Below are 144179 nucleotides of genomic sequence, written 5' to 3'. Positions count from 1 at the left end.
TATAACTGAAGAGATTTAGAAAACAATTAATATAATTTCATACCCATGCTAAGAATGTTATATGGAAAAACTGAACGAATATGATCAAAGCAGAATATCTCTTACTATCTGTTTTTTTAATTTTTAAAAATATAGATCCTGTCTATGATTGCAAACATGTCAATTGGCAGGAGGTAGGATGGTGAGAGTTAGGCTAAGCCAGAATAACAAATGTGTATTCACACACACACACACACACACACACACACAAACACACACACTTCACACAAAATACCATTCTGTAGGTAAACCATTAAGTGGGAAAAACCATCTCTAGATCTCCTAGCACTTAACAAAACTCAGAGACCAATCGCTTCCATCCTCTGCTTTCTTATAAGGAAATAGAAATACTCAAGATTGAGATGGATGTTCTTTGCTATTGCAGGTCTTTTGAAAAGGCAATACTGAAACATTTAGTTTCAACCCAGAGTGCCCACCAAATGTTGTACTACAAGACTGTGTATTCAAAGCATAACTTTACACTGGTTGCTATTTTTTTCCTTACCTAATAGAATCGAGTTTCACACAGTGAAATCTTGATGGATGATTCTAAGTGGTTAATCAAATCTCATCTTTCCATTAATCTAATTTTATTGTCATAGATGCGGTCTCAGCAGTTTATCTTTAGCAGTAATCAGATTTCATTTTTAATCCAAATAAGTTCAATTGGCTTTAACTTCACACTTTCCTTGTTCTGCCAACATTGATCTAGAGGAGATTAGGATTCTATAGGGGACTTTCCAGGCCTCTCTTGTATCGACGTTTGTCTAACGGCTCTCTTTAGGTGCAAGGTATTTGTCCCCAAACCAAAATGAACATGCAGCAGAGGTAGGAGGCAATGACAAGTCTGAAAGCTGATGGCAGTGTATGAAGGTGGGAAGAAGTTAGGACCTCGAGGTGAACCAGACAAGCTGCTCATTGGTAAACTGGGGGATAGATTAATATTTACCTCATAGTGCTGTGGTGATAATGGAATGAGGTAGATGCTTGGCTCAAGAGTAGACATTGAGAAACAGTTGTTCTAAACTCATTGTGAAGTTCTAAAGGCTGAGAACTCAGTGTAAGCTGGTATTAGGGTAAAACACTTCGTAATGCTTCAGAGAAGAAACTGTAATTTCTAGAGGGGAAGTTTTGAACTGTCTTCACCTTACTATTTGGAAAACGAAAGGTGTGGGTGAGCAGGATATTTAATTTTGTGGGTGTGTGGTACTTCGGTGGACAGGAGAAAAGCATGGATAATAGATGCGGACTGTGGGCATGAATGCTAACGGACAGGAACCAGGTCTACTTGCAGCCTTGGGAGAGGCAGCAAGGGAGTGCTGGGCACCCCCCTGCAGGCTCCCTTCCCCCAGGGGCAACAGGGCTCCTCAGTATGCCCACACCGCCAACAAGTGAATTTCTTTGGAAAAGAATGAGAGTAGGATGATTCCAATCAAAAATTGTTCAGTTGACGTGTCATCCTTGCTAACTACACTGGGCTAGGTATCCTCTGCCTTACAGTTCTAGTTTGTTTTAGAGTAACACTAATATAGTAGAGACTAACCACATGTGGCTATTTAAATTTAAATTAATTTAGATCAAACAAAATTAAAAATTCATTTCCATAGTTGCACTATCCACGTTTCAAGTGCTCAATAGTCACATGTGACTAATGAATGACATTGAAAGGTTCAGGCTTAAAACATTTCTGTTGGCACAGAAGGAGTATCACGGACGGGCTATCTTAGAGAACACAAGAGATAGCAGGATGTAGGGCCACGGGGGCCACCTACAGAAACTAAGATAAGCATGGGGACCCTAGCCCCAAAGGTAACTTGCTCTATGCTTTATGCTGGTTATTTAACCTCTCTGAGCTTCATTTTTCTCAACTCTTTTTTTAAAATATTTTCTTTATTTGAGAGAGAGAAAGAAAGAGCACAAGCGGGGGTGGGTGGTGAGGGCCAGAGGGAGTAGCAGGCAGGCAGAGGGAGAAGCAGGCTCCTCACTGAGCAGGGAGCCCAACACAGGGCTCGATCCCAGGAGCCCGAGATCAAGACCTGAGCCGAAGTCAGCTGCTTAACTGACTGAGCCACCCAGGTGCCCCTCCTCAACTCTTAAATGGGGTTAGCAATACCCATCCTGCAGGTTCTTGTGCATATTAAAGGTATGAAAAGAGCTTAGCGTGGTGTCTGACCCAGAATAAGTACCCACTAAATGACATTTGTTGCTGTTGTTATTATCAATAACAATAAACGCTGAAATTAATAAAAGACTGCAAATAGTGAAAACTGAATTGAGACATTTCTGGTACAGCAACATTTCAACTTCATTGCAGTTGTGTAGGCTTTCCCAAATGCCCCTAGTTGTAATGGATCGATACCCCCTCATGTCTACATTACATGGGTATCTTTGCAGTTAGATTTGGACGGTAAGGGAAAAATAAGGCATTCAGTGATTTTTCATGAGGAAAAGGGGCTAGATATAAAGGGTAAATGTCTGTTTTAAATGCCCATGATAAACTCTAAACATGAGTGCCCCTTTCCTCTCAGAAAAACGTATCCTTTTGCACAGTTTATTAACGTAAGACTAGTTTTTTGCCCCCACTTATTATGCAAAATATACTGTGACAAAAGGTGGCCCCAGGCAGGAAAAAAATGAATGGTCAGAATTGCTCATTATAATTACAATGAAATAATGCTTTCTAGAAAACAATGTTTTCTTTTGTTTTCCTTATCCTATAGGAACCTGTGAAAATTGAAGCTCTATTGAATTCATCCTTTCGTTCCACTTCAAACGCATTCCTGACAGCCATTTAAAGTCTTTCCCCAAACTGAAATTAATATTTTCCAGACTAGTTTTGAGACTAGCAGCTTGTTTGCCTGATGCTCTAGCAAGCAACCTAATAATAACATATCATTGCATAACAAAGTCAGTGGGGGCGTGCAGGGGCAGAAAGGGACTGGCGATAAATAATTCAGACTCCTGGGTTGTTTCCGTTGGATCATCAAACGGTGACACTGCATTAGTATCTCAGTCAATGATCGTTTTTCTCCTGCTCTATGTAGCTCCTCTTTTGTGAAAGATGTCAAATTCCTTTGCACAATCTCTTCTCTTCTCAGCTGACCTGGGAGATCTTATGCCGTTTGCAGCTCTGATTCCTGGTGCAGGATCCCAGTGGCCATTATGGATGCAATTTCTACTCCATCTGCTCCAGATTGAGGAGGGGATGCTTTGGTCAAGCTAAGGCCATGTTACGTGAACATTACTGACTGGCATACTGTCAACATTATGCTCAAGAAACATATTTTGTCCTGCTAGTGGTAGCGACAGTTTATGAATGAGTAGGTTTTGATATTGGGTAATTAGAAGGTACTTTACTGCAGCATCTGTCACCTAGAAGCAAACAATTTTTTCTATGTGTTGTTCAGATAATTTTCCTTACGGTACAAAAGTTGGCTGGTAAAAGGGTGTGTCCACAACCAAGACACCAAGAAGCACATGATTGTTAAAAAATTTTCAATACATAGGAATGCCTACAAGATGCATCTAATCAAAACTGCCCACAATTAGTAATAATGAAGCTAACAATTGCAGAGTCTTTATAACGTATTGACTGTATTCACAATGCTACATTAGAGTTTATTCAATATTTCTAATTATTCGATATATCCAAAAATAGAATAAATTCTCTTGACAAATAATTCCCCCTAACTTTGAAGAAGACAGTAACAACAATTTCTTCAAATTTTATGAAAACCATAAGGTGAGGTGATAATACAGAAGTATTGCTTTCGCTCACTGAGCTCCAAGCAGATTTTTAAGAAAATAGATCCAAGTGTTTAGTTAAAAATGTAGGTGATTAAAGATCTCTAGTGTTAAGTTCTCAATTACGGCGAATCCCTCCCTGCTCAGAGATCCAGTGTTTCTTGGTGTGTGTCCTTCCCCTCAACAGCCCCGCCCCCATTATGTAGTTGTTTTTATAATGCAGTGTGTGTTGAAGCCTAGCAGTAATCTTTTAAATAGTAGAGCAAAATAAAGTAACAAAACAGCCTCAAGCAAGGAGAAACCCGTGGTAGGAGTCTCTCTGAGATGCCCTAGAATGGAACGCAAGTCCTTGCCTTGCCTTGCCTTGCCTTGCCTTTTGATGGAGGCTCCAGGGCTCCATTCCCCTTAAGAGAGGCTTCGTGGGGAGCCCCACTAGTGACCGCTGACAGTTTGCTATATGGAGCACATGGTGGGCACTCCAGTGCTTGGACTCCAGAGCCAACCCGTCTGGCTTCAAACCCTCCTTCTGTCAATCCCTAGCTGCCTGTTTCCTTACCTTTCTATGCCTCCATTGTATCACCTGTAAAATGAGGATGATAATGATAGTATTTGTCTCATAAGGCAATTGTAAAGATTAAATATCTTCCAGTACATAAAAGACTTAGAACAACACTGGCCATTGACTTTTTGTTTTTATGTTTTTGTTTTTGTTTTTAAGATTTTATTTATTTATTTGACAGAGAAACACAGTGAGAGAGGGAACACAAGCAGTGGGAGTGGGAGAGGGAGAAGCAGGCTTCCCGCGGAACAGGGAGCCGGATGTGGGGCTCGGTCCCAGGACCCTGGGATCATGACCTGAGCCGAAGGCAGACGCTTAACAGCTGAGCCACCCAGGCACCCCAGCCATTGACTTTTTGGATCATGCACTACACCTGTTATTTATTTCCTGTACTGACACAATTTTCCCTGGTTTCTGTCTTGGCCTGGCCTCTTCATTTCACCCCAGGGATCACAATGGAAACCATAGCTTGGTTGTGTGTGTGTGTGTGTGTGTGTGTGTGTGTGTTTGTAAACACAACAGACAGAAATATTTGGAAATCAAAATTGAATGCAGCTATCATATTATCTCCAGAACTTTTTTACTGAAATTAACAACTCTATTGACTCACCGCTTTTCCTATTGTTATCTTTTTGCATCTAACAACTATTTAAGAGATGAGTAGAGCATGTCCTAGGTATAGCCCACCCGGGTGCACTGTGACCATGAGTGTGTGGGGTGTGTGTGTTTGTGTGTTTGCAGCAGAGTAGAGGGTTGAGGGGTGGCAGAAAGTGAGGTAAGGGGAAGAAAAATTGTCACAAAGAGGAAGAGAAATACACACACACAAAAAAAGTAAGGCAAGGGGTGTCTGGGTGGTGCAGTTGGATAAGGGTCCAAATCTTGGTTTTGGCTCAGGTTGTGATCTCATGGTGGTAAGATTAGGCCCCCACAGCTCCCAGCCCTGTCTGTTCAGCACTCAGTGGGGAGTCTGCTGGAGACTCTCTCCCTCTCCCCCTGCCCACACTCACACGTTCTCTCTCTCTCAAATAAATAAATCTTAAACAAACAAACAATCAAACAAAAAGTAAGGCAAGATAACCTGGCAGAAGAATTACTGAGTATAGGGGACCATGGCTTGTCTGAATATTACTAATTGGAAAATCGTTTCATGAGATTCGCCCATTTTTAACTTTTTTAAAACAGAGACTTGGATGGCAATAGTTCCAACCGGATTTGGGGATAGGAGAGTTGTGTCCGTGGCAGGATCAGACAAGCAGGCAAGATGTTAAGGGCTAGATGTTAAACACGTCAGACTATTTGTAACATAATTTCACCGGGCAAGGAATCCATGATATGGATATACCCACTAACAGTAAATTCATAGCCTTGGACTCCTCCATGAAACCCACCCTGATTAAGAGGGCTACTCCTCTATTTTGTCCATTACACCCTGGGAACAGATCCTTCCATAACACACTGGTTTTGACCTTGTATGATGATTACCTGCTTATGCTTCTTGTCTTGACTAGATAGTGTAGATAGTGAAGAAGTTTCTGGAGAGCACAGTCTGTGAGGAGTTCCCTGGCCCGCCTTAGGGTATACTCAGTATTTGTAGAGTCAATTGCATGTGCTGCCGTGTCTATTGTCAATCTCATGCCCAGGGCACTTAACGTAGAAGACAAAGATTTGAATTTAAGGATGTAAATTGCCATTAGTGATTTTAAGCGACATGAGAGAAATGTCCCCTCCAGCTGTTACTTCAGGTAAGTCCATTCTAAGGACTACCAAAAGCAGGGCTTGCATGGGCAAGAGCTTCATGGGCATTCTGAGCTTCTTCCACGAAAACTTGTGGGATGATGGCCTAAATGACTGGTTAGCCCTAAATGCATATGTAACACTGTTAAACAAAGTAGGCTGGCCTGCATAAATGAGGCATTGTGCTAGTGTTCTGTTTCTCCACACTGCAATGAGAGTTCCTTAGAAATTTCAGTATAACCATCTTTGTCCTTTATGTGTCCTCTTAGAGAAGACTTGGCCTCTTGTGAGCCCTTTGATCATTTCTCTCTTCCACCCTCAATGGGGGGCACATGCTAAAAGGTTTCCTCCACAAAGGCTTGCCCATCCCCTGGCCCCTTACTTCCCCAGTGCACATCAAATCTGCTTGCATTATACAGATGCTCTGACACTCAGAGGTAGAGAAAGGCATCCTGTGGCTAGTGGACAGGCCGAGAAGAATGCTTTGGCAGCATTCACATAGGATACTGGCTCTTGGCTTCAAGTGCAGATGTCTCTACAATGGACCTTTATTTTATTAGCATAAAGGAGACTTTAAAAGATCGCTTTTAATAGATGCAGATTCTCAGGGTGTAGTCCTGTTTCAGGACAGCTCGGCTGGAGCTGTTGAGTCGCTTCTGGGAACAGACTGAGGATATGATGATGATGATGATTTCCTGTCTCAGCTGCAATGCAGTGCCAGGGAGAGGCGGATGCAGGTCTGTTTTTGTGGTGCCTTAGACTGATGCCAAGATAGAAGTTCTTGGTGTTCTATTTTCCATCAAAAGGCATCAACACTGTGCACGTAGCCTGAATAGATTAGAGGAATAAAAACGAGAATAGAATGTTTATTCTCAATGACTAAACAATAATTAAGAAGGAACAGGGTAGCATTGTTGTAAGTTACACTGTAATGGGGGGCAGCAGTGCCGAAGCAACCAAGGCAATTATCTGCAAGAAGATGACGAGAGAGGTGGCAACATAGTATTTGGAATGCTTTTGCAAATGTGTTCCCTACTGAGTAAGAAACAAGCTGGTCCAAGACACCCCACTATCAATATGATAGATAAGAGGATGTATGACATGCAATTGGCAGTAACCAAAGACTAATACGAGGTAGAGAGAAACTAGAGTTGACACAGCATGGCTCCACAGGCAGCAGAGCTTAAGTGGTAGAAATGAGCACAGGTTCCAGAACCAGGCTGCCCGGGTCTGATTTCGGCATCAGCTGTCTATTATCTGTTGGCGATAATGCTTCTCTATGCCTCAGTTTCTTCACCTGCAAAATGGGAGTAATAGTAATAGAACTCATCTAAGTTAGGTTGCTACAGAGGTTCTGTGATGTGAGTTAATGTATCTGAAAAATACATTAATATACTGGTGGCTGGCACCCAGTAGGGATTATATGAATATTTGATAAATAAATAATGTAGTTATCCACTACTTCCTCAATATTTTACTATACATCTTCTGGGAGGAAAGGTCTCTTCTAAATTGAAGGACTTTAGTGCACAGTTATTATAGTACTCGTTGATGCTGTGCACATGTAGAAAGGCATGTAAAATATGTACCCTGATCTCAGAGAAATTATAGTCTAATTGAGAAAGCAGGACATACAGATGTAAAAGGCCAAACAGTAATAACAAAGACAACATAATTCAAAACATGCTAAAGCATGTATTTACTATATAAAATTAGCTTTTGGATGTGCACTTAGACAGTAATCGTGTCAGGAGAGCAGACAAGGGGAAATGCCCTTGTTCCCAGATCAGAAGGCTTGTACAGGGAATGTCCTGTAAGGGTGAAAGTTCACTGGAAGCAGCTAAGTTCTATCGGAGAGTAATTTACATAATGAGGCGAGTGGAAGGCAATGTGAAATATACCCTTGGCTCTATTTAGGCCTCTTTTTACAAAAAAGCAAAAATTACCTTGGTCATTCACTCATAGTAGCCAGTAAAGTATACATGCATAACTTATTTAGTAGTAGCACATTTTATGCCAATTTTTCATCAGTTTGTGAGCACAGAAAAAGATTTACTGTTAATCTTCACAGGTTTTCTTGTACTCCATCCAAATGAGTACATCTGGTTCACATGGTATCAGGCTTTGCTTTCTCTACCACCACCAAAAACCAAAACCAAAACCAACTTATTTTCTGGTATGCAATGTTTAGAATCTAAACAGGCAACAAAGAAAATCAGTTATGGCTACTCACAAATAGAAAACAAAATAATCGGTATTGCGCGAGATAATTAGAAGTGACGTTTGTCCACAAATACCTGGATTCTTCATATAGGTAGTCAAGTGAGTGCTCATGCTAGAGGATGCTGGGATAGAGGCACCGAATACTTTGTTTCTGTTCTTGTGCTGCTCCTTCCCCTTTTCCTCCCTGACTTTTCCTCTCTTGATTTCCCTCTTCCTGCTCCTTTACCTCCCCTTTTCTCCTTTCATTTTTTGTAATTCTGTGTTTTTTGTGTTCTGCAAAGTTATCATTGATATCAAGGATGCAATCTGAATTTCCTGTGTGGTGGTTTCATGCTATTTCATCATTTAGAAAGAAGGTAGCATGGGTCCATATCACTTTTTTTTTTACAAGTATGATTTGAAACATTTAAGGTTTTACTTAAGCTGTTCTACGTAGGGTGGGAAAGACACCGATGTGTATCAGTACCAATAAAATCTGTTGGCATAAATGTCCCCATCACATTGTGACGATAGTCTCGAGTAGTATGCCTAACCTCGAGACTAATCTTGTTGGAATGACTTAATAGACTTAAAATGTCATGCTTTGGGCATTATAGCCCTAGCTGGATTAAAAATGCTGTGTGTATTTTAAGCTCCACATGTCCCATTAAATTAAATTCATCTTTGTCACTTTATGCTCACTTCCCAGGATATTACTTTATTTTTAAGAGAGTTTTCTAAAGTCACATTTCTCACACTAGGAGCAATTAAATGCAGGGCAACAAAGCTTAACATATAATGAGGGGGACTACTGTCAACAGAGCCAAAATGAAATGGAGAAACGTCAGTGACCTAGAATCAACACTGATGAATCATTTAAACCAAACCATTTACTCCAAGAACTGGATGCTCTTACATTAATATTTATTTGGAGTGGATTCACTACAGCAATATTTCCTATAGCAGTTCCCATAGAGCTACCCCATGAAAAAAAGTTTTCCACTGTTAAATAAGATGGAAAACACAAAATTCTGTATCTACATCTTGGAAATTTATAATGTACATTAGCCAGAGAACTCCTCAGAGAGTTCCTGCAGTTATTAAAAAACTGAGATACAATTCACATAATATAAAGTCACTATTTTTTTATTTTATTTTTTGTTCAGTGTTTTAGACATATTCTAGTGTCCAAAAGAACAAATAATTTTATCAATTAAAAGTTTGACCAAATAGGGGCACCGTGGTGGTGGCTCACTCGGTTAAGTGTCTGACTCTTAATTTTGGCTCAGGTCATGATCACAGGATTGTGAGACCCAGCCCCATGTTTGGCTCTGCACTGGGCATGGAGCCTGTTTAAGATTCTCTCTCTCCCTCTGCCTCTGCCCCTCTGAGACTAACCCCTGCACTCTGCCCTACTCACACGAGTATGCACACACGCTCTCTCTCTCTCTCAAAAAAAAAAAAAAAAAGTTTGGGCAAATATTCTTAACAACATTGTGTTTCTTTTCTTTCTTTTGAACTTTATTTTATCTCCCAGGAGATACATTCTCAAACTCACATACTTGTAGACACATAAAAGTTCAAGTTTATAATATAGAGATAAGAATATTCAACTATATTAGAGAAAAAATAGTGAGTTTAAGAAGACTTTATACAAATAGTCACTTCAATGCTAAAGAACTATTCTTTTTTTTTTTAAGATTTTATTTACTTATTTATTTGAGAGAGAGAGAGAGTACAAGCAGGGGGAGGAGCAGAGGGAGAGGGAGAAGTAGGTTCTGTGGAGCAGGGAGCCCGATGTGGGGCTCAATCGCAGGCCCCTGGGATCATGACCTGAGCTGAAGGCAGACGATTAACCCACTGAGCCACCCAGGTGCCCCTAGAGAATTCTTTCTTTCTTTTTTTTAATTTTTTATTGTTATGTTAATCATCATACATTACATCATTAGTTTTTGATGTAGGGTTCCATGATTCATTGTTTGTGTATAACACCCAGTGCTCCACGCAGAATGTGCCCTCTTTAATACCCATCACCAGGCTAACCCATCCCCCACCCCCCTCCCCTCTAGAACCCTCAGTTTGTTTTTCAGAGTCCATCGTCTCTCATGGTTCGTCTCCCCCTCCAACGTGCCCCCCCCTTCATTCTTCCCCTCCTGCTATCTTCTTCTTTTTTTTTTTTCTTAACATATATTGCATTATTTGTTTCAGAGGTACAGATCTGTGATTCAACAGTCTTGCACAATTCACAGTGCTCACCATAGCACATACCCTCCCCAATGTCTATCACCCAGCCACCCCATCCCTCCCACCCCCCACCACTCCAGCAACCCTCAGTTTGTTTCCTGAGATTAAGAATTCCTCATATCAGTGAGGTCATATGATACATGTCTTTCTCTGATTGACTTATTTCACTCAGCATAACACCCTCTAGTTCCATCCATGTCATTGCAAATGGCAAGATTTCATTCCTTTTGATGGCTGCATAATATTCCATTGTGTATATATACCACATCTTCTTTATCCATTCGTCTGTCGATGGACATCTTGGCTCTTTCCACAGTTTGGCTATTGTGGACATTGCTGCTATAAACATTGGGGTGCACGTACCCCTTCGGATCCCTACATTTGTATCTTTGGGGTAAATACCCAGTAGTACAATTGCTGGAGCATATGGTAGCTCTATTTGCAACTTTTTGAGGAACCTCCATACTGTTTTCCAGAGTGTTTATACCAGCTTGCATTCCCACCAACAGTGTAGGAGGGTTCCCCTTTCTCTGCATTGGAGAATTATTTCTTAAAGTTTGTAGTTTATTTTTAAAACATTTTTGAGACATAATATATATAAAATAAAATTAATCATTTGAAACTGGTACCACTTCAGTGGTTTTTAGTATATTCAATGTATTGTATAACCATCACCACTATCAAATTTCAGAACATTCCCATTACCCCCAAAAGAAATCCTGTACCTATTAGCAGTCAGTCCAAATTCCCTCCCTTTCTCCATCCCCTGGCAACTGCTAATCTACATTCTGTCTCTGTCGATTTGCCTATTCTGCACATTCTATATAAAAGGAATCATACACTATGTGGCCTTTGGTGGCTGGCTTCTTTCACTTAGCATAATGTTTTTAAGGTTAATCCATGATGTAGCATAGGAATGTACTTCATTCCTCTTTATGGCTGAATAATATTCCATTGTGGGATAGACCACATTTTGTTATCTATTCATCTCCTTATGGACATAGGGTTGTTTCTACTGTGGGGCTATTATGAATAATGCTGCCATGAACATTCATGCACAAGTTTTTGTGTGAACATGGGTTTTCAATTTTCTTAGATATGTACCCAGGGGGTGGAATTTCTGGATCATATGGTAGTTCTATATTTAATCTTCTGAGGACCTGCCAAATTATTTGCCATAGCAGCTGAACCATTTTCCATTCCCACTAGCAATGTATGCAGGTTATATTCTCACCAACAGTTGTTATTTTCCTTTTTACCCCCAGCTTTATTGAGATATAATTAACATATAACATTATATAAATTTAACGTGCACAATCTGTTGATTTGACATACTTATATCTCGCAAAATGATTAGCTAACATCTGCATCACATTACATAATTTCTTTTTTTGTGGTGAAATCATTTAAGATTTACTCTCAGCAACTTTCAAGTATATAACACAGTATTATTAACTATAATCACTATACTGTACATTTGGTGTCCCAAATTATTCATCTTATATGGAAGTTAGTACTTTTTTTTTTTTTAAAGATTTTATTTATTTATTTGAGAGACAGAGAGAATGAGAGAGAAAGCACATGAGATGGGGGGAGGGTCAGAGGGAGAAGCAGAGTCCCCGCTGAGCAGGGAGCCTGATGCGGGACTCGATCCAGGGACTCCAGGATCATGACCTGAGCCGAAGGCAGTCGCTTAACCAACTGAGCCACCCAGGCGCCCGGAAGTTAGTACTTTTTGACAACATCCCCCCATCACCATGCCAGCCCCTGGTAACCACCACTGTGGTCTCTGTTCCTATGAGTTTGGCCCTTTTAGATTATACATATAAATGATATCAAATAGGATTTGTCTTTCTCTGACTTAATTCACTTCGTATATTGTCCTTAAGGTCCATCCATGTTATTGCAACACCAGAATGTCCTTTCTCATGGCTGAATGATATTCCATTGTACATAAGCCATAAGGTCTTTATCCCTTCATCTGTTGAGGAACACTTAGGATGGTTCCATATTTTGGCCATTGTGAATAATGCTGCAGTAAACACAAGAGTATCGATATCTCTTTGACATTATATTTTTATTCCCTTTGGATATATACCCAGAAGTGGAATTATTAGATCACATGGTAGTTCTATTTTTAAAAATTTTTTAAGGAGTCGCTTTACAGCTTTCCATAGTGGGTGAACCAATTCCATTCCCGCCAACAGTGCAAAGGGTTCCCTTTCTCCAGATACTCACCAACACTTGTCTCTTGATGACAGCCATTCTAACAGGTGTGAGGTAATATCTCATTGTGACTTTGATTTGCACTTTCCTGAGAATAAGTGATGATTTTTTTTTTTTTTAAGATTTTATTTATTTATTTGAGAGAGTGAGCAAGAGAGAGAGAGCACAAGCAGGGGGGAGCGGCAGAAGGAGAGGGAGAAACAGGCTCCCCACTGAGCAGGGAGCCTGATATGGGGCTCGATCCCAGGACCCCAGGATCATGACTGGAGCCAAAGGCAGACACTTAACTGACTGAGCCACCCAGGTGCCTCAGGATAAGTGATGTTAAGCACCTTTTCGTGTACTTCTCTATTTAGGATTTTTGCCCATTTTTAAATTGGGTTTTGGGTTTTTTTTGTTGTCTTTTTTTTAACTATTGAGTTATATGAGTTCCTTATATATTTTGGGTATTAACCCCTCATTGGATATGTGGTTTACAAATACTTTCTCCCATTCCATAGGTTACCTTTTCATTTTGCTGATGGTTTCCTTTGTTGTGTAGAAGCTTTCTAATTTGATGTAGTCCTACTTGTTTATTTTTGCTTTTGGTGTCATATCCAAAAAATCATGGCCAAGACCAATGTCAAAATGCTTATCCTCTATGTTTTATTCTGGGAGTTTTGTGTTTTAGGAGTTATTTAAATCTTTAATCTCTTTTGAGTTAATTTTTGTGTATGGTGTAGGATAGTGGTCCAGTTTCATTCTTTTGCATGAGGCTGTCCAGTTTTCCCAGCACCACTTATTGTGTATTTCCCCATTGTATGTATATTCTTGACTGTTTTGTCAAAAAATTAATTGAAATATGTGCATGGGTTTATTTCTGGGCTCCTTGTTCTGTTCCATTGATCTATGTATCTGTTTTTATGCCAGTACCATACTATTTTGATTACTATAGCTTTATAATGTAGTTTAAATGAGGGAGTGTGATGTCTCCAGCTTTGTTCTTCTTCCTTAAGATTGCTTTGGTTATTCAGGGTCTTTTAGAATTCCAAACAAATTTTAGGATTAAAATTAGCCTAAGAACTCTGTAGGAGGTCCTGCCATTTTTTTTTAAAGTGTACCATTAAGTGATTTTTAGGATATTCACGAGGTTGTGCAGTCACTGCCACTATCTAACTCCAGAATATTTTCATCATCCCCAAAAGAAACTCTGCACTCTTAGCAGTCCCCTGAACCACTTAACCCTTTCCCTTTGGCTTCTGACAACCACTAATCTGGTTTCCATCTCCATGGATTTGTCCAGCCTGAAAGTTTCATATAAATAGAAACACATAATATGTGATCTTTTTTTGTCTGACTCCTTTCACTTAGTGTTATGTTTTCAGGGTTCATCTATGTTGGGGCATGTATCCATACTTCTTTCTTTTTTATGGCTGAGTAATATTCCATTATGTAGGCTACACCACACTTTGTTTACCCATTTATCATTTGAGGGTCTTTTGATTGCTTCCACTTTTTGGCTATTATGAATCATATTGGAATGTGTGTTTGTATAGTTTGTTGTGTGAATATATGTTTTAATTCCCTTGGGTATATATGAAAGAATGAAATTGTTGGTGATATAGTAACTAGGTTTCACGTTTTGAGGCACTGCCAAGTGCCATAGCTGTACCATTTTGCATTCCCACCAGCAGTCCATGAAGGTTCTAATTTCTCCATATTCTCAGCAACACTTATTATTTTCCAGTCATTCCTGTGGGTGTTAGTGGGATCTCATGGTTTTGATTTACATTTTTCTGAAGACTAAGATGATGTTGACCATTTTTTTCTTTGCTTTTTGGCCATTTATACATCTTCTTTAGGGATATGTCTATTCAAATCCTTTATTTTTAAATTAGGTTGGCTTTTTATTTTGGAGTTATAAAAGTTCTTTATTTATTATAGGCCCTTATTAGAGATATGACTTGCAAATATTTTCTCCCTTTCTGTGGGCCATCCTCTCACTTCCTTAATAGTGTGATCCCACAATGATTTTTTTTTTAGTCTTCATTTTTATCTAATCCCAAATTTTCCAATACTGTCTGACCGCAATGAGAATATTTTCTTTAAACACTTTGGTAGATGTTGAGCTAGGCTACCATTGGTTTTCCCTTTCCTTGGATTGTATAGATAAGAATGCTGGGAAAGGAAACCAAGGCTTAGAAATATAAGAAAGGACAGAAACGTTCATATGTCAGTGTGGTTAAAAGATCCCAACATTCATGGTGATCTATATATACAATATCAATCCATGGTAAGAAACAACACCAAACTATCTTTAAAATTCATTTTTTATTAGTCCTTGGACTGATAAATGGACTGATGTAAATGTAGAGGGAGTAAATTGTTCTAGTCATCCTATAAGCCCTAGGAAATGAGGGGTTGAATCAGCCTCCATGCTATATAGCACAGATGAACCTATGCCTTTTTTCAGCCTACTGTGAATAGGGTGAGAAAATATCAGGATAACAGAAGAGGAAGAAAAGGGAAAGAAAGCAGACCCTTCCAAAATACAAGATTAGATCTGAGAACTTCTCAAGAGAGGACATTTGTACTATAATGCATATAGCAACTGCCTGAGAAAGGAGACTCCTTAGGACTTTGGGTTGGATGACCCAGGGTGGTTACTTCTACCAGTGGAAGCTGCAAATATAAGGGGAACTCCAGGTGTTTTATATATATATGTATGTGTATATATATGTGTGTGTGTATATATATATATAACAACCTTACAACAACTTTGCAAAGCAGCTAACATTATTTCCATTTTACAGTGGGAAATCGTGACAAAGAGGTCAGGAATCTGCTGCTTAAGGCCAAACAGATGAAGGAGGTGGCTGGGGCCACATAGCATTTAAAGGGAAAAAACCAATTCTGTCTTACTGCTCTGGAAAAAGTTTTAGGAGCACAGTCATTTTAGAGAATAATCTGTTGCCCATTTTCAGATATGTAAAGGAATTCTAAAGTAGGGAGCAATCAGTTTGTTCTCACTGGTACCCACAGCAAAGAGGATTAATTTGCCAGTGCTTCTTCTCTGGAACACCAAGGTATACACTATACAGTTGGATTGCTTAGCTCCTAACATGATACTAGATAATTTTTACAAGTCTGTCTTCTTCTCTTCCCCTGAGTGCAGGGACCATATTATTTTGTTCCCTTTGCATTACCAGAGCTTAACACAGGAAGGCTTTTGAAACATTGTAGCCAAAAATAAACAATTGCATGGATGAAAGAATACATAAATCATAACAGCTTACAGTTATATAACCCTTACTCTGTGCAGGTATTGTTCTAAACATTTTTCATCTATTTATTGTATTCATCTATTATTTATGTCTATTTCATCTATTTATTGTATAAGCCATACATCAAAAATAAGCCAAATTAATTACTTTCATTGGACAGATGAGAAAACAGGCATAAACATGTGGATCTACAGTTCACACTCTTAAGCACCATGTTGAGCAACCTCTCCCCAAACCTGAACCGAAAGCTAATTTATACCTGCCATAAAACGGAGGATTTAGAAGGCAGTCAGCTTCCAGTCAGCCCTCAGGTCCTGGAGCTTCTGTTACCCTTTGCAGAGACATGCTCAGTTGCTGGAGGTACTGAGAATGCTAAAGATGCAGGTACCTTCGTTTCCCCTTTCCTTTGCTCCACGGCTGACTGGCCCAGGCTGAAGAAAGGGCAGGGGCCTTACGGATTTCACCCACGTCCTTGACACCAAGCTTCCGGGGGAAGCAGAGAAGCCAGGCCTGTTCAGATACCCAGAATGGTCAACGAAGCGGTGGCTTCCGATGACTCAGCAGATGAACAGCACCCTAGCAAGAGTATCCACCTGTTTCAAGTCTATATGCTTTGACTCTGAAACTGCGCCTCATCTTCAGTCTGGCCTTGACCTTGTGTCCTTGCCTGACACTTAGGTAACATAAAATGCAGACCACCACTTCTCTTGCTTGGCTAGGGCAAATGCTAACTGGCCAAAGGGGTTTAAAGTGGTGTACGGTTAGTCCTGTGCTTGGAAAATAATGAAAATATGTGTTCAAGGCTCTATCCCAGTGATCTCCTGAGGGGAACAGTCTGGATCTGGCTCTGACGGACTTGAAGCAGGCTTCGAAGCAGCTGTGCCTACAGCCGATGCTTCTTCCACTAGGACATGGGTGCTGGTGCTGATGACGGCTGAGTTGCTGACTTCTCTCTCACAGCCGCAGAGGCACAGCCATGCTTAACACCAAGCACATATATCACTGAGTGTCTACCTTCTCAAATTGTCACTGGGGTTATAAATCCAGTGACTCACAAACTTACTTAGCTTCCCATTGCAGTCACCTGGGGAGTTTAGAAATACCAACGCTTGCCTTCTACTCTAATACGTTCCAACTCCGATGTCCTGGGGTGGGGCTTGGGTATGGGGATTTTTAAAAGCTTCCAAATGGTTCAAATGTGCAGCCGAGATTGAGACCCACTGCTCTAGCGGGTCATATATAAAGTGCTCAGGCCCAAATTAGCATTTTTACGATACCTATTGAGGAGCAGATTTTATATGTATCTTGCAAGGTTATTATAAGGATCAAATGAGATAATGTCTGTAAATTTCTCAGCACAGTTCCTGGCAAGAATAAGGTCTCAATAAATACTAATTCTTATTTACCCCAACTGTGGGTGCATGCGTGCACGCGCGCACACACACACACACACACACACACACACACACACACACACACTGCATCACAACCCTACGATCAAACCACAGGTTAATAAAGTTACAGGAATTTTCTAGTTAACTGAGGATCAATCTCAAATTCATTTTTTAAAAACCCTAATTGTATTTAATTGTTATAAGTATAGCCCACTTCTCAGCTTAAAGATGCCAATTCTAACTGATGAAAATATTTCTTCTTTGGACATTAGGTGTTGCTTTAGGATTATTTTAGTGAGTTGTAGTCTCCTACATTTGCATAGTTTAGGAAGTTCAAATGTGAGAGTTCAAAGGTTTTATTCAAAGCTGACTATTTTATTTGATTAAATTCTAGTTACTTATTTTTTAGCAATATGGCTCTTGTCTCTCACAATGGAAACCCAAAAGAAATTTGGTCAATTCAAAGTCCCGGCCAGTTAGATTTAAAAAATGCTTTATTGTAGTTCTGAATGTTTTCAGCATGAAATTGTGCTCTTGCATATGTGTTCATTCAAATCATGTTCAAACTAAAGAGAAATTGTACAAATTATGTTTTGATTGAGGGAGTCACCTTCATTGATTGCGGGCCAATATATTTATATTTTAAGTTTCTTCCTTGAGGCCATTGGAGGCATACTTTGAGGACAAAGGTGCCCCATTACCTGAATAGGTAATGGCTACATTAAGACATTCAGGAGGGTAGGGAGAGAGAAAACAGCATGTGTGAGACCTTGAGGTATGAAAGTGCTTGGCATATCCAAAAAACTGGAGGAAGAATATTCTAGCAGACTCAAAAAGTGAAATAGAGCATTTCAGGCAGCGAGTCTAGAGAGATACATAGGCTAACGTCTGCATCTTTGTGGTGACTTGATTCCTCATGTTGACTCTGTGTAGTTTAATTGTTTGTCAGTGAGCTTTGTTTATTATATGTAAGTGCCTGGCATTAAGTTTTTCATTACCACAGCATCCATTTCAAAGACAACTATCTCAAATCAACAGATTGCCAACTGTTTGACACAGCTCCTGGCTAAACAACTAGATAAGGAATCAGACTGCCCCTTCCATGAAGCTCCCCTGTGCAAAAGTCCTGGGTGACCTAGACAATGGAGCACTCGAATGACCATGCTTCCCCCTCCCATGCCCATTCCTGCTCTTATGTTTTAAATTCTCCAATAAAGAGTGAACCCACAAAACCCTAGTCCCCTCACCCTCCATCTCAATAGAGACAGAACCTCAGGTCCCTGCTCTTTCTCTCTACCTGTGACCTCGCTGTGGCTCTCAGGCATGCTGTGTCCCCTCAGAGCCTGTGAGTAATAAACCTTGTTTTTTTCTAAATTTGCTGATAGGTGTTACTAAGGTGCATCTTGCAGTCATAATAAGAATGACAAGGATTGGTCAACCACAACATTGGCTCTAGTTGGGGAAATGTTTGTGGGGTCTTGCCACAATTAATATGGGCCCAGGTGAGTGTCTCAGATATTTCTAGCTGATAGCATCATATCAGTAGGCAGAGGCCAATGGGAAACACTCTGTTCTAGACATCCCACCATCTGCTATTTGTTTTGACTCTATGGTAGAGGTCAATTATTTTCACAATAAGGCTGTGTGACAAAACACCCCAAAACTCAGTGGCTTAAAACACAATTATTTCTTCTCTCTCACATCTGCAAGTTGTCCAGGAACTGGCTCATCTAGACTGAACTTGGCTCTAAACTCTGCAGCTTAGGTTGGGAACAGATTTACACTGCAAGTCTCTCATCTTTGCTGGACCAGTGGGCTACCTGGGGTCATTTCTCTCATGGCAAAAATGGAAGTAGGCAAGCCCAACTACACAAGCACATTTCAAGCCTCTGCATAAATCATGTCTGCTAATGTCCCATTAACCCAAAGTCAAGAGGCCAGAAAGTGCATTCTGTTTATAGTAAGAGGAAATACAAGGTTTTATGAGTTAAATGGCTAAAAGCAAGGATTCACAAAGGAGCGAGAAATCTGGGCTAAAAAGTGAACCCACCAGATCCACCAAGGCGAGGTTTTGGTGACTACCTTATGCTATTCTGGTCATCCAAAGTCACCTGTGCTTTTTTCCTGTTAAAAGGTCAACATGATCTTTGTTGGCCCTCATATTTCATCTGGTTCTTGTTCCCTTACGCTGCATGAGTTATTTCCAAAAAGAAAGGATAAGAACAGTAATTCCTATACATTTACTTAGGGAAACATCTGGAGAGTTGTTTTTGTTTTTCTTCAGTTTTCATCTGGATGTTTGGCATTGTGTCAAAAGTTTTACTCTGAGAAATTTTAAAAAGTGAGTCTAGTTAGTGTGTTACTTCCTCTCTGCTTTATAATAATACACTAGAGTCTCACTCAAATGCCACCCCTGGGATGCAGGCTGGGAGCCACGTTATAAGGGAAAGAGCAGGGTAAATTTCTTCTGATGCTCATTCTCAAAAATAAAGTCCCTTATAAATCTCAACCAACGGTCATTTTAGAAATAATCCCACGCCTTGTTTTGTCACATTACAATGAGATTCTGTTATGCAGAAGACCCTTGGCCTCCTTGGATTTGACAATCACAGTTTCTACTATTTGCTAATGACCACTAGGTCATAACATGCAATCATTTGTCATTTTTGTTGAGATACATATTTGGATGTCATGTGTCTCCGGCTTGGTGCCACAGTTTTGTTCTCTAATTGTTGTTGCTTACATTTTTCTTAGAAAAAATTAACTTTAATAGCAGTGTTTGTAAATTTGGAAATTTTCCAAGTATCTTGGGATAAGCAAACAGCAAAACCAGCAAGAGGTTTTAGAATATCATGTCAGAACTCAGCACTCAAAAGCCTAGATTTAATCAGTATTGCAGGCCCATGGCAGTGGGTCATCTTCCACTAGTTTGGATGCTACAGGAAGGAAAGAACTATATCTTACTTTTTCCTTTCTCTGCTTTTAGCTCACTGCTTGAATAAAGTAGTCACCCGATACATGCTTGATGAATGAGTGAGTAAATAAATGAAGGTATGGAAGTCGGTCAATGAATAACAAGGCCCACCCTTTCAGGATGGTGTCAGAGGCAGTGGTCTTGTAACTGCATGGCAGGTTGGAGAAGGTCATGGAGATCAAGACCAAACATCACTTTAATGGAGATTGATAGTAGACATGTTATCAAGAGAAGTACTCAAGTCCAGGTAATAAGACAGTGAGCTATTTGTAGATCGGGGGTACAGGTAAGGACTTCCCTAGCAAGAAATGCCACTTTAGAATGGAGTCACAAGGTCAGAGCAGGACAAGGAAGACTTTCTATTGTGTGCTACGTGTTAAATTAGAGCTCCTTAACCACCTGGAGGTGAAGGTCAAGCAACCTGGGCTATAGAAAAGAAGGACTATAGGCTTAGGAAACTCATGAGGTCATTGAACCATGTGTCATTAAATGTTGGAAAAAGTTTAATCTTCTTAAAGTTAATTTGAATAATGCTTAAAACCCTAGTAAATGTGGGGTTCATGTGGTCTGTTTTTGGTATTGTGTAATATTGAAATGAAAGCAGTCTATCACATGAAGAGTAAAGGAGTCATTTCCAATTCTTATCCCAAAGAGCACTGCAGAAATCCACTTCATGCTGCATTTTAAAAATTCTCTTTCACCTACAAAAATAAATGTTCTCCCCCACCATAAAAAAAATGAATGAAGTAGCAAATTTAAAAAGTTGGGGGAAAACAACAAAATTAGCATAAGGAAAGAGAGAAAGAATGTAAATATGAAAGTAGTAATAAATGAATTCTAAAACAGGAGATAAACAAAAATAAAACTAGTAACTGGGTTCAAGAGTGGGTTAATTGAGAGTGAAAAAGGGAAAGAGATAATGCAAGAGCAAGAGTAAGAGGCATAGAAAGAAAGAGGCAGTGCTGTGGGGGAGGGAAGGAGAATAAAAATGGTGCATATGTGGAGAGGGGCAGAAAACACAAATGCACAAAAGCACATGTCACTATAGAGGAAATAGGCATAGATATAGAGAAACAGAAAAGAATTTTAGAAGAATACTTTACTCAACTCTTTAGAAATAAATTAGAAACCTGGGAAGTAAGGGATAAATAACCAAAACATATATGGGAAAAGACAGGAAGTTAAATATAGCAAAAAGGTTGTCAAAAAATCATCATCCACAACGAAAAATGCCTGATCCATACATTTTCACTGGCCAATCTATAAAGTCCTTAAGAACGAAGAAACTCTGATTCTATTTAAAAATGTTTGTGAGCATAGAGGGGAAAAAAAAAAAGGAAAGTTTATGTGTTTGTTTTATGAAGCTACTATTGCTAAAACCTGACAAAATAAGATGGTATGGTAAAATTAAATTTCAAGATCTCACCTATATTATTGTTGCAAAAATCAGAAGTTAAGTATTGTCAAATAAATTACAATCACATATTATAAGAATAATATAATACCACATAGAGTCATACCAGGAATTCAGGGATGGCTCAATATATGGAACTTAACAATGCACATATTAATAGATTTGAGGAGAGTAGTTATTTGATCATCTCCATAAATGTCAAAGAAGCATTTGATAAAATTCTTTTAGAACTTTTAAAACATAAGTGGGTTAATAAATCCCTAATTGTAACATAGAATTATCATGGGCTTAATGGTGAAATACTAGAAAAATTCCCATTAAATTCATATTCACCCTAAGGATGCCTACCATGACTGGTATTAGTTATATTTTTCTGGAAGTACCAACAATGCCCTTAATCTAAACAGAATGGTAAGAAGCATAGAAGTCAGAATGCTAATTTTTAATTTCTTGCAAATTATATTAATACTAGAAAATGAGAGGAAACAACTATATTAGGAATTCAGTAGATTGAGTATATAAAGATTAGGAATTCAGTAGATTGAGTATATAAATTATACTATAATTAGGAATTCAGTAGATTGAGTATATAAAGATTAATATACAAAACTTACTTGTTGTCCTCAATGTAGATTTATGAAAAAAGGGAAAGTATGTAGAAATAAACATTCCAGTCTATTTGAAGAAAATTTTAATATTCTACTGTGAAGGCTAAAACACTTAAATGCATATCAAGAACTGACTTGGTCTTAGATAAGAATGATCAACTTTACATAAACAGTGTTTCTCAACTCTTTCGTTATAGACCCCTTTACAGACATTTCTTTTTTGATTGTCCTCTCCCATTAAATTTTAATACCACCAATAAACTAAATATCTTTATATGTACTGTGCATGTATATCTGTGCTTTAGAACTTGTTTTTTTTTTTTAAAGTAAGTTTTTCATCTCCAAGAACCAATTTTTGTCTCTTTAAGAGTGATACCATCCTGTTGAGAATGCATGAAATGGACGTTCTTTCTTAATTAATTCAAAACTTTAAATTCAATGCCAATCCAAATACCAACAGTAACTTTTTGACACTAGATGCACTGATTCAAACTTACAAGACTAGGTAGAAAAGTTTCAAAATGTAAATATAATGAAGGGGGCTAGCTCTTCTATTAGGGGTATTAGACATATTATTAAAAAAAAGGAATAAATATTATATAATGGAATTTCCAGGATAGACATTTCATAAGTAGAGCCCATACATGGTGGAATTTAGTATGTAATAAAAAATGGATTATCAAACAGATAGGTTTTGTTTTTCGGGCTTTTTTAAAGATTTTATTTATTGACAGAGAAAGACACAACGGGTGAGGGAACACAAGAGGGGGAGTGGGAGAGGGAGAAGCAGGCTTCCCGCTTAGCAGGGAACCCGATGTAAGGCTCCATCCCAGGACCCTGGGATCATGACCTGAGCCGAAGGTAGACTGAGCCAACCAGGCACCCCAACAAATAGGTTTTGAATAACTGACTAGTCAGAAGAGAGAGGATAGGGAGTTCATCTCTATTATACTCTTTACACCAAAATAAACGGGATGGTTCAAAGATTTTAACACAAAATGAGACACCATACAAATGTAGAAAAAAATATAGGAAAATTTATATTTTCTTGGAGGGAAAAGTTTATGGAATAAAACACAAAACCCAAAAGCTAAAAAATTAAAGACTAATAGCTTTGCATAAAATTAAAATATTTGCATGATTTAAAACACCATAATTGAACTTAAAAGGCAAACAACACAAAAGAACAAGATATATTTGCAGTGTATAGACAAGAAAATGACTAATATTCATGACATATTGAATTTAAATTAATAATAAAAATGCTAAAGACCCCAGAAAAAATGGACTCTAGACATAGAAGAAAAAGAAATGCAAATAGCCTCTAAATGTAAGAAAAAAGCGACTATCCACAAAATAAAACTTGAATGAGAGACATTGTTTTTCATGTATCGGAAGGGCAAAGTTGGAAGTATTTCTGCAATATAATGTGTCATTGAAAATGTGTGGAAACAGAAATTTTTACCCATTTCTACTGAGTGTATAAATCAGCAAAGTCTATTTTTTTTAGAACAACTTGTCAGTTGCTATGAAAAATAAAACTTTACATACCCATTGCCCAATATTTTCAAGTCTAAATAATTATACTGCAGATATAGTCACACTTGGACTTAAAGACGTTTTTCTCAAGAATGTTCATTGCAGCATTTTTGTAATAGTGAAGAGTAACATACTCAACAATAAGAGACTACTTATATGATTATGATACATACATATAATAGAATACAATGTAGCTATTGGTAAAACATATTAGGAGGGAAAAAAGTAAATTTGCTGAAAATTATATAGTGCGTGTGCTGAAATTATATAGTTTATGGGTCAACTTTGTTAGACCATGGTATCCAGGTGTTTCTTTAGACACTGATCTGGCTGCTCCTGTGAAGGTATTTGTAGGTGTGATTAATATTCATAATGAGTTGACTTTAAATAAAGCACATTACCCTTGATAATGTGGGTAGACCTCATATAATCAGCTGAAGCCCTTAAGAGTAAAACGGGTTTCCTGGAGGAGGAATTCTGCTTTAAGACTGCAACATCAACTCTTAATTTCCAGCCTGCCCCTATAGATTTCAGCCTTGCTGGTGCCCACAATTGTGTGAGCAAATATCCTAAAATCAATCTCTCTCTTTCTCTCTCTGTCTCTCTTGGCTCCCAGTATATATAGAGATTGGTTCTATTGGTTCTGTTTCTCTGGAGAACACCGGCTGATGCAGTGTATTATTATATCTTTTTAAAAACTTGTACTTATTATGACTGTATATTTGGTAAATGTTCTGGAAGACCATTGAAGAGAATAGGAACAGTGGTTGTATGAACTTGTTACTGCAGCACCAAGTTAGGAGTGAGTTATAAATGCAGACTCTCGGGCCCCATGCCAGACTCATGGAATCAGAATCCGCATTTTAACAAGATGCAGAGATTGAGAAGCGCTGGCAAGGGGAATGGGGCTGGCGCATAGGGATTCAAAAGGACGGACTTCTTCACCTAGGCTTCTGGGTACTGAACTTTCCTTTCTGCCCACCGCTCAGTTCTCTACACCCCAACGTGCCCATCAGGTATAAGCCACTCCAGCCCCTCTCCCTTGTCACTCAAACTACTTCCAGCATGCTGCCCACTGATGCCTCTTCTCTTGGAGCCGCTCATCTTTGTTTCCCTTCTGAGAGTAAACCTTAGTTTTCCAAATTAACTCCTCCTCACTTCCTGAGATTTCCCACTCCCAGTCCTCGATGACCCCAATCTACAGGACACTTGGAGCTTGGGGACCGGGACAGGATGTGGAGAGCAGACACTGTCCACTTGGCTTTGTGGCATTTGCCTCCGCAGCTGGGGGGAGGCGGCTAGACTCTCAAGGGGGGAGGATGGGATTTTTCTTGTTTCTGCTCATATTGTGTGTGTATTTTTTAAAGATTTTATTTATCCATTTGAGGGGCGCAGAGGGAGAGGGAAAAGCAGACTCCCTGCTGAGCAGGGAGCCAGATGTGGGACTGGATCCCAGGACTCCCAGGATGCTGGGATCATGACCTGAGCTGAAGGCAGACGCTTAGCTAACCAAGCCACCCAGGCGCCCCAGCTCATACAGTGTTTTAGGCAGAATTTTTTTTTTTTTTTTTTTAATATGAAGCTTTTGTTTAATGACAGTATTTATTCCTTCATACTCAGAGCAGATCTTGAAAAACTGTAATTTGGGGAGTTAAAAAAAAGGAACATAATTGGCTGCAGAGGCCAGGGGAAGGTGAATTGATTTTATTAGAAGGCAAATTATCCAAGAGGGGCTCGCTTGGTTTGGAGAAAAGCTATAACCTAAACAGGAAAAGAGGAAAGAAATATAAAAAGATGACCTTGGAAAAAAATCTAGCCTGCATAAAACCTGAAAACTTTGCTTGTTCTTACTGTGAAGCTATGGGCTCTTGTCATGTTTCCAAAGAATCAGTAAGCCTGAAGCCTAATGCAATTCAATGTGACCTTGGAGTCTGCCTTCTAACAACTCTAAGGGCATTCAAACAACTTGGCATCCAAATGAATTCATTAGGCTGCTCTGTGGCTTGGGAAAAGTAGTCTGTTTTGTAGGTATCCTTCCCTACTACTGAGAGCTAACTTTGACACTCGGACACCTTCTGCAGCGTGTTGCCTCCAAATAACCGCCCTCAAACCTCGAAGACCTTCTTGTTTCCACTTGTTGAAGTGTTTTCTGCACACGTTAGGCCTAGAGACCAATTACATCCCATGGCCCCAGCATAGCTCAGTGCCACAGGGTAACTCTGCCAGGAACTTCTTATTGCAGATGGGGAAAGGGCAGTTGGGTCTCTAGGCTTATGCCAATTAAAAATATCATTTGTCTGAACCTTTTCACTCCCACAACCGCAAAAAGCCAGGCCCATGCCTAGACACAGTCTAGAGTTATTTCAAAGAAATGTGTGTTTATATTACTAGATAAGAGCATCATTATAATAGTATAGCCCAGCCGACTCTGATGTTAACACATAACGGCAGAGATACTGTTAGCTAGGTACACAGTAATAGCTCATTGTTAGACTAGAAATTGCTGGCACTTCAAAGAACTAAGGTGTGAGTTACCTCTAAAGCATGGAGGACTCCAGTATTTTGATCTATCCGTACGGTTTATGTGAAATTTTCCAACTGCGTTTGTAAATTTTATTTTTATAATAGCAAATTCTTTTTTTCAAATGTAATTTTATATAGAACCCCCACATTTAGTATGGGAAGGTGAGATTGCTATTAAAGCAGGGAAGGGAAGGAGGCCCAAATTGCCCCTTGTTAAGACTGCCTTTGACCCATAATATACTTGGGACAATCATGCAATCCTGGGGCTCCCTGGAACATAGTTTGCAAACTGCTGGTCTAGATGAAAACCAACTTTGCTTTGGTGTTCTCAAGTATATTATATATCTCCTAATATTCTTGAGCAGTATGCTAAATGAATTTTACTTTTTCTTAGCTTAGCATCATTTTTTGGAAACCACAATATATGCTCTTATGCTTTATAGTTAATACAATACAGTAGAACGAGCATGGACTATGGAGTCCACAGTGTATAACCCACTTAACATCTGTACCCTTAAGCAAATCACTTAACCTATCCTAGTTATTTGATATCAAAATGCATATTATCAAAAAATACCTGACTTGCAGAGTTGACTAAAAAAATTGAGTAGAATAATTTGTGTGGAGGACGTAGGGAGAAGGAGTTGGTAAGGCTGCTGTTGTTCATCCAAATCCATACTCCCCATTCAGAGACCGAATTTCTCAGCTCATAGATTGGCCAAATGAGAGAACTTACCTTCACAACCAGTTCACCTTTTTTGACTGGGACTGTAGAGTATTGTTAGCTAGTTCCAATGCAAAAGTCTGGCCCATCTCTGTTGCAGGCCCAGGGCTTTTTCTCCCCTGTTGGTTGGGTGCTATAAACCTCTGTGAGGCCAAAAGGGTAAGGTGAGGGAGAGGCAGTAATACAACAGAGAGAGGTGACATGGGGAGAAGGCTGACCTGTTTATCAATTTGTTGTACCCTCCAGATCTGCAGGGGCCCAACTAGCAGATGTACCACTTCCGTCAAATAATTGATTATTGGGGTGTCTGTCTGACCTTATGACTTGGTGGATCTGATGGAATCATGTAGACTCAGGTTAGTCACTTAATGCCCCATGGTAGGAGCCCAGTCTCTAGTAGGCTAGACCCTGCTTTGCCAAAAGTGAGTAGTTTTCTGCCACATAAGGCCCAGACGTACTCTAGACTACTGGACTACTAGGTGTCTCTGCCATGACTCTTCTATTAAGAATGGCATCCAATCACCATGGTCACCTCTGGCATCAGTAGGTCTACTGTATCTTGTGGGCTGTGTGACAAAGCCAATTGTCAGGTAGAAATCAAATGATCGAATTCTCGAATCCCTTGCTGAGAGTCTGCTTTTTAGAATTATTTCTAGTTATCAACGGTCTTACTGTAGGTTCTTTGCAAAAACAGAGCCTGAGACAAGAGCTTGCATGCAAGTCATTAATGTTGGGGAAAAAATCGCAAGGAATAGAGGCCAAGGACAGGGAAGAATGAAACTGGGAAACAGGGAGAATCAGTCCATGGGTCATTCTCACGTTGCTCACATAGTGGGCAACTGGGCTTCATCTTGGCTTGGGACCTTCCGAGGGTGAAGGCTCAGTATTATCCACCCAAGGGACAGAAGAGGGGGCTATTTATCCACTGACTCTGCCCCGTAGGTCAAAGGTGGCCTCCAGGAGTGTTAAATCGTGTTTGCTTATGTGCTAGAATGGCTCCTGTGGTGTTCCTGTGGCAACACAATAGAAACCTGAGGGCAGAAAGAGATCCATATGATGCAACCCAAGAAAGGGGCTCTCAGGTTGCCTGTAGCCGGTCACTGCAACCATGACTAGAGGAAAATAGGTAAGCAGTTTCCCCTAAGCTAGTCATGCTTCTTTAGTAATAATAATAAAGTAATTACTATTACTGTTTACTTTTTAGAACTATTATTTTTTTGGCTAATAGCTATCATTTCTTACTGCCATTGATGTGCTTTTCTATGGCGCTATTTCAGTCTCTCACTGATCTTTGGTTTCTCTTCTACTATGAGTTTGAAAGCCAATTACACAGTTGGTTAGGACTGCACATAAAGTAAGAGTAAATAGGCCCTGAGTGGAAGGCTGACGTGATCTTTAACAAGCATGTGAGGATACTAACTAAACTTATTATGGTCATCATTTCACAATATGTAAGTCAAACCATTATGCTGTCCACCTTCAATGTATACAGTGATGTATATCAATTATAGCTCAATAAAACTGAAAAAATGGTTTATTAATTTTAACAAGCACACAGTGTTATGACTTTGGATATGTCTAGTTAGCCTACACAGTGGCTCTTTATCTCCTCTTAATTTCTCATTCTCATGTTCTAGTTGGGTGAAATGATCGAAGAACCAAATTATAAACTAACATGGGCTATTGCTATGATCACATCATACAACGTTATTATCATTACTATTATTTTGTAATGAGGCAACAATTTTTAATTGTATTATAACGTTTTGCTAATTATTATAGTTTTATTTTGTTACTTAATAGTTACATCCAGTACACATATATGAAACTAGTACCAATTGATTTTAGTTTAGGTTCATTACATTAAAAACAAAAATCAAAGAACTGTTAAGTCATATATAATAAGATAGCATATTAAAAAACAGAACTCCCATTTCGGGATTCCTGGTTTATGTTCCCAGAAAAGAAGGATATTTATTTTGAAAATGAAAGATTTAAATCAAATATCTGCTTCCTCCACAGTGTTTTACAAAACAGTAGTAAAGACAAAAACAATAATGGGAGAAAATAAGGAAATTCAACTTCAGTTGGCTTTTATCTTTGATACAGGCTCTAATAGTTCAAATTAACAAAGATTAAAATGCAAATATTGATTTTGGTGTTGGCTGGATTTCCAGGGTCTTTGAAATGTTTAGAAAACAGTCTGCACATTTCATTTCCTTTTTATTTGGACAGTGCATTGTTGCTAGCATTTCTTTGATTTGCACATCTGGAATCACTAAAACATACAGCTGGGAAGAGCCACCAGTGATATTTTGTTTTCTTGACTAAGAATTAGAACCTTGGCCTCATCAAAGGGTAATTATCTGGGCAAGTTAATGATGAAATCCTAAGTAGTGATGGGAAGATGAAGGCTGAGGTACTGGGAAGCGTGGGATTTGGAATTGAGTTTGTCACTCTGCTTCTCTGAGTTTTATGAGATGCTGTTAACGATATCCTGCCTTCGCCCAACCTCCTGAGTCTCAACGTCTGCTCACACACACGGTAAGTCCCCCCCTCCTCCCACCTCTGCTGTTGCTCAGAGTCTTATCTACACATGCAGTTGGTGAAAGAGAAGAGCATGGCCCCCTTTCTTGCCAGTGATTCACCCCAAGTGCAAACGCAGGACACAGAAATCCACAGTGAAGTGCCACTAAAGGCATCACCTTATATCTCCAGAGAAAATAGCAAGAAAGAAGATGCAGACTTTATAAATCCAATGGATTAGAAACAGTCTAAGAAAGCAAAGAAGGAAATAACATGGCAGTAATTTTGTTTTAAAATCTCTAAGCTTCCCTCGGGGGCGGGGGCGGGGGGGGGGAAACTAAATAGCTTATGTAAAGGAATAATGATGAATATAGGAAGGTAAATTGCTCAAATGGTCTTTCCTTTTATGTCATTTAGAAGAGACAAAAGTGTAAACTGATACAAACACTTTGGAAAACTTATTGGCAGTGCTTATGAAAGTTAAACATAAGTAAGACGCAGCAATTTTTCTCCTGGTAACATACCGAATAGAAATGAGTGCTTAGTTCCCCCCAGAGGCATATGCAAGAGTGCCTCTACCAGGTTTATCCATAGCAGTCCCAAACTGTAAATAACCCAAACATCCACCAAAAGTAGAATAAGTCAACAAACTGGGGTCTAGCCATAAAATGGAATATTAAAAGTAACAGAATACTGTTACATACAACGACATGGATGAATGTCATAGACATGATGTTAAGTAGAAAAAGATCAACAGAGCACAACTGTATGATTACATTTATATCAAATTCAGAATTTCTAAACTAATTTATTGTGATTAGAAGTCAGTTCAGTGGTCATCCCAGGGTGAGAGTACCGGCTGGTGGGAAACATGGGGAGCCTTGTGGGAAGCTTGAAATGTTCTATATCCATGTCTATATCTTGACCGTTGATCGCACGCAAGTATACATACATATGTTAAAATCCCTTAGGCTATCCACAGGAGATTTGTGTCCTTTATGGGAAGGTATATCTCAATTGGAAAGAAAAAATTCATGGGGGTGAACTCTATGGGAAATTACTACTGAAATTAAAAACACTTTAAGCCATTTTTTTTATTTGAAGAAAGTTTACCTGTGAGAAGAATTCTTAAACTAATTATATAAGCATTTCTGAAAATCCAAACACCCAAATGAATGCAGTCACTTCAAGTAGTCACCTTGGAGGGTACTGTTCAAAATGCCCTGACATTGTTCTCTAATTGTTGGAGGTCCTTTCTAGAAACTGTCTTCCTGAACTTTGAGGTATTATTTTGAATATGCATAAGGGGTCAGACATTTGTCCTTTGAAAGTGCCCTAGGTTTTTACTACATATAAATAATTTGAAACCCCTTTGGGCTGGACAGAGGATTGCAATATGACTAATAACGGTTTTGTTGTTGTTCAATAATCAGGCACGGTTGACTAAAAACTCTGAGTAATTACGCTGTCTGGCTCCAAAAATATTTCTAGGGTTGATTCCAAAAAAGTTTCCTAAAATGTGTAGACCTTGGTTAGCATCAGAGATAAAAAGGTTTATGACTCACCAAAGCCTAACATGTTTGCAGTAAAAAAGAACTTGGCTCTTAGAACCCAAACAACTCCAAATCCAGAAAACTGTAAGTAATTTTGTATTTATTTCAGCAATTCCAACAGGAATTTATCATTGCATACCCTTCTTCTCAGGAGGTATCACCACCTTAATTTATGATAGTGTAAGGAAATAACCCCAGGGAGCTTCATCTCTAGTCCAAAGAAGGTCTCATTTCTCTTTGAAGAGACAAATGCCTCTGCTTTGCCAGGGGGTTTTCAGGGTGGGGGTTTATAGCAGCGACATAGAAGTCACTTTCCCTCTAGTTTTCAAATCATCTATTTTATTTAACCAACTAAATACATACTCTTTACTCTTACATCTTTCACGATTATCTAGCCATTCTCACTCTTCTATTTGAAAAAGCACTGGACGGAGCCAGCACACAAGGCTTTCCATATACTACCTCCCTGCAGGGCGATATTGAAAGATGTCTGATATTTCTCAGTCTCAATTTCCTTGTTTGTGAAATGATGATGATATAATGCTACCTTGCCAGATGGTTGGGAAGTATTTAAAGAGCATTCTTGGCGAAAGACCAGGGGAGAGTCCCTTCTCCTTTGTAGGCCCTGCCTTAATTAATCCGCTCATTTATAAGCATTGAGGGAACACTTAAGAGCTCCAAGATGAGCCAAAAAGGATTTTCTACAAGTTCTTTCAGTTTCTGCTCTAGATAATATTAGGTATTACTCACGTATTTCTCATATTGGATTTTCAGCCATCTTTCTGTCGAGAGGCTTCTTTCTCTGGATTATATCAAGAAAGTTAAATCCATAAAGAGGCCGACAGAGATGAGATAGGTACCTTCTGATCTCATCTCTCTAGGAACTGGACAACCCACCTCTCTCTTTTATATGTGAATGATGGATAGTGATATGAAATCCCACCTCATTTCTTAAATGGGGCCCTGAAATGAGAATGACCTCTCTTTTCTAACAGAAGTATGACAAAATACTAACATGTCACAGCTCTCATGACAGAGCAAGATATAAATATTTTGATGAATATCTCATGATTTCATTCCCTCTCCTTTATGTAACTTATATAAAGCATTTCTATTGAAAATAGATGGATGAAGTACTCTTGAAGGTGGGTAATACATTTTTATTTTAGGGAATCTGGCTCAGCAACATTACAGCAAAGCTTTAATTGCGTAGGTGTAAGTATATTTAGGTTATCAACTCAGAGACCACCATTTATGAGTATTATTCTGATTTCTAATAGATATTTGTCTTGTTGAGTTTACTTACTTTCCAAATCTATGATTGCTCCTTGCATTAGCTTCTCAAACAGTGTCACATAAGATTGTCCTATTTCATTTGTTCTAAATTAACAATCACCATGAACTGAAGTATGTTCTAATTCACCTCAGATTTTTAGAACCAAGGTTGACACTTCTGGCCGCCCTAAACATCAAACCAAAATACAATGTACACTTCTGAGCTATGCCATCTTTCTTCCTAGGAGAGCACAATAAATTTAGGCTTCCTAGCTTTATAGGTTCTAATAGGCACTGAGAGAACATTAGTTGGTTTAATTAAAATGGCACTCATGTAATTACTAAACCTGATGCACAGTCTTATATTATGTTCAAAAAAGTGGTTTGATATGACAGCCAGTATCCCTTAAAGCAATGCCAGCTTTTTATTTCTTTTTTGATTTTTGGTTCTGGTTTTGTCTTTAGCAACAAATGCAATAAATAGAATTCTAGGTCTACCAGATTAAGCCAGTAAAGCAAACCAACTGGAGCCATTGGTATACACACAGGGAGGTGCCGACAAGTTAAGGAGGACAAATATAACAGAACTGATCAAAAAGAAAGTAAGTGAATTGGCACTTTTAAAGGTAGCAACACTGCAATGTGGCTTTTCTAGCAGAACTTACTCCTTGGCAGAATTGGGACCTTATTTAAAAGATGATCCCATAAATCCGAAGGCACATTTTTTAGTCTTGCATATTCATTCCTTAGCCATTACTAATTCTCCTTCCTGCATGAACCTGCAAATTGAAAGCCGTGACTCAAGTTGAACAACTTTTCCACTGTTTATTGTTAAGATTCATCATTGCTATGGTTTTCTGTATCCATTGCTCATCTTCACCTCCCTGAGCAGGGAGTGCTTGTTGGATGGTCCAGTTGCCTACTTAGTGCATGTCGAAGAAGGAATGCAATGTGGTGTTAGGCCAAAGACCTCCTCATGAATTCCTTCAATTCTTTCACACTGGGGTGGAACTGATTCTTTCCACAGGAAGTAGACAAGGTTGCCAAGGTTTATTCCAGCTGGATGGCTTCAGGACAATTAGGGTATGCTTTAATGACTAAAGAGCCATTTAGATTTATATAGAACCTTGAGAAGAAACTTAGCTATCTTTTTACTTCACATGCTTCATATTTCTTGGCCCCCAAAGGGCTCAAAATACTGAGCCTTTCTTTCTCTGTTCAATAATCTAAATGACCCAGATCTGAAGTGTAAAAAAGCAATTTCTTTGAGTTCTTCACTACTCAAAATTCCAGTGAATAGTACTGAATACACCATTAGTAAAAAACATTTGGCATAAAATTAGATATTGCTAAACATGCTCTTTTACCCTCTTTATATACTATTTATCTAGTGCTGATATAGGATGTATATAGACAAATTATAATTAGCATTTGTTCCAATTTACTGATTACTTCTGTAGTTAATCAAACAGTTGATCTCTTCCAAAATGATCTGTATTCCCATACAATCTAGTCTCTACTTCAAATAATGCCCAAGAATATTATTTGTTCTATAAAAACATACATTGGAAGTCCATGGTTGGTTTCCATGTGCAGCCCTCTCCACAAAGGACTGAAATATAGATTCAATCTCCTCCAGAATTCTGCTAAAGAGGTTAAGAAATGCTATAAGTTGACTTGCTTCCCACCCAGAGAAATTTGCATTTTAGGTTCCAAATAGTGCAGAAGGGTAAAAGGGTGATGCTATAGAAGTTATTTTGTAACTTCAGCATGGGGAATTAATAGACTTCACTAGAAATAATGAGTTTAGGGGAACCCAATTAGGGAAAGATTGACTGAAGGCTTTAGGTATTTCTCTGAGTTCTAGTTCAACTAAGTCCCAAGAGATATCTGATAACTATGCCCAAATGGATGCTATTCTACAAATCCAGTTCAGCTGGACCATTAAAGACCTTTCAAAAGCCCCATGCCATGCCTCCCTGTTAAAGGCAGTGTCTTGGAGAAGAGTCTTTTGATTTGGGTGATAGGGCCAGGAGAGTGTGAAGCAAACACAATGACTAGTATAGAATCTAGAGATATTTAGCTGATTGGGATGAACACAAATTCTGAATCCTTTGTAGTAATCTGATAAAAGTTCCACCCAGTAATATCTGTTTCTCCTTTGGAAGTAGCTACTAAAACAAGCATTCTCAGGAAGACTCTCTGAATTAATGACACATGTCCTTTCAGACTTACATGCAACTGAAGACAGAGCTTCAAACACTCCTGTCTCTGAATTGCCTTTAATCAATATGCATTTAATACTCTGAGTAATAGTGATATGTTAATCAAGTCCAAGACACCTGTTTAAATCCCATCACGGGGCGCCTGGGTGGCTCAGTCGTTAAGCGTCTGCTTCAGCTCAGGTCATGATCCCAGGGTCCTGGGATCGAGCCCCGCATCGGGCTCCCTGCTCCGCGGGGAGCCTGCTCTCCCTCTCCCACTCCCCTGCTTGTGTTCCCTCGCTCGCTGTGTCTCTCTCTGTCAAATAAATAAATAAAATCTTTAAAAAAAATAAAAAATAAAAAATAAATCCCATCACAATGAGATAACATATGCAAAGACTAGCCCAGAACTAGGAAGTGTTAGCTCTTTTCTTTTCCCCTAGCAAGCACATAGGGATGATGTAAGTATTTCTGTCAAAATGAGGTTTTATATGCAAAATACCTCACTGCAGAATTTTAAGATAGTATTATTCTGCTTTGGCGGGGGGGGGGGTCATACTGAACTAAAAGAATATAAGTAATTGTTTAGGGAATTTACTTAGGCTCTTTCATGCAATCACTAGTCAATTTCATCAATATTATTTAAGTAAAAGTTCATTAAGATTATAATCCATACTAATAATGTGATATATGTACAAAACTTATGTATCGGATTTTTCATTAGTATTTTATGTATTTATAACTTTATAATTAGGAATACTAGTTGTATAAAAACAGGGAACTGGTTAAAGAAAATTATGGTGCTATTTCATAATTTAAAACCATGCTGTAGGGGCACCTGGGTGGCTCAGTCAGTTGAGTGTCCAACTCTTGATTTAGGCTCAGGTCATGATCTCAGGGTTGTGGAATCAAGCTCTGCGTTCAGTGGGGAGTCTGCTTGAGATATTTTCCTTCTCTCTCCCCCCTGCCCCTCTCCACTGCTCGCTCTCTCTGTCTGTCCAAAATAAATAAATAAATCTTAAAAACAAAACAAAAACCAAAACCATGATGGAAAAAATATTTAACAACCTAGGAAAATAATCATGATTTATTTGGGGGTAAGAAAAAGAGGTTACAAAATAGTGGGTAGAGAGTATATGTTAAACACACACATGCACATATATACATACAGATAGATAAGGAATTTTTTCAAAGACATACAAAATAATAGTGTAGAAATTCTGGGATTTTACAAAAAATTCATATCTGTACTTTAATGTATTGTGTGTATGTTTCCCTCAATGAATGTACATTATCTTATATAACAGGAAAAATACAATTATTACAAAAGAAAAGAATAGACACAGTTCAATCAATTAGCTAAACTGGCCATTAGAGACTGTGGAAGCAAAACACCTGGTGGACTGAGTTTTCCAGTTTTCCACCAGTTGTTTGTATTATGGAGGCATAGCCTCATTTGCCAGTCTAAAAACAGACTTCCAGAAAGTCAGACTTCCACAAAGAAAAAGTAGATAGCAAGAGCAGAGGTTGTTAATTTGTCCATTAGACCAACCAGCTGATGCCCTTGTCTCATGACCCTCCAGCCCAGGATGAGTCTGTAGCTCAATGTATCAGTTAATTCCCAGTGGGTATTTGTGGGGGAGGTGGCCTGGTGGTCTAGAGAGTAGTGAGTGGTCTCAAGCAGATGTCCAAGAAATCCAAATGTTAAGGGAGATCACTGATTATAAAAATACAGCCATATTTCATATCATTCTAATAGGGGAGATGCAATAAAGCAACAGTCAAAAGCAAACGTCTACAGAAAGATAGTCATCTGCGGGCACATGGGTGGCTCAGTTGGTTAAGCGACCAATTCTTGGTTTTGGCTCGGATCATGATCTCAGGGTCACAAGATCAAGCCCTGCATCGGGCTCCCAGCTCAGCTGGGAGTCTGCTTCTCTCCCTCTACCCCTCCTCTAGCTCATATGCACTTGCTCTCTCTAAAAATAAATAAATCTTTAAAAAAAAAACAAAAAAGGAAAAGAAAAATAGTCATCTCAAGAGTAAGCTCAGATCATTTTTGCATATCATAGAAGATCCAGACTCTGAGCCATATACTAGGCATTTAAGAAGTTTCCTCTTACTTAAACTAAAATAAAAATCAAACTTTCCTAAGACATTAGCCTTAATCAGAAAATAAATGTTTCTTAGGCTTTTAACACATATTTACTTACACCACTAAATCATGGCTAATTCACTTATTTTGGGTGGGTTGTTTTTGTACTATCTTTACTTTTGAGGAAGAAAGTGAACAGATAGGCATCCTAGTAAGTGCTTATCTCTCTTTGTTATTTTTTTTTTCATTTTCACTGCCTTATTTTAACTTGAAACAGCCTTTGAATATACATTTTCTAGGGGCAGTCATAAAATTGTCTATATCATCCCTGTGTGCTTGCTAAGAGAAAAGGAAGGGGACCAACACTTCCTATTCCTGGGCTAGATTTTGCATATATTATCTCATTATGGTGGGATTTAAACAGGTGTCCTGGACTTAATTAACATATCACTAATACCCTGTATATTAAATGCATATTGATTAGAGACAATTCAGAGTCAGAAATATCTGAAGCTCTGTCTTCTATGAGATGTAAATCTGAAGGGAAATATGTCATTAATTCAGAGAGTCTTCCTGAGAATTCTTGTTTCAGAAGCTGACTACTTCTAAGCAGAATTATATACATCAGGTGGACCTTTTATCAGATTACTACAAAAGACTTAGAATTTGTGTTCATCCCAATCAACTAAAATACCTTTAGATTCTACCCTTGGCGGTCTATACTTTCTAGAAATGTAAACGTTCAAAGTAAATGAAAAATTCTAGAGAGAACTTTCTTGAAATGCCACACCTTAATAAAATATCGCCATATATTCGTTCGTTGTATTTGCTTGTTATTGTGTTGTCTTAAAAAAATAAAGTACATGGCCAGATCTGTAAGTGTCAATAGAATGTAAACACCTGCCTCTCCATCATTGCTTGCTTCTTCTGCAGGCATACTTGGGTAGAGACATGGAGAAAAATCATGGGTAGGCACAGATAAAATCGAAGCATATGGATTGAGGTCTGGCCCTGAGTGCTTGGGATGGAACCAGGTTTTTAAAGCAGGGTATTATGTATGACTGAAGGTGTTATGTATGGCTTTCTGATCAAAATTATGCTATTCCATTATCTAAGGAGGCAGCAAATTATAGATTAAAAACATAAAAAGATTTTTTAAACTAGGCTTCAGACCTATCTCTGCTAGCTTAGTATCAGCTATCCCTCAGGAAGTCATTTATGTTCAAGGAATATGGAATGGGATAATAATGTTCTTCTTGCTATGCTATAACATGTATGACATTTAGCCACATACCCTGCCCCCCGTGTCACCCTACCCCCAACATTCTTGATTTCCCTTCTTGAAGTCCACTTTCCTTGAAAGTCCACTTTCCATATTAATCCATAGTATTTGCCAACCTATGATATAGTATATAAAGTACTATTTATTATGCCTTTAAAGTCTTCTACTACTAGAGTATAAGCCTCATAAAGAGAGTGCTATTCTCTATGTTGTTCATTAATCTACCGCCAGGACCTAGAACTCTGCTTACCTTATAATGGATGCCCCTTACATTGTTTTTAAGTGCATGAATGCCTTACTGTGTACCACATGCTCAAAAGAGATATTGTATGAGCTTGTACATGTAAATCATTATTTTTTAATTAGAGAGTTAACTGCTGAAACTAATTATGTGGAACACCTAGGTGGCTCAGTCGGATAAGCGTCTGCCTTCGGCTCAGGTCATGATCCCAGGGTCTTGGGATTGAGCCCCATATCAGGCTCCTTGCTTAGTGAGGAGTCTGCTTCTTCCTCTCCCTGTGCCCCTCCTCCCCCACCTGTGTGTGCACGCTCACACGCTCTCTCTCCCTCTTTCAAATAAATAAAATCTTAAAATAAAAATAAAACTAATTATGTAATGTGACTTCCTTCATTAAGCCTGTCAATACATACTCAGGAAAGAGTTGTATGATTCTCTTCCAAAAATTCTGGGGATCCTAATTCTGGTTCTGTACATTTTTTGTTCTTCCTGAGCAGACATTGAGTATTGAGGATCAAAGCAAACTTCCTTCTTTAAATTGTGGTACATTCTTTTTTTTTTTTTTTCCCCTACACCAGTGTCTCCCTGGGACGGGATCCTTATAATAAAGTTAGGGAAGTGTTTCCTTTCTTTTGGCAATCAGGAGAGTACTTTTTAAGTGTAGTGGGACAATTTGCATTAACTGAGGTATCTGAGATGTTAATTTTGTTTTGCTTTGATTGTTGTCAAAGAAACAAAACAAATGGGATCTATTTATGTTTTCTTCTCTTTTTCTCCTTCCAATTTTTAAGAAGGAAGCCTGGCCCTCTGCCCCTCCTTTTTCCAGGTGCTGTCTCAGAAAGCAAGATCTTCTGGTAAACAAACTTTGCCCTATATGTTGTGAAAGACTAAGCTTATTGTGAAGCTTATGCCAGGTGTTGCAGGAGTGGGAGGAGAGGGTTCCCATTGGGTTGAGGAAAGATGGGGGAGGGGAGAAGTGCAGATTGTCTAGGGTTATCTTGGCTTTAACTTGGAGTTGGATGGGAAGCTATCAGAGGGTTTTGAGCATTAGAGTGACATATTGTGACTTTCATTTTAACAGGATCACTCTGCTGCTTTACTGAGAATAATCTGAAGGCGACAAAGGATAGAGCAGGAAGAGGGGTCAGGAACTCCTCAGTAGTCTTGGCAAGAGATAGTAACTCAAACCAAAGTAGCGGCTGTGAGATTGGCAAGAAGTGGTCAACTTTTGGGAGAGCAGGCATTTGGGTGCTACTTTTAACAAGAATTGGAGATGAGAGTGTCTTGACCCATTTAAACCCTCTCTAGCCTGTACCTCTCAACATGTGTTCCTGGAGCTGATGTGATTTGAGTGTAGTCAGTAGATGTGAACACAGCAAAGCTAGTTGGCCCACACAGGCATTGAACTCATGACCCTGATCTCATTAGCTTCCGCCCTAATCAATCTAGCTAAATATGGGCCAACGAACTACAGAAATCCATGCCCCACCGTCCACTGAGTTCTACACAGTCTAAGCACTGTCAGCCTCACATAAAATCCTTGAAGTTTTTTTGCCTTTGTTGTTGGAACAGTGGTAAATGCCTATAAAATGGATTTAGAAAATAAAGCAAAGTTTACACAGAGGTCTGCCAGTAAAACAGGAAACCCTGTCCATCCTGCACACATGTAGCCATTCTGAAAAAGTCAATATTTTTATAGGTACATTTTGATAATATTTTTATTGAAAATAATTTAAGAATTTCCGAATTTGCTCACTTTTCCACAAAGGATCAATTTGCCTTCTGGGCACACAATTGTATGTTCTCACAGGCTTACAAGAAGTAAAGAAACACCCTATATTCCAGCTCAAAGGGTAATAAGAGATAGAGATAACCACCTCTTGAATAATAATTTGTAAGCCCTCCTTCACCCAAGGCATAATGTTCCTTCACAGGAGAATAGTCACGTGGGAAACATGCCAATTATAAGGCAATTGGTTTGTTTTTCTAGCAGATTTGCTTTATTAGGAGTCCCCTAATGTGTTACACATTCTCTTACAAAGTGTGACAATTTATGGTGCATTCTGGGGATTTCAGAAAAGGGAAAGATCTTGCAAATTATTATCTGTGACAGAATTATAATTTTACAAATGATTAATCTCAATCATCCGTCTCTTTTTCCTCTTGGGTTAAGCAGGAAAATTATATCCTGCAAAATTAACTGTCAAAATGTGAGCCTGTGGTTTTTGGAGTATTCGTACATCAGGAAAATGAAAAGAAGATCTTTATTAATGAGCCGGATTGAATAAATAAGAAGGTTATTGTAGGAGACATGCTGCTCTGTTGCTACAATATGTCTCATGATTTCCCAGTAGTCAGATAATATTTACCAAATTGAATCAAGATTCGATATGACTATTACTTGTTTCCAGAGATATCCTAACGTCTAAGTACGATATTTTTAACCTATGCCTTCCTTTTGGACTAGGTACAAATGATAATGTATGTTATTGTCCTTTATTATTCAATGACAATGACTGTAGGTAAATATTTTGATGACAGAAGCATATGGGAATTATCTAAGAGTGGGAAAGATTTTCTATACATCACCAGAGCAGTGCTGCTGAAGTCAGAGAGCAGCAGTTTAAAGAAGAAGATTTAGAAAAAATTAAAAATCGAGGACCGTATGAGCAAACCAAGAAATCTTGAAATCAGCTATTTCACTAGATATCACTTTGCAACTTGAGCAAAATGAACCTTAGGTTGCCATCATTCTTGCGACGTATATCATCTATTACTTTGACTTGTAATTATGTATGCATGTGTGTTATCCTCTCCCAAGCTCAGCTGCAAGTTTGATTACTGGAATATAGTAGACACTCAATGAATTAAGAAGGAAAGGAAGAAAACAGAAGGGGATCCTGAATAGAAATAGAAATAGCAATGGTTCATAAGTTGGGGCTCTATCGACACCTAATCATGTGAGGAACACCAAAACAATTCACATCATGATACATCTTTTAAGTTGGAAGAAAGAGTCAGGGACTGTAAGTTTTCCAAGCACACAAAATTAAAAAAAAAAAAAAGCTTTTGTAAACGTTAATGATGCTCAAAACTGTCTTCAAACACAAAGATGTAGTTACTGTGGTCTTCTCGCCTCTGGCTGGACATAGGCATTACCCATGATGTCATAAAAAAGTGGGTATCTGGTAAGGGGCTAGTATTCAAAATCTATAAAGAACTTATCAAACTCAACACCCAAAGAACAAATTATCCAATCAAGAAATGGGTGGAAGACATGAACAAACATTTCTCCAAAGAAGACATACAAATGATCAACGGACACATGAAAAAATGCTCAACATCACTCAGCATCAGGGAAATACAAGTCAAAACCACGATGAGATACCACCTCACACTGGTCAGAAGGGCTAAAACTAACAAGTCAGGAAATGACAGATATTGGCGAGGATGTGGAGAAAGGGGAACCCTCTTATACTGTTGATGGGAATGCAAGCTGGGGCAGCCACTCTGGAAAGCAGTATGGAGGTTCCTCAAAAAGTTGAAAATAGGGGTGCCTCCATGGCTCAGTGGTTAAGCATCTGCCTTAGGCTCAGGTCATGATCCAAGGGTCCTAGGATCGAGCCCTGCATCAGGTTCCCTGCTCAGCAGGAAGTCTGCTTTTTCCCTCTCTTTCTCTGCCCTTCTGCCACTAGTGCTCTCTCTCCCTCTCTTTCTCTCTCAAATAAATAAATAAAATCTTAAAAAGTAAAGTTGAAAATAGAGCTACCCTATGACCCAGCAATTGCACTACTGGGTATTTACACCAAAGACACAGATGTAGTGATCCGAAGGGGTACCTGCACCTCAATGTTTATAGCAACAATGTCCACAATAGCCGAACTATGGAAAGAGTCCAGATGTCCATTGACAGATGAATGGATAAAGAAGATGTGGTATATATATACACAATGGAATATTACTCAACCATCAAAAAAGTGAAATCTTGATATTTTCAATGATGTGGATGGAACTAGAGGGTATTATACTAAGTGAAGTAAGTCAATCAGAGAAAGACAATTATCATACAATCTCACTCATATGTAGAATTTAAGAAACAAAATAGAGGATCATAGGGGAAGGGAAGGAAAATAAAATAAGACAAAATCAGAGAGGGAGACAAACCATAAGAGACTCATAATTATAGGAAACAAACCGAGGGTTGCTGGAGGGGGCTGGGGGAATGGGGTAACTGGGTGCTGGACAACAAGGGTGATGTAATAAGCACTGGGTATTATATAAGATTGATGAATCACTGAACTCTACCTCTGATACATTATATGTTAATTAATTGAATCTATACTTAAAAATTAAATAAATAAATAAATAAGTGGGTATCTGGACTTCACTTTTGATCTGCCCATTTTAAACTCAGAATTTCCAAACCTCAGTGTATTTTAAAGTTTATTTTAAGGTTGCCAGAGCTGAGGACCCCTGGTAAGGATGGTCACAGCCATTGTTTCTGGGGAGGTACAGGAAGCCTCTTGACTGGTTCCCTTTGCTCTTTATTGCTTGTGTTTTAGTCAGGATCTGCAGTATGAGGAACAGAAGGTCTCACACAAGTTACCTTCATAAAAAAAGAGAGTTGATAATAAAGACACACATATGCTGGAACTGGAAAACTCACAAGCTGAGCCAACCTTATATCTCCAAGTTCCTTCATTATCCTGAGCCACATTTTCCATCTCTCTCTCTCACCAGATTGCTCTCAAAAAAATCCCTGCATCTCGTGGCATGTCTGCTTTTCTTTTCATTCTCTATAGAAATGCTTCCTCATTCTTGATGTACTCAATTTTTTGTCTATAACAGAGCCTCTACTTCCTCTTAATTTCTGCTCTTCCTGACCTCAATTTCTACTTGATCGGGAAGAACTGCCCAGACTCTTGCTGTAATGACCTATCATTCTCAGCTCCTGCCTCTGTAGCTTCGCTCCTGAGAGAGAATCTGATTGGCTCTGCTCATCTTTTCACAAAGGCTACATCTTAGTGTGCTGGTTGAACCCCTTAGGGTCAGGTGCCCCCATTAATGCAGTCATCTGGGACTGGAGGTTGGCAGTCACACTGGCCAGAGGACGTGTGCCTCAGAGCAGTCTCTTAGTGAGGCTGTGCATAGGGCAGATATCTGGTATCTTGGAGAGCACATCTCAACATCTGCTGTGTCTTCGAGTTATTTGTATTATTTACACACATGTCTCATCTTCCAATTTTTGATGTCCTGAAGAACTGATGCATTTTAATATGACCAGTAGTATGTAGCAACATACCTGGCATACTTTGTCCAATGCTTGCTTGCTGCATTGATACGTATAATTATATTCCTCTCCCTCCTTCTATCCTTCCTTTTCCCCCTTCCCTCTCTCGCTTCATCCCTCCCTCCCTCCCTCCATTTCTTCCTTCTTTCATTTTTTGCATGACATGTAAAGGTCTACTCTGTCGAAGACTATGGTAGACACCATAATATCAAAATAGAAAAGACGTATTTTGTACCATCAAGAAGATCGCATGCTAATGGGGAAAAGATATCCAGAGTAAGATGTTATGTTAAAAACAGCATGTGTTTGCTCCCTGCGATTTTTATTTCTCCTATTTCATACAGCTTACTAATTCCTTATTACTTCATTGCTTTGGGGATTTTTCCAGGGCAGAACACAGAAGAAGCAGAAGTCAATGGTTTTCCTTGCCTTTTGTAAATGTCTAAACTCATAGAAGCGTTGTCGTATATATCCCAGAGGGGGAAATTAAGAGAGGGTGTTCCTCTGAGAAAACAAGAGAAAAGAGGAAGAGAGTCTCCTCCAGCTGGGAAGAAGTGTGTGCATGGGGGTAGAGGCTCCAAGGAGGGGTAGAGCTTGTCCCTTCTCTGGCTGCCTGCCAGGGAGGTGGTGATCCCAGAGTGAATGGTTCAATGCTACACTCATGGGAGGCTCCCAGCTTCCTCACAGCATGGGAAAAACAGAGCTCTTCTCCCTGCAGCAGTCCGTTGGTCTGAGACATGGACAGGGCAATACTAGCCAGTGCCCAGAGCACCTCTTTTACATCTCCTGAGGGATGTCAGACAGTGGGACCTCTGCACAGTAATGGACAAGGAGGATTTTCCACTGAAGAGCGAGATAGAACTTTACATGGGCTAGGTGACAGGGGCTCAGGTAAATTTAAAAGAAAGAAAAAAAACCTGTTTCTCATAAAATTAAGTTTGTGAAACCCATTATATATGCAAATATATGGCTATGATACAGTAAACTAATTTCTAATGGCAATAATTATGACGTACTCTAGGACCATAGAAGGAGGGGTGATAGAATCTAATTTAGGGAAGTTTTTGTTTCTCTCTCTCTCTCTTTTTTTTTTAATTTATCCATTTATTTTAGAGAGAGAGAGAGAGAGAGTGCCTGCACACAGGAGAGCAGGCAGAGGGAAAGGGAGAGAGAGAGAATCCTCAAGCAGACTCCCAGCTGAACATGGAGACCAACACAGGGCTTGATCCCATGATCCACGATATCAGGACGTAAGCTGAAGCCAAGAGTCAGAAACTCAACCTACTGAGCCACCCAGGCGCCTCAAGGGACATTTTTGTTTCTAATGGACATTCAAATGAACTTATGCTGTGTGACTCTGAATTTGGGGATAAAACTAAAACCACAGACAAGAAAAAATAAACTACAGGCCTACATATCATGAGGTGACACCATGATGCCTCATCATTATCAAATCGTGTCAGCCAGAGGTCAGCTGCCCTTTGTCGGCCAGCTAAGTTTTCACCCAGAAGGCAGTGCTCAGTTCCTCACTATTCCCCCAAGTATTTTGTTGTTCTGCTAATTTATTTAACCTCTTGAAATCTCACTTAGCTTCCTCTTTTGAAAAATGAGGGACCTGTTCAGAGAAATTTGGGGGCAGATTGAATCTATATATAGAAAATTACTGGGGCACTGGGTGGCTCTTTCAGTTAAGTGTCCGGTTTTTGGTTTCGTCTCAGGTCATGATCTCACTGTCCGTGGGATCAAACCTGCGTTTGGGCTCTGTGCTCAGTGTGGAGTCTGCTTCAGATTCTCTCTCCCTCACTCCCTCTCTCTCTTTCAAATAAATAAGTAAAATCTTTTAAAAAAATGATTTCTTATAAAGCACTTTATAAAAATTACATAAGTAGTTTTAGCAATATAAACAATTTAAAGTTTATCAGGATTCCCTCTAACAAAGTATCTCATTTCTGTTTTAAAAATCTCAAATCAGGAACAGATTATCTTATTGCACCACAAAGCATTCTTTGCTTCAGTGTTATCTCATTCACACATATATTTATCAATAAATATAGGGAGCCAGTTTCTGTGTTAGATATTTTGTATACAATGATGAATACTAGACAAGATTCTTGACCCAAAGAGATTATGGTCTATTAATCTAACAAAATTATGAGAAATGACACCAAGGTCAAGAAGAGAGTGCTTTAAGAAAGAATCAGAATGGTGACCTATTTAAAAGTGAGCCCAGGAAATACTTTATGAGAAAGGAGGGAAAAGTGAAGGTTGAGTTGTGTTCTGAATGATGAATAGGGACCAGGTAATGAGAGCGAGAACAAGAGAGCACTACCCAAATAGAGCCATAACATGGGTAAAATTGAGGCAAGAATGTTTTTGATGCCCTAAAATAACACAGAAATAGTGTACACATTGTTCTTAAGTGCCTCTCTTATTGAGTCAGTTTTATAAGCATTAACATTTTAAGAATCTTCCCAGTGGTATTGAAAACATGGCTGCAGTCTAGGGAATATAGGCAATGATATTGTCTTACTATTGTTTGGTGCCTGTACTTATTATGGTGAGCACTGAGTAATGTATGGAATTGTCCAATCACTATGTGATACGCCCGCAACTAATATAACATTGCAGGTCAATTATACTTCAATAATAAAGAAATAAAATCATGGCTGCATTAAGACTTTCGAAAATAGCAAGGGACAAGTGAGATAGAGAGGGGAGGTACGTATTCTATACGGATTAATTCTCAAATTTTGTATATCCAGTATGTATGAAACTTAACATCACATTATGGTTTGCATTATGGAAATTAGGCCTATTTTGGTAACTGGCTTTCATCTCCCCCTGGTAGTATTTAATGTAATTTTTGCAGTCAATAAACATCCAACTGTCTTACATGTCTTCCCTTTTCTTGCTCATAAAAATCAAAGCATCGATATTGTTTACAACATTTACTTTCCATACTTGATTACCTCCTTATATTTAATGGTTCCCATGTAGAACTGTAAGGTATAGTTTAGTGTCTTCGTTGTCCCAAAGATCAAAATTTCATTGATTGTCACTACATTATAATGAGTGAAAGTAAAATAAAAATTTACATTATGTTCTGGCTGTGTTAATATTTCTGATCCATTTAGACATGTCATCTCCAAAGTATAGTCTAAAACACAAATTTGTAATCAGTTGACACAAAACCTCTTCCCAAAGTGATTAGATGCAGTCAAGCAGAATCAACTCTCCACTGCATAAAATATCACACTTTTTATTACCTTCATTAACGTATCTGACCATCACCATGAAATGCCGCTCCCCCACTGATCTCTACCTGTTTGTGCGGCCTTCTCGCTGTGCCCTGACTAGGAGTTTCTTTTATAGAAATTTGCTCAAAATTCCTTTCCATTCACCTTCAATTACTGGAATTTTTGAAGCCATGCTACAAAAGACACCCTCAGAGTTTGTTGTAAGTGTTGTGCGAGTTAACGCTATTTTCCTAATGGCCAAACTGAAGCAATTTGAACAAAATAACATAGCCCATACTGATACGAATAAATCATTGAATAAAGAAATACATCAAGGGGGGAAAGGGACAAATCTTTCTTAGAAAAGAATGCCAAAGATAATTTCAAAAAACAAAAGAAAAACATAAGCCTCAGGAGGTGGGGAGTTTAATCCTCCGCCCCTGAAATTTCGACTGGACTTCGGAACTAGCTTCCTAGTCCTGAAAGGACAGAATAGTAACATTATGGTAGAGAAACCGAAAGACACTACCTTAAGGAAGCGATCTGTGCTAACGTCACCAGCTCTAAATCATACCGATACCACGTGCCTCCTGTTAGGACATGATGACAAGGACACTTCACCACTGTGGTCTTCTTCTTCCCAAAGCCTGTGACCCTGGTCTAATCATGAAAAAAACCTTGAGATAAAGCCAAAGTTAGGGACAGTCTACAAAATGAACGGTCTTCCAAAGACCAGTATTATTCAAACTGTCAAAGTCATGAAAAAGAAGGAAACACTGAGAAACTCGCAGACCAGAAGAGACTAAAGAGACATGACAACTGAATGTGAGGTGGGACCCTGGACAGAGTCCGGGAACAGAAAGAAGGGCATTCATGGTAAAACTGGGAAAATCTAAATAAAATCTGGAACTTAGTTAACAGCAATGTATCGGTTTTGCTTTCTTAGTTTTGACAACCGTGCTACAATGATGTCAGGAAACTGCGTAAAGTATATGGGGAAACACTGTAATTGCCTGGCAATTTTTTGGTAAATCTCAAATTATTCCAAAACCAAGAGGTTTTTATTTTTTTTAATTTTTTTAAAAGATTTTATTGATTTATTTGACAGAGACACAGTGAAAGAGGGAACACAAGCAGGGGGAGTAGGAGCGGGAGAAGCAGGCTTCCCGCGGAGCAGAGAGCCCGACGCGGGGCCCTATCCCAGGACCCTGGGATCATGACCTGAGCTGAAGGCAGACGCTTAACCAACTGAGCCACCCAGGCGCAGCAACCAAAAGGTTTTTTAAAGGCAAGTGAAAAAGTTAATGTTCTTTTACTTCTGACAATCAGAATCTTTATTGATGAAAGATTTTACAAGATATTAACAATAGCCAACATGCCTTGACTACTTACATTGTGTCAGACACTGCGCTGAGTCTTTATATAATCCTGCCTAATGCCTACAATGTACATATGAAGTAAATACTACGATTATGCTTATTTTACAGGTGAGACGGTACCCCAGCTCCCACAGCCAATAAAGGCCACAGAGCTTCTCACAGCCCTTAGAATCACCAGAGAGAGAGAGACGAAATGATCTTCAGTAGTTCTGTAGTATTAGATATTGAGGTGCCATAGTATTTAATTCACAAACTTTTGTCGGCAAACTTTTGTTAGGATACTCAGTTGTCAAGAACGATCTATTTTCTAAATTAATTTACTGCATGTGAGTGTGTGTGTGCATGTATGCACATGCTGTAAGAATAAAAATGGATCGTGCCTGTGAGTCTCCACCATCAGGCACTTGATTTCTAAAGGCAGGAACACTGGCTACTGTGTATTATCTCCAGTGAGTAATTCTCCCCTGGTCCCCAGTCCTGTGCAGGTCTCCCCTGCCCAGAGGGGGCTCATTGTGCGCTGGTGCCGGACTGTATGAATGGGTTGCTCCACCAAGGTTGGTCCAAATCAATCATTCCTGATGTTGAAAATTTACATTTGAAAAAGGCTGTTCCCAAGGACCATGGACACAACTATCAAAAGAGGGAAAACCAGTGAAATGTCTGATTGTGTGATGGGGGTTGTGGTGGTGGGGGGGGTTTGTCTGTTACATGAATCTAAATTGTCAATTTATGCATTTCATCCGGAACAGATTCAATTAATTAATTACTTTCTCTTTGTATAAGAACCTCTAGAGAGGAAACAAAATAAAATTGGAAGCACAGAAAAGAGAAAGAGAGAGAACAAAGATAAAATAGATAAAACCATATTCACACCTAACATGCTCTGGCCCCAGGTTCCCCCCCAGCTCACCCCCTTTGTAAGCAGCTTCCACAGCCTCTGAGTGTGCCCAATGAGTGTTTTGCTGGATTCAATATAAGAATAACAAGACTCTTCAGATATGACCCTGCTGTTGGCCTCCCAGCCTGTAGTAGCTGTTTACATAACATATGGATAAGTAGAAAACTCATCTGCTTATTTCCAGGAACCATATTAGCAAAAAAAAAAAAAAAAAAGTTAATGAAGGACACTGCAAAGGAGTATGGTGTGTTTAATAAAACACTTTCCCCAGGAATTGAAAGAAGCCTCTGCATGTGGCATGCAGCAGCTTATCACTAATTCAGAATCTCCCTTCTGCCTCAGACTTTTGTCTTTCTTCTTCCTGGTAGCCACACTTTCAAGCATGATGGCTTGCTTTGTAGTCTCTGTGCTCTGGAAGGGAGCTCAGAGGAAACGGAGCGAGAGAGTTCATTAGGGATATTTCATAGTCACTCAGATCCCAGAGTCTCTGTCTCATCTTCGCAGATCACACTGTTCACGGAGAGACTTTCTTTATTTTGTTACTTACCCTTGTACTGCCAGAAGTCTACAAAGACCTGGGCTCCTGCATGTTTCCACTCACATCAGGGGAATGTGAACACAATTCAAAGCATGCCCTGGCCTGGTGTGCATTCACTGATTGCAAATCAGCTTATTGTATTGTAAAAATTCTACATTTTCTTGAAAATGCCCAGCATTTGAAGATGAAAATCTTATTCTAACAGAGGCATATTACAAAAAGAAAAAAAGAAAAAAATTTAAAAAAAGATGAGAGACAAAGCAGGAAGGGGAAAAGGAACAAAGAAAACAAAGATAAATGGACACAGAGAATGATCAGGTAGGATTACGTTGTTTTCAAACCCAGACAGCTGACCTATGAAAGTCAAGTTTTGTGGAAGGTTTTAATTTACTTGTGCATAGTTATTTCTTTTCAGAAACCTCTCCTAAAAGCCAATCAGCATTGCTAATGTATTGGTCTCTTTCCAGCCCTGAGAAATCAAACTGAGCCAATATTATTAGCTTTGCAAAATCCAAAGAGTCAAGACCATTCTTCCCCAAATGGGCCCTTTTCTCTCTCAGCTTTCTGGATGTGGATCCTTGATTACAGCACATTCTCCTAATTATAAGGACTACTTTGAACACATTGCTTTATTCCTAGAAAGCCAGTGGCCATTAATGATATTGCTGAAATCCATGGTTCCAGGTGGCTATTTCCAGTTTTAACATGAGCTGTCTGTTCAAAGGGAACATGCTTAATATTATTTAATAGAAGCTATACATTTTTATGGATCCATAAAAGAATTCATCTCATTTCCTGCTGATGAATTGAAACTTCTGAAGCTCCAAAGAACGTCTGGTATGAAAAATGGGCAGAATTCTCCTACTCAGAAATCTCTGTATTCTCCTCTCTGCCCAGGTGCAGTATTTATTCCATGAATCTCTATTAAATCTAATTCTTACTAGGTCCAAGCTGATCTTTAGGTCAGGGTGGGTGGCCTCAAGATGTAGAAAGCTAGCTACATACACTTTCCTTCATGAAAAAAAGAAAGACACTTTTGGGGCGCCTGGGTGGCTCAGGGGGTTAAGCGTCTGCCTTCGGCTCAGGTCATGATCCCAGGGTCCTGGGATCGAGCCCCGCATCGGGCTCCCCGCTCAGTGGGGAGTCTCCCTCTCCTTATCCCGCTGCCCCTCCCCCTGCCCCCACTTGTCCTCTCTCTCTCTCTCTCTCTCACTCTCTCTCTCAAGTAAAGAAATAAAATCTTGAAAAAAAAAGACACTTTCTAAATTTGAGCAATTTTCTTAGGCTTCTGTTTCTTTGAGTAGTTTGCCACTGTACATTCACGTCTTTAGTTGGTTCAAAAATGCATGTGCAGAGATGACCTCGCACCCAGAAGTGGAAACATGTATGACTCTTCTCGGTATTTTAAAATCCCAAGAGCATTTATTCAAAGCAGCATTTATTCAAAGCATTTGTTCAAAGCAGTGAAACTGGGTTTCACTGAGGTTGAGAGATATTCCTTTTTCCCAGGCCACTGAAGCCATAGGCAAGAATTTTTACATTGGGCCAGACTTCCCTGAATCGCATCATATGGACAGGCCCTCCCCCGGGCTTGCCGTGTGGCACTGCTGGTGCCTGCCGTGTGCGAGGGGCTGGGGTAGCTGCTGTGGAAATGAACGTGGCACCGCCCTTGGCCTCAAATCATTTAGACTCTAAATGGGAAGACACGCCATATGGGCATATAAGATAAAACAGTAACTTAAGAGCTAAGTGACAATAAATGAAAATAGAATATATGTCACAAAACACCGTGGGAGGGGGGTTCATTACCAAATGCTTGCATAAACAATGAGTGTGATGAGTTTGGGTGACTAGCATGAGCTCAAATTAAAGATTGCCCCTTGGAGATGGTGAGATCAGTCTGCACTCTTGAAGCAATGTAACTATTTCCTACAGGAGCAAACCATGCCCCGGCCACTTGGGCACGCCAGTGGAACATATCGGTCTTACACTTCCGCTGTAATATGCTGATCCATTTTCATTGTAATGCTGCTGTTTGCTCTGTATTTTTTTTTCTTTTTACTCACTTGTACTTTGAAAGCCTGATCTTAGACTCTGAGCTTTAATATTCTGCGTTTCCAATTCCGTTCATTTTCTTTGCAGCCAAATGTGCTTACATTCTTGTTCACCCAGTATTAATAAAAAGGATGTTTGCACAGCAGGGAAGCGTATTCTCATTTATCTCTGACCAGAGTTGTGAAGAATGGAATGGCCTGATGGCCATTATCTTAACCCTATGTGACTGCAAACATTTTGAAGTGGTAGAGGAGACAATTGGAACATGAAACCCACATTAAAGTTCGCTTCTCTCAGCTGTAAACTGCAGATTAAATCCCCAGTCACATTTCTTACCCAGGCCTTCTTCCCTTTTTCTGGTAACAAATATAAGATTATTTTGTATTCAACAAAACAGAGTCACCTAACTTGAAAGACTGAAAAACTCATGAATTCAGAGTTCTCAGTGGGAGTTATTTGGTATATCATTCTTTGAAATTCCTCCCACCTTATTAAAGAGAAACATTAAAGGTCATGACAGTGTTCTTCTGTTGTGATGTCCTAGCCATCCTGTGGAAGGAAGTCAAAGCCATGGAAAGCGCTTTCTATTATTTCAAGAGTGACAGGATTTTCATATTCAAATAGCTGCATACAAGATTTAAACATAAATGAAAGGGAAAGGCTGGATGTATTGGTCTACCTTCAAAGGGAAACAAGCAATGGTAAGACTTTACTCTGATATGAAACTCTTATGACAGTAGTATAAGAAGAAACACACACACCCCGCTGAAGACTAGTGAATATTTCTCAGCAATCATCAACCAAGCATAATCACACAGAATTTTTAAGTACATGCTCTCTGATGACTAGTTCCTCACTTATGGAAGAGCTTTCCAGTATTTTTGAATAGACACGTGAGTTTGGTTAAAAGTGGCAAGGACCTGATTCTCTCTGCATCATTCCTCCTAAATTAATGGGTTGAGCACAAATTAATCTAACAACACATTTCTTGGCTATCTACCATGTATCTAACACAGAAGAAAAAAAAGAAAGAAAGAAAGAATCAGAGACAACCCCTGTTCACTTTTTGAGATCCTGGAGGGTCAGGAAAGGAATTCCTAAAATGTCTGCACTGAACCTTGATATAAAATGCCGCATGGGGTGCCTGGGTAGCTCAGTCGGTTAAGCGTCTGCCTTTGGCTCAGGTCGTGATCCCAGGGTCCTGGGATCAAGTCCCACATCGGGCTCCTTGCTCAGCAGGGAGCCTGCTTCTCCCTCTGACCCTCCCCCCTCTCATGCTTTCTCTCTCTCTCTGTAATAAATAAATAAAATCTCGAAACAATAAGATAAATAAAAAAGTAAAAATGCTGCATGAAGGAGAGGCTGAAGTAGTGTGAACTGGGAGGCTCTTCAGAAAGGCAGCCGTGGAGTGTGAAAGGTCAGAAAGTGGCAACATTAGAGGGGATGTTTTCACTGAGGAAATATGGCTTGAGCACGGCTTTCAGGGGTGGTCCAATGAAGGATGGTACCAGAGAAGTACGATTGAGAACTGGAGTCAGAGTGCCAGAACAGCCGTCTCTCTGGATCATGTCCAACTAGGATCGCTGCTGAAAAACTGATTTCCCACCAAATTCCTCCTTAGCTGTTGGAAGGGTTACCGTCATGCTACAGGGGAGTCATGGGGTCTCCTGGTCTCACAGATCCCAGAAGGGATCTGACCTACCTGCCCTTCATTCAGGGGACCCTAGGGTTGATGGATGTCACTCTTGCAGAAGGGTTGCATCTCCCCTATCCCCTAAAGTTTAATGCCATTTTAGCGACCCCACAGTTCTCTGCACCAAAGAACATTCTGGAGAGAAGTATTGTAATGCAAGTAGGTATAAACCTTTGAACTACTGACTCAGGGCAAGGAGTTAAAGTCTATCTGAGAGAAGTGTCTCACAAAACACAAGGTTAAGGTAAGAGAAACAAAGTACCAAAAGTAATCATGATTGAAGTGGATTTGGGGATTCCAGAATTGTCTCCCTACCCAGTCCCCCATAGACGTTCCCATCACTCCTCTGTGTTTTATGGAAAACTACTAACGCAGGCTTAATGTCCAGTCTGTTGTATTTATCCTTGTTGCTCTGAGTCGTCGAAGCTTATGATCCAGACAGTTTGAAGGTCCATCGTCTATGCAGTTACTAATATGCAGTAGCCACTGCACTAGCCCCAGCCTCAAACGGCCACATGCCAGCATTCCTGGGACGTGAGATGTTTGAAAATAGTTGCTGAAGGAATGAGAGAATGCTGAGCACTTGCCACGCATAGATATCGGGGAGGGAAATAACAGAACAAAAACATATGGAGCCTGAGTGGTTATCCCAGGCCCAAGACAAACACCTCACTCTGGTGGTTCAAAGGTTATCTTCTTATACTCCTTTTATGTATTAGGGCTTTGGAAGAGGAAACAGAGAAGCAAAAGCAGGAGATGCCGTTCCCATGAGATTTCTGGAATCTACTTGGCCACCGTTCACTTCGGCAGCCAGGCATTTGGACAATGTCTTGGAACAGAAGCTTGGCATTGAAACGTCTATGGTGATCATTTTGATGTGCACCCAGGCCTGAGGTCCCCAGCCAGCTCAGAGCTATTTCTCACACTTCCTTGTTGTTTCTCAGTCTCCCTCCCGGGACAGAGGACATTTGTTAACAATTACAAAGACAAAGGCTTTGAACTGTGCCTCCCACCCTCAATGGAAGGTGGGCCCTCAGCCCTGGAGCCCCGAAGTGTCCAGAGGAATATGAGCTTCCTCTTTTCACACAGCTTCCTGTGTGAAAAATGTGGCAGGTCCACAGATGAGACAAAGGAAACAAACAAAATTGGCCAATTTGCTGCCAGAGCCTTAGATGCTACAAAGCGAACAGCATGGCTCTCTTCCCAAAGATGAGAGGAGCAGACTGAGATTATTTCAGCTGCACTGAAGTTCCTCGTTCCTGATAAACTCGTCCATGTTGTTGCTTCACTGAATCTTCTGCAGAGGACACAATTGGGAAATGTGAATTTTTATTCTGAAAATTTTCTGATGTGATTACAAATGAAATTTCAAAAAAAAATTTTAGTTTATTAAAAATCTTTTCTTTTACTTTTCTATGATTTTATTACAATCTTACATTTTTATTAAAGGTATTCATTAAGTATAGATTTTTGTTTATTTTATTAAAAATAATATCTTTAGTTAATCACGTAGGCAACAGCAAAGAACAGATACGTCACGGTTGTTCTGCTAATACCCTGATGATTCGAGCGCTTGACCTGCAAATCAGGTCACAGCAACTACTAGGCCTTGTCAGGCGTCCCCTTTTTACCTCTTTCTTGGTTCATGCGACTACTCCCTGGTTTATGAGGGAGGGCAGTAAAGGGCCTCTCTCTTCCCTGCAGGAATACCTGTAGAATTTGGTAACTACTCAGCTTCGTTTAACTAAGGGCTCTGTCTCCCTGGTGTGCTGTGCAGAGCACACACGGTTTAAAAATGGAATGAGGGAGCTGGGAGGCTTGCCTTGCTCTGCACCGAAGCCTTGGGCTGACTCCTGTCATACCCTCCAGCCTGCCTGGGGAGCTCTGCCCTGTCCTGGCCTCCGAATCTGAAAGATGAGGATATGAGCATGGCTAGCTTGCAGGAATTCAGCTGGGCTAGGGAGCCGCACAGTAGCTTGGCTTACCGGTGCCAAGGACGCTTGAGGAAAGAGCTTGGGCCCCGACTGCATGCAGGTTGAACCAGCCCTGGAGGGGGGCTGACGACACATGTCAGTGAAGGATGTGTGTTCACCTACTGCCAAGTCGGAGAAAAACCTTATTTAAAAATACCCAAATAATGCCTTCAGAAAAAACTTGAAAGTAACCACAGTGCCTACACTACTTAAATATGGAACATTTCAAAAACTGGTAGAATCTGAATGTCTTTTCGGGCCAACCTCATGGAGATGTTGCTCTCTGGCAGTTAAGATTTCATGATGGCAGTCCTGTCTTGATTTTCCGATTTGCTCTAGTATAAAAGAAACTGCCTATTTGCTTTGAATTCATGTTCGTAATAAATAATAAGATGTTTAAAAAAATTGGTATGTGTCTAAACAAGAGAGTGCCACTAAAATGCTCATGAACCCTCAAAAAAGTGCCTTCAAAGGGACCCCCTGAACTTAGGTGAACTGTGTCATGAGCTGGTCAGATGTCATGGAGGGGATCGCTTAGGAATGACCACCACACACAAATATAACTGCACTCAGCATATACATTGCTATTGCCACTGTCACATAGGGCACAGATGTGACTAACCTTGTGTAGATTACAGCTGCCTCCGCATGTGGCCACAAAAACATGGCAGTGACAACCCTTTGGAGAACAGGAACTCCTATAATGACCTCTAATTACAGACATCAAACAAGCTGAAAGGAATTCCTTCTCTCTCCTTTATTGGGATTCCTGGGGCTTAAAAGGCCCACAAAGCATTTTTTCCCCCACAAATTTAACCAATACACTAGTAATGCACATCACTTATACTAATAATATTTATAAATGTGTCAATCAAATTACAAAATAAAATACTAACAATGCTCTAGTCGTTAGTTGGCATTTTATCATCAAAGCTACAAAATAGAGTCACCATCCTAAGGCCACGGCTTGAAACTAGAAGGTGTCAGGGCCACCTTAGAAGTTCACCCCTGGCCTGGTGGAAAACGCTTCCCATGGGCCTCTACGTCTGATACAGGAAAGCAGCATGCAGTCCCTCGATGATTCCCACCTGCTGAGGGGTGAGCTATGACAAAGCCTACATACCCTCCCTCCTCAGAGACTCTGAGTGAGGACTCAGACCCCACTAACAGCATCCACAATCACTGTTTATAGAATATCCAACTCTAGGGCCTTCCAGAAAAATTTTTCTTCTTCTCACTGGAATGAGAACTCTATTGAAATAATTTCTACTTCCCTTCAGACTCTCTGGATAGAGGGTGCTGACTCTCAAACATTGATTCAGCATTCATGGAAAGAGAGAACAGTGGAAGCCTGGCTTATATAACAGCTGGTTGTACTTACTGAGTGAGATAAATTACCTGTAGATGTATTTGACCCATGTGGACGGACTACTTGGTGTTTTAAATGTGAATTAGGTGGCAAAGTTAAAAAAAAGAAAATGAGAGCATGTCCCATACAAATCAATTTGTTTTTTCTCTTGAAAAATGTGGGGACACCTGGGTGGCTCAGTCGGTTAAGCATCTGCCTTCAGCTCAGGTCATGATCTCAGGGTCCTGGGATCCAGTCCCGCATCGGGCTCCCTGCTCAGCGGGGAGTCTGCTTCTCCCTCTCCCTCTGCCTGCCCCTCCCCCTGCTTGTACTCTCTCTATCTTTCTGACAAATAAATAAAATCTTAAAAAAAAAAAGAAAATGTTGAGTCTTTGGCAACACTGGGCCTGCATTCCTTCAATGCCCGTCAGCTAGAGTCAATTTGACTCTTTACATAGGGCATGCATTCTCTGGTCACCATGTTTCTCAATGTAAGTTTGATGCAAATGCCTGGGAACTGGAGCTACATAGCACCTTATCCAGAGCCTTCCTTCATTTACATTACCTGCTTGGCCTATATCCCTGTGAGCTTGTGACCCCGGCTCTAGGCCATGCAGTCTCTTCTATATGTCACTTACCACTTCCCCTGCTGCCTGAAAATGTTCGTACAGCATCGGTGCACCTGCTTCATGGAACACTTACCAGTTTGACTGCCAGAAAGGGCACAATCATGAGATTGCTTTGGTAGTCTTGCAACTCTTACTTTCTAAAACATCCATGAGAAATGTTTGAGAAGTGGTAGACAAGCCATTACATCATCATGAAGGATCTAGATTTAGGTATCTAGTAGTTTTGGCAACAGCTTCAAATGAATGTCTATTTACCCAAAGAGCATGACCCGCTGTGTGCAAACTAAGACTTTTGTGCATAAACAGAGGCTCCATAATTCCTCCAGATAAAAAAATCTTGTCCTGAGTTTATAACTAATTTACAGGTTATGTTACTCTGATAGATGCAGTTTCTGAAATACAGTAGGAGAGTAAGACATGGAAAGCAAGGCTGATTTTTTTCTTTCTTTTTTTTTAAAGATTTTATTTATCCGACAGTGAGAGACACAGTGAGAGAGGGAACATAAGCAGGAGGAGTGGGAGAGGGAGAAGCAGGCTTCCCGCGGAGCAGGGAGCCCAATGTGGGGCTCCATCCCAGGACCCTGGGATCATGACCTGAGCCGAAGGAAGACACTTAACGACTGAGCCACCCAGGCGCCCCAAGGCTGATTTCTTTCATAAGCACTGAGTGCATGAGAGCCCAGAAAGGGGAGAAGCCTCTAATAAGGTACACTTCATAGAGGTGCAATTTCAGCTGGGCCTTGAAGGGTGAGCAGGATCTGAACATGTAGAAAGTGAAGGGAGGAATCTTCTGTACATAAGTAACAATCTAGGGGCACCTGGGTGGTTCAGTCAGCTCGAGATTGATTGGGACTTCAGTTTTGCCATTAGGTTTGGTGAGCATCTACCTTCTCTGTGATTGCCTCTAATACTATGTGCAGTGGAGAAGTAGATACTCAAGGGCACTGGTCCGGATTCCTCTGGTCTTGGGTTTCGCATACATCTCTTCCAGGACTCAGCTCCTCATCTGTTAAATGGCTGCTTTGCTGAGGACCTAAATTGGGTATAGCATCTGAAAAGCCTTTAGAGAACTACATGTATGTAAGAAATTATTATCCTAGGGAGAAGACTTGATTTCTAAACTTCCCAGCATAAGTCAGTGAATGCTAGTATACCCATGCCATGGTTTCCACAGGTTTGCCTTGTATGCAATGGTAGTGCTCACTATCGAACACTAGAAGGAAAAAATAAATGATACAAAATTGTATATCTACAGTAATTACACTTTTTAAGTTACTGTATTATTTGTGGGATAATGGTGTATTATTTCAACAATGGGCTTCTCTAGTGGTGAGGTTGTATATTAATTTTTTCCTGATTTTCCCCCTGTATTTTCAAAAGTCTCTTTATGAGCATGTATTACTTTTGTGATCTGAGAAAAGAAACTTTTATTTTCAGTCCTAGAACCCTAAAGCCATTCTAAAATCTATGAAGTTGGGAAGCAATATGCTCTTACAGCCCTTCCTCAAGGACCCCATTTTGCTTTTATTTTGACCTTTGCTGCTTGAACACAGACCCATTTTCTTGACTGTGTGTGTGCAGTTTAGATAGTCCTTAGGGAAAGGAAAAAGAAAAATGCCAAAACACATGACTTGAGTTTGTGAAGACTAAGTCGATATATCTCAATTAGAACCAAGAATTCTTTCAATATTTACATTAGATTTACTTCCAAATGTTTGCCTTTTTAATGGGTTGTAAATAAATTGGGATGGACACAGCACTGGAGCATAATAAAGACAAGGATGTTAACGTGTGGAGATAGGAAAATAGGGAATTTGTTAGAACAAGCCAATTTTCCTTCCAGAGGGGGCATGATCTTATTTCAAATTTCTCAGATTTTTTTTTTGGTGTGTGTGTGTGTGTGTGTGTGTGTGTGTGTGTGTGTGTGTGAAGTATGGGAAAAGCGAAAGAACAGGGGTACATGAGAAGAGACTTGAGGCATGAATCGTGGCTTCCAGAGAGACAAGAACTGGTGTCTCCAGGATGTTTAACATGCTGCTCACAGCTTGAAGCCAGGGCAAGATCAAACTGCATTCAAAGCCAGCACTTACTAATGTCAGTAGAACTGACTTCTAAGGCCTGGAAATTGACAATCAAGAGAAGGGCCTGTGTCTTCATTATGTGAGTTACTAGCATTATTGGAGTGAAGGACAGAGAACATTGGACCATAAAATACAGACAATGAGTGTCTCAGAAGATGTCTGTAAGGCGGGAATCATGACCATCCAAACTAAATTTCCAGTTCACCGAAGATTCATTCATATCAATGTTCTAAGAGTTAAAATGATTCCCTCATGTTTAGTCTTCCCTCTTTTTGTTTAAAAGAAGTTAGGGAAGCCAGGGTTGGATTTGCAAAGAAGAAATGTAGCCATATAGGAGGATGATAGCAGTCCGTACTCCATTAATAGGTATTCCGTGTAAATCACAGAAGTGAATTCTCAAACAATTACCAAGAGAAAAAATGTTTAAAGTAATCTAAAGATGGAAACCTAGGGTTCCATCAGGTTTTCATGTCAGCTTCACATTTTTTCATCTGAATCTGTTGCGGGAAAGCAAATGAACATACATATAAACATGATCTAGAAGTGACATGAAATATTTGTTGCATTTTAGCCACTAGCTTTTTTCTTGTCTTCACAAGAATGCTTTTTATAAGAAATGAAGCATTTACTTTTATTTCCAAGGCCATTTATTTTCCTATGAAAACAAAAACAAGAACTAAGCCCTCTAAAATGTCTGTCATCTAGAATGCTTGATGATTGAGGTCTCAATTTGGTGCTTGTGTGCTTATTTTTGCTTTTGCTTTTATTTTTGGAAGTAGAAGATAGGGTGGGTTAACTCAAATTGATAATTACTTTAGTTTTCTGTTTTGCTGGTATAGAACAAATATAACTAGTTCCTTATTAGCCTTTTTTACTGATTATCCCTATCTATCAGAAGAATAAACCTGTGTGTGAGACAGAAATAAATTTATACTTAAAAATCTCTTGCTAGTTTGATTATCTTTTTGTTTTGAAATATTAATATTACCATTTAAAAATACAGAGTTTCTACTTATTTTAATAGATCCCACATATCAAAACATTACGTTGTTCTCCTTAGGCATAACCTCAAAATTCCATCATCAAATACTGGTATTCAGTAATACTGGATAAAAATACAATAAAGACAAAGTTTAATGCTATAATTTCTCTTCTATTAGGTTCACACTGACTGTTGTGAGGTTTTACAAGTATATATTCATGGTTGGCTTAGCCAATAAAGAATATACAGGTCTATACTTTAAAAGTTCAATTTCATGCCAAAGTGTAAATATTCAAATAAAAATCTTTTGAAATGGTCATTGTTTCTCTAAGAATTTATGTACTATCTCACCCTTAGAAGAACTGTGTTCATATTGAGTGTTTCCAGTTTCCTCTGTTAAACAAAACTAATTGGTGACAGTATGGAAATATTGCTTCCCAATGAACTACTGAATTTTGTAATCAGTACCCAAAAAAGATCCAAAAGGTAAAGTGCAGTGCTCTTGTTTTTCTTTTTTTTTCCTTAAGTTGATTAAGCTAAAAGGTAGGGGATATGAAGAGGGATTATCTTTAAAAGAAAGACAAAAATTCAGTATAAACTCAAAAATCAGATGGCAGAGAGTTATTTTTTTACTGAAATTTTAAAGACCACATTAGACCTTTAAAGCAACTAGTGACACAGAAAAAGCCTATAGGAACACACTTATTTGGAAATCATACATCCCCCAGGCCTTTTTTAAACCTGTTTTTGTAAAGGAAAAAAAAAAAAAAAAAACCACGAGATAAAAACTGAGAAAATGAAACAATTACAACAACAAACTACTCACTTAGTAATTGGTAAATTATAATTCGAATGGCTCAGAGGGGCTCTTCCCCTGCTTTAAGTCCCTTGTCCCTTATTTTCAGTGAAGGGAAAGTAAGAGAGAAGAAGTGAAAGGGTAGGTGAATCTCAGCTGAAGAGACTTCAAAGCCCCAGCAGGCCCGGGCAAGGATGGCTTTGGGCGTCTCAGTACTCGCCACCCTCCAGACGGCAGCCTTGTCCACTGACTGTCCCCCTCCAAGAAGTGCCCTACCCACGGATATCTTTTCTCCCCTTCCTCAGCGGAGGATCAACTCAAATCCATTCCATGCACTTTAAAAATAAAGAGGACTGTTTGAGATTTCACCAGATGGAAGAACTGTTACTGTGTTGACAGTTTACATTTTAGATATCATTGAATTTCTGCAAAACAGTGATATATCTAGTGATGCACTTTTAAACAAATAAATAAATAAATCTCAGTTTTTAGATGGAAATGAGCTACAAATCATTTCTCTAGATGTAGCAATCTACAGTCTCTATTTCTAGGAGGTGTTATAGGCATTCTAACTATTTCGCAATGATGTTAAGCATATGCCTTTGAGTTTGAAACCAAAACCATTCCCTCACCAGCAAAGATGTATGGAAAATACAGTGAAACAACCTTGATTTCACTGTTGGAAATGAAGTAATGAGACACCTCTCTGCTTTGAGGTTCAACTGTTCAGTGGAGAGAGGACATCAGTGCTTATTTTCATGTGTTTCTCTGCCACATCCTGTCATGATATCACTGTCTTATCTACAGTGTGAAGGGTAATGAGGGTTATGAGACTAGAAATGAACCAAGGTTGAAAACAGATCCCACACAGCACTTCCATACTCATTGTCTTTGAAATGACATGAAAATATGAGTCAGTATGACTCATTTGGCTTCCTGACTGAACCGATTATCTGGCTCTCCATATTTAACAGCATTACCTGAACTAGCTTCTCTGTTCATTTGCATGACGTCATGGACTTCACCTTCCTTTTGCCAAACATCAGCCTAAACATTTTATGGAAAAATTAAGATGCATTCAAACCCTACATATTTGGGATCACATAGACAAAATATCTCCTTGATGTTTAATGTCATTGCTAAATTTTATGTTGTCATGGCAAAATGTTAAATTCTTTGGAATCCAGAGCATGTTTATCTTTGAACAAGGAAACATATATAAAAATTCTCTGGGCAACCTAGTCCCGCCATAGCCCAAGGACCTGGGACAGAGGCCAGGGAGAGGGGGTGTCTTGCAATGAAACCATAACTGAAACCCCGTTTTTTACTTTGTTGATTTACCATCTTCCTCTTCTCCAAACCCAGCCCTGCTCTGGATCAGTAAGTGTTGACTGTGCAACCTCACAGATGATTTCTTCAACACCATCTCTAGAGGAGGTACTCCACCCAGAAAGCTGAAATTCCTGGTTCAACTTGAAGTCAGGTTTGAAACCTTCTCTGGCTTAATCACACAATTCCTGAGTTCAGTGAACTGCACATACCATCAGCTTCGGGGTGGGGAAAAGGTGGGGAAGCTGGACCATTAACAAATGGGAAAAGGCTTTCTGAAGCAGAGAAAAAGCATTTCTATAGCCCATTAGACAAATCACCCTTAAGGGGAAACATATTTCTTAATTAAAGCCTGCCAACGTACAACATTTCCCAATTAGTTCAAAGAGCTCAGTCACAGATGTCGGCCAAAATATGCTACATCCTTTAGAAGTTCTGCTATCAATGGTTAGGATCTCTTTGATTTCATGAATGAGTTTAATGTTGTGTGTGGGGGAGCGGGAAGGGGTTGGGTTTTTTTCCTTTAGAAAGGAGAGACTTATAACCTGAGAAATTTAAATAGAAGTACACCCGCTGAAAACACATTGATATCATGGCAGATGTTTCACACCAGAGGTCCTGAAATGGGCAAAGTAATAAATACAAGTCCAAATAGTTGGTGTTCCAATGTGTACTACCTTTGACCTAAATCCCACCCAAAAAGCTAAATAAAATGTTCTTCCTTCTATGAGTATGGTTGCCATATTTAAAAAACAAAAGTCCAGGACACCAGTTAAATTTGAATTTCAGATAAACAAAGAACAATCCGTTAGCATAAGTATGTTCCATGTAATTTGGGGGACATTCAAATTATTACTAGTTTATCTGAAATTCAAACTTAATTTGACCTCCTGTATATTATCTGGCAACCCAGGTCGGAGAGAATCAGGCCCTGTAGCTTGGAATTTATAAAAGGTATTTATAAAAAAATAAACACATACACAGACAACATGCACTTCACACTTCTTGGCAGCCTTGCCTAGCTGTGGGAATTGCTAACGGAGGACTGGTCGGCCCCTGGGAGAATTGTGACCAGCCAGGATGTGGATTCCATCTAGAGAGCCTGGAGGCTTGTACCTCAAGACAATCTGTGAGAGAAAGGACATCAGAGGAAAATGTGCTGGATTAAAGGTAGATAAAATGTTTTCTTGCCTACCGTTTTGCAAGTTCTTTTTGGCTGCCAAGGGACCAGCTGGTACATTTTACTTTCTTGTTGGCCCAAGTCCATTTATGAGACCTACATTTGTTGTGGGCTACATCATGGGTCAGACTACATCAGAGTTTGCCACAGTGCATGTTGCAAATTAATGCCATGTGCTAAGAGGGTGGGGAGATTCCCATTCTCATAAGACTTGTAGACTCTTGGAATGTTAGAGCTGGAAAAGCTCTATTATTTATAAAATCATCTAATTCCTTTCTATCACAGATGAGGTGGAGACTTAGGCTCAGGGATCCTAAGTAATTTGTCTGAGGACCCACAGCAGGAAGCAGGGCCAGCACCAGCATGCTGACTCCAAGCTTGTGTCCCTGTTCCACATCCTGATGCAATTAGATATTATAATTGAGATTAACCTTGTGTGACTGTAAATGAACTACAATCCACTTGACTGATATTTCCGATGCTAAAGGCCCTCTTGTTCTCTCAATCATTTTACTATGTACCCATGGCAAATAATAGTAGTGATGGGTACTTCTGACTTGCATCAGCAGGAATGCCTAGCGAGTAGCTCTTGGGCTTTGGACTCAGACAGACCCACTCAATTTCTGGCCCAACCTCTCACTAGTAATGAGGACTTGGGTAGATTAGGGAAGTTTCTAATTTCTCGAAGTACCTCTCTCTTCATCTGTGGAATAGGGCCTTGTGGGGAAGATGACATGAAATATGCACAGGGCCTGGCATATAGCGAGCCCCGATGAACTCTGAGCACCGTTCTAAACCGTGAATATAGAGGGCGGTCCTGTTTTCACTGAGCTTCTAGTCTCACCAAAAACAACACTCACAGGTATCTCTAATAGGAAAGAAATGCCCTAAGGATTTCCTCTTAGATCAAGGTTTCATGTTCCATGAAATAAACAGATAATTTGGGTCAATTATCCAACAAAGCCAGCAAAACTGACCCCATCCTTCTTACTCAGAACTCAAGTCAAACCTGTAGAGCAGGCTGGACCCGTGGGGTGGGGAGTCAGGCCACATATTCTAGATCTCCACTCTTTCTCTCCCAATCTTCCCAACTCTTCAAATGTGGTAAGGCTGGTTTTATTTGGCTGATTTTAAGAACTGCACTCAATTACGTCAGTAACTCATTTAAAGATGACTGAATATAGGAAGAACAAAATCACAAAGTCAGCAGCATTTCTTTCTGGCAGTATCTCACCTCTCATCCCAAGCATTCTTTATGTAACTCTCTGACTCCTAAAAGCCCCAACCCTGTCACCCTCCTTCACTCGGACAGAGCACTGGGGCCAAGATGAACTTTCCTTGGGCTAGCCCCCTGTGTGTCTACTAAATTTCCCATTTCTTAAATTGACAGATTGCTTTAAGCATTTTGAGGAAAGAAAACAGAGTTAATTCAGTCCAAAGTGTACCTGACTGAAGGTCCAATTGATTCAGCAAGATTTTTTTACTTTTCTTAAACAAGAAGCTTTCAGCCCAAAATACAGTCGAGTTTTCTTCTGAGTTAGAGTCTACTTTGAGGTAAGAATGTCTACGTGAGAGAATTTTAAATCATATGACCCAGAGAGAGTAACCCAAATGTCCCCACGTTCTCTAGGCTTCAGGGATCACTCATCTATTTAATACCAGCTGACGTGGAATGTGCCCTGTCCTGTCCAGCCAGGGGATGTCAGCTCTCTCCCCCTTGTATTTCTGCAACTCCTAAGGAATGGTGACATGTGGGACAAATTCATCCTGTAGTGATTTGTCAGCTCTAGCTCTGACCTGCTGCTCTGAACATCTTTGCCGGATACCTCTTTTCTACTTCACAGCCCTGCTCTGGGCTCCTGCCCTTCTGCTCTATAGAGCTGGGCATGAAACAGTCACTCAGTATCCTCCCTGAATTTTCTGAAGCGCAACAAACACCAGGTTAGGTATTCACAAAACTGTATGAACGCTTGAGACTATGAGAAGTGAATTGTGATACAAAAGAAGAATATAAAATTCAAAATCATTTCTCACAGAATCCAACCTCATACTCTTTTCCAAAAAGATCTGCAACCATCTCTCTTTTAAAGCTCCCCACCCCATCCCACCCTGTCCTTAGCCTGCCACTGTGTTCCGGGATTTGGATCATCTACCGATTCCACAGAAATTACAAAAACGAACCAGTGAGATGTCTGCAATAATCTTCCCCCAGTTGGTACCAGACCCAATGGAATAAGATCGGCTATGGGGGTCAAAGGACAGATGAGTCAATCAGGAGAGAAACTGACTTTTGCCAGCTGAATTCTTCTCCAGGGATATTAGAGGAAGCCATGCTTTTCTCAGAGCGATACTCAGCTCGGGAAAAGAGGAATTGTCCAGGAACCATTTCTGAAATTCATTCAATTGAGGAAAAAATAATCCTTTCTTAACTTTAACTTCTCAGAGGGACTGTCCACACCTGCCTCTGTTTCCTCTCAATTCTTCCCTTCTGCATTGTTCTCAGAGACCAGTACACATTCATTCACTTATTCATTCATTCAGCAATTATTTACTAAGTACTTCTCGTATGCCAGGTGCACTGTTAGTGGTTAGGGAAGAGGGAATAAAATAACATTCTTGGTCCTTCCCTAATGGAGTTGGAGGGAAGTTAGGTAATACATACACAACTGGAAGCAACTCTTAAATATATCCATTGAAAACTGCTGTAAAGGGAAAAGGCATGATTCTTTGAGACTAAGTGGGGAGCTGTCCTTTAGGTTGAGGGCAGGAAAATGCTTTATGGCCTGGTGGTCCCTAATCTGAGAGAGAAGCATGAGGAGGAAGGGGCCGTGTGAAGAGAAGGGACAGGTGTGGGTGTAGGTGTGAGCGTGGGCGGGAGTGGGAGTGTGGGTGAGAGTGAGGGGGGAGGAGGAGGGAAGCATTCACACCCAGTCTGGTATGTGCACCAGGCCCTCCGGGCATTTTCCAGGAGCTTCGAGGAGGGGAGGGACAAGGATGAATACAGGGGGACACATAGGCTGGAAGGTTTCAAGAGGCCATTTTTAAGGCACAAGGCATTCACTTGAAGCCTCAGTAACAAGTTTCCATTTTGTTCTAAGTATAAAGTGAAGTTAATGAACAAGGGAAATGTGAAGTTCAGGGTTATGGTTTTTTCAAGATCACTCTGTAAAGATAAAGAATTGGCCAAACTGGAAGTGGGGAGACAAGCTATCGGAGATTGATGATCGTGGTGACAGCAGTGGAGAAGGAGAAATGTGAAAAGCCTCAAGATAAACAATGGAGAAAGAATAGTCAGGCCTTGGTGAAGGTCTAGACGTGAAAAAGGAGGGATCGGTGACTCCCGAGGGTCACCAGGGAATCTCTGGCATTTGGACAACGATCGCAAGTGTCTTCACAAGTAGAGATTTCTTGAAATGTATGCTTCAGATGCATCCATTTTATGCATGCTCCGTAGACTGTACTCGAAAACAAATGCTTACGTAAGTTTTCTGGCATGGCAACTGTGTGGATATCAGCATCCTTTTCTCAGCTAGAGAGGAGCAGAAAAGGAAAGGTTTCATTTGGGGATTTGGAGGGGAGTCAGGAGACCCAGTGTGGTCTGTGAGCGCTGAGGTTTCTGAGTCACCCAAGTGGACGCATCACACAGGCACTCGTACGACATCTGGGACAGAGAAGAGAGGCCCGGGGTAAGTATTGTGGATGCTTCTTATTTTCAGAATTTTACTGCTACATCCTGAGGAAAATCAAATAGAAAGCAATACATGCACTTTCTGAAAAAACAAATTGTAGGAAGTTGAACACACTCATAAAATATTAAGAAGCTTTTTACACAGACCGTTCCTGGTTTCTATTGAAATTCCAAAAGTCTGATGGTAACCAGAAGCCCTATAGGGCTTTCACTTTATCTAACATCTCTGAAGTTCTGGCAGCAGAGAAAATATACATAAGGATCATTTTTTTCAAACCGTGATTGGCCTAGATTTTATTATTGTTCATAACCTTTTACAAACCTACAAAACAACTGCTAGTGTGGGTGATTTCAAAGTGGTTAGATGCCATACAGGCTAAAAACATCATGACATCTATGCCTGCCACAATTTTGGAAAAAATAATCAGAAATATTCAAATTAAGCATTTTAAGACATAAAGGATATGGTAAGTTATTATGTTGACTCTGTTAATTTGATGCATGCCAGTTGCCAATCCCTGGCAATCTATGTGCACTTACAGCTCCCAAATTCACATGTTTTTTTCTGTACTTGGTGTTGTAACATGAGGAATTGCAACTATCCAGATAACTAAAAATTTTTAAATTGCCATATGAATGAATCAGATAACAAGGAATTTCCTTTGAAAGTAAGTATTTTGATATTTTAATTATATATGACTCTGCATCACTGACCCTTTCAAGATGAGTGAATCTCAAATGATAAAATAAAAACAAAAATAAGAGTAGATTTGTACTTCTGTGTTTACGCACTCCCACACACCACACACACACACACACACACACACACACACACACACACACACACACCTTTTACTATGACATGCAAATGCAACCATTATGGGATGATGTTTACTATAAAGAGTAGTTAAGAAATATAAACCCCGCTAGGAATTTGCTCCAAGAAGAAATATGTTTAGAAACAGATCTGCCACCCACCGAACAGAGCACACTTCAGATCTGCAGGTTATTATAGTGATTTCAGAATGGGTTGACAGCAAACCGCATGAGAGTCCAACACAACATTTAAGTTGCCTCCAACTGAATCACGGTGTGAGTCACGCAGCGATTTCTGCAGGGCTGGGAGAATCATTTTCTGGCCCATCACCATCCAGTTTACACCGAGTCACTGGAGATACAAAAACATTTCAAGATTCCCACATCCTAATAAGTTATACAAATTATCTGTCAAAAGCAAGCTTGATTTAGTAGGCAGGAGTGCTAGGCAAGACACCCAGGGGAGCAACCCAAAAACCACTGATAGAAAATCCAGAAAGGCTGGGGGGCGCAAATTCAACAGGAAAGGACACAGAGCCATAAGGAGCCGTAGGGCGAATGTGGCTGCCATGCTCTGTGCACACTCACGCTGTGTACACACTTGAAAAGCCGGGCCACACTCCTTTAGAGAACAAGGGCAAAATAATGTAGCTATTCAGTGCCTAGAGTAGATGAAGCCTTGCAAATGCCAGAGTGTGATCGAGTGAAAAAGTAATCAGCATCTGTCTTCTAAATAGCTACTGGAGTCCTGAGAGCTAGGACTAAACCGAAAGCAGCGGAAAGAGCCAGATTCAGCCTAGTGAGGGGAGAAAGATGAAAAAGCTGACCTTTAGTGGCCACACAGAAGCCAGTACAGGGTAGGAAGAGCGGAGTAAAGGAGCCAGACTGCTGGGGGTTGACTCTAGGCTCACTCAGCCTCTTCCTGTGTGGCTGTGGGCAAACTCAGCACCTCTCTGTGCCTTAGCATCCAGGTCTATGAGAAATGAGAGTAACGGAATCTTTCTAATGAAAATGAAGTTCTCTTGACTTAAAATGAGTTAAGTCCTCTAAAGCACTAAAAACAATGTTTGTTAAATAAGTAGACACTTAGTAGATGTTAAATACTGTTATTTGGAGATGATTAAAACAAATAACTGCATAGCAAGTTTTCCCCTAACCATTATTCTCATGGGCTTATTTCATGCTTTACAATAAGGCAAGAAGAAGCAAGTTATAAAAGTTTGTATCATCGCTTACCTCTATTTCTACTGAAAAACAAGGGTGAATGGATCACCTGAGACAATCTTATTCCTTCTCTCTGCTAATTGAACTTGAAGGGAATCTGTGGCCGTGTCTTGCTGTCTTGATTTGGAACTAAGATTCTACAAATACACGAATATTTGGTACACAAGTAATTTTACAAATCATGTGCTAGGTTATGTATGGGGGTACAAAGTGCATGAAAGTCTTATCTCCACAACATTTAAAAGCTCTCTGAGACACACCTTGATTTATTCAGCACTTCACGGTTGGAATATAGAAAAAGTAAACTAGGATTTTCCAGGATTTGCTCTAATGTTTAAGCCCCATTACTTACTGTTTTCATGCATTGAAAAAAAATGCTATTTTCCATTGTATTAAAGACTTCCTTTGGTGGTTCCCCACATGGAGAGGAAATGAGATGCATCTATGACCTATTATATCATTTTATGGCTATTTTTTGCTTATATAAGACTGTTCCCCAAAGAACAACTGCCTATCTAACTACAACTGACTTGTATCATGATGCTTCCTCCATTAGCTTTTGAAATTTGAATAATGTCAGATAGATTTTGTGATCAAAAAATTTTACTAATATGGATAATGAACTTAGTTCATAATAGCAAATGATAATTTTTGGTCCTGGAAAACTCACTTCTACAAGGCAGAAAACAAAATTTCTTTAGAAATATAAGTAGAAGTCAAGTTGCAAAATGTGTTTATGCTGTCTCAATCTGGAACTGACTTCCCATATTAGAACAGTAAAAATCTTCCGTTCACAATCATTTGTCCATTTCAGGATATCAGAGATGTTTGCTACTACGTAGATCAAAACCAAAACCACACACTTAGAATTTTCTCAAGAAAAAACATTACAAAGCATAATTCCAAAGGGAAGTGAGTGAATATTGATTACCAAAAGAAAATATTTTCTCTCTGTTAACATGGTACATGTTGTATACATTTAGTACTTTAAATTATAAAAAAGCATTAGACTAAATTAATGCTCTGTCATATAAAATTGTCAAAAAAGGTGAATTTATTTTTGGAATGGAGTTTGGTCCCCTATAATAAAACCATCATCCCTGATTTTCTATTAGTTTATGTGCAATGTTGCAGTCCATTCATATTTTTTGATCCTCTATTATCCATTCATTTATTCATTAATTCAATGGATGTATTTATCGAGGGTTTCCCCTCCGCCACACACTGCAGCAGGATCAGAGTTGTAGGAGAGAATAAACAGATGAAAACTCTGTCCCTCTGGACCTGGTATCAACCAGTTGCCAAAACACTTCTCTAAATTCCATAGAAAACACAATTACTCCTCTGAACTCAAGGCTGGTAAAGGATAATTAAGGTAAAATTATTGGCAAACATTTCGTGCACTGTTATAGGCATGTTAGAAAAAGAAAACTGATTCATAACATAAACATTTCCATTTAGCAAATACGGCTATGTATTAGGTTATGAGCTAAGCATTTTATACAGGTTACCTTATTTAGCATCCTCAGAATCTGATGAGTTATACTGTAATGATTCCCGTTTAACACCTAAGGAAAGTATGTTTTACCCTTTGCCCAAAGCCACCCAGCTCTTAAATAACAGAGTGTGGATTTCAGCATAAATCTGGGGCCCAATCTGTGTTCTGAAACACCACGCTCAATAAATTCTGGTTGATACAAGAGATTGTTGTTGCACAATAAATTGCTAGGACATAAAGGAGGCCATCTAGATTAAAGGCTGATGAGATATTGAAGAAACAGTTAAGTGTTCAGACATTTCCTATTAGCAAGTCTAGTTATATGGCAGTAGAATTAGCATTTGCACAAGGAAGTAAGGGTGGAGCAATGGAATCTTACAAATATGTGTGACTATCATGCTTCACACGTGGAAAAGTTGGGTGGCCCGAAGAGAAAGCATTGTTCAAGAGGACAAGAAGAGGACGCAACATTCCTAAGCTCTGTTTCACCTTGGTTGTCACCATTCTGTTGTTATAGTTCATGGCCTGTTTTGAGCCATTCAGGGGTCACCCGATTAGAGAATTTTCTCAGTCTTCTTCAGGCACCTCCCATCATGTATATGTAGATGATCCCCTGCTCCCTGTCTAGGGAGAGAAGTATGAAAATAACCTCATTCTTTTCAAGTCTTGGAGAAGAATGCCAAACAAAGAGGTCAATAACACAAAGGGCATGGAGCAGCTGCGGAACAAGCAGCAGGTGCTTCATGAGTCAGTCGTAGCTGGATTCCATCTCAGGGACTGCATGCCTCAAGATGTCTGAATACTTGAGTCATGATGGATTGTCCTTTATTAGTACAGAGGACTTCTATTCTGTTTGTTTAATAAGTTTCCTGATAAAGTCAATGAAAATTCTGGATAATTTGAAAACAAAACAAGACAAAACAAAAAACTTTCTGAGCCACTGTGAAGGTAGGAAGTTATGGGCGTCCAAAACAAAGAGAAAACCAGGAAGCCTAGGGGTTATACAAGCACCAAAGATGGCTTTTACTCTAGGATTGAAACTGGGAGGTATGGAGCTTCCATTCTGATGGCTGCAGAGTGCACAAAGATTAAGAAATAAGACTTAGGGCTGAGAATTTTCTTCCTGTCTCCCAGACTATTGCTATGGATGTTGACAGAATGTCTGGTTTGCTGCCCTAACTGCTCCCTTCCCCAAACAAGTCAGAGCTACAGTGAAACAGCGAGAGGAAAGTATGGAGAACAGTGGATATGGGTCTGGAATTTGCCTTTCCCCTCCTCCATCTAGATGGTATTAGAAGCCCGCTAGAGCTGCCCTTTTCTCACCCTCCTTCAGGTGCAGATCGAGCTTTCCGACAAATGTTCTGCTAAGTTGCAGAGCACGTACTTGACCCTGTCTAACAATGAGCACAATGGACTGTGGAAGTCAAGAACTCAAAGTCTGTACCAGGATCTGCCCCCATCCTCCTAAAGTCCCAAAGACAAGCCTGGGGGCCAGTCCTTTATAGTTTGGAACAAGGGTGGCCACCTGGACGTTGTGCTGGTGGTGAAGTTGATCTGCACACCTGGGACCATTTACACCATAGTCTATATTTCCCCAGGCAATGCCCTCAGATTGCTGGCAAAGTTGCTTTGTAGGACTTCTGTAATTGGCTCTAGCCCTCACTGTAAGTCTTGGGACTCTCCCTAGGTAACTACAGATGGGGGAGACCACCAATAATCCTAACTGTCACCCACTTACTTTGGGCTGACCCTGCTCGGTTCTGAACACACGTGGGACGTACTACAGTCCCCGTTGTATCGATGTTGAAACGGAGGCTCAGAGAGGTCTAGAAAGCTAGCAAAGTTGCACAGCTAATGGGTGAGTAAGTCAGGATTCAGACACTGCTCCATCAGATGTTGCAGTCTGCACGCTGGTGCTACTACACACGGCCTCTCCCAGCCTGGCTGCCCCCACTGTCAGCTACTCTGCTCAGCAACTGGCCCTGGGGCCCCTCATCAGCTAGGAATAGTGGCCTCTCCTGGTGTCAGTGTCTCCAATAACCAAAATACCTCACCATTCTGTTATGGCGGAGCAATGCTCTAAGAGTCTCGATCTAGGACTTCCATTCTAGCAGGCTTAAAGCATTTAGAACACTTTCAAGAAGTGGGAATCTTAAAATTCTGAAGTTATATTGTTTCCATTTTATTATTTGGTTAGCAGCTTAGCTATCTTATAAAAATAGCCCAGTTACAATGATCGCAGGGAAAATATTTTTCCCTCTAATTGAATAAGCATGACATATGGTGAGGTGAGTAATCTCTAAGGTCTCATGCTCTCCCAGACAGATTTCTCATGATTCACAGGGAGTGTAACTGAATGTCCTTGGGGTCTTACAGATAAATCACTTTTTTTGTGATTGTGTTAATATTCAACTGCTATTGAGCAGGTCAATTCCTTGGCATCTTGAGGCCATGGCATATATTTCTGGAAACCTACTCATTTTCACCAGTTGCCTTTTCTCAAAAACCATGAAACTGGCTTGAATGAAATATATTGAATTATGTTTGGGGACAGTGCTGAGAAAGCCGAACTGATGATGCTCCAAAATCTGCTTGTCACCTGCTGTGAGTTTCCAAATCATGCGATGAAGAATAAAGTACTGCCAGGAGTGTCTCAGATAAAGTGTCAAATGTGTCTGATTTAATTGTTAGCGTAAGGATTTAAGATGCTGTTTCTCCCTGGTGCTAACACCTCTCATTGATGATTCTGGAGCATTTCCATTTGTTGTTTAACAGAAACAGCCTCAGTATTTATAGCCCTATCACTCTAGGAGGGAAGCATTTGCAATTTGCACTTTCAATTTTGACTCCTAGACTTCTTTTTCTTTAAACACCCTTCAAATGGGTGTCAGACTGCAATTCAATGAATGCTTTGTGAGCGGTTGCACACAGCAGTTCTCATCCCCATAGGCAAACAGTTCAGAAGGACCCCCGTAATCCTTTGCTAATTGAAATCTAAGCTGATGAGCCCTAGTTAGGCCCAGCCTCACTATATCCAGACTTGTGGGTACATTTGTGTGTGTGTTCTTGTGTGCGTGCCTGCATGATACACTGGAGTCCTAGCTCCATGGTCCACAAGTATGGTCCCAAAGTAGTTCCATCAATATATGTTCATATCCCATTCCACATGCTTTTCTTATGATGAAATGTTAGCATTCCTGCATCAAGATATGGGTTCTTTGTTTCCTTCTCTTGAAATTAAGGAGAATCTTTATACATTCTTTGACCAATAAAATGTGGTAGAAATGGTGTTGCATGACTTCCATGGTTAAGTCATAAAAGGCAATACCTATTCTGCCTCTCTCTCTCTCTCTCTCTCTGTCTTAAGGTGCTCTTAGAACTCAGCCACCATGTCATCGGGAAGCCCAGGCCACACGGAGAGGCCACAAGCGGATGGGTGTTCTGGCCAACAGCCCAGCCTAACACTAGCCGATACCTAACTGCAAACTCTATAAGACTCTAAGATCATGAGCCAATCCATACCTTAACCCACAGAAGCTGTGAGAGATAATAACCAATTGTTACTTTAAGCCACTACACTTTGGGGAGATTTGTTACAATACAACAGGTAACTACAACTTACCCATTTCTCATTTTCCCTGATTTGGAGATCAATCAGTTCAAAAATACATGTTTTCCATTTTGGTATTACAGATACTAAAACAATAATTCTGAATGGAATTTTTTTTATCAATAGGCTTGTTAAAAGTAATAGTTATGAGCACCAAGAGTGCACCACAGTGTAAAGTGAACCATAATATAAAGTCTAGACTTTAGGTGACAATGACGTGTCAGTCAGTGTATGTTCATCAGTTGTAACAAATGCTCCACTCTGGTGGGGGATGTTGGTAATGGGGGAGGTCGTGCATGTGTTGGGGTTAGGAGTGTATGGGTGATCTCTGTATTTTCCCGCAGTTTTGCTGTGAACTTTATTCTGCTTTTAAAAAAGTCTTAATAAGAGATAAAAACTGAATTGCTACTACTAATAATAATTTTTAAAGTTAACATTTACTGAGGACTTGCTAATGGACCAGGCATCATTCTAAGCACTGTACATATATTAACAAATGCATCCTCAAAATAAATCCATGAGGTGGTCACTATTAACTGCTAGGCTACACCACCATGGAAGACTTACAAAACACCTAGGGGACCCAGCAGCTCATCTCATTCTGTGATGAGAAGAATAGGACTAGGGGTTGAGTGAAGCTGGTGTGTAGGGAGGCCTGGATATTTGATAGGCAAGGAAGAACAAATAAACCATTCATTCATTCATTCATTCATTCATTCATTCATTATCTGCAGGCCATCTATATGTGCTAAGCCTTGTTCCAGGTGCGGGGGACTGAGCAGTGAACAAAGTGGAAAACCCTGCCCTCATGATCTGACCTTCCAGTACTAGGCCATGTTCCCTCTCATGTCACAGGGTGACTACTGTGGATCCCACTGTGCACTGCACACTGCTCCCTCCTGTTCTGCTGCATCATCACAGACATCGAAAAGGAGCCAATTATGGAACACACACAGGGTCATGAGCACATTCTTTACTCTTCCATAATTAAGGAAAAGAGTACAGTTGGGGCGCCTGGCTGGCTCCGTTGGTTAAGCGACTGCCTTCGGCTCAGGTCATGATGCTGGAGTTGCAGGATCGAGTCCCACATGGGGCTCCTTGCTCAGCGGGGAGTCTGCTTCTCCCTCTGACCCTCTCTCCTCTATCTCTCATTCTCTCTCAAATAAATAAATAAAATCTTAAAAATAAAAGAGTACAGCTAATAGAATACAAAAAAGCCAGAAGAGAAAGAGGAAAATTTCGATACCAAATCAGCAACAAATTCAATTAAAAAAAGAAAAGAAAAGAGAGATTTTCGTGGTAATAAATTCTGATGGGAAGACGGGGGATGATTTGGAGCATAGGAAACACCACGGAAAACAAGGCATCTGAATAGGGACTTAGTACAGTCAAGCCTGGGGACACCCAAAGCCATAGGGACTAGTTTAGGAGAGAAGATGGAGAGACTCCAAGGGAATATTTTGCTTACTTGGAAATTTTGCTCAGACTTAGCCCCGATGGAGACACTAAAGGCTAAAAAAATCACAATCATTTCCAAGTTACCCCAAAGCTCATATGAAAAATTGCCTACAGCTTCTATTCTACTGAGTTTTGAGGCTTTGTAAGAGGAAGAATAAGGGGCGCCTGGGTGGTTCAGTCGGTTAAACCTCCGACACTTGATTTCAGCTCAGGTCATGATCTCAGGGTCCTGAGATTGAGCCCCAGGTCAGGCACTGCATTCAGCACAGAGTCTGCTTGAGATTCTTTCTCTCTCCATCTCCCTCTGCCCCTCCCCCTGCTTATGCTCTAAATGAATAAATAAAACATAAATAAATAAATAAATAAATAAATAATAAATAATATATTAAAAAAGACAAGAGGAAGAGTGAAGCTTCTGAAACTAATTTCTTTCTAAAGGGATTCAATTAACTGCATACCTTAGGTGAATTGTGGATTTTGCAGACCTCTAGAAGTTGTAATTGCAGATTGACTCCTCTAGCTAAGAAGGACAATTTCTATAAAGCCCTTCCTCAGGCTCCAAGCTGGTAGAGAGCCTGGCCAAACAACTGTTGGAGCCTCATGACACAGAAGCCCAAGCCAGCAAAGCAGCTTGTGAAGAAAAAACTAGAAGCGCTGCCAGGACCCTAAGGAGTTCCCAACATGCCTGTCATGCAAGCGCATGGCCAAGAGTTGGCCAGCTGGGAAGCAACCTTGGGACTTAGTGGATTTTTCTATTATCTTGTGAGAAACAATGATCTTTCCTTCATGAAATCACTTGGTTAAAAATCTTACTTAATTAGTTTCGAAAGTTGTACTACATTCTCAGAAATTTCTGGCAGGAGCCCGGGTGGCTCAGTTGGTTAAGCATCTGCCTTTGGCTCAGGTCATGATCCCAGGGTCCTGGGATTGAGCCCCAGATTGGGCTCCCTGCTCAGTGGGGAGTCTGCTTCCCCCTCTCCCTTGGCCATCCCCCTGCTCCTGCTCTCTCTCGCTATTTCTCTCAAATAAATAAATAAATAAAATCTTTTTAAAAAAATTTCTGGCTATCTTTCATCACAACTAGGACTAGGGGGGAACAAAGAAAGTCTGGGAATCTTGATATAAACTCCTATTATTTCTTTACTAAACAGTTCTTATGGGCACCTGGGTGGCTCAGTTGGTTAAGCGTCTACTTTCAGCTCAGGTCATGATCCCATGGTCCTGGGATTGAGCCCCCTGTCTGGCTCCTTGCTCAGCCAGTAGTCTGCTTCTCCCTCTGCCCCTCCCCCTGCTCGTGCTCTCTCTCTTTCTCTCTCTCAAATAAATAAATAAAATCTTAAGAAAAGAAGAGTTCCTAAGATAAACCTGCTCTCTGCAATTTCTTCAAACCTCTTTAAAGGGCAAAGGTAAAAGTGTCATTTCAACAAAAATGCCCCAAACTAAAGCTTGTTTAAATGGAGAAAAATCATACAGTGTGTGACATACAGTGTGTTTTGAAACCAAAATAAAGTGTTAAAAGCTGAGAATTGAGAATCTTAAAGTATATTTAATGTCATATATGGAATTAGTTTTAAATTTCAAGACAAAACAAAAATACCGTTTCTTTCTCTTAGTATTTCAGGTTTCTTTTGCCCCAAATTAATTGAGAAGGGGAAGGCAATAAACAGTGCTTTATCTGACCCTGAGAAGGCAACCGAACACTCTGGGCCTAGCTCCCCACCTGGGCAGCCTGCGCCTGGCTGAAGCCACTCCCTCTTCTTCCCTCTTCTCTGCTAAAAGAATCAGCCATTTTTGAACAGTAGCACAGTCATTACCTAGTGAGATAAAACTTTAAGGAAAAAAATGAAGATACTCCTTGGAAGGCATTTGGTTATATGGTTAAGTAATTTTGTTTTACATAATGGAAAAATTAAAAACACAAACCACCTCAAAAGAGCAAGGAAAAACATACCTATCATATATATGAGCAACAAAAGGCTCTATTTTTCTATTTATAAATAGCTTATTCAAATCAACCCAATAGAATTATGATTTACAACTCAGTAGAAAAAGGATGTAAAGAGTCAGTTTGCTGAAAGCAATTCAAATAGCCAGTTAGCCTACAGAAGGAGAATGCTTGTCTCATTCATTAATGAAAATGGAATTTAAACATGTAAAGTGATGCCATGTTTCACTTTGCAGAAATTCTGAAAGTTGCATTTGAGGTTGTCTTGTACTGTCGAAGATCTGGGTAATAAGGGTTCCCATACAATGTAGGTGAGACAATAATTTGGTACAATTTTATGATAGGGAAGTTTGCCAATAGCTATCAAAATATAAGACACACGTGCTTTTTAACCCAGTAATCTTACTGCATACACACACACAAATAAAAAATTTACTGCTAAGAATTTCCCTTGATATGCATGAAAATTGTCTATATAAATGTATAATGTGGGGCACTCGGCTCAGTCAGAAGAGCATGTGACTCTTGATCTCTGGGTCATGAGTTCGAGCCCCACTTTGGGTGTAGAAATTACTTAAAAATAAAAAATAAATATGTATATGTTTAATTTTGTGTAGGGATGTATGTGGTGTGACTGTACTATCACGCAAATGGGTGTTTATTATAGCATGGTTTGTAAAAGACTAAAACTGGATAAATCAGAGTCCATCAACAGGGATTAAAAAAATTAAAGGATATGGTGTAAAGTTATTAAAAAGAATGAGTTTAATTTGTATGAAATTATATGGAAATACCTCATAGTATAAGTGAAGAAAGTGAAGTGTGGCATAGTACATGTAGTAGGATCGTTTTGCTATAAAGTAAAGATGAAAATATACAGGGAAGAGAGAGATGCAAGTATATGCCATGCTCTCCTCACTGTAAGATACATAAAAAGCCATTGATCAGTTGCATTTTGGAGAAAAGCTGGGTGTTGGGCTGAGGGCAAAGAGAAAGAATTTTATTTTTCATTTTGTCCCTTTTTACATCTTCTAGACTGACACATTAATTTTATTTTATAAAAATACCAATAGCATTATCTGAGCAGGGAAACTGTACTCCAGCTCTTATTCTTTGTACTTCTCTTTGTACTTTGTACATTAAAAAAAAAAAATACTACTAGCTATGCATAAAAATATGTATATCTTCCTCTCTTTTTCTCTTGCATATACTGAGAATCCAAGTTAAATTTCTCTACCACTTGTATAAATAAAACCCACCAGATTCAAAAAGAAATTAAGAGAAATATTTTTTTTTCAAGATTTTGTTTATTTCTTTATTTTAAAGAGAGAGAGAGAGCATGCAAGCAGGGGGAGAGACAGAGGGAGAGGAAAAGAGAATCTCCAGCAGACTCCCTACTGAGCATGGACCAAACATGGGGCTAAATCTCATGACCCTGAGATCATGACCTGAGCTGAAATCAAGAGTCAGAAGTCTAGCTGACTGAGCCACCCAGACACCCCTAAGAGAAACATTTTTTAAGAAAAGGAATATATAAGTATTGGACCACTGATACTCATCTTAATAAATACCTATGTCATAAAATAGGAATGGATTTCCTAGTCATTCTTTTTTATGGGATTCTTCTGTTACGTCAGTTCACATCTGGGGATGGTTGATAGGTCTTTAGTTAAACACTTAAGACAGTAAAAGTATATATATCTATGCATAAAATATGTATTTAGTGGAATCACAACTAAAGAAGCCTGGTGGCCATGTTCACTAAGGAATTTATAAATTTGTGGTATACCAGAGAATACCTAATAGGATATTGATATTTAGCCATAATAATACTCATAACAGTTTTGCAGAGCCTTCAGCATTAAAACAAAGTCAGGGCATATCTCCAAATAGATGAAGACTTTTGCCCCAAAGGGAGCATCATTTTAAAGACAAAAGTATCTTAAGTCATAAGAAAAAGGAATTCTGAATAGCCTATAGCTATTAAAAAAAAATTGAATTACTAGTTAAAATTCACCAAAAACCATGGTACATATATTGAAAGTGCTAAAATCCAAAAACTGACCATAGCTGGAATAACCCATATGATGGTGGATTAGAGTTGGAGACATCAGTATCTTCTGGTTAGCGTAACACAGATACAGATAGCTATAGAAATATTTATAGATGATACACCGTGGCAATGAAGGAATACAGATATCTGTCTGAAAAAAAGATCATCATCTCTTACATCACAGCATATAAAAAAGCTAACTCGAAATAGATCACAGACTTAAAGGTAAAATTTAACTACAAAACTTTATTTATTTATTTATTTATTTATTTTTAAAGATTTTATTTATTTATTTATTTATTTATTTATTATTTTAGAGAGAGGGAGAGCATGCAAGGAGGGGGAGGAGCAGAGGGAGAGCGATAGACAGACTCCCCGCTCAGTGTGGAGTCCAACATGGGGCTCAATCTCATGACCCTGAGATGAAACCAAGATTGTCAGACACTTAACTGACTAAGCCACCTAGGCACTCCTTTACTATAAAACTTAAAAAACAAAAAGAATGAAAATCTTTGTATCCCTGAGATAGGTAAATATTTTTAGACAGAACATAGAAAACACAAACCATAAATTTAAAAAATTCATAAATTTTATCAGATTAAAAATGTTTGCTCTCTGAAGGACATCACTATAAAAAACAAAAACAAGCCACAAAATGGAAGAACATATTTTTAATATGTAGATTTAATACAAAACTTTATTTGAAACACATAAAGACATATGACAACTCAATAAGAAGGCAAACAACCTACTTAATAATTGACCAAACGATTTGAAGAAACTCTTCAGAAGAGAACATATGATAGCTGGTTAAGTATATAAAAAAGTAGTCAACATTTTAAGTCATCTGGGAAACAAAAACTAAAATCATAATGAGATACACTACATATCCATCGAAATAACTCAAATTAAAAGGACTACTAAAATCAAATATAGGTAAGAATATGAAGCAACTGGAATTTTTATACTGTTTTGTTGAGAACATAAAATGATAAAATCAATTTGGAAAAGTGTTTAGCAACTTCTTATAAAACTAAACATATACCTACTATAAAATCCAGCCATTCTACTCCTAGGTATTTGCTCAAGAGAAATGAAAACATATAGTCACACAAAACTTGTACATGTATGTTCATAGGAGCCTTTTACATGATAGCAAAACACTGTGTGTGTGGGGATGGGGGATCCCAAATGTTGTCAAATAGATGAATGGATAAACTGTGATATACCCATACAAAGAAATACGGCTCAGCAATAAAAAAGATCAAACTACTGATTTATGCGACAAAATAGATGAATCCTAGAATCATCATGTCAATTGAAAGAAACAAAAGAGCAAATCATTTTTCATTTGCATAAAATTCAGAAAATGCAAACTAATTTATAATGATGGAAAGTGGACTAGTGGTTTCCTGGTGTCAAAGGTAAGGGGTAGAATGGATTTTTAAAAGGGTGAGAAATTTAGGGGAAGAGGGGGTGACAAAAGTGTTCTATATCTCAATTGTGATGATGTTTCTTGGGTGTATATGGATACCAAACTCAAGTAATTTTTTTTATTAAATGTATGCGGCTTATTGTGCACAAATTATACTGCAACAAAATTGTTGTTTTTCAGTCACTTAACTGTTGCTTGGGAGAGAAGTCACTGGGGATTGAGAGAAAAATAACATTAGAGTTGGAGTAAGGTGTGGGAGCCAAGAGTTGGGGCTAGCTGGTAAATATCAGGAACAAAGGCAAGGGAGAGAATGATACCCTGGGTTCTAAAGAGATGGAAACTTACCAACTCTGACTCTGATGTCTTCAAAGGTTCTGGTGTCCCTAATGGAAAAGGTTATCTGATCAAGTTGTATCCTTTGATCCAATTCTTCCTTAACTCCTCCTTATGCTCCCTGTCCCCAGTAAAGCTATGGGGTCTGAGGTTAACACCTTAGAAGCCTGCCAAGTACATTATTAGATGTTATCTGTTAACCTAATGTTTCCCAAGAAGTGATGTCTGAAAATTGTTTAATGCCTTTTTCCCGTCCCTGCATTTGAGACCTTTGAATTTCAGCAGGATGCTCTCATGCTCATTAGTGGAACCCACAGCGAGAACTTTCTCTAATGGTGTAATGCAGGCATTGTGGCTGCAGAAGGGCAAGGTTGGGTTCGGTGGAGCTTTTGGCTCTGCTCTTGCAACCATGAAATGCCCTTTTCTCTGGCAGTGAGATTAGCCCTGTCAAATCATAAATGAACGCAGCCCAAGACCTTTAGTGAAAGGAAAATCTTACGTAGAAAAGATGAGTTGTCACTTTCAGAAACTTTTGTTTTTAGGGTACTGAAAACTAGGAATTCAACTCACACAAAATCAGTGTCTCTTGGGAAAATGGCTCCTTTCTCAACAACTTCTGGATGCCCCCTCTGTTGTCTGATCGTGAGGTTCAGTAGAGGACTCAGGAGCAAAGTTGGGGTACACATGCCATAGGTGAATTCCGCAGAACCCAGACCTATTTCTTTCAACTATTTACTTGTCTGTAAAAGCAACCTGCTAGGATCAAAGAATGATTCTTTTTAAAGCAGGTATGTTATTTTGAGTGGGCAGCCTTTAACCTCTCTCCTGTGGGAAATGCTAACATCTTAAGCAATCAAAAATTATATAGTGTGTATAGTAATTGTTTCACAAGCTAATAATTTCCCCCTCCTTTTCTTCCCCTCCCTCAGTGCAGCCATAGTGGTTTGAACTGTGTCCTCCAGAAAGATATGTTGACGTCCTTACCCCCAATATCTGGGAATGTGACCTTATTTGGAAATTGGGTTTTTGCAGATGTAATTAGTTAAGCACCTCGAGATAAAATCATCCTGGATTTAGAGTGATAAGCCTATATTTAGAGCCTATATTCAGTGGTTGGTATCTTTATAAGAGGAGAGGAAACAGAGGAAAGGAACCATGTGAAGAGAGGGGCAGAGACTGGAACGATACCGCTATAAACCATGGCACGCCAAGGATTGCCCAGAGACAGCAGCAGCTAGGAGGAAGCAAGGCAAGATTGGTCCCTAAAGTCTTGAGACAGACCATGGCCCTGCTGACCCCTTGGCTTTGGACTTATGGCCTCCAGAACTGCGAGAGAATAAATTCCTGATGTTCTCAGCCACCCAGTCTGTAGTAATTTGTTATGGCAGCCCTAGGAACGGGAGGCACTGGCCAATCCCATAAACCCATCCAGATCACCAACAATATTTAATTTAGACCAGACCCCAAGGCTATGTCAGAGAAACAAGGCACTGATATTAGAATCAGGAATTTTTCGTAAGTTTCCCTTAAAGTAAAAGCAAAAGTCCAACTGACCGTATGTAGAGAAAAGACAAAAGCTGGTAAGATTGCCAATTGGTAGAACTATTTTAGAAGACCGACTGATACTATCTTGTAAAGCTGAAGATGTGTATAGCCTTTGACTGAGCATGGCCACTACAAAGGCAAGAAACCATTGCACATGAGCACACATGCAGGAACTTCTAGAAACATCATCATTCCTAGTAGGCACAAACCGGAAAAAATGCAAATGTCCATAGACAGGATATCGATACATGCAATGTGCAGTATACTCACAAATGGAATGTTATTCTGCAGCGAATGTTTGTTCATAAGCTATAACTGCATGCAGCTAACTGAATAACTTTTTGAAAAATAATGTTGAATCAAAAAAAAAAAAAACAAGACAAGAGGAATGTATGTATACTGTGATTCCCTTTATAGAAAATCCTGAAAATAATCATCAGCACTAAATGATTTTATTTGGAGATGCACTGTTGGGCAGCAAAACTATAAAGCAGAGCAAGAAAGCAATTACTATAACATTTAGGATAGTGGTTAACTCTAAGAGGGAAAGCAAGTGAGTATGACTGAGAAGAAGCATTCTGTGGTTGGGAGGGGCTTCTAACACACTGGTGACGTTCTTTTTATTAAGCTGCATGGTGGTTTCATGGATGTTTATATTTTTATTTTCTATACCTTTATTCATTATAATTTCTTGTATATAAAAAATTTTAAATATTTTTAAAAACTTTTTTTGGACAAAAGAGGATTAAAAAAAGGAAAGAAAAGAACACATAGAAACTTTAGAAGCATAAAACGTCCTAATTCACCTTGAAGAAATTTGTGTGTTTTCATATGGTTTGTTCACATAATCGTTCCTGCTCAGATTTCCAGCCTGTCAGCTAAAGTCTTAGTCAAGGCATTTTCTGCTGAAATCCAAGATTCCGGAAAAGAAGAGGAATATGATGAAAAAGCTCCACAAATCTTAATTGTTGCCTGGAGGTCAGGCCATGTGGAAAATGTGGTATTTAGCTTTGCCACAGACAAGCTCCCCCAAGGCTGCTAAGTGGCCAGAGACAGGGGTGGAGGTGTAAGAGGGTGGCCAACTAACAGGCAGCACTTTGCATTTCCAAAGGGTTTTTCACGTGGTCTCAAGGGAGCCTCACCCATGGGAGGAAACCTCACTCCTTATACTTTACTAAGAGGACTGTTAAACTCTAGAAAAGTTAAGGTACTTATCCAAAGTCAGAAGTTCGGGAAATGACAGGGCCAGAGCAGGAAACTAGGTTTTCCCCACCCGAATGCAGTGACTTTTAATGGAATTCAGTGGTACATGTACTGACCCCAACACACGGGAAGCAGAAGACTCGGTTGTACCAAACTGATGTGATGCAAATGTCTCAAACTCAGGATGTCAAGACATGGGCTGAGAGCCAGCAGACTCCAAGGGGTTGTGCAGAAGACAGACATGGTTGAAGCTAATCACAGTACACCTGAGGACATTTGCATTTTGGAAGGCTCATACCCGTGGCGCAATCAAAAGATGAAATTAATATTGCTTGTGATGGTTTGTAGTGCTTAGCAAAATTCTCTGTTTTGCTTCCATGCGGTGGATATTCCAACCCCCCCAAATACTTACACCCTACAAGCCAAACCCCAGTTCTTTACAAACTCAAAGCAATGAATCACTTAGGAAAACATTTCAGATAAACAGACATAGTCAGATCTCTGTTTGGACTTCAGGCTGGAGAAAGTGTGCAGCCCTTGACTGTTTCATATTGCCTCTCTCGATGTCAATAAATCGACCACTTGCAATACTGCTTCTTGCCAAGAAATCCTCCCGAGCCCTCGTGTGGTTTCAACAAAGGATATATGAAAAGACTGAACAAATATCATCGTTTTATCCTCTTTCCTGTCCTCAAAGCTTTTGCAAACTTAAGCAAACTAATTTTCATGATATTCTCGACAAACTGTGGAAGTCTACTGAAACCATTCCTGGTACTGATACTTTGAGTTTGGAAGTTAAAAGGTGAAAGTCTGCATTCCTTAGAAGTTTTGATAATGTTAACTAAAATAAAATATAAGCCAAAATGAAACCAAAATTAAGGTCCCGGTCAGCATCAAGATGAATTTATTTCTCTTGCTTTTCACAGTGGATTCTCTCATACCTTACACCTGAGACACAGGCCAATGGATTGCCAATTTTGTAGAATGATAAGGTGTCATTAAGATCGGTAGTATCTGGGGGGGAGAGACTAGTCAAAGATGGCACTGTAAAGGAAAGAGCACACCGTGTTTGCTTATCTGTTGAGCGGCATGCCTCGCTGGGTCCGGACAAAATTCACTCCCTACTCTAACATGGGTCTGGTCACCTGACAGATATGTCAGAACAACATTCAGACCCCCTCCTTCTTCCCCTTCTTGGCTCCCCTGAGAGTTACCTCTGTAGTACAATTGCATACAGCCCCATCCTCTAACATAATCTCTCCCATGTCCCCATACTTCCCCCCAAAATGAAATACAAGAAGAAAATGAGTTGAAACCTTTTGGAGAATTAGGAAGCCCTACATCTAGAGTTTATTTTTTAAATGGAAATGACACGTATATCACATATTCAATATATAAAAAGAAGGCATTTAGTTCATTTTTAAGAGTCTGGTGCAGTTTAAGGAAAGGCCATGGAGAGAACACTTGTCTTCTTGAGCTAGAATCCAGCAGGTCTCAGGCTTATTGCTCTGGGAGACAAAGGAAGCTTCCTATTCCTTTCTCTCGGTTTTGTGTATTGACTGTGCATCCACATGCAAATGGAGTTGCATCTGAGATGAAAATATCCGAGAAAATAAAAAGAAGCAAATCAGTATGGATTCTTAGACCAGTCTCTGCGAAAAGAATTTAAGTATTTTCAGATTTGAAGGAAATCTTCACTTGAAATTGCTGGGAGGCTTGGAACTGATCAGCCTCAGTTTCCAAATCCATAAAATGACGATAGTAACTGTACTCTCTTCCCTGGGTTGCAGTGATGGTTTAATGAGATCACGTAAAGCACTAAACAAGAAGTTGAGTACTTAGGGGCGCCTGGGTGGCTAAGGTGGTTAAGTGTTTGTGTTGGGCTCAGGTCATGATCCTGGGGTCCTGGGATGGAGCCCCATGGGGGGCTCGTTGCTCAGCGGGGCATCTGCTTCTCCCTCTCCCTTTGCCTGCTGCTCTGCCTATCTGTGCTCTCTCTCTATGTCTCTGTCAAATAATAAATAAAATCTTTAAAAAAAAAAGAAGTTAACTACTTAGTAATTCCTTACTAAAAGTTCTCATTCATGATCATATTTACATTATTTCCTAGAAATATTCATTCGCATACGAAACTTCAGGTTAATAGAGCAAATAATAGGAAAACTACAACAGACTGGAGTATTGTGTTGCAACCTACAAATCAGTTTTTCTTCCATTATGTTATTTGTTGCTCACGGTCAACTTGTGGTTCTATATTTTCCTCTTTCAGGTGAGGAAACCAAGGCGAGTCTCTGGGAGTTATAAATGAACAAAAAGTGGGAACATTGCTTTGCATCTATTTTTTTTTTACATCTATTATGCCAAAGATAGTATCGGACATACATACAAATTGGTTTCAACTATTTTTAACTAATATCTCTTTAAACTATATTGTTATAATTTTGTTCATGACAGAATGTTCTTTGATCATATTCTGACCACTCTAAGAAGTGCCCTATCAAAGAAAGCTCCTTCATTTTCATTTTGTGCCCTTTTCTTAAAAAAAAAAAATTATTACAGTTAGAAGTGCAGGAACATGTCCTATAGCTCCAGGCATCTCATGGGATTTCAACCATGTTGTCTCAGGGACCTTTTCCAAGAGGCGTGAAATAGAGATACAAAGAATTTAGTGGCTTTTTTTGGTTTGCTTGTTTTCAACAAAAGCTTTATCCAATTAACCATGGAATAGGTTAATGATAAGTTATTACTGAAAAGCTGCATTATCTATGAAGTTTTGCTGTTTTCGTGGGAAGTGTGTGGTGATTAAAATGATTTAGTAGTTCATTAAAGTAGCAATGGCACCTAGTCTACATAAGGCAATAAGCTAGTGTTAGCTAACTCTCCACCCTGCCTGAGTGTTAGAATCACCTGAGCTTTGAGGACCCCACTCATGTCCGCACCTCACCCCAGGGAGAGCCACTTACTTGGTCTGCAGTGGGGCCTGAACACTGATAGGATCAAAGTTTTTCCCTGTTTCTGGTCTGCAGCCAAGACTGAGAATTACTGTAATGGATGAATATGAAACAGACAATATTTAACCTCCCCTCAAGAAGTTTCAGATTCCACTTAAGAAAAATATATTTTAAAAATTCATTTTCATACCTAAGAAGGTATTAACTGACCCATCACTGACAAATTCCACATTCCTTTTCTCTTCCTATCCCCCTCTGTAGTAATAAAATTGTTAATGATCAGAGAAATAGAGAAATCACACCTTCGACTAAAAAAATAGAAAAATCAAGAGCCACTTAATAATATGCTTATATATCTTAATACATCTTAATACATATCTTACCAATATGCATCCCAGATATCTCTAGTCGTACAGAAAAGGAATTTCTCCTTGAGAAATGAAATGCGCCCTCCAATTATAGATGTTAGGGAGGGTATTAATCGTGAAAACAGCATTCAGAACTGATAGTGTGAGCTTTACTTAAGGCTCTGTGGATGCTTGTTGGTTTGGTGACAAAAGTGAAATCCAGGGTTCGTCCAATAGCTCGATCATCACCTCCTCTTCCTGGCTACAACACCTTGGGCTCTACCTCCAGCCCAGCATTGTCTCTGTACCGCAAGGAACCAAGTTTGCCTTATTAACAGGCTATGCCCAAAGCCGGAGAAGCCCCATTGGAGGAAATATGACTCCAATTTGAGGATGAAAGTACAATACCCCCTGCCAGGTTTAAATTGAGAGCATATTACTCATTTTTAGTTAATTTCTCAGCCCGCAGAATAATTTGGCACATGTGTGCAGTATATATTCCCTAACTGCTTCCTTAGGGACCCTGACCTTGATGGGATAGTTGTAATTGGGGGAAAAAAAGTTAATAAATGACAATCATAGTTAAATACCCTATTTATGAAAGAAAATGCATGTATTAAAATTAAAAGGGGGAACAATCAAAAGCAAGAGGAATGGATTAATACATTTTTCTTGTCTCTGGCTTAATTTTTTTGTTAATGTCAAGGCCTGGAGCACCACGGGGGTGGGGAAGTGAAATGCAGTGGTTCTCAAAACACATGTACTGAGAAAAAACATGATTATAGCATGTTAGTTTGGGAGAAGCCATCCTATGCATGGGAAAACCATACCTTCCCATGGATTTTAAATCCAGTTCTTCTGGATCGACTTTTTGTAGGTGTATTGGAAACTCTGAAGCAGATTTTGCAGGCTTTCCCTTTCATCCCTTTTCAAGTGTTTTCCTTTTTAATATTAATGACTGCTGCCATCTCCTACGTAATCGCAGTGTCCAAGACTCAGAAAAATACATAATGATCAAACTCCAATGAATTCAGCAATGTTATACATATATTTATCATGCTTTTTATATATTTATAGCATTTTACATGCATGTTTCTATATATGCATACATTTGAAAAATATGATACAAGTCACGTGAATGAGTCTCCATATTTTGTAGTCCTTTGATGGTCAGAAGAATTGCCCCGGTCCCCATCTTAGGTGTGTGTGATATGTCCAGTCCTTCCCACCATGTTTCTGAAGATTCTCAGGAAGGATGCTGTTCCTTCTGACTCTATTCTCCTTTCTCCACTGCTCACTTTGCCTTCAAAGCCGCTGTCTGTCCATCTAAATCCATCATCCCATGCGTGGACACACCCTCCTCCTCTTTACTTGCTAAAACATCACCAATACACTGCTGTCGTACATGTGGCTTTCGTTCAAGCTCTGCGGGTAATACAAGGGTGTATTCACACCACAGCAAAGGAAGCAATTTAAAGCCGAATAGCAAACATCTCCATTCAACCATTTGTCCCACGCTCCTTACCAGATATTACTTCTCCTCTCTCTCTCTCTCTTCTCAGGAAGTAGCCTCGATCTATTTTGCTCAAATCTGTTCTCTTTTAACCAAGAATTTCTCCCATGTCTACTACCCCTGCTTCAAAAACCTTCCTCCCTCCCCACCTAGGTCCCTCACCAAAGCCGTCAGGATTTCCATCTACTCTGTCTTTGGCATCAGGGGTAAAATGAAAAATCTCTGTTTCAATACATAGACACTTTAATCCCTCCTTTTTACTATCCTGGCTGTTATGATTAATCTAAAAAGTCCCATTAAGTGTCTTTCTTTCTGCTTTCCCAGAGTCATCTGCCCAAACCTCAGTCAACTTGTAACATCACATTGGTCGCCTCCGTGCCACACATAAGGCTGAGAACCATTTATCTGGCTTACAGCAAAGCTTGGCACGTCCTTTGGCACCTGCCAGGGCCTGCCCCCAGGCAGCCACTCGAGCTTGGAAACAGCTGATCTATGCATTCATGAAACTATCCAGTGGGCACAATTGGCCTTTGACCCAGCTCACTTTTGGTGAAAGCATTCGTTCCTCTCTACTTTATCATGAACTTGCCTCCTTTTCCTTTACCTCGCTTGCTTTTTGTAATGAAGCTAATGAAAACTGACAGAGAAAAGAGGAAAAGAAAGCTAGCAATCAAGTGTTAACTCTCCCAGATGCATGACTTTTTAATGTGCAGTACAGTCTTAAGGCCAGAGAGCTTAAAGCAAGAGTATCTCTGACTGTGGGCTATTAATCATCCACAAGTGAGTGAAGACTCTGTCTTTGGAGGACAGGAGACTTCCCCACCCTTCGGCATCATGCTACATATCGTGACTTCCTATGCCATCTTTCCGTTCCTCCCCCCTTTCCTAGACTAGCTTACTTTAATAGAGGAATTAAAATGGATGAGCTCCACATAAAATCATTTCTGCCTCTTCCTAATCCAGAGTACTGGTTTGGTATCGGCTTTATGTTTCTTTAATTGTCCTCCAAATGGATCACAGCACAGCCCTGACTTCCTAATAGGTGCTAAATAGATTCTTAGAAGAAGTTCCAGTGCCCCGGCCCTATAGAGCATTGATTGACATCTGAAAGTCAGAGATAGGCATCTCTCTCCCCCTGGGGAAAAGAAAAAGTTTTTTTAAATTATAAAGTCACCAATCAGGATGTACACTTGCATTTTGGAATAGTGCCAAGTAAATATTCGGTGACTGGCATTAGGTTGCAGTGGTTAGGATTTTGAATCAGAATCAGATCCCCTGGGTCTGCAACTCAACTCTGATATGATCCAGGTGACCCAGGGCAGGTTATTTAATATGTTTGGCTTAGTTTCATCATATGTGAAATGGGATTAATAAAGTATCTTCCCTGTGGGTTTGTCGTGGGAATGAAATGAGACAATTAATGTGTAGTGCTTAAAACAGTGTATATAGCAAGAAATTCAAATGTGACTCCGCAGGTCTGTTTTCACTGAGGTGTCTGAGTGATAGATATAGATACCAAAATGATTGTGAAGCTGATTTTAGAACCTGCAAATGAAAGTGCAATGAATTAGCTACACAGCTCTAGTATTCCCAGCCTCTTTGAAACGACTAAGGAGAGGAGAAAAAGAGTAACCATTTATGAAGAGATTTCTTTGGAAATAACCATGGCTGTTTTGAGTCCCTACAACCCTTTTTGAGTGATGGGGGTGTGTGGTCTTATTATGATTTAATCTACTGTTTTGTAGCTTCGAAGTGAGAAAGGTCTTTGATGGGACCACTTTGAGATCTTGCTATCACTTGTCCTGGCCTGGAGAACATTATGGAACAGGACCTGACTCCCATTCCAGTGCTCATGAAGGCTGAAGAGCCAGAGATGCGCTCAGGGCCTGGATGGCAGAGGAAGGACCCCGTGCTGCTGGGTGAGGGGCCGCAGCAGAGCCAGTATTCGTGAAGGCAGAGGATGCAGCAGCATTTCCCAGCGATCGGATGCTGACTACCCAGGAGAAAATTATCTGATCCTAGGACTGACAGAGTTGCCTGGGAGGGGCTGACGGCCCCAGCAGCTAAAGCAGGAAAGGAGTGACAAAATGTCAGAGGTCGTGAAAGGAATCACGTGGGGCCACCCAATATGAAAACACGTAAGTTGGTTCAAGGTTACTGCAAGATGGCATGTCCATCCAGCCTCCACAATGAGCTCTAAAAAGAATCAAGAAAGTGTTCCAGAGAGAAACGCCAGCTTTTCCACCATTTGCCGTGCACAGAGGGCTGTTCAAGGAAGACACTTCCTAGCCATCACTTTCCCCTCTCCTCACCACATTTCTGGCCTCAAAGGATCAGACATTGGCTAGCAAGTGGTTGGCTGTATCAGTCAGGGTTCTTCAGAGAGATGGAACCAATAAGATATGTGTGGGGGAAATAGATGGAGATAGAGATAGGTAGGGATATCTGAATGTGTCTCCATAGGGACATGACCATAGATAGGGATATCTATCTATCTATCTATCTAATCATCTATGTATATCTTTTAAGGAATTGGTTTACACAGCTGTGGGGCTTGGCAAGTCCATAATCTTCAGGGTTGGTGGCAGGCTGAAGACCCAGTGCAGAGTTGCAGTTCCAGGACTCAGAAGGCAGTCTGCTGGTAGAATTCCTTCTTGCTGGGGGAGGTCAGTCTTTGTTCTATTATGGCCTTTAACTGATTGAATGAGGTCCACTCATACTATAAGAGACAATATGCTTTACTCAAAATGTGCTGATTTATATGTTAATCCCATCTAAAAAGAAAAACTTCACAGAAACATCTAGAATAACATTTGACCAAATATCTCAGGACCATGGTCTAGCCAAGTGGACACATAAAATTAACCATCATAAAATGAACAAGTCAGGAAACGACAGATGTTGGCAGGGATGCGGAGAAAGGGGAACCCTCCTACACTGTTGGTGGGAATGCAAGCTGGTGCAACCACTCTGGAAAACAGTATGGAGGTTCCTCAAAAAGTTGCAAATAGAGCTATCATACGATCCAGCAATTGCACTACTGGGTATTTACCACAAAGATACAAATGTAGGGATCCGAAGGGGTACGTGCACCCCACTGTTTATAGCAGCAATGTCCACAATAGCCAAACTGTGGAAAGAGCCAAGATGTCCATTGACAGATGAATGGATAAAGAAGATGTGGTATATATACACAATGGAATATTATGCAGCCATCAAAAGGAATGAGATCTTGCCATTTGCAACGACGTGGATGGAACTGGAGGGTGTTATGCTGAGTGAAATAAGTCAATCAGAGAAAGACATGTATCATACGACCTCACTGATATGAGGAATTCTTAATCTCAGGAAACAAACTGAGGATTGCTGGAGTGGTGGGGGGTGGGAGGGATGGGGTGGCTGGGTGATAGACATTGGGGAGGGTATGTGCTATGGTGAGCGCTGTGAATTGTGCAAGACTGTTGAGTCTCAGATCTGTACTTCTGCGACAAATAATGCAACATATGTTAAGAAAAAAGAAAAAGAAGAAAACAGCAGGAGGGGAAGAATGAGGGGGAGTAAGTCAGAGGGGGAGATGAACCATGAGAGACGATGGACTCTGAAAAACAAACTGAGGGTTCTAGAGGGGAGGGGGGGTGGGGGGATGGGTTAGCCTGGTGATGGGTATTCAAGGGGGCACATTCTGCATGGAGCACTGGGTGTTATGCACAAACAATGAATCATGGAACACTTCATCAAAAACTAATGATGTAATATATGGTGATTAACATAACAATAAAAAAATAAAAATTAAAAAAAATTAACCATCATAAGTGGGGTTCAGGGGAGAGGACAGGAGCAAGGGTATGAGTGAGAAACTGGCCACATCCCTTCCCCACTTAGAGTGTGCAGACATGTGGGGAAGGAGGCGAAAAGATTTCATATTAAATCATGTGGTGGGTTTGATTATCATTATGTACTGGATATTCTATTTTTTTTAATTTATTTATTACAGAGAGAAAGAACACAGAGCCAACCAGAACATGAGCAGGGGGAGAGGCAGAGGGAGAGGGAGAAGCAGTCTTCCCGCGGAGCAGGGAGCCCGACGTGGGGCTCGATCCCGGGACTCCGGGATCATGACCTGAGCCGAAGGCAGATGCTTAACTGGCTGAGCCATCCAGGCGGCCCTGGATATTCTAATTTTTGACATGAAAATCTCTGTATTACATAAAGTGGTCTTAGGGGCCTAGGAAAGAAATTCAAGGTCCTACCTGAGTACTTATTTAGGAGCAGGGGAAGATACTAAGCATTTAAAAAAGAGAGTGAAGTACCAAAAAAACAAAACAAAGCAAGTCTTTCGATTACCCCATGATGATTCATGTATAATATACCAGTTACAAGTGCTGAGCACATAGTATATATTCCATAAATATTCACTATTTTTATTACATACACATACATATATGATAATTTACTATGAATAGGACATAGAATCTATGCCCTTTTTTATACATATACTTTCTTGATGGTGACATATATATGTAGTCTGACAACCCGAAACAGATGAATACATTTCACCAAATTGAGTGATAGGTGGGAGAAATTTTTTGGTATATGTATTTACTTCTTTCATAAAGTTATATTACAATGATTGTGCTTTATGTTTTGGTGTTTCCTATAAATATATTACCTGAACCTTCCTCTGTGGTGGGATAGACATAAACTTTGAAATTTAAATACACTCATGCTGTTGGGGAGTCAGGTGGCTCAGTCGGTTAAGCATCTGCCTTCCACTCAGGTCATGATCTTGGGGTCCTGGGATCAAGCCCTGCATTGGGCTCTGTGCTCGATGGGGACTCTTCTCCCTCTCCCCCCACCCCATGCTCTGTCTCTCTCTCAAATAAATAAATAATTAAATGCTAAAATAAATAAATAAATAAGTAAATAAATAAACTCATGCTATGGCAAACATGGTTGCCTTTGTCGGTGTTTATTATTGTCTGTAGCCTGAAGGAATTATTGACTCTTAGGTAAACAAACGATTAGTTCGTTCATTTGAAGTAGGAAGGCTTACCATTCTACTCCACTACAGATAGCCAGCCCTTTGGGTCTTTGTTCTTCTGCCTTACTCTCTCTCCTTTCCCTGTCATTCTCTGCCTCTACCTCTACCTCTGTCTCTATTCACAAATACCTGCCTACTCTGCTACTCTGGATTCCAGAAAATATAGTTACATATGATACTCCAAGGTGATGAGTATGGGGCATCAGTCAACCTGACCCAATACTGACGTTCAAGGGTATTTTTTTAGATGTTATTTTCTTGGCTGTACAAGCAGCCTTTTAAGAGATGCTTTTAAAATTGAAGATGAAGATCGATAAGAATAAATCTGATATCTGGATGCATCAGGCTTGCATTAGGACAGAAATTGGCTCTATTACACAAATACATTTTTTTCAGTTATGGCCTTTGTGGGTCTAATTTGGCAATGGCCTTCTTGGTCATCCTTTCTTTTTTTTCTTTTTTTTTATTGTGTATTATCAAGCAATTTAGCCCTAGATTTTGCAACACTTTGTCCAAGATTGTTATATAAATTTTTACCTTTTTAAAATTTCTGCTAAAGCACTAAATTTTGTTCTTACAACAAAATGAGATGTATGTGTGAACTCATGGAAACTGTAACCTAAAATAAATTACTGCAGTGGGCCACAATGTGCAAAGAGAGGTGGCTGGGGATGGCATTATGTTAAGAGTCTTAACTTTCCCAAACAATATGGGAAACACTTGCCTGCATCCTTCAGTGACATATATGTTAAATAATTTGTGGTTAAGATTTCAACAAGATTCATGCTAAAAAATCAGGTAGTTTCAGCAGTCCTACTTTCATTCCATCAGACCACTTTGAAAATAAGATCTGCCAAGATTTTGAAAGTGGGCTAGAAGGAATGTAAGTCTCACCATTGGCTTTTCAATGCTGTATAAATCAAAAAGTTTGCCAGCTAGCAGGCAGAATGAACACAGGTCCACAATGATGCAGGCAATTACTCTGGTAAATGTTGAGTCTTGGAAATTGAAATTGTGACTCTGTTTTTACAGTAGGCTGAAGGGAAAAGATCAACATCAGATTTTCTATTGATTAAGTGGCTGATACTTTTTCAGCAACTTGTGGCTTTTTGTGAAAGCTCAGAAAAGCACTTTGTTAAAAAAAAAATGTTAGTGTTTCATTCATCAGCTCTCTAGGTAGTAAATTATAGCCAACTGATAGCTCTTGAACACCTCCTAGGAGGTAACAGATTTATCCAAATCTGAAATATGAAAATGAGACCAACTTACATGAAAAAGAAAAAGAAAAAGAAAAAACTGGGTTTGGAGAGAGGAATGTGCAGCAGTAGGAAGAAAGCTGTCATGCTCACCCCAGAATCCACTGTGACTACATCACTTTGTCAACCCTTGTTGCCAGCTTTGCCTATATTCTCTTCCAATGCTGAGATTACTTTTATCACACTTTCTTAAGTGCTCTCCTCTCTCCTTTTCCGGAGGTTGGGCTCCCCACCCCTCTAAAAGTTGCCGCAAAGCAAGTCTTACTGATGTTCCCAGAGCTGAACTTATGAGAAGGCAGTGAAACCGACCTGCGTATTCCTTGCCAGCAGGGCCCAGGGCTTTCCACGTAGGTAACCATGAAAGTGATCATGCCAAGGGACAGAACAGGAGGTCCTCTTTGTGTAAACAGGACATGCTTCCCTTTGTGACCTCTGGCTGACCTCCAGAGGGAAAGAGCCAAAGTAGTCAGCATCTCTGGCCAATGAAATCAGCATCAGTGACCCCTGAGGCTCAGAGAACTCCCTTGGCTTTGGGAAGGAGCAAAGCAATGACACAGCAGCCTTTCTAGGCAGAGTTAAATGATGATAATACCGCAGACACTCATTTATTCTCAGTCTGTTCTCCACTACCTGTCACATTTCTCTGGGGTAAATATCCTTTAGATTTATGGTGATTTGTTATGAAACCAGTTATCCTGTTGTCCTCAAATGGCAAGAGATTATTTACAACTTATAACATGTCGTATATGAAGATGAAAGGCCCTTTTAATTTTAACTGGTTTCCTGATTAGGACAGAGAATGCTCAGCTGCTATTTTAGTTTGGTGGACTTGTTTTCAGCACACAGAACTAGCTGCAATCACCATGAACACCTTTCTTATAAATATGATAAATAAATATGGAATGAAGATTTTGGGGCCAAATTGGCATCAGTATCATTTAATTTCTTCTGTGTTTCCAGCCAATTAAATGAATGGGTGCCTGTGGTAATTAAACTCACTTTGATAATTAGACACTAAGGATTCTTAAATTACTGAATGTTAATGAATATTTCGCAAGTATGGTCCTAAGTGCTGCCAAATGGAATTTTACTATTTAGCATTAAAATATAGAGTTCTTCAAAAAATTCCACATAAAAAAATTGAAACTAGAAACAGAGGATTTGATTTTGTTGCCTTTCTTTACAAGTCTGGGCAGGTTGATGAAATTTGAATAGAAAACAAATTTTGTTACAAACGAGACATCGTTGAACTAATTCCTTGGAACTTGGAAAGCCACACATAATAGTACACAAACGAAAGCCATAGACAGGAGAATATTGCTGCCTCACTGTAGCTGCCTATAAATGGACAACCCATAAATGCCAACTATCTTTGCTAATAATTTGAGGCTAAGGCAGACAAAAGGTCTGGGCATCTGGGAGGTGTGCTCTCTACACGGAAATAGACAATGGTACTGCTCTGGGTTTCCCACCAATAGATAAACCATATTGAGCATTTTTATCTGAAAACCATGGTCACAATGATTCTTGGAGTTGTTTTAATATCCTTGATAATTTGTTTCTCAGGCTTCCAGTGGAAACTAGAAAACTAACACACACTTTTAGATCAAATGCTAACCAGTGAGTCCCGTAGGAACCGTTTCTAGGACATGCATTATATACAAGTATTTATTTCACATATTTCAAGCATTTAAATATTTATTTCAAATATTCCACAAAGCCTTTATATTGCCTTACAAGTGTGTTTCTTCAAAGCTCACATAACACTTGTGCTATGTCTTACCTAGAGGGAGAAGGAAGGGATGAGAGGGGGAATTAGTGTTTCCTATGCATCCTTTATGTTCAGGGCCCTATGTTAGCTCTCCACATAGCATGATGCCATCACCAAAAAGTGACGACATATTGATGAGTGAAGACTGTTTCTTTATTTCTATGGGACAAATCCACATAAAACTTTAGCACTAGCCCAATATTTTCTACACTATACCAATCTGCTACTTAAATCAGCAAATTCATACTCAGTCACTGAGGTCAAACCTAGCCTTGCCATGTCAGCACCATTTTGAGGGAGCCTCTCTGAGTCTTGAATATCTCATCCATAAAAGGTGCTAATAACCCTGCCAAACAGGGTTGTTGTGAGGACTCAGCTTGACAACATGAAAAAGACCAGAGCATAGTTCCTAGTATTTTTAAGTGCCACTTTCTCCCTTTCCCTTCTCCCTTCTTGACAGAGTAAGGAATATTCACCTTTTTTACATGCTCAAATTTGGCCCTAAATCAGTTTTAATTGTGCCAAATAATGCAGATAAATGGAATGAATAAAATGAGTCATAAGGATACAAATCACAGACATAGATTCTGAGGGTCTTCTTATATAGCTCCCTAGTGAGTGGATGGGATGAAAAAATATCTTTTTGTAAGGAAACCTATAAGCTCCCTTTATAAAATTCCAATCCTCCCAGGTTGGTTCTGGGGATTGTTTTATTTCAGCCATTCCATCCACATTCCAGAGAGCAAGGGGCAGAACTCGGGGCATCCAAGCTGGAGGAAGGAGCAGAACAAAGGCATGCTTCCTCACTTTAGGTGTGTTCTTCAAAGCCCACATAATACTTGTGCTAATATCCCATTGGTCAGAGCTTGGATATGTGCCTTATTTAGAAGTAAGGAAGACTGACTAGTGTAGTTTTTATTCAGAGAGGCCATGTGCCAGCTAAAAGTCAGGTTCAATTAATGATAAAGAAGGATACATTGTGTGTCAGACGGTACTCTTTGCTATAAGAAGTCATTACAAAATTTGAGGTAAGAGGTGGTGGTATCTTGGATATATTTCTGGAAGAATTCTGAATATATTTTGAAGATAAAGCCAAATGAATTTGTTGACTAATTAAATGTAGGGTGTTAAAAGAATCAGGGATGACTCCATGGTTTGGGGGTTTGAGCATTGAAATAACAGTTTTCTTTTATAGAGTTGGAGAAGAATCATAGGAGTAAGTTTCTGTGGTGGGTTCAACTGGGGTTCAGCTGGGGGTTACTGTTTGAAATGCCTATGATGCCACAAAGAAAGACACCAAAGGGACAGGCCAAATACAGCAGTTTTGAGGGAAGTTCTAGACTGGAAATTGACCGGAAATCATCAAAAAATTGAAGGAATAAGTTTCAAAATCTGAGCATGAGAGATCTGAAGAGTGGAGGAAACAATAAAAGACACTAAAAAGAAGCAACCAGTGAAATTTGAAAAAAAGAAAGATGGAGGATTGGTGGCTACCATGTGGAAGTTCTCTTGTTGAGTACTTTTCTCTTTCTGGTGGGATAAAAGTCAATGCATCAGCTGAAAGGGAGTTGGGGGAAGATTTGCTGGAGGTTTGAAGTTAGAAAAGAAAGTGTGAAATGGTGGGACATTATACCTGTTCATCATTGCCACAGTAGTAGTATGGTAGCTCAAGTCTTGGGAGGAAGAGAGCTCACAGAGGAAGAGAAAAATAGCACTTTGGGGAGAACTCTTATTTTTAGAGCAAGGAGAAGAACCAATGAATGGAACAGAGAAAGATCAGTCAAAAAAAAAAAAAAAAAAAACACCAAGGACAGAAAATATTCAAGGCAGGACAACACATTACATAAGAGTATGAATTAGGGGGGTGCCTGGGTGTCTCAGTTGGTTAAGCGACTGCCTTCGGCTCAGGTCGTGATCCTGGAGTCCTGGGATCGAGTCCCGCATCAGGCTCCCTGCTCAGCAGGGAGTCTGCTTCTCCCTCTGACCCTCCCCCCTTTCATGTGCTCTCTCTCTCTCTCATTGTCTCTCTCAAATAAATAAATAAAATCTTAAAAAAAAAGAGTATGAATTAAGAAGTCATATTCAGATTCCTAGCTTTGTGACCTAGTAACTAGGCACCAGTGGACTTTATTTTCCCCATTTCTAAAATGGGAATAATAACAGTAACTGTCTCATAACATTACCGTGAGCTTTGCGTGAACTATCGCTTGTAAAGTACTTAGGATAATACTGGCTCATAATTCCAGTATTGGAATTGATGCAGAAAGGAAATTGCCAGAATTGATGCAGAAAGGAAATTGCCAAATGGCCACAGACAATCTGAATGATGTACATGGAAACTGGAAAATATTACCTCTACTTCTTCTGTACTGGGAATGTGTGCAGTTTTTGGGCTGATATTTTTGAGTGACACACTCACATATTCCAGGGCCTGGGTTCCACGTCTGCTCTTGCTTGGCTTCTATAAGTCATTGGAAATGATTTTGCACACATTATTTCAGGCTAGAGACAAGTCTTTGTTGAGATTCTGAATTTTCCAGCCTTAGAACTATCATCTCCAGACTTCTTTCAAGGTATCAAGTTTTCTATTGTTTCAATGACTTAAGTCATAATTCTCTGCTACATGCAGCCCAAATTATCTATCATCTGATATGCTATGGAAATAAGACCCTCCTTGATCAGAGTAAGAATGCGTTAAATCACATTGTATTTTTTTTATATTGGAATATATCAATAGAAGTCTATTTATTCATTTATTCTAGTTTTATTGAGAAATAATTTACATGCATCACTGTATAAGTTTAAGGTATACAGCATGATGGTTTGATTTATATATCTTAGAAAATGGCTTAGTTAACATCCGTCATCTCATATAGATATGATAAAAAGGAAAGAAAAAAATTCTCCTTGTGATGAGAACTCTTAGGGTCTACTATCTTAACAACTTCCCTACATATCATACGGCAGTGTTAGCTGTGTGTACCATGTTGTACAATACATCTGTTGTATTTATTTATTTCATAACTGGAATTTTGTACCTTTTGACCACCTTCCCACAATTCCCCTTTCTCCCTCCCCTTGCCTCTGGTAACCACCGATCTGTCTATTTTTGTATGAGTTTGATTTTTTTTTATTATTAGATCCTACATTTAAGTGAGATTTGTCTTTCTTTGTCTGATTTATTTCATTTAGCATAATGTCCTCAAGGCCCATCTATGTTGTCACAAAGGATTTCATAATTTTTTATGACTGAATGATATCCAGCCATAATACATATAACTTAATTAATAGAATATATTAATATTAATATTACAGATAATATATATAATATAAATATGTAGTTTAATTACAATTATATAAGTAATTATATAATTTCCTTACCCATTCATCCACCAATGGATGCTTAGTTTGTTTCCATGTCTTGGCTATTGTGAAAAATGCTGCTATGAACACGGGAGAGTAGATATCTTTTTGAGTTAGTGGTTTCATTTCCTTTGGATATATTCCCAGAGTGAAAAGGCTGTATCATATGGTAGTTCTATTTTTAATTTTTTGAGGAACCACCATACTGTTTTCTATAGTGGCTGCACCAATTTACATTCCCACCAACAGTGCACAGTGTTCTCTTTTCTCCACATCCATGCCAGCATTTGTTATCACTTATCTTTTAATGATGGCCATTCTAACAGGCATGAAATGACATCTCATTGTGGTTTTAATTTGAACTTCCCTAAGGACTAGTGATGTTGAACATCTTTTCATGTATCTGTTGACCATTTATATATTTTCTTTGGAAAAAATGTCTATTTAGGTCATTTGCTCATTTTTTAATTGGATTATTTGGTTTGGGGCTATTGGGTTGTATGAGTTCTATAAATATTTGAGATATTAACCCTTTATCAGATGTAGGTTTTCTTTTTTATTTTATGGATGGCTTATTTTGTTGGGCAGAAACTTTTTGGTTTGAGGTAGTCCCACTTGTTTTTGTCTGTTTGTTTTGTTGCTTGTGCTTTAGGTGTGATTTCCAAAATAACAGTTACCAAGACCCATGTCAAGAAGATTTCCCCAATGTTTTTTTCTAGAAGTTTCATGATTTCAGGTCTTACATTTAAGGCTTTAATCCATTTTGAATTAACTTTTGTGAATGGTGTAAGATACGGGTCATATCATTCTTTTATATGGGAATATCCAGTTTTCCCAGTACCATTTATTGAAGAGACTATCTTTTCTCCATTGAGTATTCTTGGCTCCCTTGTTAAATATTAGTTGACAGTATATGCTTGGATTTATTTGTGGGCTCCCTACTCTAATCTATTGGTCTATTTGTTTTTATGCCAATTCCATACTGTTTTAATGACTATAGCTTTATGGTATAACCTGAAGTCAGAAAGTGTTGTGTCTCCTGCTTTGTTCTTTGGTCATTTGGGGTCTTTGGTGGTTACATATAAATTTTAGGAATGTTTTGTCTATTTCTGTAAAGAATGCCTTTGAAATCTTGATAGGGATTTCATTGAATCTATAGATGACTTTTGGTGGTGTTGACCTTTTAACAATATTAATTTTTCCAATCTATAAACAGAGGATACCTTTCCATTTATCTATGTTTTCTTCAATTTCTTTCATCAATGTCTTATGGTTTTCAGAGTAGAGATCTTTTACCTCCTTTGCTAAATTAATTCTGAAGTATTTTATTGTTTTTGATGATGTTGTAAACACGATTGATTTCTTTATTTCTTTTCCAAAAAATTTTTAGTGTATAAAAACACAACTGATTTTTGCATGTTAATTCTGTATCCTGCAACTTTACTCAATTCGTTAATTAGTTTTAACAGTTTTTTGGTTGAGTCTTTAGGATTTTTTATATATGGAATCATGTCATCTGCAAATAGAGAAAATTTTGCTTCTTCCTTTCTAATTCGAATGCCTTTTATTTCTTTTTCTTGCCTGATTGTTCTAGCTAGGACTTCCAGTACTATGCTGAATAGGAGTGGTGAGAATGGCCACCCTTTTCTTGTTCATGATCTTAGAGCAAAAGCTTTCAGCACCATTGAGTATGATGTTAGTTGTTGGCTTGTCAATATATACTCTTTATTATTTTGAATATGTTCCTTCTCTGCCTGATTTATTAAGTGTTTTTAACATGAATGGATATTAAATTTTGTCAAATGCCTTTTCTGCATCTATTGAGATGAATATATGATTCTTTTATTTCATTCTATTAATGGGGTAATTAAATGATTGACATTAATTGATTTGTGTCAATTTTTTAATTTTAATTTTAATTTTTAACAATTAAATACAAAATTCACAAAGACAATAAATTCCAATTATTTTTTTCTGATGCAACTGAAAAAAATTCCCAAAATATGTCTTGATATTTCTTCATTACTCCTATAATTACTGACTCATTTAACATATTCAAATGACTTCCATTTTAATATAAGTAAAATAATAATGCCTGCTTCATAGAAGCTTTCACTTATTTGTTTCTACACTGTTACCAAATTAATGATTAAAAGACTTCTGGTTTCAGCTTGGAGATGTAGAGAGCTGTAAAGAATACCATTCTCACCCTTGCAACAAGAAAAAAAGCTGGATCCATCAAAGAATTGAGGTTTCAGGGCAAACAAAAAACCTCAAATATAGAGAGTGACAGATGCCTACAAAGATAAATAGCACTTCAACATTTACTTACCTGTGACAGACTCTGCTCGACTCTACATAAAATGGAATAAGATATAGCTAAAATGTTTTCAGAAATTGTTAGAGGTGGAGTGTGGGCTAGTGTGAGGATGTAAAGCCTCTGGAAGTTAAAGATACAGAGACACATTCTTACTGGCAGCACTTGTCGAAAAGATTTGGAAACATTCCTGAGAAAGCTTTTTTCCATGGTGCTGACTTGAGAAAGGGAACAGTAGTCACTGCCTTAACTGCCCAAGCCCATCTCCTCCATCTCCACTAGAGGATGAGAGGCTTAATCTCCAGAGGGAAGAACAATGAAAACCATTACCTTAGCGTAGAGGTAGAAATCCACTGCATCTGTGGGAAAGGACAAGAGAAGAAAAAAAAAGAAGCAGCATCCCTCCTATGGGAAGGATACCATTTGGGTATCCATATTTCTGCTATGGCAAAACACATGAAAGGTCCAGTTCTGCAGCTGGAGAAGCAGAGCACTTGTGAAGGACATTGGCCAGATCCAAGAATAGAGCCCTGGCTTTCAACAAAAAATTCTGAGGCATATGAAAAGAAAACACACACACACACACACACACACACACACACTCACAGAAGAGGCAAAAAAATTATTAGGATCAAACTGGCTAAGACACAGATGTTGTACCAATCAGACAGAAAATTTTCAGTAATTACAATTAATGTTACTGGCTCTAATAAAACAAAGTAGACAACATGCAAGATCAGATGAGTCATTCAGCAGAGAGATGAAACTATAAGAAAGAATCAAATGTAAATACCAGAAGGAAAAAAAAATCAGTAACATATATGAAAGCCTCTAACAGGCTCATCAATACACTGAACAGATCCAAGGAAAGATTCTGTGAAATTGATGATAAAATCAAACTAAAACACAAAGAAAATTAAAAAATGAAGAAAAAACCCCCCAAAAAACAAAAAACAAAACAAAACAAAAAGCCAAACAGAGCACCCAACAGAGTGAGACAATTTCAAACATGGTAGCATATACACAAGCAGAAGAGAGAGAAAATGGGTGCTGAAGAAATAATGGCAAATGGGGTGCCTGGGTGGCTCAGTTAGTTAAAGCGTCGACTTTTGATCTCAGCTCAGGTCTTGATCTCAGGGTGGTAAGTTCAAGCCCTATTTTGGACTCCAGGCTGAGCATGGAGCCTACTTAAAAGAAGAGAAAAGAGTAGAGGGGAGGAGAGGAGAGGGGAGGGGAAGGGAGTGGAGGAGAGAGGAGAAAAGAGAAGAGAAGAGAAGAGAAGACGTAATGGCAGAGAATTTTACAAAATTAGTGACAAACAGGAAACCATAGATCAAGAAGCTCACAGAACACCAAGCAGGAAAAATACCAAACACACACACACACACACACACACACACACACACACACATCCCTAGGCATATGGTATTCAAACTTCAGGAAATCAAAGACAGAGAGAAAATCTTGACATTAGCCAGAAGAAGAAGAAGAAAAAAAATCTATCCACCGAGGAAAAAGTGCAATAATTAAATCAGACTTCTCATCAGAAACTGTTCAAGCAGAAAGAAAATGTAGTGACATATATAAGTATTACAGGGTGGTGTGAGGGGGGAGGGATCTGTCAACCCAGAATTCTAGACCTAGTAAAAAGAAGTGAAATAGACATTGTTTTTTAATTCTCAAACAAAAACTAAGAGAATTCATTACCAGACACCCTCTAATGGAAATTCTTCAGGTAGAAGAAATACGATATAGTCAGAAACTTGGACCTTAACACAAAAGATAAAGTGAACGGGAACTGGAATGAATGAAAATAGGTAAAATTTATTTCCTATTTGTAAATGAGCTAAGAGATAACTGATTAATACATACGGCATATGTGAAGGTAAAACCTATGACAATAATAGCACAAAGGATGGGTGGGAAGAATTAGGAATATATTATTGTAATGGCCTTGTGCTACATGTAAAAGTGTGTACTATTATTTGAGGTAAACTCAGATTAATTTGAAATGCATACTGTAAGTCCCAGGGTAATCACTAAAAACATTTTTTAGAGATATATAATTAATGAGTCAGTAGAGATAAAATGTTATAAAACATTCTTAGCCGGGACTCAGTCGGTTGGGCATCTGCTTTTGGCTCAGCAGGAAGCCTGCTTCTCCCTCTCCCTCTCTCTCTGCAGCTCCCCCTGCTTGTGCTCTCTCTCTCTGTCAAATAAACAAATAAAACCTTAAAAAAAAAAGTACTTAGCCTAAGAAAAGACAAAAAGAAAAGAAAAAAGAAATATAGTACAAATGGAACAAAGAAACATAGCTAGGAAGAACTTAGATACTAATCCAATCATATCAATAATCACTTTAACTGTGAATGGTCTAAATACATCAGTTAAAAGGTAAAGATTGTCAGTTCGATTAAAAAACAAGACCCAAACATGTGCTGCCTACAATAAACCCATGTAAAATATAGAGAAATAAATTATATATGTAAAACTTATTCATATGAAATATGTAAAATATGTTTTATATATTAAAAGTATCTAAGCTCAAATTAATAATAAAGTGAATCATTAACATCTATAGAAGTTACTTACTCTGTACCACACGCATATGTTTTTTACATATACATATGCATTTTACATCAGTATGTAACAGGCACTAATTTTCCCTAACTTTAGAAATGAGAAAACTGTGATTTAAAAGTTAAATAATGTGTTTAATGTTTCTTCTCTAAAAAATGACAGAGGTGGAATCACTACCCAGGCTGTTGGATTAGAACTCTTACACAGTGATTTAGGATTTGAAACTGCGACTACAGAAGGCGTTTGGTTATGAGCTTAATAATGCCTAGGAGTCTATTGATTAAGAATGATTTCACAATATTTATGATTCTTCTGAGTGTATGTCTTGAGTAATTATGAAAAGAAGTCTGTTTTATTATGGAAAAGTGGGGAAAATAACATGACCTCAATTTGAAATAGTTGCAATTTCACATGCCAATATTTTATAGGTCTATAATAGCATAGATATAACTTTTTAACTATCCAATTTTACTTTGCCTCTGTAAGCTTAACTTCTCATACTCTCAAATTTTCTAAACACTAATTCACATTATAATATTTGTCTTACTCTTTTCTTAATACTCTTCTGTTTTGAAAATAAATACTGGCTAGACACCACATACCTTGGCAATATCCAAGTTTCTATAAACTTAGCATTATAAGGATCAATTTTATAACACCTTATCTATTACTTGTATACATTTAGAATCCATTAAGCTATATAAAAATTCATGTAAAGATAAAGCCAGGAACTGGAAGTAATTTTCTGAAAAGCTTTGAATACTGCCAACAAATGTTTGTATAAGGGGAAAAAAAAGCCAATAGATTAATAGGATGTTTTTGTTTAAATGTTAAAGTTATAAACTTTATATTTTAGAGTTTAACTTTAGATTTAACTGCCTGACTAGTCAGCTTAGAACAAAATCCTATATTCCTTACTTGATAGTCACAGGGGTGTATTTGGAATGGAAAACTTCAAATTCATGTTAGCTACAGATGGTTATTGTAAAGAATACTAAAAATGGTCATAAAGCAATTGGCCAATAAACACACTTAAAACAACAGAGTGTATATGGAACAAACTGGCTAAAATAGTGCATAACACCCATTGTAAGCAGCAGTATCAGTTTCAGCAGTAAATAAATGGGCACGAACTATGGCAGCTATTAAATTTTAATCAGAAATACTTGACACTAACTGGAAGTAAGAGAAGAAAACTTGGAGAAAATTGTATTATCCAACTAACAATGAGGCCTGTCTCATACAGCAGACTGGATACTACTCCACTCCAGAATACCTCAAATGCCTAAAGTCAATCTTCCAGGTTTTCTGATTGATTTCAGTGTCCAAGTGGTAAAATATATACTTGACTGGGCTCTTCAGCCCCTAAAGCTACCATCATGCTCCATTTCACCCATTAGAGAGAATAACAAATTGTAGCAAAAGAGCAGTAGACATCAACCTAATTTCTCTACGGCTCAGAAGGATAACTGATGAACTGTTTCCTCTCATTGCCCCATGACATAAACAAATGCCACATGTCTACAAGTCTTTGCCTACAACCTAGTATATGTGATTCTCACCAAAAACATTTTCTTCTGCTGGTAGTTGAATCAAATCCCTTTGCATATGTCCGCACTTAGTATTGTAAAAATACTATATTTACTAGTGCTTACTATCTGTCCAGCACTGTGAAACCACTTTAGAGATATTACCTCATTTAATATTTACAATTATCTGAAGTAGGTTTTATATTATGACTGTTTTATGGATGAGGACAGTAGGAATTGGAAATCTCCCAAGAGCACCCAGCTAGTATGTGGTAAACTTGGACTTAAATTGAAGTGACCGTATGACACCTGACCTGAGATCTGGAACCCATGAATCAATTGGAACCAACGTACCAAAAGCGAGTGGTACAAGTTAAGACCACACAGTATCTTTAGCCAATAAGTCATTTTGTATGACTGCAACTTAGAGAATGAGTTAGAAGATGAAGACCGTCGGAGAGACAGCTTGTTAAGGACCAAGTCAAGGACAAACTTGTTGACCACAGAAAGTCGCCGGGTTTTTGAGACTTTCACAATGACAAGTTTGTCATTGTTTAGAGAGGGATAGGATGTGATTTGTGTTGCAATTGCAATTTAAAAACAATTAGTAGCTTCTTCTATGGTTCAGATGAGGGATTACAGGTACCTAAGCCTGGCAATGTTACTGAAGATGAAGAGAAAAATTACAATTGATAGTGCTTAAACTTGAAATGGGATTTGATGGCGAGAGGGATAATGTCAAGATAATAACTTCAGGGGCCAGCTAGAAAGCAGGGCTGTTAAATATGATAAAGAATTAACAGAGGAGGAAAAGACTGCATATGTTGAGAGCTCATGCCATGCTTATATCCTGGTGGACACATCTAGTAGACATTTAATAATATTTAATAATAGTTTAGTTAATTGGAGAAAGTGAGAAGAGGAAGAAAGACACAATAATGAGGCACCACCAGTATAGAAGGAGTGATTAGAATATACAGAAATCAGTGAATGAAACTGAGAAAGGGTGAGTAAAGAGACAGAAAGAGATCCAAAGAATGCCATATTAAAAGCCAAAGATTGTGGAGTTGGAAGAAAGAAAATCTCAACGACATCTAATGTAAGAGAAAGGTCATGTAAGATTAAGCACTGAAAAGTAGTGACAGGATTTGGCAACAAGATCATTGATAATCTCAGAGATGGCAAATTTGGTCAAGGATTAAGGATGGGCTTTGGTCATAGTTAACTGAAGAGCAAATAGGAGATGAAGTGGACATATCAAGCACAGATTACCGGTATTTTGTTTTTTGTTTTTTGGGTTCTTTTTGAGAGGTTTGGTGGTTACCAGAAATAGCAAACTGAGATGAGACTCTATGTGGCAGGAAATACAAACATGAGAAACATTTTTTTTTCTTTATTTACTGGACTATTTGGTCATCTTAGTTTTCTTTTGTGAGACAGTCAGACATGCTAATGAATTTCAGGAAAGTTTTCTGTAAGATGTTGAGCAATAGGGCTGAAACTATGTATCATACGCTGAAAAGCAAATGAGGGAAGGGAAGAGAAGGCAGTGAGAAACCTGACTGTAGCTAGATGGGCATGCAGCTTCAAACAGTCCCCAGGCAACACTGGATAAACATCAAATGAATGAATCTTCCTTGGCACATACCAGGTTCAAAATCCTGAATGGAAGACTGGTTTGTTTGTTTGTCTGTTTGTGTTTAGGTGACTCATAACTGAGCTAGAAAAACTTTCCCCAACTTACCTCCTCAAACTAGTCTGAGGCAAGTGGCACAAAGCCTTTTTAAGAAAACCTGGTGACACTATTTGGCCCCCCATGTGCTTCCAGCCCTTGCTTGTATCTCCTTTAAAAAAGTAGGAGCAAAGTGGGTTTCTGCTGAGATTGCCCTGTTTACCCCTGGTGGTGAATAGTCTCCAAAGATGGCCTCTATCTGTTCCTTTTTTCCACAGGAGCATGCCATGCTACCCATTAAGTGACAGAGTCTATTTCCCCTTGCCTTGCAGCTGGGCTGGCCTTGGGACTGGCTTGGCCAGGAATTCTGTCTCCACTCATGTCCAATTCTGGTCCAATTTTGAAAAAGCAGCTCCTTACTCACATTTCATTCCATTGGAATTTTTTGCTCCTTGAAATCTGTGGCTTTTGTCCAAGCTGGGGAATTGTATCGTACAACTCTCTTCTGGAGCTACCTTAGCATGATTCTTTGTAAGTAGGTTGTATGCAGTGCACTCTGGTTGGAAAGTGCAGACGGCCCATGTTCCGCAGCCACTCAGTGGTCACAAAAGCCTTAGAGAGACTTTTCTATAAGTAATGTTTTCAGATGCCACTTCTGAATGTCAGGGGTTGAATTCTGGTGTCACAAGTTCACAGGCCCTCATCACATACATACCATGTGAGCTTTTTGTTTGGGAAATTGATGTGGTCTCACTCAGATTGCTTACTAATAATTTCCAGCCTAAGAAAAGGCTGTAGATGAAGTTGTTGGGCTCAATATCTATTGAAAAAAATTGGTTTCTTTAAAAGAAAAAAATAAGCCACGGAAGCTATTTGCAGATTTCAATTTACGTATGAAAATGGAAAATGCAGTATTTAATTTCTTAATGGAAACCTGTTTCCAGCCTGAAGAGATCCGTGGAATAGACCTGATTGCACTGAACAAAAAGAAGATCTTCATGTGAGCAAGAGCAAAGGGGTTGCTCTGCCTGAGGAAACAATCTGGCAATTAAATCAGCTACCTATAAAAAATGACATACGGCTTTAGAATGAAATTTAAATTTCTTTTTGATGCTCTATTATTTGTGGTCATCCTTTTCCCATTTATTTCAGATAATTAAAGTTTCACTGTAATTCCACTTTATAAAAGATATTTAACACGATGCATTTTTAGTTCAAAAATTTTTCAACAAGGCTTGGGTGTTTTTTTTTTTTACATTCGCATGTTTTTCCCAGTATGTCTGGCTTATCTTCTGAATCAGGAAAACAAACGCCATCTCTTACCAGGGACAGGGCAAAAATAGAGTGATTGATACTACTTGGCACCCACTGCGCTCAGTGCCTGAAGTGGAAGGCTGTGGATCAAACGCAGACCCGGGATGGCTGATAATTTGTATACCGAGTTCATAACTGGACAGCCATTGTTCTGATGCAAACAGATAGGCTGTGCGTGTACTGAAACCTAACAGAAGACAATCTGTGCAAGAATTATACCATGTTTTATTCTTTCTTCCTTTGTGATTTCTGAACATCACAGTGCCTCCCTAACAAAGGTACATGTAAAAATGTACTTCAATCATGAGCACTCTGGATTTCACATCTGCTTCTGCAGATAAAATTAGGAGCTATAGATAATAGGCAGATGCATACTGTTTCAATGATATGGTGCATATGTGGCTTGTATCTCTATTAAATTCATCACATACATTTATAAGCGGGAATATATTCAAATAGAGAGGGGCAGAATAGAGGATAAGTGTTTTCATTGCCAATTTCAGCAAAAATGGCATTTTTCCCTCAAAGTACATAAGTCATTTCTTTGACGTTACACAAGCCAACGTATGATAAGGATAGGCAGCTGCTATTACAATGCAATAAACTCACTGGAAAAATCTCACAATAATGGATACTAAACAAAAGGGGCAAATGAGCAGGTTTGGGGCTATGGTCCAGACAATTCACACTTGATTTAAAGTGATTTTGATTGGTTTATAGAGGACATCAATTCATGCCGCGAGGTATTTCTTATCAATATTATAAACCACTACATTATACTTTAAGAGAAGGTCGGGTAGTAGGGGTGGGGAAGGGAGGTCCAGAGTGTCCTTGGGAAGGGCTGTGTGTGTGCATATGTGTGTAACAGAGGGAGGGGGGAGAAAGGAAACACATTCTTTGGTGTTTTTGAACATAATATTTGTTAAGGTAAAGGGGGCTTCGTTGAAGCATTAATAACTTTCAGGACTTCATTGAAAATTTGCCCTGAAGGACAAAGGTGTATTTGAAGATGAATACTTATGGCTGTTCAGCTTGTCAAGCTGTGGCCAGAAGAAAAGAGAAACAATCCAAGAATGTTGGTCTGTATATAAATTCCACAGAGGGAGGCAGATGATCGATTATTTTCTGATGCTGTTTGAACAAGGAAAAATATTCTGGACTCAAAGGGACTGCATAAAAATATATTTCAAGAACATCTAGCCAATTTTCCTAAGCCAGTAATGATAGCAATACTCGTGGATTATTAAATCCTTTATCATTAGGAGTAATTTTCTCTGAAAGTCCACTAACATTACTGATATATATGGCTTCTCTTTCAACAGTAAACTCCAGCTCTCCTACCTGCCCACTGTTTCCCCTCCCCAACATTGCCATGCACATGCCCAGAGCATGCTGGAAGTCACCCTCGGTTTACACAGAATTTCCAATTAAGGAGCATGGGACAATGGAATTACAGTCTCATTTAAAGACCTTAAGCTCTGGCTGGGTTTTTTGTTTGTTTGTTTTTGAGAGAGCAAGCGAGCACATGAGGGAGAGGGGGAGGGGCAGAGGGACAGAAAGAGAGAGAAATCTTAAGCAGGCTCTATGCTCAGCATGAGCCCGACTCAGGACTCCTGAGATCATGAACTGAGCTGAAATCACGAGTCACTTAACCAACTGAGCCACCCAGGGCCCTGAGCTCTCTGGTTTTAAGCTTTATGGCCAACTACAGAAGGGTAAAAAAAAAATTTCTGCTTTAATTGATTTTCTAAATCTTTGAACCAGAAATTATCTACTCCACCCTTCCCTTGTCGAATTTTACAAAAAAGAAAACTGAGGCTTCAAATAGTTAAGCACTTGCCTAAAATAAAGCCTGAAAATACAAACCTACCAATGAACCTTTCTGGATGAAAACCTTTCCATAGTTCCTTAGCCTGTCCAGAATAAAGCATAAGCTCTCCCTACATTTTTACTCTAGTCACCTACCCCACCTTCCCCTGCATGATTTTGTTAAGCAGCTGTTCCCCACAGGACGCCCTGATTCTGGCCTCAGGGCCCTCCCTGTTCATGGTGCCCTTTTTATTCTGGAGCACCCTGTCCACCTCCAGCTCTTCCATCTCCTTCTTTAGAAAGTGGTCAAAACTCAGAGCAAGGCGTCATGCCTTTGTTGAAGTCTCTCAGATTCCCTGTTTGGCTTAGGGGCCTCTCTGTTACCTCACGAGACTGTGAGTACCTTGATCACAGTTCCTAGGCCATGGCAATGATCTATGTTTGGAGTCTTTTCCCATGCATCTCTAAGCACTTTGATGACAGAGATGGGGTCTTTTCACCTTTGTGTTCCCAGCAAGTGTCTGGAACCAAGTAATTTCTCAACAGATTTATCAGTTATGTATTTTTATTGCTAAAATAACCTTATATTCTCTATTTCTACCTATATGGTAAGCATGGGCCTATTATACTTACAGAGTGATTGAAGTTTAATAAAAAATATGTCTCTCACATAGAGACTGAAGTTTTGAGAGAATTTTCACATACGTCCATTTAGTCAGATATTCTTTGAGGCAGATTCTTCCTCCTCTGCATAGCAAAGCTAACACTATCACCTATCCATGGTATCAGTGTGACCAGTATATGAACCAATCTTTGCTAAGCATTTGGCAAAGTCTCTGACACACCACAGTGTTAAATTATTGTTATTACAAGTATTTTTACAAATTCAGCATCACGCTTTCTCCCACATATTTCTGCCATGATATTTGAACCTAAAGTTTCAATTTTGAAACTGTTTTTCATTTCTTCTAGAGAAAAAAAAAATTCTCAGGACCCAGGGATAAGATATGCCTAAAACTGAGAAATAGAAGAGCAACCAGATTTTTTAAAATCGAGGAAAGTTTAGGTGCTGTAGATATTTAGACTAGGAAAGAAAATGTCAGGGGGGAATCATGATCAATGTTTTAAAATATCTGAGATTCTTAATATGAAAATATGATTCATATTGTATAGTAAATACATGAGTAAATGTTATGGAAATAACAGAAGTGAAGCTGGATGATCACCAGTTAAGACTGATTTATAGAGAATTCCTATAAATATGGCCTCTTAATCTTCTATGAAGTACTAAAGAATAGTAAAAAAAGATTCAGCTTTATCATCTATAGAAATTTAGATTTATTAATGAAATGTTAAATGACCGTAACTTAAAAACAGCCTTGACTGGGGCGCCTGGGTGGCTCAGTTGGTTAAGCGACTGCCTTCAGCTCAGGTCATGATCCTGGAGTCCCAGGATCGAGTCCCGCATCGGGCTCCCTGCTCCGTAGGGAGTCTGCTTCTCCCTCTGACCCTCTTCCCTCTCGTGCTCTCTATCTCTCATTCTCTCTCTCTCAAATAAATAAAATCTTTAAAAAAAAAACAGCCTTGACTATTTTCTACATAAATCCTAAAAGGAAAACTTTAGTATAATAAAACCTGAACTATTTCACTGGAATTTATAGGGGAGAAAAAAAGCATAGGTCAAGGACTGATCATATTTAGCGATAACCCATAATACTAAAATCACCATTTACATTGATAAATACATCATGTACTGTATTTTATCATCAAAATATGAATAAATTTCTATGGGGGGAAAAGGTAGAAATTAAAGAAAGAAGTATTATTTGTTTTCTGAGAACATACATCACTCTGAACTTTCCTTCTGGTTTCCTGGCAACCTCCAATTTTAAATTCCATCAATAGGCGTAGCCTACATAACATAAAACTCAGATGGCAGTATATGTGTCTTTCTATTTGCTTTGGCAGACCTCTCATCTCTCTTAACAAGAGTTGGGTAACAGATGAAAATCAGTAAAATTATAGTTGGTTATGAAAGATGGCAGTCCTAGCTTATTTAGGGTTTTGTACTCCACCTCCTAGGGAACAAAAATTCCACAGATTTTATGCTTCTTGGGGTGGGCCAGTCAGTTACTTGGACAAATGAAGGAAGAGAATTTGCACATTGTTCTTGGTAGTTTTCCCAGGTGTTTATTCTCTTTAAAAGAAAATTCATAGTTACTTTAGATTTCCTAGGAAAATCCAAGGATTCTCAGGGCAGTGTTTTGGTTTATCCCTCTAATACCCCGATATCATTTGGTTTCAGTGCCTTTGCAAATCCTGTTTTTAGGTTGTTTTCCTACCCTCCGTGTTTAAACCAACGGTTTATACATATTCCCATGACTATACGCAGATTTATTTGGGATTCTCTAAGGAGTAATTATACTGAAATCTCTTTTATTAAAGCTCAGTAAGGCATATCAAAATACAAGTGAGAGTAATGTTATATAGGTAGCCTTGAACCTGTTCTGGTTTTTATTCTGTAAATCATTCTCAAACATCTACACTTTAACTATTATTGCTAACAAATTGCAACATACTCAACCTCTGATTTCATCATCCAGATGGCTTTCACTGAGGTGGAGAACCCATTCTTTAAAACTGACATGGAGTTTGACCTGCCCATCATGATTTACCAGTTTGAACGTATACACACTGAGCTTTTAAATATTTCTCATAATCAGTCAACCTGTTTCATTCTTTAGAAGTGTGTCTTATTTTAATGAATTTTCCCACTCAAGTCTTTTGAGACTTTAAAGCTGATGTGGCCATTTGAATGCAGTGGCATCCATTTTTATACTCATGGTATGCGTTTGTTACCCTTTGAACCTAACTGTAAATCTCCTAGCCTCTGATGTGCAGACTGATCATGACTTATGTAGCTTCCTTTGTAGTGTCAGCAACTGGTTCATTGCCTAACACGTTGCTGTTGAATTAATTCACAAGAATTTTTGTGCTAGTGTGACAGGGTATCCTAACTTCCCAGTTTCAAAAAACTAAGTCTTTATATTTTTGAATAAGATGGTCGGTTGATAACATATAGCTTGATGTGACTGGAGACTTTTCTTTGAAGGTGTGAAGAAAGAGAAAGGAATTTTTGTACTGGCACCAGGAGAAGATAGGAAAAGTCAAAGCAATAGAAAAAGATGGCGTAGCATCTCTCTACACCAGCTTGAAATGGAGTCTTGATTGTCAACAGAAAGGGTTAGAGCCTTAAGCTGAACAAAATGATTTCATGAAACCTTTTGTGAGATTCTATGTACAGGCAATGCTGCTTTCAAGAATAAATGAAAAGGTACAGCTGAAAACACAATGGAAGGGGATTCTTCCCACTTACACCTAAACAGCACCCTGAGTTCAAGAGGCTTTCCTCCAATCAGAGAGCATCTTTTTTTTAATAGTTGAGTTCATCTTATTTATATTTACTGACATGACAGGCACATTTGTTCTTAGTCCTTGTTGTTTTGATTTGTTGTTACCGCTTTCTAAGTTACCATTTTTTTATATATATCTGTGTTTTGTTTTGGGTGTGTTTCCCAACCAGCGGCTTGGAGGGTACATACTCCATTGTTAGATCTTGTAGAGTTGGTGTTTATAAATTTTAACAATAATTTCAATGTTTCTCATTTTTTCAGCTTTACAGAGTGCATATCAACCATTCCCTTTAAACACCAAATAAACTGGAATGCTCATATTTTCTCCCACTTTCCTTTTCCTCTCCATCTCCTGATTTTGGTTGTTATGAGATTAGAAATTTAGCCTAATTATATGACTTTCCACTATTCTCCACCTTTAAAAGTTCATTATATTGCTATTTTTATATTCTGATATAAAACCATAATCCCCCCCAAAAAAACCAAACCATAAATCTTACATTTGCTTATTGTTAATGCTAGCTCTGAATAGATTGTTTATATCCAGCTTTTCCCCCACAGTGTCTCCTTCTGATGGAGCAGAGCTGAGGGATGCTTCCCTATAATGTCCTCACCCCCAGAGTTTGTCATTATAATATAGGAGTAGTTGGTCCATTAGAGGTATGCCCTACTTTTAAGGACCAAGCTATATCGGTTAGGATTATGTTAGCTGCGAGTCAGAGAATTTAAACCCCTAGGACATACATCATCTCACATAAGAAGAATCTGCGGGTAGGCACTGGGAGGGTGGTTTTTAGTAGAACAGAGAAATTACTAAGGGCTCAGAGCCTTTGCATCTTTTCTGACTGCCAAATCCTGCATGCTCTCTTTCCCCTCAGGCTGGCTGCCTTCAGGGTCCCAAGAGAGTTGCTATATTTCTAATATAATAACATTCAGAGTCAGTAAAAGGCCTCGCCTCTCTACTTATCTGTGTTCCTTTTCAAAGTGAACAAAAGTTTCCCAGAAGCACACTGTCATGTCTGTTTTCTAGAATCGTTTAACTTCTCCATCTCAAACTAGACACTGACAAATTATGACGATGGGTCAAGACTAACTATAATTAACCTCTGAAGTTCATGGCCACCCCATACTTACACAAAACCCAAGGTCTGTTGGCAAAGAATAAAGCTGGGGGCAGGGGCATGCGTAGGGAGGAAATGGGTAGAAGGAATGGCTATCCAGTAGACAACGAACGATGCCTGCCATGGGGCTAAGACGTTGCCAGAACTCTATGTCTGTGTCTGCCCTTGGTATTGTCCTATAGGATTTGGAAGCTATTCTTATAATTCTCTGATAAATGGTTGTACCCATTTCCTAGCTTCATTGAAGATGGAATCTCTTTTCTTTTTTGGTCCCCTTTTCTTCATTTTGGTGGGTTTTGAGACAATAGTAAAAGAAACAACTTCATTCTGCTGTCCGTCAAGCTAGAGATCAATGGAATGGATATTGTCTTAGAGATAATTATCTGGAAAAGCAGTAGAAAGTAATATTAGCAATGCACTAGAGGCAAAGACAGGAATAGACTTTTTCTGGGACAATTACGAAAGCTTTCCTAACGTAATGATTGACCACTTCTCTTCTTTAGGTCTAAAAAGGACAAACATTTCACTGAGAAGAGAAGAGATGTGGGTCCAGTGATTTCATACACCTTTTCTTTCCTATCAAATGCAACACTCAGAAAACTAAGTATTCCCTATGCCGTTTTCTTTCAGTCTTTTCCAGAAAGTAGAAATCCTAGTTCAAGCAGTCCGTGAGACTCAGACCTCAAAGCCCCGTTTGGGTGATGGGGACGGGACAAAATTGGATTTGGTTCACAACCCATAGCTGGTCTTCTGTGGGGACGTGCAGGTGAGTGTTTTAACAAAAGGATATACCTTTATTCTTTGTATAACCTTTTCTGGGGCAGAAATTGAAGGCTGCTGATGAAATCTTCTCACAATCTTTCCGAGGCTTAATCCCATTAAACTTCACCCAGGGGAAATCCCATTGGACCTTAAACAAAGGAATGAGTCCCTCCCTAAATAGGTTAGAGGGCATATATCCAGCTAGCAGGCTTTCCAAACAAAGGAGCTCCGGGCGGGGTTATTATTATTTTTTTTCCAATGCAAACAAAGCAGGTATTTTTAAAGGAAAGGATGCAGTGACCCTTGGCCAACTTGCTTCCCAGCAAGGGCTACAGTTTCTGTGCACTGCTTTTCTGTAATAGGAATAAATCATTACAGGACTAAAGCATGTATAAAGAGGGGCTGGGAGTGGGAAATAGAACCCATCCTAATGTGGATGCTGTTGCTACAACTTCATTATACATATATATAAATGAATGATATCTACATCTTTGAATGAAGATATATATATTCTCTATCTATATATATCTATACATCTATATGTATCTATATAGAGAGAATATATATATCTTCATATATATATATATATATATATATATATATATATATATATCACAGCCCTCAAAATAGATTGACCTGCACTAAGTTCTCAAAAGACTTCTGACAGGACAAACGTAAACCTATGATGTATAGAACCCATTCTTGAGATTGAGGCAACAGCTGTGGTGTAGGAGACTGATTCCAAGAGCTCTTTGGGTGGTAACCGTTAGACCCCTCAGACTAAACCCCTCCACGATGGCACAGTGAGCAGAGGCCCAGAAACACCAGGCACTTGACTGCTATGGTGTAGATGAACCCATTGATTCAATTGGTCAAAAAGTAGAATCAGAAGGAATCTCAGACTGTTCTGAAATTATGACAATGGTCCTGCAGTAAAATAGAAAAACTAGCCAAATGGGAAAGCTGAGAAAACACAAAACAATTTCTCTTTGTGGCAAATGCTTTTTAGGGAATCAGATGCATTAGCTAATTAAACTATCCGGTGGTTCCACAAACTATCTTGTGGTTCAACCACAAATCTGGTGGGTAGTCCTATTTTCAAGGAATTAAATTTAATACTTAACATTATAGAAAGATACTCAATTTTCTTTTATCCCTTTTTGATTATCCAGGAAGCACTTTTTTTTAATTTTTTATTGTTATGTTAATCACCATATATTACATCATTAGTTTTTGGTGCAGTATTCCATGATTCATTGTTTGTTCATAACACCCAGTGCTCCATGCAGAACGTGCCCTCCTCAATACCCATCACCAGGCTAACCCATCCCCCTACCCCCTCCCCTCTAGAACCCTCAGTTTGTTTTTCAGAGTCCATCACCTCTCATGATTCGTCTCCTCCTCTGACATACTCCCCTTTTCTTCCTCTCCTGTTATCTTCTTCTTTTTCTTTTTTCTTAAAATATGTTGCGTTATTTGTTTCAGAAGTACAGATCTGTGATTCAACAGTCTTGCACAATTCACAGCGCTCACCGTAGCACATACCCTCCCCAATGTCTATCACCCAGCCACCCAATCCCTCCCACCCCCAACCACTCCAGTAACACTCAGTTTGTTTCCTGAGATTAAGAATTCCTCATATCAGTGAGGTCATGTGATACATGTCTTTCTCTGATTGACTTATTTCACTCAGCATAACACCCTCCAGTTCCATCCACGTCGTTGCAAATGGCAAGATCTCATTCCTTTTGATGGCTGCATAATATTCCATTGTGTATATATACCACTGCTTCTTTATCCATTCATCTGTCGATGGGCATCTTGGCTCTTTCCACAGTTTGGCTATTGTGGACATTGCTGCTATAAACATTGGGGTACACGTACCCCTTCGGGTCCCTACATTTGTATCTTTGTGGTAAATACCCAGTAGTGCAATTGCTGGATTGAACGGTAGCTCTAATTTCAACTGTTTGAGGAACCTCCATACTGTTTTCCAGAGTGGTTGCACCAGCTTGCTTTCCCACCAACAGTGTAGGAGGGTTCCCCTTTCTCCACATCCCCGCCAACATCTGTCGTTCCCTGACTTGTTAATTTTAGCCATTCTGACGGGTGTGAGGTGGTATCTCATTGAGGTTTTGATTTGGATTTCCCGGATGCCGAGCGATGTTGAGCACTTTTTCATGTGCCTGTTGGCCATTTGGATGTCTTCTTTGGAGAAATGTCTGTTCATGTCTTCTGCCCATTTCTTGATTGGATTATTTGTTCTTTGGGTGTTGAGTTTGATAAGTTCTTTATAGATTTTGGATACTAGCCCTTTATCTGATATGTCGTTTGCAAATATTTTCTCCCATTCTGTCGGTTGTCTTTTGGTTTTGTGGACTGTTTCTTTTGCTGTGCAGAAGCTTTTTATCTTGATGAAATCCCAATAGTTCATTTTTGCCCTGGCTTCCCGTGCCTTTGGCGATGTTTCTAGGAAGAAGTTGCTGCGGCTAAGGTCGAAAAGGTTGCTACCTGTGTTCTCCTTTAGGATTTGGATGGACTCCTGTCTCACGTTTAGGTCTTTCAACCATTTGGAGTCTATTTTTTTGTGTGGTGTAAGGAAATGGTCCAGTTTCATTCTTCTGCATGGGGCTGTCCAATTTTCCCAACACCATTTGTTGAAGAGACTGTCTTTTTGCCATTGGACATTCTTTCCTGCTTTGTCAAAAATAAGTTGACCATAGAGTTGAGGGTCCATTTCTGGGCTCTCGATTCTGTTCCATTGATCGATGTGTCTGTTTTTGTGCCAGGACCATACTGTCTTGATGATGACAGCTTTGTAATAGAGCTGGAAGTCCGGAATTGTGATGCCGCCAGCTTTGCTTTTCTTTTTCAGTATTCCTCTGGCTATTCTGGGTCTCTTCTGGTTCCATACAAATTTTAGGATTATTTGTTCCATTTCTTTGAAAAAAGTGGATGGTATTTTGATGGGGATTGCATTGAATGTGTAGATTGCTCTAGGTAGCATTGACATCTTCACAATGTTGGTTCTCCCAATCCATGAGCATGGAACGTTTTTCCATTTCTTTGTGTCTTCTTCAATTTCTTTCCTGAGTATTTTATAGTTTTCTGAGTACAGATCCTTTGCCTCTTTGGTTAGATTTATTCCTAGGTATCTAATGGTTTTGGGTGCAATTGTAAATGGGATAGACTCCTTGATTTGTCTCTCTTCTGTCTTGTTGGTGTATAGGAATGCCACTGATTTCTGTGCATTGATTTTATATCCTGCTACTTTACTGAATTCCTGTATGAGTTCTAGCAGTTTTGGGGTGGAGTCTTTTGGGTTTTCCACATACAGTATCATATCATCTGCAAAGAGTGAAAGTTTGACTTCCTCTTTGCCGATTTGGATGCCTTTGATTTCTTTTTGTTGTCTGATTGCTGTGGCTAGGACTTCTAATACTATGTTGAATAGCAGTGGTGAGAGTGGACATCCCTGCCGCGTTCCTGACCTTAGGGGAAAAGCTCTCAGCCTTTCCCCATTGAGAATGATATTCGCTGTAGGTTTTTCATAGATGGCTTTTATGATATTGAGGTATGTACCCTCTATCCCTATACTCTGAAGAGTTTTGATCAAGAAAGGATGTTGTACTTTGTCAAATGCTTTTTCTGCATCTATTGAGAGGATCATATGATTCTTGCTCTTTCTTTTGTTAATGTATTGTAACACGTTGATTGATTTGCGGATGTTGAACCAGCCTTGCAGCCCAGGAATAAATCCCACTTGGTCATGGTGAATAATCCTTTTAATGTACTGTTGGATCCTATTGGCTAGTATTTTGGTGAGAATTTTTGCATCCATGTTCATCAGGGATATTGGTCTGTAATTCTCTTTTTTGATGGGGTCTTTGTCTGGTTTTGGGATCAAGGTAATGCTGGCCTCATAAAATGAGTTTGGAAGTTTCCCTTCCATTTCTATTTTTTGGAACAGTTTCAGGAGAATAGGTATTAATTCTTCTTGAAATGTCTGATAGAATTCCCCTGGGAAGCCATCTGGCCCTGGGCTTTTGTTTCTTGGGAGATTTTTGATGACTGTTTCAATTTCCTTAGTGGTTATAGGTCTGTTCAGGTTTTCTATTTCTTCCTGGTTCAATTTTGGTTGTTGATACATCTCTAGGAATGCATCCATTTCTTCCAGGTTATCTAATTTGCTGGCATAGAGTTGCTCATAATATGTTCTTATAATTGTTTGTATTTCTTTGGTGTTGGTTGTGATCTCTCCTCTTTCATTCATGATTTTGTTGATTTGGGTCATTTCTCTTTTCTTTTTGATCAGTCTGGCCAGGGGTTTATCAATCTTGTTAATTCTTTCAAAGAACCAGCTCCTAGTTTCGTTGATCTGTTCTACTGTTCTTTTGCTTTCTAGTTCATTGATTTCTGCTGTGATCTTTATTATTTCTCTTCTCCTGCTGGGTTTAGGCTTTATTTGCTGTTCTTTCTGCAGCTCCTTTAGGTGTAGGGTTAGGTTGTATATTTGAGACCTTTCTTGTTTCTTGAGAAAGGCTTGTATTGCTATATACTTTCCTCTCAGGACTGCCTTTGCTGTATCCCAAAGATTTTGAACAGTTGTGTTTTCATTTTCATTGGTTTCCATGAATTTTTTTAATTCTTCTCTAATTTCTTGGTTGACCCATTCATTCTTTAGTAGGATGCTCTTTAGCCTCCACGTATTTGAGTTCTTTCCGACTTTCCTCTTGTGGTTGAGTTCTAGTTTCAAAGCATTGTGGTCTGAAAATATGCAGGGAATGATCCCAATCTTTTGGTACCGATTGAGACCTGATTTGTGACCTAGGATGTGATCAATTCTGGAGACTGTTCCATGGGCACTAGAGAAGAATGTGTATTCCGTTGCTTTGGGATGGAATGTTCTGAATATGTCTGTGAAGTCCATTTGGTCCAGTGTGTCATTTAAAGTCTTTATTTCCTTGTTGATCTTTTGCTTAGATGAGCTGTCCATTTCAGTCAGGGGGGTGTTAAAGTCCCCCACTATTATTGTATTGTTGTCAATGTGTTTCTTTGCTTTTGTTATTAATTGCCTTATATAATTGGCTGCTCCCATGTTCGGGGCATAGATATTTACAATTGTTAGATCTTCTTGTTGGATAGACCCTTTAAGTAGGATATAGTGTCCTTCCTCATCTCTTATTACAGTCTTTGTTTTAAAATCTAGTTTGTCTGATATAAGGATTGCCACCCCAGCTTTCTTTTGGTGTCCATTAGCATGGTAAATGGTTTTCCACCCCCTCACTTTCAATCTGGGGGTGTCTTTGGGTCTAAAATGAGTCTCTTGCAGACAGCATATTGATGGGTATTGTTTTTTAATCCAATCTGATAGCCTGTGTCTTTTGATTGGGGCATTTAGCCCATTTACATTCAGGGTAACTATTGAAAGGTATGAATTTAGTGCCATTGTATTACCTGTAAGGTAACTGTTAACTGTCTGTTGTCTGTGTTCGTTTCTGCTCTTTGCTGCTTTTAGGTTCTCTCTTTGCTTAGAGGACCCCTCTCAATATTTCTTGGAGGGCTGGTTTCGTGTTTGCAAATTCCTTTAGTTTTTGTTTGTTCTGGAAGCTTTTTATCTCTCCTTCTATTTTCAGTGATAGCCTAGCTGGATATAGTATTCTTGGCTGCATATTTTTCTCGTTTAGTGCTCTGAAGATATCTTGCCAGTCCTTTCTGGCCTGCCAGGTCTCTGTGGATAGGTCTGTTGCCAATCTAATGTTTCTACCATTGTAGGTTACATATCTCTTCTCCCGAGCTGCTTTCAGGATTTTCTCTTTGTCTCTGAGACTCGTAAGTGTTACTATTAGATGTCAGGGTGTTGACCTATTTTTATTGATTTTGAGAGGGGTTCTCTGTGCCTCCTGGATTTTAATGCCTGTTTCCTTCCTCACATTAGGGAAGTTCTCTGCTATAATTTGCTCCAATATACCTTCTGCCCCTCTCTCTCTCTCTTCTTCTTCTGGGATCCCAATTATTCTAATGTTGTTTCATCTTATCATATCGCTTATCTCTCGAATTCTGCCCTCGTGATCCTGTAGTTGTTTATGTCTCTTTCTCTCAGCCTCTTTATTTTCCATCATTTGGTCTTCTATATCGCTGATTCTCTCTTCTGCCTCATTTATCCTAGCAGTTAGTGCCCCCATTTTTGATTGCACCTCATCAATAGCCTTTTTGATTTCGATTTGGTTAGATTTTAGTTCTTTTATTTCTCCAGAAAGGGTTTCTCTAATAACTTCCACGCTTTTTTCAAGCCCAGCTAGTATCTTTAAAGTCATGATTCTGAACTCTAGGGTCCGACATCGTACTAATGTCCGTATTGAGTAGGTCCCTGGCTGACGGTACTACCTCTTGTTCTTTTTGCTGAGGTGATTTCTTTCGTCTTGTCATTTTGTCCAGAGGAGAATAGATGAATGAGAGAACAAAATGCTAACAGGTTTACAACGTCCCCAGCAAATATACTGTATACAAATCAGAAAAGACCTGAAACCAGGGGAAAAGAAAGGGAAAGAAAGAAAAAAGAAAGAGAAAAAGAAAAAAAAAAGAAAAACAAAGAAAAACAAAAACAAAACAATACAAAAAAAGCAGAATATGATCAAATATGATCAGGCTAGTGCATAGATCAGTGCCACACACTAGATTTTGGGCGTATTTTGGTCTGTTAGAAAAAAGTCCCTCCTAAAATTTTAAAGGAAGAAAGACATATATGTACAAAATAAGGGTTGATACAATGAAGGGATGGAAGATGACTGTAAAGATGAAAATTATAAAAGATTTTATAAAAGGACTTGGTAAGATAAGTTGTTTGAAGAAAGAAAGAAGATTTAAGAAAAAAAAGAAAAAAAAAAGGAAAAAGGGAGAGAATGTGATCAGGCAGGAGACTAGAACAAAGCCATACCCTAGTGATTTAGGATATATTTTGATCTGTTAGAAGAAACTGTACCTCAAAATTTTAAAGAGAGAACAACTTATATATATATGCCAAAAATAAGGGTAACTACTATGAAGGGATAAAATATGACTGTAAAAATGAAAAATAAAAAATGTTTTTTTTTTTTTTTTAAAAAAAGGGATTGATAAGATGTTGGTTGAAAAAGAGAAAAAGAAAAATAAAAAACAACAGTCAACAAAAATTAACTTTGATGAAATAATGAATCATGGTAAAAAAAAAAAAAAAAGCCATGAATCTATGTGCAGTATTCCCCTAGCGCTGGAGTTCTCCCATTCTCCTTGATCGATCAACTTGGTCTTGGCTTGCTGGCTGTTTGTGCTGATCTTCTGGGGGAGGGGCCTGTTGCTGTGGTTTCCAAATGTCTTTGCCGGAGGCGGAATTGCCCCGCCCTTGTCGGTCCGGGCTAAGGAAGCTGCTCCGGTTTGCTCTCAGGAGCTTTTGTTCCCTGCAAGCTCTCGGTACAGCTTTGGAGGACCAGGGCAGAAATGGTGGCCTCTCAATCTCCGCCCGGAGGAGCTGAGAACTCGGGGCCCTGCTCCTCAGTGTGCCCCCAGAGAAAAGCAGTCAGTTCCATGTCCCCGGTCTCCGGCCGCACTCCGTGCTCACCCGGCCTGTGATCGAGCGTTGCTATCTCTGGCACCCGACCCCGCACGGAGTCTCCAAACCCAGCAGATCCCTGCAGTGCATTCCCGCACCGCTCCTCTCCGGGAAGGAAGGGGAGTCTCCCCGGATCTGCTGCTTGTTGGGTCCCTGCTGGGGGAGCCGTGCCCCGACTGGGCCGCGGATCACAGTTTATGGCAACCCCGAGCTGAGAGCCCGCGACTCTGCTCCGTCTCTGCATCCGGCTTCCCCGCTCTGATACCTGGGAGCTCTGGCGCACTCAGGCACCCCTGGTCTCTCTGTGACCCCAAGGGTCCTGAGACCACACTGTCCCGGGAGGATTCCACCCCCCGCTTAGCCACTGCAGCAACGTCCCTCTGCCGAGCCAACTTCTAAAAGGTCCGATTTTGTGCTCCGCGGCTCCATCACTTGCCAGAAGCGGCCGGCGGAGGCCCCTCCCCCGCCGTCTATCCTCCCGAATATCGCCTCGGATTCACTTCTCCGCACGCCCTACCTTCCAGTAAGTGGTCGCTTCTCTGTTCAGAGAGTTGTTGCTACTCTCCTGTTCGATCTCCTGTTGAGTTCGTAGGTGTTCAGAATGGTTTGATCCCTATTCAGCTGAATTCCTGAGACCAGACTAAATCTAGGTCTCCTACTCCTCCGCCATCTTGCTCCGCCCCCCAGGAAGCACTTTTGATCTTGGATTTTTTTTTTTTTCTGTGCTCAATACTTGCCATCTTATATTTCTACAGAAGAAAAGTATGGCTTTTTGAATGTTTGGGGGGCACTTTCTACATTAGATAAGGCTTGAAAGAGGGAACAGGACACATTAACTACTGTGATTTATTTATTTTGAGCCTCTTTTATCATTCCACACCCTAAAGACTAATCAACAGAAAGTACCTGATTTTAACATCTGCCAACATACTTTTACAGATTTTTTTTTTCCTGAGGAACTGAGACAATTGCCCTTAAGTCGACTAAGACTCATATTCTCTCTGAAGAGAAAAAGAAGTGTGACTTTAAATTCTTGAATTATCTAGATAATTACCTCATAGTTTTCCTGCAGACTTATATGTAAAAACAAAGCTAAAGCAATTGCATAGTAAGTTTAATGGCTTTAAAAAGTAAAATACAAGATTTACCTGTTTCTATGGTACCTGTCTCCATGGTACCTGGTTAAAAGGACACGTGCATGACCCAGCAGGTCTTTTACCTATAATTTATGTCAGTGGTGTTAATTATGCTTTATACAATTTAAATCAGCCATCTTATTTGAATCTTACATTTCAAAACAATTATTTCCTCATACCCTTCTCCTTGGGAAACAGGGACATTATTCTATCCATGATATGTGATTATTTCTAAACCACCAATTTTGAATGGCCCATCTCATTTCTTCTTCTGCCACCAAAATATGTATATATAATATCAGTCTAACACAGTTTAGAATAGTGATTGAAGACAGAATGTAATTGTGATAGAAACACCACTCCCTTTAAACAATAGTACCCATTAAAGGATTTTTATTCTATCACTTGGTTACTTTCATTTTTCTTACAATTAAACCCAAAGCTCATCTTTCACTTTTATGGTGCATATGCTTTTTGAGCTATTGTTAGTCATATGTGTGAAAGTAAACATTGAAGTATGAAAATTCAATGAGATAACACATTGGCATAAAAAAATTTGGTAGGATGAAACAAAAGAAAAAGATAGTAATAACACTATTGCTTAGAAGACAGATCAGTTCATTTGACCTAAAAGTAGAATCATTAAAACAGACCTGAAGTAAGATGGAAGTTAAAAGTACTGACGAGGTACCAAGCACTGTCTTAGGACTTTCACACACATCACCTCATCTAATCTCGGTATCAGTCCCATGAGGTAGGCTAGTAGTCCCATTTTACCACAGGAAGAAATGAGGCACAGAGAAGTTAAGTAACCTGCCCAAAGTTACACAGCTAGTATGTGTTGCAGCCCAAAGGTGAATGGAGGCTGTTTAAATTCGATGCTATGTTTTTTACCCCCGTGCCTGCTGCAACGTGTAATAATCATAATGCGATTAACAGAGAGAAGGAGAAATAAACGTAAAAATGAGAAGCAATGCTGGAAAATGGATCCACAGTGGAGGTACTCACCTAACCATATCTTTAGTAACCCCTCTCCCCTTGGCACTGATTCCGGGCCCACCCATGTTGTCTACTCTGGATCCTCTCCTTCCCATCTTGCTTCTTCACACGTGTAATTCTTCATACCCAACAGTCTTCACCTGGGGGAAGTCAAATGATCTCAAATAATTGTCTTGAGGACAGAGGTAGAAAAGATACCCTGAGGCTCGTTGCAAGGAAAATATATTTGTGGAATATCAATTCTATTTTTAGGGAAGTTTGGGGAGTTGTAATACTTGAAAAAAATGGTCATATTTTTTATCATCTGAAAGTGCATCTTAATGAAGCATACGGTCAACTTAGATGGTAGCTTCAGGTAAGTGACAATGATGTTTATATGTCTAACTGGTGCATTTTGGGGAGCAAAAGACTGTGTTTTTAACAATTGTGCTGGGGCAACAGGCATAAAATGGGACAGTGTTGGGCAAGTTGGGACATCCAATTTCCCTACTTTAGTGACTGAAAAGAGACAGAAAGATGGTTGAAGTAGGCTGAAGTAGGGGAAAATGTATGACTTTTTCTTATGATGCTAAGGATTTTCCCATTGATAATACATGTGCTTGCGTTGGCTTTCAGATTTGTTCCTTCCCTAAGTTCCTGATCCCCAAACGTATTTATTATTATTGCTCTTATTATTTCATGGGTTAAGAAATGACTATAGGACTGTCACTGTGCTGAGGACTTAATTTATATTGTCTCCCTTACACCTCACAACAGTCTTATAAGGTGGGTATTATGATTATACTTGTTTGGGAAATTAAAATAAATTAAAATGACTCTACCAAGGTCACCCAGCTTGTAAATTGCAGAACCAAGACTTATATATAGATGTGAATGCAAAGCCCATACTCTTTACCACTATATTATATGCCTCTCAAGTTATTTGGGGTTGGGAAACTTTTAAACATAAAACAGCTTTTTTCCTTTTCTAGGAGAGATGCTTTTAAGGTCTCCAATTCTTATTGCCATAAGAAAAACATAAAAATTTGGTTGGCAAATTAAAATATTAAAATATTGAGTAAAATCACAAACTGTTAGAATTGGAGACCTTAAGAGCATCTCTCCTAGAAAAGGAAAAAAGCATAAATAAGGGTTCTAAGAGAACAGCTACTGAACATCATCCCTGGACTTTAAATGTTGGTGTACTACTTGTGATGTGAAGCAAGTTACTTCTCTATTCATGCAACAAATCTTGATCTTGTACCTACTATGTGCAAAGCATGGGAAGAAAATCTACCTGATGGTACAAAAACTAAGTTGGATGATATTTGTAAACTGTTTAGCCCAGCGTCTGAAGCATAGTAATGGCTCAATAAATGGTAGCTATTACGTTAACAGAAAGTAAAGATATGCTTCCACGTCTTTGTTAAAAAGCACATCCATTTTAAAATTGAAATAATTGTAGAATACCCGTAAGTGGAGACAAACCCTCACAATTCCAATTTCTAAAAGCACAGGTCAAATCCTCTTTCCGAGGCCTGAGAGAGTCAATTTAAATTTTCCTGTGTACTGGAATTTTGCTGATTTAACTACTATTCCAATATTAACATTATTATTATATTTTTATGTAGCTTTAAAAAACATTTTTCACATTCATTAACTCTAAGTAAATTATTGCCAGTAGGTTTGGGAACCAGCTTGTTTTATAGAGATTTTGGTATGTTAAATTTGTTTTAAAGGAATTTGGCCTGGATCAGAAACTGAGGTAAAACAATTAAAATGTCCAATTTGGGCGAATTCTTGGTAGCGCTCCAACATGCCGTTAGTTTTCATAATCAAGCTGTTATATGATTTTTTTTCATTATGCATGAGCAAATAGACTTCACTACACTCAATTTGAAACAATTATTATCTGTGGCACAATATAATCAAAAGGCTACTGCTATTTGTTGAAGGATTCTTTGTTTGCCAAGATTATTAATAAAGTTATGCCAGGAGCACATACAGTGCCGCTTGGCACTCAGCAGCTGGCGCTGGCAACGGGAAAATAAATCAGAATTCGTGATGCTTGTATTTTTCAATATTTCTGCCAGTGTGTGTATTGGAGAACATTTCACATTAAATAGCACTAATTGCCTTAATTGGCTTATGGTTATCAAGCCCACTGTACCGTTGGTGTGTCATCAAAGTGTTATTAGGGGAACTTACATGCTTATCTCCTTAGTGGTGCAGGTGTAACACACAGAGCGAGGCCATTGAAATACATGCACAACCCGCTGTTGTGTTGTGGAATCATAGGGTATGGAGGGGGTAAGAAGCCTCCTTTTGCCAGCCTGGGGTGGTAATTCTTCACACAACCTGCAGAGGTAAATAATTCCCTTCAGGGGGCACAGGAAAGAGTATCAGTGTGTCTCGATGGCCTCCCAGACCAACCCATGAGCCAGTGAGAGTTCTCACTTGCCTAAATTACAGCTCTTGACTGGCAAACGCCAGCTTTGCTTTCAGGTGGCTAATTAACACATTTAATAAGACCTGCAAAAATAAAATTGCCTTCCTATTTTATCATGACCCAAACACAGAACTCCTGAGCCTTTCTCCACTGCCACTGAATCTTTTAGTTTTGTTTTGGGTGTCATCTCAAGGGACAGCCTGGTGGCTGGGTGAAACCTGCTCTAGTGTCCTTCCACAGCACCAACAGGGCGCTCGCACCGCCTTCCTCCCTTAGATCCTCTCCAGCTTGCAAATGCCAGAAGTTCCAGAGAAAAGGGTTCATCCTCTGTGAAAATGAAATGTCCAACGTCTAGACACACACACACACACACACACACACACACACATACACACACACACACATCCATGTAAACTTCCAGACAGTAACATTCTAATATACTTGAATTTAAAATGGTAAGAAGGAACATGAAGAAAATTTAGGCAGGTCTAAATAGGGAATAAAGGTCAAGATGGGGAGGAGTGATCGCCCCCCCAGATCACCATGCTCTGTTGTTCTCAAGTAAGGATGGTTTGCTTCATTTACTGGTTAGTCTAATGAAAGACAAACAAACAAACAAAAAACAACTGCTTATTATGCCTAATGCATTTAAAGAATAAGTTTACTGCTTCATGGTATTAAAATCATGTATGACTCAGGAGTGAAAGTACTAGAATAATAACATTTGCCATTTGTAGCTGGAAAAAGCATTGAAATTTCAACTCACGAAGAATCAGAACTATCTTTGAGTAAGTGGGGAACGCTCACCACCTTGGGCACATTTGGTAAGTGGGTAAAATTTTGTGTCTGAAATCACATCTGGGATATGTCAAGTGCTAGATACACACTTGTTGGAGTAATCTGTCCCACCTCCAGGGTGCAAAAGGTCTGGGGCTGGTTCTCAGGAGACGAGGAGTGGGGCTCAGCCTTAGTCCTACCCATGCATGAACTTTCAGTGGTCTCTCAAGTGAGGGCTTAAAGCTTTTGTTTTCCTTCTGCCTCTGGGAGAAGCCTCTGGCCCACAAGACTACATAGGTAGAGATCATTTTATCTGGCACTTTTACAAACATGGGAAAAAGAGTTACAAAATGAAACCAGAACACCCCTATAATTGATGGAGAAGTTTGATTCATCTCTCCTCTTTTTTGATGTTCTTATTAAATCTGAAGTTTATAATCACTTCTCACTCATGCTTGTGAGCAATTAAGAGCATCACATCTTGCCATCACAAGAAAGAAAAACATGTAACTGAGTAGTGGAATCAATGACAGAGAGGGACTTGTTTGTGTGTTTTAAGCTATAGATTTAGGAACATGTTCTTGATCATTAAAAGTAGCAGTTATTTTTTTTTTATGTTCAAGTGAAGTTTTAAAACACTAAAAATAAAGCATAGGTGAGGACACCTCCTTTCTATCCAGATCTACATTTTCAACATCAATCAGTTTGAAAAGTAGTACAAGATGACTGCCTTCGGAGTAAAACTAGTTTTGAGGTACTTACATTGCATTTCTACCTCTTTGGTTGCTATGGTTAGTGGAATATACTTGTAAAATATAAATGCATTCAGTTTTTCATTCATTCAACAAAAATCTGTTAAGCAGTCACAATCTTCCAGGCATGAACTGGGCCCCCAGGATATAAAGATGATTAAGGCCATGACCCTACCTCAGGTTAGCTCATGGTTTACTGGGTATCCTTTATAAGTTAGAATGCTTTTGGTTACAGGTAACATTTTTAACTTAAGAGTCAGGAAAGGCTGATCCAGTGGTCCAGCAATGTCTTCCAGAACTCAAGTTCTTTCTGACTCTTCATTCTGCACCACCTGATAAACCCACATCATCCTCCAACTGGTTCTCCTCATGCTAGTGGATGCCTGCTGATAGCATCTAAGTTTACATGCAGTGGAAGAAAAAGTCTCCTTTGTCTCTTAAGAATAATGAAACTCCTTGCCCAAAAGGCTGAATAATCTTTTACGTGTCTCATTGGTCCAAATTGGTTCAGACCTACAATATCCCTAAACAATATCCCTAAACAATAGGGCATTGGGATTGCCATAATTGGCTCATACTAACCAGGGTCCACCTCTGCAGCAGGAACCAGTCAGATTTCCTCGAGGTATATTAGCAACGTGGGGAAGGGTTCTACTAGACCAGAGGAAAGGAGTAGGTTCTGGGCTATATCTTTTCCCTTATTATCTTTTGTAACACTTAAAAGCTATTTTAGTAATACTAGAGGACATGACTGGCTGACTGACAGATATGATTTCTGAAGGATTCCGTTTCTCCTAGATCAGGTGTTCTCAAATTTGAGAACCCAGGGCGCTTATTAACACAGTTTGCTGGTGCCCACCCCAGAGTTTCTGATTCAAGAGGTCTGAGGTGTGGTCTGAGCATTTGCGCTTCTAACAATGTAGGTGAGGGTGATATGCTGACAGCTTTGTGGAGATGATGTGTCTAATAGCAAATCGATAGCCTTTGATGTGCTAAGATCACCATGGGAGTTGGACAAAATTTACTTCGGATTTTGAAAACATTTTCTCTCCATGACAATTGTTCCCTGACTATATTGCTCAAATGCCTGGTTAGCTTTGAAGGCATCCTTCCCTCCTTTGGACATGGCTTTGTCCATTACACAAAGAGCCTCAAAAATCTTTCCAAAACTACTGCTGCTGTTACTAATAGTCTCCTACATTATTTTTTTTTTAAGATTGATTTATTTATTTGAGAAAGAGGGAGAGCAAGGGGAGGAGCAAACGGGGAGGGAAAGAATCTCAAGCAGACTCCCCCTGAGGACAGAGCCTGACACGGGGCTCGATCCCAGGACCCTGAGACCATGACCTGAACTGAAATCAAGAGCCAGACACTAAACTGACTGTACCATCCAGGTGCCCTTCTCCAAAATTATCTTTAAAATCCATTTATACACATGTAAAATGTAAACTTGTTTTACAGCTAACCTGTAAGGAAGTTCGAATTCATATTTCTACAATTCTGAAAATATCTAGTATTGTGTAAACTGAGCTTTCCTACGCTGACAAGAAGAAATATATTACTGAAAGTACCTAAAAACTAAATTGCTTGAGAAATAAAAAGATCATAATGTATTGACTCTACACATGTTGAACATGGACTGTTTTTTGACATCCAATAAAGCAATGTAAACCACCCCTTCAGTGCCCAATTTTTTATAATAGAACTTTGTTGAATTTAAGCAGAAACATCGGTGATCCTCGTCACTGAGGAGTTACTACATTTTCCAAAACAATGTGACTTGGTAGGTGGTTGAACCATTGAAGGAGATCATTCTAAGGAGCCCAGGTAAATATGAGTTGCCAGAGAAAATGTACCTGTAATGGGCCAGGGGCTGTTCTAGGGACTGGATTTATGATATTTCATTTAACAAACTTAAAAATTAAAAAAAGGACAAATCAACAACAAATAAGCATCCAAAGAGGTAGAAATGCAACAAATCAACAACAAATAAGAGTTCTTCTCATCTGCTTTTATGAATTTGGGTTTCTCTCTTGGTGACCTAGGAGAGGTCACGACTCAAAACAAAGATGTCTTCAAATGCCTTTCCTCAGTTTAAAACCCTTCCAGAGTTTCTGATTTCTCACTGCATAAAGACTTGAGTTCCTTAATGCACCACAGGCCCATTTTTGCCTTCTTGGTAGAGCCTCATCTGGGATCCTCTGGCCACAACTACCTGCATCTGGACACACTGACCTTCCTTTAGGGTCTGGGCAGAGCCATGCTCCTCCTGCTATGGGCTCTCTGCTCCTGCAAGTCCCTCTGTTGGAAACACTGCCTCACACCCCCCCCTTGCTTAATAATCCTCCTCACCCTCCATATCTCTGCTCAAATCTCACTTTCTCAAGAAAGACTGACTGGGCCATTAAGATTTGTGAATTGAGTGTTTAAGAGCCTATCACAGGACAGGCATGTGCAATATAATATTTAATCCCTCTGCCAACGGATTGGCCGGGTAGGAGTAGCTGCTCTTTCACATGTGAGGACTGCAATTTGTTCAATATTGGACTAGGACAGGGCCGCATGTGGGACCTCATGTACTCCAGTAAACAAAGAAGAAGGCTTTCAATTTCTGCAAAGCAAACAGGATTATCACACACTGTGTCCACCTCGATTATATATGGTTTAGAATTATCCAGGAGAAGGTATGTTTTATTTCCCCACACATAAGTGCTGACAGGAAAAGACATTAGTTCTTGTCTTTCTTTCCTTCTCAACACTTGACTCTGAACTGAACTTAATAAAATATAATATATATAAAAACGTTTTAATATAAAAAGCACAGAATAAACGTGAAGTGCAATTTTTGTGAATAAATGCTTGATGAAGGACTTAAAGATGCTGCTTAAAGAACATCTTGAGATTTTTCTAAACTGTGTGTGTAGCAGAAAATGTGAATTTGGAAGAAAAAGATGACCTTGACTTAGTAAGAAAAATGAACACTTAGAAAAAAAAAGAAAAATGAACAATGTAAAACCCATGGTCTAAATTACATTCCATGAAAATGCCTCCCAATTTAATTTAGAATTACATTTTTTTTTTAAAGAACAAGTTCTACAATATTCAGAAGCCTGCATTTAAGACCTCTTCCTTCCTTCAAGCTTGGCCATGCCATCGATCACACCATTTTCATTGCATTGTAAGTAGGTTGCAGCCACCATGTAATGGAAACTTTGTCAGAGTTTTCTCCTAGACAAGGTATAGAAGCTCAACAATATGGCTTAGACTTAAAGAAATCCTGAATTATATATATTCTTAGGGTTCCAAGCCGTTCCTGGGTTCTTTTTAAGGTCTACATCTTCTAATGAATAACCACTAAGGTGGGGCTTAAAGAAACATTATACAAAGTTAAAAGAAAAATTAAGGTAAAATATCACCATAGTTCTTTAAAGAATTTGGAGACATAGTAAACACTCCTCAAGGCTAGAAATTTAAACATGTTTACAGACTTAGATCAATCAAAAACTGATGATTTTCTGGAAGATCGCCTATGAACTATAATGTATATTATATTATACATTTTTATATAATTACACATTTTTTCTATAATCAAAACAAGCGAGACTTGAATTACAAATCCATATGAAGTTTAGAATCTTCATTTTAAGACAGTCTTGCCTTTTTATTTTTTAGCCTGTTGTATTATCACTGCCCAACATATGATATTCTAGGAAACATTTCATTTTAAAGGGCTCCATTACAGTTAATGAAGATAAGTCCATATGGTATAATATTGTAATGAATTTTCTGGTGGAAATTAATTAGATGTGTGAATGTGTGAATGCTAACATTTATTTACATCGCAGGCTAAATGTTCAAAGGAGTATATGTTAAGCACACAATTAGAAGCAATGATGCATTAAATTGGCCTCACCAAGAAATAGTATTAATTTTAATAGTGCAATGGAAGCTCTTTGGAAAATCCAAGATAAGATTTTCTCTGCCCAGTTGCTTGTTTTTGAGACTCCTTGCCTGCCTAAGCCACTTCTTTACATAAAAGTTGATGGAAAATTGAGGATAGAGAAGGAAAGTGTATTTTCCACATCCTATCATAAGGCTGTCTAATGTTCTCATTAACCTATGGACTTTCTCCCAACTCCTTTTGATTTGCACTATGCAAACAGTATCTAGCAACTCCTTTTGCAAACAGTGACCTCCTAACCAGAGAGGGAATTCCTCACAGCTGGAAACCTGCAGTTACCATGTTCTTTTTTTAAAGTATTACTTTATGTAAAGTATAAAGAAACAACAGTCCTTCACCAGGGTTCTCCTATTGGAGGATAAGCTCTTAGTAGGGGGGATCCACAGAACCACAGAACCAGCTGGAGGGATTTCCTTCCCTGGTCAAGCACCATTCTGATTAAGATTCTGGGATTATTTTAGATTTGTGCTCAGAATGTATTGGACTGTTTTTTAGTCATATCCTTAGATTAGAAATATTTTATTGTTCTAATGTTTCCTTATAACACTATATAAACTAATAATAATGAAGTCTAACCATGTGTGAGCACTGGGATAGTGAATTGCATGGATTGTCTAATTTAGTTCTCTCACAAATGCTATGCATGCATATATTCTATTTACATCTCTATTTTATAGAAGTGAAAAGTGGGGTTTGGAAGCTGAATAATTTAAACTCAACAGCTGGCAAGTGGCTGAACTGATCTTTGAACCAGTTTTTGTCTAGACAATGTGCCAATTGGCCAATACTAAATGTTTTGAGGTAATTTTCATTATAATCTTTTAAAAACACTGGCTGATTAGGTCATAGTTCTTTTGTGATTTTGTGTAATGAATATCTTATTGAACCCCCCCCAAATTTCACATACACACAGTACAACAAACAAGAAAGCTTGAATAATGAAAATATTAGTTATTATACTGGACGGAGGAAATACATGATTGGATGAGTATTTTGCACCATTGTAAGTTTGCAAACTTTCTCTGAAGCAAAAATCAGTAATTTATATATTCTGTATAAAGTTACTTCTTATGTAATGAGACCTCTGCATGAAACCCAAATGCCCCTATTTCCCTAAGATTCTTAATAACCTGGAATGGAAAAGAAAACGGCAGTTGGTGAACACAGTAACAAGACTGATTTAGAGCACACATTAGTTTAAAAGACACTTGCAAGTCAAAAGATGGTTTCAGGCAGCTCACAATTCTAGATGAATGCCATTTTGCTTTATGAAGAAATTCGTGTAAGAAAAGTAGCAAATTTCATGATTCCTGAAAATGTGAACTTGAGCTACACTTATAGCCTATGCCCATCCGGACTTTAGTTCTTGCAAAGGCTGTGGCAATTTCATGGCAATGAGGAAATTTTCGCTGCCACTGAGTATGCCACTATAATATAAATGTATGAGACTTACAACCTCATCACTACCACCTCTCTCCTTGTAATTTCTAGACCTGTCATCGATGGGACTGAGGTATGTGATCAGTATTAGTCCTTCTCTCCAAATAATTCGTTGTATAGGAAAAAGACAAAGAAGGCTGTATGAAACTTGTAGACTTGTATTCTGAAAGCAGGACAGAAAAGAAAGGTAAATTTTTATTTTTTTATTTTGACTCTGGCAAGAACTGAAGCTTTGAGGTCAAAAGTCCTCCATGTAATTGTATGGCAAACTATTACAAACTGACTTATGTTTTCAATCTCATACAGACTAATTTTACATCAACAGATATAAAATTTAAAACTAAAGGGGATTTACCAAACAATCCCAAGATCTAACTTTATTTGTTCAGTAAATATTGTTCAACACCCACAGGTAAGAATTACCATGGAATTGGAGGTGAGGAAGTAAGTAAAATAAATAAAATTTTCTCTTGCTTTATTTTACATAGGAGATTTAAAAATTATATCCTCAAATCCATTTCTTGAAAGAAATACACTATTATAAATTTATAAATATAGGGGCACCTGGGTGGATCAGTTGGTTAAGCGTCTGCCTTCGGCTCAGGTCATGATCTCAGGGTCCTGGGATTGAGCCCTGCATTGGGATTCCTGCTCAGCGGGGAGTCTGCTTCTCCCTCTTCCTCTGCCCCTCCCTTTTCTTGTGCTCTCTCTGTTTCTCTCTCTCTCAAATAAATAAATAAAATCTTTAAAAAATTTTTTTAATAAATTTATAAGTATAAAGGAGTGGGGGTGCTTGGGTGTCTCAGTTGGTTAAGCATCTACTCTTGATTTCTTCTCAGGTTATGATCTCAGGGTCATAAGATTCTCTCTCTCTCCCTCTGCCAAGCACCACTCTCTCTCTAAAAATAAACAAACAAACAAACAAACAAACAAATAAATATGTGGCTCAGTCGTTAAGCGTCTGCCTTCTGCTTAGGTCATGATCTCAGGGTCCTGGGATTGAACCCCGCATTGGGTTCCCTGCTCGGCAGGAAGCCTGCTTCTCCCTCTCCTGCTCCCTCTGCTTGTGTTCCCTCTCTTGCTGTCTCTCTCTTTCTGTCAAATAAATAAATAAAATCTTAAGAAAAATAAAATAAATATATTATAAATTCATTTATAATATATTTATATATAAATTTATATATATATATATATATATATATATATATATATATCTCAAGGAGTGGTTAGCCACCTCTAAAATCAAATCATCTTAAAGGTGGAAAAACTTTTCCAAAGTCACAAATTATTTAGCGACTAGATCCCAAGTCACTCAAGTCAAGCCAACCTGCAGAAAAAACTTTCACATATATTTCTTAAAATTAGTATTATTTAATAATATTTTTATCAAATTATAAAGTTGGCAGGAAGGAGAGGGGGCCCGACTTCAATATGCCAAAGTCTAAAATGACTGTATTTGGATTCCATAGGGCCCTCCCATGGGGCAAGCATGGCAGGAACAGGTTAGTGGTCTTAATTACTAGAGGCATTGGATTAGAAGTGGGGAACTCATCTGTGTTTGGCCTGGAAAACAAATCTGAGAGAGCATTTGAGGATGTGAACGGGAGGCAACATTCACTCTCATTAGGGCAGGGAGAGTGTGTCAGCCTCTGTGGTAGGTGCTTAGGTGTAGGCTCTTCCTTTGGACTACCATCATCACCACACCTTTTCTAAATTCCTGTTTGGCCTCTTGTTACCAAACGATTCAGTCTTCCTTCCAAACTGCAGGAAATGGTGTTTTGGTATCCACTGCCTGCAGTGCTCAGACCCCAGTGTGAGATCAGCAGGCGAGGGTAGCGGGGCATCTCGACAGGCTCAAATCCACAACCTTTTCTCAGCCTCAAGAAAAAGAGTAACACTCTTCTTTACCATCATTTCATTTAGTTTTTTTAAAGATTTTATTTATTTATTTGACAGAGAGAAACACAGCGAGAGGGGGTACACAAGCAGGGGGAGTGGGAGAGGGAGAAGCAGGCTTCCCGCAGAGCAGGGAGCCCAATGCGGGGCTCGATCCCAGGACCCTGGGATCATGACCTGAGCTGAAGGCAGACGCTTAATGACTCAGCCACCCAGGCGTCCCCATCATTTCATTTATCATTAGGAAAATTTTATCTATTTTGAGGGAGGAAAGCGTGGGGTCTCTTTTATGAACAATGTTGAGCTGTACTGTGAATTTCTCTCCAAACACTTCAGTGCGAAGCTGCCTTTGAAGTAAAGTTTTCTCTAAGAGTTAGAGATTTTCAGGGATTCCCAGCAACACCCCTATGCCAGATTTTCTTCTTTTATAGCACACTCTCTCTGCAGTGGAGTTCTTTTTCTCTCTTCTTATACCACTGGCAATTATGGTTGTTATGGCACAGAAAGGAAATGAGAGATAGGAATCTCAGATGTTGGAAGATAGGAAATCCCCCAAAGTTTCTACTTCCCCCTTTTGTTGGGGTCTTATTTAAACTATTTAATCTGTTATTAAAGCCATCTAAGAATGGAGCAGGTTCCCATCTGGAAATGTTGACCCCTACTGCCATCAAGGGAAAAAGATAAAGGGACTATTATGGACTGAATATTTATGTACCTTCAAAATTCACTTGTTGAAATCCTAACTCTCAAAGTGATGGTGTTTGGAGATGAGGCCTTTAGGAGATAATTAGATAAGGTCATGAGGGTGAGGTCCTCATGATGGGACTAATGCCCCTGGGAGATCCCATGTCTCCATCTCTTCTCTCTACTATATAAGGATGCAGCAGTTAGAAGGCGTTCAGCATACAAGGAAAAGGGCTGCCACCCAACACCGGATCTCCCGGCATCGAGATCTTGACTTTCCCAGCCTCCAGAACTGTAAGAGAGAAATGTTGGTTGTTTAAGCCACCCAGTCTTTGGTCATCATTATAGAAGCCCAAGTTGACTAAGACAGGAACTGAAGTTAAGAAACTTCAAGAAAACCAGTCTAAGAATCAACATTTTGTTTCCATTAATGCCAAGTGACATACAGGAAATACATTGATTTCAATTACAGGATGAAAGAGTACAGTTCACCATACAGAAAAGCCTGAGAGAAGCAAGGAAACGGTATCATAACTTTCATGAGAAGATGACCCTTGAGAAGAGGAAGGACTCATGGAAGAGATGCACACAGAAGAGATCTGCCTCTCAGGTGCCACCACCGCCCATTTCTTATCCTGGATGGGATTGCATGAGTTCTTGCCTTACAACTACTGGCAACTGATACATATGTTTTTATAAACATTTTTGCATGTATGTTTTATTTCATAATATTTTTAGAGCCTTGTAAGAAATTAAATGGCTGTTAGACATTTGGAATTACAGTCTGAAATTCTAAAGAATTTGATTGGATTACAAAATAACATGTCTTTTATTAGCACATTTCTGCAATTTTTATGACCTTTGCTCTCTCACTTTGCCTTTCCCAACAGGCTGAATTTCTTGGGTGCTCTTTTGAGTATCTCACAATTATCATTTATTACATTTTAGTCATTTGTTATGGGCCTAGGTTTTCAGGAACAACTATAAGAAGCAAAGAAAAAAGTGTACAAGTATTTCATTTTGAAAATGAATATTGAACATTGAACCCAGCATTCAAGCTGGGTGGCAGTTGGATAACTCAAGTTTATATCAACCCAAAAGTATGAAGAAAAAAAAGGGAAGAAAGAAAGAGATGGAAGAAGAAAAGAGAGAAAAGATGAAGGGAATAAAACTATGTATGGAGTGCTCAATGCATGCGAGATGCTTTCAGAGCATTGCATTTATTTCCCAAGGACCGTGGGGGTTGTTTTCTGTTTACAAGGGGGGAAAGAGACTCCAAGAGAATTTCTTATAGCCCTTCAATTCAATTGCTCCTAGATTATAGCTCTAATGTTGCCAGTTATTAGGAGGGAAGGAAAAAATGATGGAGTCCAGTTCTGGTGATACTGACAACTTTCCAAGTAAAATAGGCTTAGGTGTCCCTTCTCTCAAGTAATTCCAGGGGATTGGAAAAACTGTCGTTGCTTCCTTGTCAGTTCATTAGAGACGGGGATTGGGGACACCACAGAGTTTCCACACTTGCACTTTTCAAAGCAAACGGGCTTGCATTAATAGAAGTGTAAGTGAATGGATCTTGTCTTCAAAATCTGATCTGTCACCTGGGTCCAGAGAGAAGACAAAGTCACACCTTATTGGGGGATGGTGAAATAGACTTTTGAAACTACAAGAAATTGTAGGATGTGTCATTAAATGCAATTTCTTTTTAAGAATTCTCTCATTGGTAATTATTCTTATTATGTAGGTGGACAGTCTCTTAATATAGATAAAGACCTTTTGCAGCTGCTCTCATCATAGGCCTCATGTTTAATATGCACTTTGTAATTAGCGTGAATGTAAAGCCCCACATTTGCAGTCAGCCTCCCTTTCTGTCAGATCGGTTTTTAATCTGGGCTGTGTTCAGCTGCGAAGGGCTGATAAGCATTTCTGAAATCTCGGTACACGACAAACAGCACTTTAATCTCGTCTTTCAATTTCCAGTGCACTCATTACACAAATTCAGCTCAAAGAACCTTGATGCATGAAAATTAGCCTTCCTGGATGTAGTACAATTTCTTTTAACCTTTTAAAAAATACTCTGATCCTCCGGGCCATTTGTCCCAGCAAAATGTAAGCAGCGGCTTACTTGCAAAATGGAGGAAATTTATCTCCAAGGCCATAGAGACCAGAGTTGAGCTAAATGTTAGCTATTTGTTTTAATTGAAGATGAGGGAAATGATTTCTTCAATTTTAACCTAATTTTTAGAGAATAAACATCATTACATAGAGATCAATTATATTTCTATGTAGTACTTTCATATCCAGAACCCACAACTAGCCCAGCTGTCTGACAGAGCTTGCTCATTTAAACCTCAAGCCAATTAGCACCAATTTTCAATCAGTTATGTAAGTATTAACCTGTTCCTCTCTGTATGTAATCTGTCTGTGAGCTGGCTTGAAGGAGATGAAATTCTTAAAGTGTCAAATTGCTTTCCCTAATACACACTTAGGTCTTTATTTGCCTTACACCCTAGGCTCTGATTTCAAGCTTTCAATGATAAAAATGTGTGAAACAGCTCTAGTCTCTAGAGATAGGTCTTGGGCTGGGGAAGGATGTGTGCTACTTGCTGAAAGATTCATCCGTGTAAAGACTGAGCCCATCTTAGAGGGAAGCAAGAATCAATTTTATCTGTCATTTGGCCACGCATCATATTCCTCAAACACAAATCAAAGCAAGTTGAGGAAAAAAGATTTCCAGTGTATTTAACCTTGTTTGGATGATCCAAAGTGAATCAAGCTTCTGAAATTCTCCAGGAAGAAAAGACAGGTTATTATGTGGCCATAAATTGCTTTAATGGAAACTACAAACATTTTTGGTGACAAAGTGTTCAGGAATGACTTAAGAACTTTTCTCTAAGTTTACAGAAGAGTATTTTCATCCCCAAAACACAAAAACCCCATGTTAAGTGAGTTCTCCCATTTGTGCTTTAGAGTCTCACTTCCCCATACCTCAGCCATACCCTGTCGAGAGGCCACCTGAAAAAGATGGGCAACTTTTGGGAAATTAACCTTGTTTTGTATTTAGGCAAAGGATAAAGCAAATCAAACGCAAGGTGTCTCATAAAGACAAAAGAAAATATTTACAAAGATTATTTTCCAGAGCTTTTTATGATATCCACTCAGGGGCTTTGCTAAATGTATAATGAAGAGGACAGTTTGTTTAAGAGGAAGAAATATCAGTCATCCTGAATACAACACAGAGATTTCAGAACGAAAAAAAAAAATGGATGAGGTGGGTATATTTTCTTTATTTCCAGAGATACAGAGTTTGGAACATCACTACTCCTTCTGCACAGACAAACTCAGGATTCTGACTTTGCTGACACAGGATTCTGAGGCTGGAACAACAGGGAAAGGCGGAAGGGAAGTTTGGAGAAAACTGGTTTGATAAAACCACTATAATTTTCTGTTTTCAAATCTTGTTGGGCTTTGTTCTTTTAGAGGACCGTCTTGAGGACTTTATCCAAAGGCAAGTTGCAAGAGACAGGTTTCCAGGGGGTTGCTAAGTGAACACTTGTATTTAAATTACAATATCTGTCACATTCGTCTAGCCTTGTATGCAGAACTCTAAGCAGGGAGGGGGAGTAGATTTCATTTCTATAATGTCACTGGAGGCAAACAATAGAATTTTTCACATGGTAGAATTTACTTTTTGTAATTGTAAAATTCTCTTTTACAAATTATAATGCTGGAAGCAACTGTAAAACAAAAGGCCTGAGCTGCCTTGTAGAGTTATAGCACCCTTCTCGGGACCCTAAAACCAGAAAAGGACGTAAATCCCTGGGCATCGATACCTCCTCATCAAAGAACTTCCAATGATTGGGCATTAGCATTGTGTCTACTGTGTGGACATATTGAGACATTTGTGTTCACCCCACAGGCCGGACCAGGGCCATCTGTTCAAGGCTTCCATAATGACCCATGTGGACGGCTCAGGAGGATTCCAAAATGACCCAGAGCTCACTCGAGAGAGCACCCTGGACTGTCATGGTCCATGGGTGTGTGATCCATGGGTTCTACTCTCAGGTACTAGGTGTCAATTTGATGTGATTAACAACTTATTGGTTGGAGTATCACCTGCTTCATTATTACATTTATTTATTTACTTAAGAAACATGACTTGAGTGTTCTTTCAGTTTTAGGAAGTGCACTTAAGAGAGTTGGACAGTAGGCTGAGGAGAGAATGGGGGCATATTTCTCACCTTGTTTCTTCTCAGACAGAAGATCCACTTAAGGCTCAAATAGTCAAAAAGCCTTTGGTGTTGGTGTCTCTGGGAAAACTATATCTCTCCACCCTAGAACACCCTCTTGTCTAATAGACTTCAGGTCACTGACACTTGATTAGTTTGTGTTCTGTTTATTTATTATGTCTTAATTGTTTTTTCATCTGCTAGGAAGGAGGTAATAAATATTTCCTAAGGAAATCTAGAGGAGCCCTCTCAGGCCTGCTAGACCACTTTATTAATTCAACAATGCTGAACTGAACTCTGAACTTAGATACAAAGAAGCCCGAATGCCTATCCCTCAAGGACCTAGGAATTTAGAGGGAGAAATAGAAAAATAAATATTTAATTGTGATACAGTTGGGGTGTGTATAATAATAACACAGCATTTCTCAGAGTGGATCCTACAGTCTTTCCTATCTATCTCTGAGTTCTGTGAATCTTGGCATTGGAGAGATCATTTAATACTTGCATTTCAGTTCTGCCACTCCCTCATCATGTCATCACAAGCAAGATGTTTTAGCTCCTGAGCCTCAGTGTCCTCTCTGTAAAATGGCGATGTTAGTTGCCAATTTTGTTGTGGAAATTAAATGGAAAAAGATGTGCAAGTAATTTATGTCCTACTGTGGAAGGTGTTTTGTGTGCCTGATTTCAGTTGTACATCATTAGAATTACTCCTCACTATAGCACAAAAACAGCCCAGTATATAAAGGCAAGTGCAATGATAACTTATTTACAACAAAGGGGAAATAGAGAGCTAACTAGTGCATACCACTGGAAAAATACACCTAACATTAACTTATTCTCCTCTTTTCTTAGAAATGCCAAATTTCTTCTTAGGAATTCCTAATCCACACTAATCCAAATTAAACACATTCCACTCTAAATTTAAAAAGATACTCTACCTCAAAAACACTTCCCAAAC

This window comes from Eumetopias jubatus, unplaced genomic scaffold, assembly GCF_037043125.1.
Source record: "Eumetopias jubatus isolate StellerSeaLion01/CBP00866 unplaced genomic scaffold, mEumJub1_p1.0 scaffold_3, whole genome shotgun sequence".
Taxonomy (NCBI): Eukaryota; Metazoa; Chordata; class Mammalia; order Carnivora; family Otariidae; genus Eumetopias; species Eumetopias jubatus.
The sequence above is the reverse complement of the archived record's forward strand: the minus strand, read 5'-3'. Positions refer to the sequence as shown.